A 121896-nucleotide genomic window follows, 5' to 3' on the forward strand; every position below is an offset into this window, starting at 1 on the left:
TTTTGATTCTCTAAATTTAGAGTTTTGAATTTGTTTTGTAAATCAAGTGCTTTCTTTAGGTTTATTTTTGTTTGTCATGTAAAAATAGTGTTTTCAATTCAGATTTATAATAAATTATTTGGTATTTAAAGCAAGGCTAAAAAATTTAGGTATACATAAAATCATGAAAAATGTATTTAGGTTTGTTTATTGTTATACCTTATTTCAGCATTAAATGAACAGTTCATTTCTGCTTATTCTGTTCCTGTAATTATCCAGAACTCCCTCCCTCTCAAAAAGAGATTTTTCTCCCCACTTAAACTACAGGACAGAATTTGAATAACTGCAAATAGCTCCAATTTTGGAAGGGATTGGTAGCAACTGTTATCTTAGTCCACTTCTGACTGTCAGTGTACCTGTTCTGTTTCTGACTGAGTTCTGGAATCATTTTTCAGGATATTAGAACATACGTCGTGTTCATCCATCCATGATATGGGGTGATGAATGGAATAACAATCTATATGAAAAAATCTGAACAAAAAATTCAATTTATTTCAATCAAGGGAGTTTTTTTTTTCATAAAAATTTACTTCACGAATAGTATAAGAGAAAATAAATTACAAGCATCAGTATATTTTGCCCTGTCTAATCAAAACTCCCTGATTGAGTAAATGGGAATAAAGCCTATAACAAAATTTATTCTATGTTTATAAGTGACTGAAAATTTTGATTAAACTTGTCCATAATTAGATGTTACGTTGCATTTCAGAAAACAGAAAGATTAATCTTTGCCTATTTTGTTACTTAAGCAGTTATTGATAATAATAGTTTGTCCCAAAATCTATAAAAACTACAAATCCTGTTTCGGTACCCTGAATTTGAGTTTGATTGCCTAGTTGAGAAAAATTTCTTTGTTTTCTTTTTTTTTCCTCGTGTAAAAATGTTGGAAATTCTGTGTTTGAAATAAAGTTTACAGATGTAACAACACCAAAAAATAAATTGAACATTAGAGACTTTGGTTGTAATTTTTATGTGGTAATGACCTGAAGACTTAGTATGGAATAAATGAGTTTTCTTCATGCTAAGTTGTATTTAAAATATCTGTCAAAATTAAATGTAAACATTGCTTTTCCATGAAAATTGAAAATAAGTACAAGTCCTCTACTGGTGCTGTGAATGATTTTTTCTTTGTAATATTGTTTTGATGTGAAAATATTGTTCAAAATTTAAGTAATAGATGTATGATGCAGAGAAATAAATAAATAACAATAGATACATTTGTTTCTTATTCATATGAGTTGAAAATAAGTAATGTTTAAAATTACACCCCCTCAACTCCTCAATTTATTTCTGAATATTTCTATCTACATCAAATTAAAGTAATAATTTTAAATTTTATTCAAATTAATATTTTAACCATGATTACCTACTGAACAACTAAAATATTTAGAGGTTCTTGGTATTTTTTCTTTCTTTTTTTTTGGGGGGGGGGAGGGGTTACCTCGTTTTAACCATCTACCTATTTCTAGTATTATGCTTTCAAATTTTCCTTTGCATATTTACCTTTCAAGTTTTAATTTAATGTTTAACTTAATCACAATCAAATCAGAAAATTGTACAGGGTAAACTTAAACATGCAATTTTTTTAATAGCAAACCATTTTTATTAGTAATATTGCTTTTTAGATGGTTACAGGAAATATTTTTAGATTTAAAACTCTTTATAACGCTTGCCTTTCCGAAACAAAAACAAGCAATTTCTAATGTGCATTATCTGTCGTTCATTTATTTATTTTCATTTTCTTACCCTTTTTTTTATTACTTCATTTATTTTGAATTAATTAAATTCTAATACATGGAGGTGAGAATTCACATACTGCGAACCAAAAAAGTAAAAAAATAAATAAAAATTGTTACAAAAAAAAAAAAAAAACTGTTGGCAGATTTAAATGGATATATTTTTGCTGAAATTAAAAAATAATAAATTATTCCTTAGATTTAACTGTAAAAAGCATGTGACAGCAAAGTTGCACTTTTTGAAAATTAGCATATTAGTGACTGAAGTTTTTAATTAAACTAATGTTTTCTTTTTCGGATGAAAATGCTGAAAATTTTGTGTTTTAAATAAAGTTTATAGATACAATAACACCAAAAAATAAATTGAACAACAGAGATCTATGTTGTTTACAACAACAAGATCACAGCAATAATATCATGCTATTGACCTGAAAACTTAGCACGAAATAAATGAGTTTTCCTCATGCTAAATAGTTTTTAATTATTAGTTTTTGCTTTCTCATAAAAATTCAAAGTACGTACAAGTCCTTTTTTGGTGCTCTGAAATGTTTTAATTTTGTTTCATTAAAAAAAATGTCTACTACCTAACTCCTTTCATTCTAGTATTGTTTTGGTATAAAAATGTTGAAAATTTTAAATAATAGATAGTGTACTTTCAGGAAATAAATGTAAAACAATGGAGACATCTGTTTCTTATGCATATACGAATGTTGAAAAAATATAATGTGTCAAAATACACGCCCCCCCCCCCTTAACTTCCCAATTTATTTCTGGATATTTCTATCTGCATCTAGTTTCAAATAAAAATGACCTCTGATTAATATAATTTCAGTTTTCAACTTTATACAAATTAATCTATTAACTAGGTGTACCCACTAAACCATTGAAATATTCAGAGGTTCTTAATCTCTTTTTTTGGAAGGGGGGAGCGAGATAGGATCCCCGCAGTGTGGGGGTGCCCCACGTCTTAAGGGGTCCAACGGCCTATGAAATTGAAGAAAAAAAAAAAAACCTAGCACTAAGACTTATTTAACGTTACAAATATACACTGATGGTCTCTGGGGAGGGGCTATACAGATTTTGTTGCATTGAGGCCCAATAGATCTGGGCCTGGATAGGATACCTTGTTTTAAGCTTCTACATATTTCTAGTATTACTCTTTCAAACTTTCCTTTACATATACATATGTGCCACACTCCTAACAGCTCCCCCCCCCTGTAGGTGGGAATCCCAGGCATATATTTCCTTTCGGAATTTTTAAACTAATGCTAGACTTTGTTCCATTTAAATCAGAAAATTGTATTTTTTTCCTTTTATAAAAAATAAAAATAAAGAAGTAAGGCTTTTGATATCAATACAAGAAATATTTCTATGTTCAAAAATCTTTATAAAGCTTAATTCAATGTAGCAAAAACATATTCGGAACTCCAGCGCTCGAATACGCTACCTTGCGGTGATTTATAAAACTGCGAATGCAACTAAAACATTGCCACGTTGCGCTCCACGTGTATCTGTTGACGTAAACGCGGTCAGTTTGTTCTGAGTAACGCATTCAACATGTCTAAGAACGTCTTCAACAACAGAAATTAATTCGTCCCTTAGTAGTATTCTCGAGCTTCTCAAAATAATGTTAGTTTTCCTTATTTCTTTCAAAAAAGTATTAAATGGTGGAAGCGTAAACAAGAAAACTCTGGATTAACAAAATTGGATAACGTTATACCAGGTAAAATTTTTTATTGTTTTGTATGAATTTGTAAGAATATGAGTTTTTTTTAATCTTAAATTAATTTAACTAATCATATTTTACAGCAGCATTTAGTTGGAATGGACAGTAAGCAAAATATTTTCTTGAATTTATTATCGTAGAACAAAATGAAAAATGTTTAACCGAGAAAGAATTTGCTTTATTCCTTTTATTCTCAGCTGAAAGGTTTCGCCAAATTTGTTTAGGGTTATAGTTTTGGAATTGTGCGAGCAAAGTAGCCTTGGCGAGATTTCGCGTTTTTTGTTGAACCATTTTTAATTTTTATCATGAGTGGAATAAAATGATAGTAAGATTACAGAATTCGATAAGTAAAAAGAAATAATGGTCAATCAACTGAAAAGAAAACTACCACCATATATAAACTGTGAGTACACATTTTATTTATTTTGTTCTGAGTGAATTTGAATAAATATCAGTTTTTCAATTCGATGAAGAAAAAAAAACGAACTTAACAACATTGACTGGACACTTTTCCTTAACCTAATTCCACATAAATGATTTAAATAACCTTTGTTACTACAGTATCCTACTGAAATAGAAAGTATGCAAATAAATTTTCTTGAAAATATTTATCGCAGAACAGATTGAAAAATCCAGAAAGAACGTTAAGAATTTGAACAATAAAAAATAAAAGTTCGCCAAAAATCTGTTTATAGGGTTATGGTTTTTAAAATTGTGTGAAAGAATAATGTATCTTGACAAGATTTCGCATATCAGGTAAATCATTTCCATGACGAATGAATTAAATGTATGATTTCTTTGGATATCCAATCATATAGTCATAGAAATAAATTATCTAGTGTTAAACGTTACTCTTGACAGTCTGCCACGTATGTGCACTATGTGACAAAAATGTCAACAAATGCCGGAAATGTCACGAAATTGAACTTAATATGTACTAATGTATAGAAAAAACGGTACAAAATGAAGCGATTTTGGTTCGAAGCGAACCAAAAATTTATGAATTCCGAATTAAACATCATGAAAATGGCTGCTTCAGAACAACTTACTGTGTGTTCTGCATTAATTGTTTACTTTCGTAATACTTTTTGGTTTCTAATCTCTTTCTATATGGGTCAGAATAACCAAAAGACTTTGAAAAATCTTTTCAAATGAATAAAGCGAAAAAATCATACATACGAACAAAAATCACAACACTTTTAGCATTTTCTTCGTTACCATGTGCGTTTGTTTTGGTTTTAAGTCCGCCATTAGACAGTGACTTCAGTGCCCCCTATAGTTCGTTGGAGTTGCGAATTTGTTGTTTATTCAATTTTTTTTCATATTCTTAATCAGTTTTTATTTCTTTATTCATTTTGAATCAATTAAAACTATAATATAATTTTCGTTGTCTCGGAATCTTTTGATTAGTTTAAAATTAATCGTATTAAAGAGAATAAGTTTTAAGAAAAAAATCTGCTTTTAATTCTGCTGACACAGGTCCATTTTGTCTTTTTTTAATGTTTAAATCAAAATCGAGCGTTTCAGTTATTGACAGCATGCATTTTCGAATCCGCGGGGCGCGTGCTTACATCCTTCAGAACCCGTTTCAGCCGCTCTTCCCGCTCCCGCTTGTCACTATTTTTTTAAATGAAACTCGAAAGCGAACAAGGAGCCAATCTTGAAGCTCGGCGGCAACCCTATAGTCCCCTGTAACCGGTTGCGCTTTCCGAGCGTAGCTGTTGTCGCAACTCTGAAAACTGCGTTTTCATATAGGGACTCTAGACCGCCAGAAAACAACCGCAGTATTTCCGAACGCGGTTAAGTGACTTCACCGGTTCCACCGCAAGCGTTTCCGAACGCTTGCGGTTCCGAACGCTTGCGGTTCCGAACGAAGCGTTTCCGAACGCTCGGTTGCACCGAGGCGACCGATCCGCGTTTCCGAATGCACTCCTAAAAAAAAGAAAGCTGTTACAACTGGATAAAATTTGAAGACCCAGCAAAAATTACCTATTTTTCACTTGCACAGGAACTTAGTGTAATGTTCTCGCGTTCGCAGTGCCATCTATGAGGATTTCACATTCACCTAGAAGTAGAGTCCCCCTAGAAGCAACGCTCCAGTCTGTAGCACACTATCATTTTCTGAGCACAAGAAGTAAAGCTAGAAACTGTAACCACAGTTTTATTTCTGCAACTGTTTTTATTGTATTTTTTTATATACACTTTTGACGCATGCGCAAAACTATTATTTATTGCCCGTAGCGCTTAAATGGAAGCGTTATTAGTTTACAGCTGTACTGTTACTAAAGCTGTTACATGTTATTTTGCTTCCTATTTGTTGTTATTCTGGAAACAACATATGTTTGAATATTCGTGAATTATAATCGACATCATTGTGCATTTAACAGCTTGGAGATTAGAAGATCAGGTTACTGCTTTGGAGTTTGTTTTCTGAACGTTACAGTTTCAGCATTTCCATTTAGTTAATTTTTCAACTGCTCTGAGTAAGTAGATTTCCTCGGTAGAAATTTTGGTAAAATAAGTTAGTGTGTAAACTATTTTGTGAAAGTATTTTTTTTAGTATTATGTTTTTAAGGCATCTATTGCATCATACATCTTGGATTACAAATTATAATATGTAACGGACTGTTCTTGAGCAAAATCGTTAGTGGAGATAGTTGGGAAATTAGAGCGGTCGTCAAATTTTTTCAGGAGTAATTTTATTTTGGTGACTCTGTTGTGCAGTTGTGGAGTTGTGTTGAAATTGAATCGAAAAAATAATCATGAGTTTTGAAGCCAACCTGTGGATGAACTTGTATTTTATGTAGAGACGTACCGAGTCGCACTTTGTACGAGTACTCGGTCTTTCACTACTCTGCCGAGTTACCGAGTTTCAATTATGTTTTAAGAAGAACCACCGACTCATACATAACGAATTTTGAACTCATTGGAATAGTAGTATAGACCTCCATGTCCAAATAATAGTTTTTAAAACAAAATTCCAGCTGAAATTTAATTATGTATTATTTAAAAGATTTTGTTTTACAAATAAGTTATTTTTTAAATTAAAATAAACGAATAAGTAAAAGGTAGGATTAATCATGTTGGGATTAAAACAAATTATATCAATCTATATTTAACTTCTAGTCTGCCAAAGGTAAATAATTTTTAAAAGCAAATGACATAACGTTAAAAGCACAAATGTGCAGGAGCACTGCTGATACATGTTTCTACATTACAAGGAATATCTTTTTCGGTGCATAAAATGTGAGCTAATGAATGTAAAAAAATCCGACCTTTGCCGTATGTCTTTAAATCCATAAGCTCCCATTTTGTGCATTGTAAAAAGCATTCCTTGTAATGTTAAAGCACGTGTCTGCAGTGATTCTGCAAATTTGTGCTTTTTACATTGTTTTATTTTATAAGAAAAGGTATTTTTATGCATCTTATAAATAATTTTGTTTTTGGCAAAAATCCATTGAATAATCTGAAAATTTCATATTTTCTGTACTTACCTTTTTTGTCCCATTTTTATTAAATACGTTTCATTAACTTTGGGGCATTAAAATAAAAGATTTACTCCATTGAAGCATAACAAACTTCATTATTCTCAAAATTTAATTTTGACTTGTAAATTTGAACTGTAAATGATTGCAGTGTATTATATGTTTGCGCTTTTTTATTAATTGTAAAATCTGCTTTTAACAATATTCAATTTTTTTTTCAACAACTCGGTATTGGCCGCATGCCTGATCAAAATTTGGCCAAGTACCAAATAGTTACGGAGTACTCGGGATGTCTCTAATTTTATGTTATTTATTTGCTCCAAAAATTAGTTTTTATAAAAATCTAATGTTCATATTTTGCTCGGCCCTGTTAGCTGATGTTTACACTTTGAGTGCCATTTACAGCCTTTAAGAAAAGTATACTTTTCAAAAGACTACTTGTTTTATTTCCACAATATTACTGATTTGTTATGAGAACATTTCTTCATTTGCATCGTAAATTGATGACCTGCACCAAGGCAGACGACCTCCACTCCCTGACAAATTTGGAGTTTTTTGTTCAATTAACAGAAAACTTTACAAAGTCCGCATCTGTACTTTTCCATTTGTTCATCAAAAAATTAATTGAGCAGTTTGATTTCCCATCCATCAGGTTCTTTAAACACTTCTCATCATCCCAGATTTTTTTGCAAATGTTCAGTTCATTAATTGTTTTTAAGTAAATTTTTTACAAGTCTGAAGTAGACCAATGTGTCGGAGCAGGGCAGGGCAGAACCTGACTAATTAAAAGTGAGGCCATAGGCCCACTTTTTTGAACTTTATTTTGCACACATGAATAAATGTTGAAAAACTTGGTTACTGTTATAAAAAGAAAAAAAAAACATGCGCACAAATTGAAATTTTTAATGAAAGATTCGACTTCTATGTAACTAGATTAGAATCAGCCGTTTTAATAAGTTACACTTCTTTTTTTACTTGAATGTTCACATTCAGTAAATATTATCAGAATTTTGTGAAAGGTCCATTTTGTTTGATCGGATTTTTGGGAAGCGTCCGTTAATAGACCCAAATATCTTCTGGTCAGACCCCTGTTAAAAGATTATATTATCGACTTTAATCGTGGTTTTTACCATATTGTGTCAAACCTTGTCAACCCTGCCACATGGTTTTTTAAACTTAAAGCAATACCCTTGTGTTTGATATTATTTTGAAGGATATTTATTGCAGTTTCAAGATTGAACGGCTGTTTTTGACAGACATGCATAGTAGGGTGAAGTGAAAAAAAACGAAATTGAGAAATTTGTAAAGCCTGTATGTGGAAAAGTTGCCTCTTACCAAGCTTATTTATCATACAAAATTTCAGCTAAATCAAATAATATCTTTAGCTGACCATTTGACTTTGAATATTAAGTAATTAGCCTGTTTTTTCACCAAACTGGCGAAAATGGAATGATAAAATATAACTACGTCTCGTTTTAAATGAAACTCTTGATAAATAAATGCTTAATATATATAGTTAGTTGAATTATCTAGGCAATTGCATAATTGCTTTCAAATGTGTATTAAGCGCACTAAGCTGCTTTACCAGCGCATTTTCTTATTGCGTTCATTGGTATCAACTGTGTTCTTTGCTTTAGTTGGTTGCCTCTCTCTTTTAAAGTAGTTCATTTAGTTTGAATTATTTCAAACCATTATAATTATTACTTCAAATATAAATGAAGACACTGTTTTTGCATATATACAACTTGAAAATAGAAAAACAATCATAGAGACTAATAGTCTGTTGACTAGTTTGCAGTATGGTTTCAGGAAAGGTAAATCCTGTACTACTAATTTATTGCATTTCTACGACATGGTTACCTCAGCTTTAGATAACAAAAAATGTGTGGATGTTGTTTATATTGATTTTCAAAAAGCTTTTGACAAGGTACCGCATGTTGCTCTTCTCAGCAAGTTAGCTGACATTGGAATAGGAGGAAAAACTTTAGTTTGGGTTAGAAATTGGCTTACTGGTAGGAAGCAAAGAGTAGTTGTGAGAGGAAATCATTCTAATTGGAGTGATGTTTTAAGTGGGGTTCCTCAGGGATCAGTTTTAGGGCCTCTTTTGTTTATTATATTTATGAATGACATCAATGAATATATTTCTGGAAGCATGAATTGTTTCGCTGACGATGTAAAAGTTATGGGGATTGTCGAAAATGAAGAACAAGTAAAACAGCTGCAAGAGGATTTAGATCATATTACTAAGTGGGCAGATAAATGGGGTATGGCAGTTAATGTAGGGAAATGTCAAGTGCTACACTTAGGTCATGGAAATAAGCGTATGAGATATCGTTTACAGGGTTCAGTCATAAATCAGGCAGAAAATGTAATGGATCTGGGTGTTTGTATAAATCAGGACTTCAAGTTTAGTCAACAGTGCAGTATTGCTAGTAACAAAGCCAACAAAATGCTTGGGTTCATCAATAGATCTATTTCAAACAAATCTAAGAAAGTTCTTCTGCCTCTATATAGGAGTTTAGTAAGACCTCATTTGGAGTATGCTGTTCAGTTTTGGTCGCCTTATCTGAAGAAAGATATATTTGTATTGGAAAGAGTTCAAAGAAGGGTAACTAAATTAGTAAGGGGACTCTCAGATTTAGATTATGATACCAGACTTAATAGGCTTAACATGTATAGCCTGGAGCAAAGGAGAGTCAGAGGGGACATGATTCAGTTATTTAAATTTATCAAAATGAAAGATGTAAATGGATTAAATTTTTGCGGGGAAAGCAGGACAAGGGGTCATTGTTTTAAGCTATTTAAATCTCAGGCTAACTTGGAAATCAGGAAAAACTACTACTTTAGCAGGGTCGTGGGCACTTGGAATAGCTTACCGGAAGAAGCGGTATTGAGCAAGGGAGTGGATAGCTTTAAGAGGGCCATTGATCTTCATTGGGGACTAATTAATTGACTAGGACCAGCCTAGCTGGGCCCAGAGCCTGTTGCTGGTCGTCACATTTGTATTTGTATTTGTGTAAGTCAAGTCTTTTCTTCAGCATGGTAAATTAGAATTAAACTTCCAAATGTAGCATGGATGATGACTATGTCATCGATAGATCAGCATCAATTCTTATCAATGCTGCATTAAGAGTGAATGTATGAGTTTGGTAAGATCCCTCATCTTTATTAACTAGTATGCTGTTCACTTTCAGTCTCCTTAACGAAAAAATATTTTTTCATTGTAAAGGGTTCAAAGAAGGTCTTCTAGCCTAGTAAGAGGACTTTTGTTATTAGATAATGGTGCCAGATTTAAAAGCCTTAATATGCATAGCCTAGAGCAAAGGAGAGACAGATGGGACATGATTCAGTTGTTTAAATTTATCAATATGAAAGATGTTAATGGGTTTTATATTTTTGCATGGAAAGCTGGACAAGGAGTCATTGATTTAAGCTATTCAAATCTAAGGCTAATCTGGTAATTAGGAAAAAAAATACTACTTTAGTAGGGATTTGGGCATTTGGAGCTGTTTACCAAAAGTGGCTGTAATCCCCAAAGCAGAATACTTACGATGTTCTGCAATGTAAAATCATTTCACAAAAATTGTTTTCTGCAAGTACTTCAAGCATTGTATGCGAAAAAACTTGACATTTTCCACAAATTGGGTGCCAAAAATGAAAATCGTTTCAAATAGGGTTTTTTTTTTTTTAACTGAACTGTGTTGTTGTTTATTTCTGGGGAAATGAGATATTTCCGGAAATATCACAGCTTTCAACCAAATGACTAATTAGAGCACTGAATTTGGAAAATTAGTTGATCATGAAAACTATAAAATAAAAAAAACTTGAACATGGTGTCAGACCTAAACCGGTTGAGATTCTCCAAAAATAGTTTATATGCTTTCTAAAATGCGTAGAAAGAGCAAAGATACAAAATTTTATAAAAATCGGGATGTAGGTGTCAAACCACATTTTTTGGTTAATTTTATATGGCATGAAGGAGCAATTAAAATAATATTACAAAACAAAGAAATTACTGAAATAATAAATAAAATGAGTCGAGTTTGGGTTGCAAATGAAAAAAACACTTCAAAACTTTCTAAATAATTGAAATATTTTCTGGATGCAAAGGGATTCAAATCTCAAACAAGACAGGCAATTTCCGGTAATGGACGTGTTTCAATGTTGGCATGTTTCTAAAACATACTTGTATGGTGGAAATTGTAGTGGATGAAGATCGATTGGGAAAGTCCTACAATGGACTTATCAAATTCAACATCGCGAGATTTCCTCCAAATTATCGTAATTTGTGAGAATTTTATATTTTTTTCTAATTTCACAAAATTTGCAGAATTCTATCTGGAGTTGGAAGATATTTGTAGAAAATCTGCAGTTTCTACAGATTTTTGGCACCACAGTTTCTGCAGATTTTTTGCACCACAGTTTCTGTGGATTTTTTGCACTGCAGTTTCTGCAGATTTTCTACAAATTTCAGTGAAATTTGCAGAATTTCTGCAGAAAATTTGTCAGTTTTCCTCTCACATTTGAACAGAATTGTTCTGTAGCTCAGGCATCTGTTTTGCGACATACGTCGCAAATTTAGTAGTATTTTGCTTTGGGGGCTGTAATGAGTAAGGGGGTAGATAGCTTTAAGAGGGCCATTGATCTTTATTAGGGACTAACTGACCTAGGACTAGCCAAGCTGGGTCCAGAGCCTGTGACTGGTAGTCACATTTGTATATGAATAATTGCCAAAGAAGATTCCTCCAAAGAAGTCGATCTCGTTCGTCACAAAATCAGAGGGAAAAGAAAAAAAAATATCCATTGACTTGAAAAGAAAAATCCGGAATAGCACTTTTCATAAGAATATGCTTTACTTTGATTGCCGAAGGGGCAATATTTTGATTCAAATTAAGGAATGAAAAAATAAAGCTAGAAAGACAACAGAAGACCAAGTTGTTTTGCTCTCATAACTTAAATCAAAGTATGATATCCTTATAACTCCTATGTTTGGCAGCTCTCATAACATTAAATTACCCATATTAACTTTTTGAAAGAAAATTATTGATATCTGAGTAACATGCTAGTGCAAACAGTTGTCAATACAGGTTTTAAAAGTGAAGTCATAAGGAAAATTGAGATTTCTATTGGACGTTCTTTGCAATAGTTTATGAATGTCATACACATGAATTGCAATTACGCCATTTACTCCGACATTTGAATGGAAATAACTGCAGGGCCGAAAGGATATGGTTTAGAAATTGGGGAAAAACTAGAGTCCTTTGAAGATATGGCTGTAGTAAACTTTTAAAAAGTAGATGTATCTTTGTTAGAGGTTTCCCCTAATGAACTTAGAACAGACCAATGGTATATCTACAAAATGTGAAATGGAATTTCAAACAAAAATATTTCGTTCTGCTTTTTAAAAAAGAATACAATAATTGTAGAAGGTTAACATCAACAAATAGAACTTTTTGGTTTCGAGAAAGTACCCATCAGAGAATGAAAGTTTCCACAGAATATGTTGTTAGAGTATACTTTAAAATATTAAATCTAAATTATCACATCGAATTGGAAGTGAATACTTTTACAATTTGCAATATAATAAAATAACGTAGTCATACCAAGAAAACATTCTATTGTCAATGTGACCAACCATATAAAACGTGCGAGAGATGAGCCTTCAACAGCTTTAAAAGGGAAAAATAGCTAAACTCGATAACTATGTTTAAGAACTCAAGATTCTTACAATAACTTTCAATGCAGATAACTATTCGACTTTAATTGACTGGAATTCAGTTGTGCTTATAAAAAGCGACTCGGATCTCATTTACCTTGCTAAAGAAAAACCTTGACTTATAATCGTGTTTTTTTTTTTTTCCTTTCAAGTTGCTTATATAGAAAAACAGCGTCTTTATTTATATTTGAAGTAATAATTTTAATGGTTTGAAATAATTTAAACTAAATGAACTACTTTGAAAGAGAGAGACAACCAACTACAACAAAGAACGCAGTTGATTCCAGTAAACATAATAAGAAACCGTGCTGGTAGAGCATGTGCGATTAGCGCATTTAATACAAGTTTGAAAGTAATTTTTGCAATCGCCTAGGTAATTCAGTTAATTATATATTAAGTATTTATCAAGAGTTTCATTTCAAATACACAAAGTTTCAAATGAAAGATAACTATATTTTATCATTCCCTTTTCTCCAGTTTGGTGAAAAATCAGGCTAATTACTTACAGCTCAAAACCAAATGGACAGCTAAAGATATTATTTGAAGCTGAAATTTTGTATGATAAATAGGCTTGGTAAGAGGCAAATTTTCCACACATAGACTTTACATATTTCTCAATTTTGTTTTTTTCACTCCACCCTAATGCATAGTTAGAGATGTGCTAAGAGTTTTAGCGGACCTGTGCGAAATTTGTTTTAATAGTCGATAAATAATCATTTTTGTTATTTATTTTTTCTCTCCCAAAACATAACCCGCTGTAGTGTGTCACCCAGCTGTATAAGTTAGTTCAAGATTTTTATAAGTAATTAGAAAATTATGATACAAAATATGGTTGCAGGGAAAATTTTTGGAATCTGAAAGAGATGTAATTGATAAAATAAAGACTGTATCCAAATTGCCTTGTTTTCATCCCCAAGGGAGGGGGGGGGGCTGTATGAAATCCGAAATTGAAATCTAGCTTCAGAACAACGTTCGGAAAAACAATGAAAATTTTTGACCTTTTTCTGCCTTTTCGCTTATTTTTACTACTAACAAATATAGAAGAGTCATTCCATATCAAGTGACCTAGGAATCCCCATTTGACCATCTCCGATTTGGATGACATTATATAGAGGTGTAGAGATGGCTTTGAAACTAACCTATGCAAATTTTCAGCTTCCTAGATCCAAATCCTGAGAATCTAGGATCTCCGAAAAATGATCCAAAATGGCGGATCAGCTTTTTGTGCCAAAACTGCCAAGTTTAGACTAAGTTTACAGAAAACTTTCTCACACTGGAAGCCTGAAATTTTAGTGGCTTAAAGTACAATCAGCTGTTAATACATTAAAATATTTTTGGAAATTTGAGCTCATTAGATATTTTATAGCATGCGTGTAAACTCGTGAAAAAGCGAGGTGGAGAAATTTTTTCTTGGACTTTAGGTTGTCATAAAATCTGAACAAAAATAATTCAATGGCTCATACTTCGTGATTCCATTGTAAAAATACTTGTTTTTAATGTGTTACAGTTTCAGAGCTTAAATATCTATTTTCTAAAAGTTATTGACCTCCAAAGTGGCTATCAAAACCTTTTTCAAATGAAAAATAGCTTATTTTCAAAGCGCTGTAGCTCAAGTTTGTCACCTCGCATCTTTTCGTTATTACAGTAAAACCCCTCTAAGTGGGACACTAACAGGACAAATTTTTTTATCCGCAATAGAGGGGTGTCTGCAGGACGGGTTTAATAATGCTATTTGTCTTGGAATCGGGGAATTAAAAATTGTCCGCATTTGAGAGGTATTTGTTAGGAGTGGTTTTTCTGTACCATTAGAAAGAACAAATTTTTTTTCCTTTCAAAATAAGTTTTTTCTTCGATGGTGCTCTTTCAAATAAGGATAGAAAAATGAGTTTGAAATTCTGTCTGTCGTAACGAATTGCCATGTTTAAGTTCAGATTACGGGAAATTTTATCACACTGGAAGCCTGAAATTTTCGGAGCTCAAAGTACTCTTTGTTGTCAATACGTTCTAGTATTTTTATGAATTTGAGTTCATTAATTTTTGTGTAGCACGCATTCAAAGTTGCAAGAAAAACACAGTAGAGGAACTTTTTCCTAGATTTTAAAATGTCATAAGTTCTAAACAAAAATGATTCAAAAGCTCTTACTTTGTAATTTTATTGTCAATATATATGCTTTTAATGGGTTATAGTTGCAGATCGTAAATATTGATTTTCTAAAAGACATTGGCATCCAAAGTGGCTGTCAAAATCGTTCACATGAAAAATAGCCTATTTTTAATGCGCTGTAGCTCGAGTTTGTCCCATTGCATCTTCTTTTTGTTGGTACCAATGGAAAGAAGATATTTTTTCACACAGAAATATTTTATTCTCTTGTAATATTTTAGCTGCCCCTTAACTTCAAAATAATTTAGCGGCCCTGTGCGGCCGCACAGTTTGCCACCCCCTAAGTACGGCCCTGTGCATAGTTATTTTTGAGATAATGCGAGTTTGCTAAAGTTTTTCTTTTTGTTTTTTCCTTTTTTCAAATCAATGCAGCTTTTCCTATTAGGTACCTAAATATACACGGCAGACTGACTAAGTTTCTAAAATTACATGAAGAAAAAATCCAAGTAGTTCATTTTTATTTATTCAGTAATTATTTTTGCACTGTATAGTAGTTCAAAAAGCATATTTCAACTAAAACTTCATTTACTACCTGATTCGCTTGTTTACTTAAGATTTATTGAGATAGATTATGTATCATTGAAGCTATAGGGCAATTTCATGGTGTCGGACGTAAAAAATGAAGAGAAATTTCTCAGTTTTAATTCCATTTACCAAATATAAACTGTTCCAAAATGATCAAATTTATTTACAAGATACTTACTACATCCCACTGAATAAAAAATCGTTTTTCAAAATAGATCCCTAAAGTATAAATTAAAGAAATTTAAAGAGTTGGTGTCGGACGTAAACACACAAATAGTAAAATTGATGGTTCACTTAAACATTATTAAAAGTCTGTGAATTGGCTTACATTTTAATTTTAAAAGCAGCATAATTCTAAAGTATACTTATGATTGAAGCATATTTCACAGTTTTCAAATGATATTATAAGGAATAAAATTATTTAAAAAATATTTTTAGCTTGGTGTCGGACGTAAATTTTCGGTGTCAGACGTAAATTGTTCATATTGGATGAAAATTATTGCTCTTAAATGTAAATACATAACAATGATTACAGTTATAAATATGTAAATTATAGGTTACATGTACTGAAACACAATTTACCAAGTAAATTCAAAAGTAGGGTTGATTGGGGGAAGTGGGACATTGGGGTAAGTGGGTTATCCCAAAAACTGAAATATCCATAATCCATATGGTTTTCATACTTTTTTTTTACATTATCATGTCATGGTTCATCACAGTGATTAGTTTTGCATGTATTGGGGTTACGTGGAACTTTTTTTCTAGGTCAGAGAAATTTAGTCAAAAAAAAAAAATCTGAAAAATATTTTTTGGCAAGTTTAAGCAGCATTTTTCAAAGAAGTGTTTCCTGGTCAGCATTCATGTACAGTTTAACTTAAAGTGCATACTGCAATCAGAATTTTTGCATAAAACATTATTAAAGACTTAGAGGAGGGGCCCCACTTATGCAGTAAAATTTTGCTATAAGAGGTTCCCACACTATAGGGTAAGTGGTTCTCCCCATAAGTGAGGATTTGAAAATCAAAAGCAACTCTGATGAAATATTTGTATTAGTGAACTACCCAGTAGCAAAAACTTTCTAGCCAGTCTGCGACACTATTTTGGGTAGTTGAAAATAATCTGCAGCATTATTATTAGCTTTATTTTAAGTTTTCATAAAATACACAAGTCCTTTGTGAAAGTCAAGACTTGGACAATTTTCCAACTGGCCAGTGGCCACTAGACCCGAAAAACTTAGTGGCCACCACTGTCGCTGAGTTTTAAAGTATTAAGGAGGGGGGGGGGAGGCAGCAGCTTTCACTACTTTCATAAAAATAAATAGAACTCTACACACTATGAAAAACAATTATTCAAGACATATGAATTTTAATATGGAAAATTTGCATTGAAAAAGGTTTTTAAATTTTTTTAAATTAGTAAATGAGAATTTGGCAGGAAACTGCATTTTAGATGAAATATTTAGCTTATAGCAAAGCCTTCAAATCAATGAGGATCAAATACAACTGTGCAGTTAATAATTCGCATTTTTCAAAAAAATATTTTATAAAAAGAAAAAAAAAACATGGTTTATTGAACATTTTATGTTATCTTCAATAGTTTGTGTTGAGGAAAGCATCCAATTCTGTTTTTGGAAACTTACGTAAGTAATAGTATCGTTTATTTCCATCTTGCGAATGACCAAACATGGCGTCTATGCGAAAAATTCATGGTTATAAATAGATATTTGAATTTGTTACATAAAAGTAGTAATAAATTCAAAATCCTTAAAAAACTACAATTTAGGTGAAAGAGTCAGTTTTAAGCACATTAGCCTCTAAAGAAATGAAGATAAGATAATATTCTGAAGATAAAATTTTGCATTTTTAAAGACAATAATAAAGAATTATCCGAAAAATGGCACATTTTGCATAATTTTCAACAGTTTGCATTGCAATAAACATCCAATTCCGTTTTTGAAAATGTAGGCACTGCATGAGTCTTACGTACCAACATCCTGGGAGTGACCAAACATGGCGACTACGCTAAAAACTAAAATATAAATTTCTGAATCTGTTGCAAAAAATATTTTAAAAATAAAACTCCTCAAGAGACTACACATTGGTTGAAAAGTTAAGCGCTTTTGCGTCCAAAGCAATGAGGATAAGGTGAAATTTTCACATAAAATTTTTCATTTCTCAAGCAAATTATTTTAAAAAAGAAAAATAAAAAAACAATTTGCTGCACATTTTAAGTTATTTTCATTTGTTGGCAGAAAAATAAAACATCCAATTCATCTTTGTTTTTGAAAACTTTCTACTTCGATTTGTGAATGACCAAATATGGCGACTATGTTTCTAGCTGTAATGCTGAAGCATCCATCGCCTTCCCGGTCAAAAAGCGATCTCCAAACAATCTTTGCCAAGTTGTATTTCCTTTTTTTTCCTTTTTTCTTTCTTTCTTTTTGTTCTTTGGTAAAATTATCTGCAGGCCGCCGAAAAATCTGCGACTCGCGTCTCGCAGTTTCTGCTATCGGGGTGAACTACAAGACAACTATGATGACATAGTAGGAAATGATAGTTCAGCTACAAAAGCTGGTGATTATGTATTTGTGAAACTTACCAGAAAGAAAACCATAAAGATTTTTTATGGGTTAAATATTGATAATGGTTCTTCCTTAGCCAATTTTACATCGACGCAGTCAGATTTTAGTGTTTCCAATATCTTTTTCCACTTATAGTTTTGGCAAATTTGTCAAAATTGATCTTAATCAACTGTATTACGTTCATTCAACACACCTTTTCTCAAAAGGGGTTCTACTTACCCCTATCAACCCTAAATGTATGTACAATAAAATCACTAAATTGTTTTTTATGCATGTTTCACTTAAACTTTGAAATTAAAGGCAAAAAAAAAGAGAAACACAGTTGAAAACATATGTTGTTTAAAGGAATGTAACAGTATCGGACGTAAATGGTGTTGTCGGACGTAAAAATTTTTTTACGTCCGACACCTAGATTTTAATAAAAAATATTCACTTGTTACAAAATTAAAATAGGTTAGATCAATGAGATTGAAAATCTTGCTTTGTACCCAAAAATACATGTATGTAGCTTTAAAATTATTGGCTCAGCATAATTAATTGCACATTTCGGTGTCGGACGTAAAACACTTAATGTACCCCAGAGGAATTCTTTTACAAATCAAAATGAATTATATTTTGACACATTTTTACATCGCCACCAGCAACACATTGTATCTTTAAAAGGTTATTCATCTCAATTCATAATATTAGTATGTATTTTTTTCGATAAAACAGAATTTCTTCGAGAGTCACCAAATATGGTTTGAAAATACTCAAGATGTTGACCTTAGTTTAACCTCCTGTAACTTATTTATAACTGAAGTGATCAAATTTTAGACAGGCATGTCAAAATATACAACTCTTTGCCTTTAAAATGACAAATCATTTGTTTAGAAATTTTAATTTTGAAAATTTGATCATCTGGTTGACCTTATCATGGAATTGCCCTATGCGTAGTTTAACTTAATGCTAGAATATTTAAATGACAAGAGAACACAATAACTAAAGAAATCCAAGAGCACTTAGAGTCGGCATAAAATTGTTCTAATACCTGCACACATTTGCATTTTTGATAGACGATGCAGTCAGAGCAAAGGGAAAAAGTACAAAATAATGAAAACAGAAAATATCCGTGTGACTGTGCTTTTATAATAAAATTTAATGTCAAATTTTCACCTTTTGAAAAACTTTTTTGATCCCAATATAATAAAAGAAGTTCCCTGTATGAATGGGGGAAGATCCAATAAACATTAATTTTTATGATAGTCTTCATTATTAAAATGTGTTAAGAATATTTTCTCTTAAGTTTGTACTGAGGCTTTTAATTTTTTTTTTAACAAAAAGAAACTTTATTCCTAAATGCACTAAATCAGCAAAAATGTCTACAATGGAAAACATAATGATTTTCTTAAAATCCATTTGTCTTATTTTTAAGTGTTCTCTCTGATACATGGGGTAAAATATTACATAATCTGTAGCTTTTTTTATATCTTAAAACAAAATGTGTGTATCTTTTGATTTTTAAAGTTGTGTAATGTACAAGGTTTATTTTTTTTTTCGAGCTCCGTTTGGCTATAAAAAGAAAATGGGTGAATATACAAAAAAGATTTTACTATTAAAAGATACAATGCATCTTATTTTTCCATACAATCACCTCGATTTAGACATTTGTAGTACCTGTGCACAAGCTTTTCTATGCCCTCTTCATAGAACGTTGCTGCCAATGATTGAAAGTGATTTTTGACAGTGTCTTTGAGTTACACATCAGTTTGGAAGCACTGCCCCCCGAGCCAAGAATGTAGGGACGGTCTTGAAACTTCTGGAAATTGCATCGATAATTCATTTATCGTGATTCTTCGATTTTCCTTAACCGCTTTGTCGACTCGTTGAACAAGGTTGTCTGTAGCCACAGATTTGCAACCCTGACCCCCTTCATCATGCACATTAGTTCTGCCCTCTTTTAATTTTTGGTACTACTTACGAACAACACCAGCACTCGTTAAGTTGTATCACTATACACGACTTATTCTTTGCCGAATTTCCGCTGCCTCGTTACCCTCTGCTTGCAAGAAATGAATAACACTTCTCAATTCACATTTGGCGGGAGACTCGATAGAGACAGCCATGTTTTCGTGTCTGTAGCCCAACAGGAAATGACAGATTGGACTCGAACTGAGTGTTTGGACAAGGGTATGTGCAGTATCCTAGTACGCAAACCAGCCACCTGCCATCCACCTGGCTTTCCTACTGTGAAAACAGAGCTTGAAAAAAAAAAAAACCTACATATATCAGACATGCTCAAGAGCACATGATTTTAATTTTACTTTTATTTATCTCCGGAACCACTGCATCTATTTGGAAAATTTCTTCACTATGTGAAATATGCATTCCTATTGAGTGACATAGGCCATAAATTATGCATATATGTCTTTATACCATTTTTTATATATAAAACTAATAAGTTCTCTTCACTACCAGTTTTTGTTTTGTACTGTTTTGTTCTTATATACGTATAAACGAACCCCGATTGCTATGCATTCGCAATGACAGAATGGTTAAAGGTTCTCCTTTAAACTGAAGGCTGATTGATGGGCACATGTGAAAGATAAAAATATCACCATGCCAGCAGGAGAACCGCCAGAACTGTTTCCGATATTTGAGGCTGCAGAAGATTGGGTTTGTCGCATTCTATTAGCCTAGGACAGTAAAAACTGTTTAGAGTCGCATAATGTTAAAGCTTCAAAATTTAATTAAATGAAATATGGCTGCGATTCGCTTCGGAAAATTAGTTTTGAATTCAAGTGGTGTAGATAGATGATAATAATCTGAGTATCTGAAAGTTGTAATAAGTTTAGAACATTATTAACTGAAAAAGTAATTTCACACAATTACTGTACTTTCTAAGTTAAGAGTTAAAACAACAATGAACGAAAAACAGTGAATAGGAAAGAATTTGACAAAGAGGAAAAAATAAATAAAAATTATTTGCAGAACTAGTCTTTATGATGACCGTATTTAAGCATTTACAAATGATTAATAAACTAATATAGCTCACAAATATCCTGTCAGAAGGAAATTGGAAAAAAAAAATGTGGGCATATGAAAAAAGCATGTTCTCTGATGGAAACCAGTACAACATTAAAAAAGGCATCCCAAGCTTGAGAAAGACGCCTCTTAGTAGAATGTACAATATTCATTCTAATAGCTAATCTGAATTGAGTTACATAAGAATTCAATCGAAATATTTTCGTGGTCCTACATATTTACAAAGTCGATTAACAGTTAAAGATCCTGCCAACCCATCAAGCAGCATATAAAGAACTCGGTGTTATAGTCGGCGACATATCTTTGAAAATAACTTCATACATGTAACTTTCTAACTCCGATTCTAAACTCAAATAATTGTTTACAACTATTTTAACTTTTATGTCAACTTTTTAAAACCCTATTGCTTTATGGCAAACATTTAAAAAAGATCTCTTTGACGACATATTGCAATCAGAGTGTCAGCAGAATACTTTGATTGTCGCACAATGTCAAGCGATATAAAAATTAAAGGCAAAATTTGTAAATGAAGTGGACACTCAACAGGGGACTTGAGTTTGCCACCGCCACAGAGAATCAACGAAAAAATTCTATTGAAACATGATTGGTACTTGAAAACCAGGAACATATATTAATGTTGATCAGCATGCCCGGTGGAACTGTAAAAAATTAATAAATTCAACACTATCAAAAATCAACTAACAGGCTTCTGCGATATTTTTTTATGGAACTGCAAGGAATTTAATTAGAGGTATAAAAACTGATCATTTCACATTTAAACTACTTTGAATATCTTCTACAGAAAGGCTCTGTATTTTTAATAAGAAAAAAAGTGCAATTGGGAGAATTTCTTTAATAGGGTACTCCTCTAGACTTCTCTTCATGCTTCTGAAATTAAAGGCGATACCCTAATAATTTTATTGCGCAACTTTAATTTGTCTAATCTCTTCAATGGAATTCAACCCTAATGTAATTCACTATGGAATAATCTGATTTTGAGTATTGTTCTTACTGCACCAGCAGCAGATCAGTTGGCTCATATTCTTTGCATCTCCATGATTCCCGTATATTTTCTTTTCCAATTTATGCGATTACAATATCCAGTGATAATTTTTTATGCAATTACCATCATCAAACGTACAACTATATGATACGCAGTGCAACGTTACGTATGGGAAGATTGAATTGTTCAGTAGGAATTATATGTTGGTCTCTCTTGATCTGGAAATTAATTTGTTTCAAACTTCATAAAAGTAAAAGAAAAAAATGTTGCTTACGATAAATTTTCAAATTAAATAGTACCTTTATAATATTTATTTAAGATAGATAGTTTTTTTTTTCAACCCGATCTCAAACTTTACCTCAAACATATAAACACACAAAAATCCGCTCTCTCTCTTTATAATATTAGTATACATTTATCATAGGTAGCTATAATTATGAGGAAGTTAATTTACACGAATTTATTCTTGGTTATTTGTAATTCATAATGTCTGAACTGTCACAGTTAATCATTTCTTTGATTATTTATACCAAGGCCCATTTAGGTACTGTAATTTTTAATAGATAAAGATTTTCAAACAATATTCCCCTATAGAAAGCTCTATGTATGTGGAAATAACATTACAAGATTTTGCTCTTAATTATTTAATTATGAAAAAATTAGGTATAAATATTAAACATTCTTCAAAAAATATTTCATGAAATCTTCATGACTTTCCTAAAATAAAATTGTTTTTCCCACAAATAGTGTTTAAACCAAAAAAATCCCGGTTTAAACCAAAAAAAAAAACCGGTTAATTTGGGTTTGTTTTTTTTTTTTCAAAAAAAAAAAAAACACTTTTTTTTTTAAAACCAACCCTGCTTTGCTTTATCATTTTGCATAAAAGAGGAATTCATTCACGACGAAATACTATTGTAGAACTTAACAACCCTCTCAGATTCTTTGAGATGAGTGTTGGCGCCGTATACTTCTCCATGAGACGTTTATGAGGAATCAGTACAGTATTGCCAGATTCAGTGAAAAATAGCCGAATGGGCTACATTTTGCTACGTCTAGGGATCTCAAACTTACCTGAGTAGCAGCTGGCTATTTTTGTCTGACTTAAAATGTTGTCAAAATTTGAATAAGTAGGGTCAGGTGGGGTGGAATAGGTATAAAAACAGGTATTTTTGAAATGATTATTAAACTATTCAAATTTAATATCCAACAATTAAAAAACCTTGACTGAGTTTTTACATTTCAACAATACACTTCACATATCCATAGTTATTATTTCTGAAATAATTTTATTATTTAGTAAAAAAGCAATTATTTCAAAGTCTGTTTTTATACCCATTTCACCCCATGGGGTGGGGTGAAATGGGTAGTAATGTTTTAAGTTAAATTTCAGAGTGAAAACATGAATTTATTTCTTAATTTTTTCACAAAAATATATTAATATAAGGATTAAAATCTATTAGTCTGTAATTTCACTGCAATTAAAGGTATAACAGGGTGGTGACAGATCAGGGAAATATCAGGGAATTTCGAAAAAATAGTAAAAAATCAGGGGAAATTGATCAACGAAGAATTTTTTCTTATATTGCTTTGCAAAATTAAATACCCTTTTTACTTCTTTTTACAAAAAAGGAAGTATTGTATTCCCGAAAACATTTTCACTCAAAACTCGGCCTTGATTTCCATTTTGCTCGCTGCCAAATGAATATTGAGTTTTTTTTTCAACCCGACCACATGTGGATATATGCCTAAGAACGTCTAGACACCCAAAGTATCCAATTTGACGAAATAATTACTACGAGTTTTCTCATGACGTATGTGTGTATGTACATATGTATCTCGCATAAGGCATAGGTCAAAAACAGTATGTTCTAGAAAGTTGAAATTTGGTACATAGACTCCTAGTGGGCTCTAGTTGTGCACCTCCGTTTTTGGTTGCATTCGGATCTTCCAAAGGGGTCTTTTACACCTTTTTGGGGTAAAATCGTTGTTAGTTTCAATGCAAACTCAAGTGGTGTTATAATTTGGCAAACACTTGGCAATATGTTGGCAACTTTTGGTCGCCAAGTTTTGTTACCAACTTGTCAACAAGTTTGGCGTTTTTTTTTCTTTAATCTGGATTTAATTTAGCCATATTTAGAGAGTTTTCATTGAATCACATTAAAACTGCCAATCTTGGGAAAATTTATCTGTATAAAATGTTTTCGTTGCTTTGGATCAGAGACGTACCGAGTAGCACTTTCGCCGAGTACCGAGTACTCGGCCTTTTACTACTCGGCCGAGTACCGAGTTGCCGAGTACTCGGCCTTTCACTACTCGGCCGAGTTACCAAGTACCAGTTATGTTTTATGAAGAACCACCGACACACATGTGATGAATTTTGAACTTATTGGAATAGTAGTATAGACCTCCTTGTCCATATAATAGTTTTTAACACTAAATTCCTGCTGAAATTCAATTTATGCATTATATAAACAATTTTGTTTGTGTCAAAAATTTTACAAAAAAATTATTTTTAAAATTAAAAATAAATAAATAAAAGGTATGATTAATCAAGTTGGAATTAAAACAAATTTATACTAATCAATTATAGTTTTAGTCCGCAAAACATAAATAATTTTAATACAACAAATGTGCAGGAACACTGCAGACATGTGTTTCTGCCCCCCCCCCCCCCCCCCTGTTACAAGGAACGTCTTTTTCAGTGCATAACATGTGAGCTAAAGAATGTTAAGACATTCGACAAAAAAATCTGACTTTTGTCGGATGCCTTTAAATCCACGAGCTCCCATGTTGTGCATTGAAAAAGGAATTCCTTGCAATGCCAAAAGACATGTCTGCAGTGTTACTGCACTGTGCTTTTAACATTGTTTTATTTCCTTTTATTTTTTAAGCAAAGGTATTTTCATAATTTTTTATAATTAATTTTTGTTTGTAACAAAAATCTATTTTCAACATAAAAATTCCATATTTTCTATACTTTTTTTTGCATAATTTTACATAAATAATTTTTATCAACTTTGGGGACATTAAAATAAAGATTTATTCCATTGAAGCATTACAAACTTCATTATTCTCAAAATTTAAAATTTGACTTATAAATTTTAATTGTAAATGTTTGCAGAATATAATGCTTGCTCTTTTTTCTATAAATTTTAGTATCTGCCTTGGACAATATTCAATTTTTTGCAACTACTCGGTATTGGCCGAGTATCTGATCAGAATTTGGCCGAGTACCGAGTAGTTACCGAGTACTCGGTACGTCTCTACTTTGGATCACACCAAACTTGGGGTAAAATATTTAAAGTGTTTATTTGCTTACACCAAGGCACTATTATCATTAAATTAGAGTAAAAGGAAGTCATGTGATGCACACACATCAGCTCGTTTCCTGTGCATTTTCCGCCAATTATTTGTCTAAAAAAAGTAAAATTAGTGATGTGCGATTATACACTGATACATATTTGTGCACTTTTTTCCTCAAGGTCAAAATATTGAATCTCAAGTTATTAACCGTAGGATGAACTTCCTAAGTTTCTGTGTCTGTAAAGTTGTTTATTTTATGTTGCTTGAATTTTTCTGGCACGTGCTCCATGCTACGTAAAATAAACAACCCTATAGGCAAAAAGGAAGCCATCATTAATGACTTGGCAACTTTGCTTTTACTCATTGTCTTGAAGTTAATAGCTTACTGTAATCACGATTTCAAGAAAAAAACTTTTCTTTTCTAAATTGATATTGCTAAAAGCTTAAAAGCTGTTACAGTAAAACCTTTAAAGTTGACCACCTGTCTAAGTTAACCGCTATTTTCAGGCACAGAATTAGATCTTCTCATATGGTTCAACCTCTATAAGTTGACCACCTGGCTAAAGTTGACCACTAAAGTAGTGCACCGCAAGTGGTCAACTTACACATGTTTGACTGTACTAGGCGTTTTCGATTTAATTGCTAAAACTAAATGTTAAATGAAAATCAAATTTTTCTTTTGCCATCGTAGTATTGCCTCAGATTATACAAAAGGTGGTTTTTTTTTTTCAGACTTTAAAATTCTTTTATTTTAAAACCAAGTTATTATGTACTATATATTTTGAAATTAATAATTGTTTTTTGCATTTTAATGTTTATTACAAAAGATTTTTTTTCAACTAAGATAGAATGAAATCATTTGAAATTGAGTTCTGTACATAAGTAAATATTTTTACTATTTTTTTATTAGTTAAAATGCTTTATTCCTTCATTAAAACCTAAGTTCTTGATTAGAGACTAGCTCAATATGACTGGTTGTTAAAGGGTTTCAATTTGTTTTCTATAAATATTTCTATTCTATACTTTCATTATTACTTGTTATTCTCACAGCAACAATTATACTGCTTGAAAATTCAGTTAATAATTATTTCCAAATAAACTTCTTAGTTTTATCATGATTAGATATGACTTTAAGAGTGGTTTTAATAATTTCTTAGAAATCCTTATGTTAACTGGTTACTGGAAGTAAAGTATTTGTTTTAGATTTCCTGTAATATTTCTCTGTAGAGAATTTAATATACTATTTTTGCTTAAAAAAAGGAGCTTCTTTTCAAAATATATTTTTGATTAACAGCTTAAAACGTTTTAAACACTGCATTTTATTTAATATGCAATGGTTTTCAGGTAATGTAAAGGAAGGAAACCATTATCATTTGTAATGTAAATCAGGGAAATTCAGTGAACTTAATCAGGGAAAAGTCAGGGAACTTTTTTTCGCAGTTACTGTCGCCACCCTGTATAATGTCCATGATTATTGAGGATTGGCTGACTTAGGTTTTGATGATCTGTTCTTCAATCTCCATTTTCACTTTATTGGGAAAGGTGAAAAAGTTTCCCATCAAAGACTTATTAGGAATTTTTAAAACATAAGCTCAAGTATATAAAGGTTCTAGAACTTGAGCAATAAAATTCTTTTTAAACTTCTTAACACTGTATTCAACTAGCACCCAATCTCCTGTAGATAGTATACTTCAACATAAGCTTAGTGGTAGTTTGAACAGACTAGTTTTCAATTTATTTAGTCAGCTCTGGCGTTGTCTAGTGATTGCATGGTATGACTGATATTTGGCGGTAGGCAAATGATAATTTCATTATCGATAGCATGCTTTACAGTTCCATAGGTCAGCTGGCTCACATGTCTTTTCAGATGCCTTGCGAAAAGTTCAGGGCTGGCAAGTTTCTGCCAAGGCGGTTAAAACCACTGGTAGAAACCGGTTACAACCGGCATGGCAAAAACCACTTTCTGCCACATTTTTGGCAAAAACTCTCAAAATGACAAAAAAAAAAAAAAAAAAAACTATTGACAGTAGAAAATGCATGGAAAAAATAATTAATTGTTAACCAAAGCACAGTTTAATTCACAATATTATCACAATTCAGAATCAAATGGTACATTGTTTGGACCCTTCAGTTGCTTCATGGAAAAGGTGGTTCCAAAAATCTAAATAGTTTCTCAATTTAATATGCATGAATGTGGGAACTAGCTGACAAGCCCCAACCCAACTACATGACAAGAGATCGTGCAGTGGCGCTGCCAGCGTCGATGTGGCAGCGAGAGTATTACCATATCGCGTGGGAAAGGATATAGCGTGATTGACTGCAGTCAAGAGAGGGGACCTGTATGGTTCGCGCCCTGTGAAAGACTTGGCTGAGGTTGAGTACCACTTCAAGTACCAGTGCTGGAAGGTACCGTGGTACCATGTGCCAGATTGGGACCGGATGCCGTGGTATCCAGTAGTTATAGGACATTCATTTTCACGTGTAAATAGATCATCATCGTCGTTAAAGTACCATTGTAGATAAGCATCTAATAAATAATTAATCAGTTAACGTGGAAGTCTATGTGTCCCCCCACATGAATGAGAAACTTTAGAATATTCTTGCAACAAAAGAGCTAGCAGGCAATGCATCAAGGAACAAGCAATATTCATAAAACATTCAAACTGTATATTTTTTTAAAAACTGGTCCATCATGTAGTAACTAGGGTAGTGGTAAAAATTCGACTGGAAAATGAGTTTCAAGAAGTGGGGTCAATTTGTTTTGCAAAGCTGTGATATTAGGTACAAAATCTAGGCTATCTAAATTAATATTGGCAAGTAAAATTTGACTTTTTCTTCTGGAAGCACATGATAATTTCAATTCCCAAGCAATTTAGATGAAGCTTATTTGTGAGCAAATTACAAACAGTCGAGCAAATTACAAACAGTAATGCCAGTTAAATTTTGTATGTCACTCCTCTATCCTAAGAACCCTAGGATTTTCGTTCTTTGTTAGATTAATCCAAATATTACGAGCATCAGCAATTGAAAAGTTCCCTTTCTGAACTAAATCAAGGGCACTAGCATAACATTTTATTTTTTATTTTTGAAATGAAGTTAATTTTTTTCGTTTACCTAAACAAATATCATTTAGTAATTACTTTAGTTTTTTAAGACGATTTTAAGTTTTTGCCAGTTCCTGCCGGTTTTAACCGGTTATAACCAGTTTCTGCCACTGGCACGGCAAAAACTAGTTTCTGGCGGCAGAAAGCCAACCCTGGAAAAGTTTGAATCATTCTTTAAAGAATGGTGTCTTCCATCCAACCCGATTTAGTGCAACTAAAAGCAACTCCATAACATAAGGATTTCAGAATATAAAACTTTTGGTAAAATGAACAACTTACTTCAGAGAATAACTTTGAATGAGAAAAATGTTAATTTGACAGCCTATGTCATTAAGCCTAATATTTTACCCATTCCACCCCACTTAAAAAAGCCAAGGACTGTAGTTTGGAATTGACTGAGCTGGCGGTGTATTTCATGTAAAGGGTGTTCCAAAATTAACGCAAGATTTGAATTTGCCACCATTTTTTCCATAAATTGTTGGCAGCCATGAAAAAAGAACAATTTGACAGTTGAGAGTTTAGGGTTAGTAAAAATGGGGTGTTATCGTACCATACAGCTAGAGAGAGTGAAACATTTCAATTACTGCATGAGGCATTTCCTGGTCGCATACTCTCTCATTTCGGTGATCAGAATTGGCACCCTAGATCGTGTGATTTAACATTTTTAAATTTCTTCTTATGGGGTTATTTGAATTCAAAGGTCTATGTCAACAAGCCCACAACCACCCGTGCATTACCGTGTTGCGATACCGAGCGCCAATAACAGTAACTGCTTGACCAGCCTCAACTTTCATTATTTTTGAAACAATTGTTCAATAATGAAAGCGCGTTATTGTATCGTATAACGCTCCATTTTTGATTACCCTAAACTCTCAGTTGTCAAATTGTTCTTTTTTCAGGGTTGCCAACCATTTATTGCAAAAATGGCGGCAAATTCAAATCTTGCGTTAATTTTGGGACACCCTTTATTTCTGCTTTAGCCCTGGCTATAGGGCGGTAACCAACTGAATATGCCTTGCCTTCAATCTTCGAGTTGAACCGAACCATTGCTTCGGTCACTCGTCTAGTCAGTGCTAATTCTACATTAGCTACCAGTTTTTTTGGCACTCTTGGCTTCCTTAAGAAGATTTCCACCTCCAGCTCAGTCATATCCTATGCCGGGCTGATGAGTACTAATAAGCACGAAACTGCAGTCCTCAACTGGAATTGACTGAGCTGGGGGTGTATTTTATGGATATCAGTTAGTTTGGATTTTTACAATACAACTTACAAGAAGGCTGCCACTAAACTGTTTCCATTCAGTTTATTCTTGAACCAAAATAAAGTCAAACTATTGTAAATACATGAAATACACTGCCAGCTCAGTCATTCCAGCCGAGGACTGCAGTTTCGTGCTTAGTAGCACTCATCAGCCCGGCATTGGAAGTGACTGAGCTGGAGGTGGAAAGCCTCTTAACGAAGCCAGGAGTGCCCTGAAGAAAAAAAAAGACATTATTTTTGAAAAGGCTGGGAGGGGAACTTTGGATAATTCTATCTTTCGATAACTCGAAGCTTTTAGCCGGTCCCTTGCGCTTTCAAGAGCTAACTGTACATCTAAACATCCCCTTACTAGCCCTCCTTTGAACTCTTTTTAGTAAAAAAATATCTTTTTTTGAGTAAAGAAGATCAAAACTGAACAGCATACTCCATATGAGATCTTAACTTTGAAAGATGAATATATGAACCCTGCCAACTTACTATCAAAGTGATTTTTATTTGCTTTGTGTTTTGTTGTTGCTTGAAATGATTTCAGTGCTTTATCTTTTTATGCTTCTTGGTGGTTTTCAAATCAAAATGCTGATAAACTTAAAGATAATCACCCTTTTCTATTCTAGTGAAATTCTGTTTTAGAATTCTAGAAATATTTTAATTGTAGTATCAGCTATAGTTGTGTGTGTGTAGTGCTAATTTAAATTTTGCATTACAGGATTATGCCTGGAAAACAGCAAGCCAAACCTCGACTCACAAGACGAGAAAAGAAAGCTCAAATTTCAGGACTGATAAAAACTGCTAATGAGAGTAAAGATCTCTTGTCTCACATACAACCTTGGACAATCTTCAAAGATCATGGCTTAGATTTAAAAATTGAATGTGCAAGGTCTAAAGAAATAGAAAGTTCAACTTTTAATGAAATATTCAATTTGCTGAAAAATAATATGCAAGTTTTGTACGAAAAAAGTGATTGGGGTTGGGATGAAACTCAAAAAATGGAAGAATTACAAGATGAAAATGCTCGATTTCTGCTGGCAAAGGATTGTGATGGGAAGCTGGTTGGTTTTTCTCACTTTAGATTTGACATTGAAGAACATCAACCAATTTTGTACTGCTATGAGTTACAAATTTATCCAGAAATACAACGAAAAGGTGTTGGAAAGCACATGATGGACATGCTGTTTTTAATAGCATACCATTTCAAATTGGTAAAAATTGTCCTAACAGTATTTAAGCACAATTCTGCTGGTATAGATTTTTATATGAAGGCTCTGACATTCAGATATGATGAAACATGCCCTAAGGAAGAGGAAGAAAAGTGCTATGTGATATTTTGCAAATTTGTGGACAAAAGCGAGTTGCAGAAAATTAAAAAAAGGTGATTAGCCGTAACTCGAGTTCACCACTTCATCAGGCCCATCATTTGGTTGGGTCAATTGCCTTCCTGAATAAAGAAAATGTTTTTACGTATAAGTGGGTCGAAATGATGGGTCTGCAATTCATGCACCAACAAATCATCTGCTGAACTGTGTCTTAAGCATGTGCCTTGCATTTTATTTCACGCCATATTAATATACAAACAAATTCATTAAAGAAACTATGAACAAACTTTCTGTTTTACTTTACGAATCATAGTAACAAAAAAGGAAAATTAAAGGCATTTATAATGAAAAGCAAATTCTGTGTTACTTTTCTATGTTCATATATCTTTTTAGTGTTTATATTCCAAATTAATAGTTTTGTATTGAAAATTGTTAGTTGAGCAAATTATACTTTGAAAATCAAATAACCAAATTTTTTCATGAAGTTTTTATTCAAAATTAAACACAAGAAATAGATTTATCTTACTTGACCATCAATTGAAGCTTATTGTGAAGCAGCAATATATTACATGACTTTGCTTGCATGATTAGCTCAAAGTTAATCCAACTGTTTGCATCCTTACTTCAGAGCTCAGTATTTTACTTCAGATTCTTATTTCCAGTAGTATTTGGATTGCATTTAACATTTTTTACTAAAAGACTGGTTCTACAAAATTGAATTTAAAAGGTTTTGCACTTTTGCAAAAGGATATAGCATCTTACATGAAACTTAATTTGAATAATGATTTGCAAGAAGAAAAAAAAGGTTAATATGAAAGAAATGAAATCATGAATGATGAAGTGTTCAAAAGCTTTTATTTCCACAATTTGTTCAATTGATGAAAAGAATGTGATTAGTGTGTACTTGAACATTTCTGTCTCTAAAATTTGTTTGAAAGCAAATTAAATGTTAAATTTTATTAAAATTAAAGTATGAAATAGTTGATAAGTGAAAATTTGGTACGATGAATATTTGGATAAAATCAAAGCACTTTAGAAATTACTCATTTCACTTTATAATTTTTATTATGTTTCATACTAATAAATAATCAATGTGTTTCAAAGTGTGTAGCACTTTCATTTATCTTGTATATTTGAAGTTGATTTTCAAATAAAATTAGCATTTTCTAAAATTTAAATAAAAATTTTTGTACAAAAACTGCTAACTCCAGGTTGTTTTATGCTATTATTTGTTCTGACATATTGCAAGGATCTTTTTGCCTATCACAAATTCAAAACTTTTTCTAAAGCACGGAACATTTTGTCAGCAGAATTGTACAGCCCATAAAATTTTATGAAAGTCAGAAGAGTGTCAAGATCTCACTTTTATTATTTTCAAGCTTTACAACAACTCAACTGAAAAAATAGGAGGTAATACTTTTTAAAGTTTTTTTCTATTTATCTATTATTGAAATCTACATATGTTTTTTTTTTTCATATCCAAGCACCTGTAACTGCAGATAATTACTGAAAACTTAAAAACCTCAGTTAACTTGCCCAATTTCAAATTTCTGTTGGCGTTCTATTTTAAATTATTCTGTAGTGTTAAAATTTAAATTTCTTCTGAAAAAATGTGAACTTCATGCTGGTGATGCATAATGCACTGGATATATATTTAATATATGTGCAATGTGTATTAATATTAATATTATCTTTCAATTCTTTTATTATACGGTAAAACACATTTAGCACGAAAACACTTAACATGAAGAATCTGTTAATGTGAGGAAATATAGCGGTCCAGACAGTATACTATGCAATTTAGTACAAATCTTTTGGCACAAAATTCTTTTAACATGAAAAATTATTTCAGTCCCTTAAGTTTCGTGTTAAATGTTTTCCACTGCATCTAGTTAGATAAGCTAATATTTGTTCGATGGTCCAAATGCAATACTTGCGAAAAAGTAATATTTAAACCTAAATAAATAAAAATAGAAAAATAGTAATTAATTATAATAGCATAAGAGAATTTAAATGGGAGAAATAGCTGAAGCACTGTCAGCAACCTTTGTGGTCCCTTTTTGCTGAGTTGTGAATAACACCAGTACTGTCTAACTTTCGTGGTATTTAAAAGTAAAGCCTGGTTCTCTTAGATGAGTGGTGCTCAAACGAATTATTCATAATCTTAATGGAGTTTTCAGTCTTTTATTTGGCTTGATGGGTTATTTTAATCAAACTTTTCCCTTCATTTAATACTCCTTTTTTTATATGGTAGATTATTTTACATTTTAACGGCTTATTTTAATTATTTGGTGAATTTATTTTCATTTTGATAGAACTCTTAGTCTTGTTTTTAAAGTTCATTGAAGAGACAAAATAATGTATTGTATTGCCAAACTAGAAATGGAGGCAATGAACAAAAAATTAATCGCAAAGCCTTAAAACACCCCACATCACATACCTGCACCAAAAACGAACCAAATTATATATAGCCTTATCCATACATCTTATTTGTAGTATAAAAATATCAACTTGCAAATCTTGTGAACTTGGAGATAGTCTCTAGCTTCTTGTTTATGTTTGGATAGCAAGTTTTGATATGTCTCGTCTGGAAAACAAACTAAAGTGTTTCTTGTTGAATGTAAATTTGGTTGAGTGGATAGTCACTAATTATGGCAACCAGAGAAAGAGTGGAGCAATGATATATTGGAAATAGTGTGACAATAGCTTCCACAAATCAGCCAGGTTAGGTTTGCCCCAAATATAGTTAAATGGTACACAAAATTGCCTTTTGGCACCCGGGACGACTACCTGCTCATCCACCCTTCCAATGGCACTGTCCAAATTAGTGTGAAATTTTTTTGAAATAAGGAGGCTTGCATAAAGGGACAAAATGCATTAAATTTATCATACTATTTAAAATAAAAAAAATTATCAATCTTAACTAAAGTGAAAAAAGAAGACACTTTGAAAATTTTTAACTAGGGCATATTTTGAAAATTTAATAAAATATTTTTCTCTGCCTTTATTATGCTGTATTGTATGTCATTGCAAAGGTATTAAAAAAAATTCTATACTTATTTCAGAACTCTAGCTCCAACAGCAAATATTCTAGGTTGTTTTGAAAGTTAGCTCTTTATTGAAATTCTGAAACTCACACCATCTTTTCTAAACAAGTTAGGATTAATCAAAAACAAGCACAAAATGCTTTTTTTTTGTCCATATGAACATTTATGGCTTAGGCCCTAACGTCTGATCTGATATTAGGTATATACAGGGTGTTCCGTTTTAACCTGCAAGACCTTTATTTTCACAACCGTTAGTCCTAGATGCATACTTCCAATTGCAAAAATGTTCAAAATCAGATGCAAAGTTAAGATATCAAACGTTTGAAGCAAAAATAAAAATGAATCAAAAAATACAAAACATAATTTTTTATACAGGCCCTAAGTTCCCTTACTTACATTTAGGGACATTTTCTCCATTGAAAAACCATTCTTACACAAAAAGTTTGACATTCGTACGACCGATATTTACCGAGTTATGGAACGCAGCGTTTTGTGACTTACACCACTTTACACTTGCCATCAGTAACACCTTTTGGAAGGAAATATAGCGGTTAACAAAGGTTTAAAATTATATGTGTGCATATAGTGTGATTTTTCAAATTGTTCGAGGTTTTATGGTGTGTTTTTGCGTATCATGGCATAGCATTAGCATTTATTTTGGAATAGCAAGGGAAAATGTAAATACTTATTTTTTTTACTTCAACAACCTGACATTCCTTTGGAAGGGCGATAATTTCCTGTCTCATCTTTTGTATGGTCCCTTAAAATTTTAAACTCTAATATCTCCCTGAGTTTTGGTCGTACAAGTGTCAAGTTTTTTGTGTAAGTAATATTTTTCAATGGTGATTATTTCCCTAAATATAAGTTAAGGGACCTAGGGCAAGGCCCGCATAAAAGGTTAAATTTTGAATTTTTTGACTCGTTTTTGTTTTTGCTTCAAAATTTCAATATCTTTCAAAATCAATGCATCTAGGACTAACGGTTGCAAAATTAGAGGTCTTTGCAGGTTAAAACAGAACACCCTGTACAATAAGTTAGCATCTTTTAAACAATAGTCAACTTGCCTAGCATGGTTAGATACAAATTTGCAATGGAACATAAAATTAACGTGTTTCAGGATTATGGTATATGCCCAAAATGTCGCAGCCAAAATTTTCGCAACCGTTAATCCTAGATGTATACTTCCAATTGTAAAAATGTTCAAAATCAGATGCAGAGTTAAGATATTGAAAGTTTGAAGCAAAAATAAAAATGAGTCAAAAATACAAGATTTAACTTTTTATACGGGCCCTAGGTCTCCTAACTAATATTTAGAGAAATATTCTCTATTGAAAACTATTATACAATAAATTTGGCATTTGTGCAACCAAAACTCAAGGGGATATTCCATTTCAAAGTTTTAAGGGACCATACAGAAGATGAGATTGGAACTTATCACACTTTCAGAAGAATGACAGGTTGTCAAAGTAAAACACACAAAGTATTTATATTTTTCATTGCTATTCAACAATAAATGCAAATGTCATGCTGTGATGTACAAAACCACACTACCAAACCTCGAATAATTTGAAAAATCACACTCTATGCACACATGTAATTTTAAACCCTTGTTAACCGCTATATTTTCTTCCAAACAGTGTTATTGACAGCGAGTGTAAAGTAGTGTAAGTCACAAAATGCTGCGTTTCATGTCTCTCTGAATATTAGTAGTACTAGTTTCAAACTTTTTGTGTTGGAATTGTTTTTTAATGGAGATTATTTCCCTAAATATAAGTAAGGGGACTTGGGCTCCTTATAAAAAGTTAGATTTTGTATTTTTTGACTCATTTTAATTTTTATTTCAAACTTTCAATATCTTAACCCTGCATCTGATTTTGAACATTTTTGCAGTTGGAAATATGTATCTAGGACTAACGGTTGCGAAAATAAAGGTCTTGCAGGTTAAAACGGAACACCCTGTATAATCAAATTTATTTTGAGCAAACCATTATCAAATTTCATCAAAATCTGAAAAGGCGAGACCAAATCAATTTGTTGATTTGAAATGAAATGATAGAATGCTAAATAAAGGAATTTTTTAACGTCAAAAAATTGTGTGCTCAAGAGAGTTGTGCTTTGTATAACCGGGAAAAAATAAAGCACAGAATTTGCTCTATTTTTTTGTGTCATCTATTGTACAAGCTTGCTTCTTCAGCTTCTGCTGAAAATAAAGCAAGAAAAAAATGTAAAATTCAAACATTTCCCTGTTAGTATAGAATCCCAAAACATGCATCTTCAGATATCTCAAAAACTCTTTTCTGCAGATACTGCACTTTACCTTCCCATGGCAGTATAGGTCAAAGTTTAAGATTTTTGATGTACACATATTTTTAAAAAGTTTAGGATATCATTTCTTTCAGTAGCATCTTAAATTTAAAAAAAAATTATCAAATAGTACAGAAACTATTTTAAAAGTAAATTAGGAGTTAGTTTTGGAACAAAACATATTAAAACTTTCAAATTCTTCTGGATTACACAATTTCTACAAGGTGGTCTGAAAGCGGACATACCCCTTATTTCTTAATTATTATTTATTATACTATTATCATTTTTGTTTGACGGGAATGAAAACTATTGAAAACACAGTTGTCTCACACCAGGCTGGAGCACCAGCACACTTTTGTACCTGAATAAGACCTATTTCTGGCTGGTGGATTATTGGAAGAGGTTCTGCATCTTCTGGAGTATTTCTGGAAATTAACTGCAAGAACATGGCCAAAAATTCGGCTGTGTAATGACATGAATGGTGTTCATACGGATGTTTATGACTCATTAAACTTCAAAGTAACTGTGTAATGTTCAACTACAAACATTTTTGAAAATAAGGGGGGGAGGGGTATACAATTAATTCTGGACCACTCTGTACATTACCTATTTCGTAATAATACCACTTATTGTATGTCATCGCCTCAGAGCAATAGTAAGACATCTGCTCATGCCACAATATTGCCCTGAGGTTAGGATATGAGAAGACAATTATGATAGCTTCAATATAATTTTTAATGGGGATGTTTGGTTGATAAAAAAAATATATATAGTTCATTGTAGCAATAATTGAAGTAGGTTTCGAAGCATGAATGTTCCAGAAATAAAATATTAATAATAGTTTTTTTGTTTCTACAACAATTGTAGATGGTCTTTGGTTGCTTGTGCTTTTCAAAATTTGCATGTTTTAAAATACTAATTTAAGTTTTCACATAATAAAGCTCTAGTAAATAGTTTTTAAGTGGAATGCATTTATTTATCTTTCCTATTTCGTCGTTTCATAGAAGATGAGCACTGCGGACAAAACCACTTGCCTTTTGGTGGTTGAGTAATTCCTACACATGGATAATGGAACCATTCAAATGGACAGTCTTTATGATCACATGCAACCATATCACCATATGATACTTGGTTGCATATACAATACCTAGGTTCATTTGGATCATAATTCCATTCAGAGTTAATACTTTCATCTATGGCAGATGAATCTTCAGAATCATCTAACATAGCTGGTGGTTCTGATGGAACAACTATTTGGTTTGTCCGAGCTTTCTTGTTTACTTTTGTTTTAGGTTCACTAGGCAGTGCAATTGTACTAGCAATATTTGTAGGAATTGTAGCTACAGAATTTATTTCACGACTTCCTAAAGTTAGTTCTTTACCAAGATTTTGGCCGGAGTTGATAGCTTCATAACTAGCTTTCAGACTAGCAGTACGCCGACCTTGCTGAATGAGATTCGACTGGTTCTGAGAATTACCTCTCTTTAGAGATTGCTGTGTGGCGGCAATAGCCTGTGAAGCTGCTGCTGCAAGAGCATTTGTTCCTCCAAAAGTACCCTTTGTCTGTGGCGTTAAAACTAGTGTCCTTTCCTGAGCTGAACTGGTTGAACTGCTACTGCTGCTTGATGAGGAAGAAGGTGAATGGCCTGGCAAGGTTACCCTATTTGCACTTATTGTTTCCCTAATAGCTTCGGTTGCTATAGTAGAAAACACTTTTTCTGCTCCAATCTGTTTATCTGGAGTGTATGTTATAGAAATTTGGCCATGTTTCCTTTTTTCACTTCGAGAAAAAATTGTTGGAAGAGAATTGGAAGTGGGAGGTGGGTTATCTAGTTCAAGAGACCTTTTTTCTAGAATTTCTGTTATACCAGCATTGTCAGCTTCAAGCTCCATTTTGAATTTCTGAAGTTCTTGGTCAAGTCTACGTAAATATCGTTCTACTAAATCATATACCTGGTTTGCTATGTGAACTTTCTCATCAGCATCCTCTAAGGCCTTGTAATAATCTTGCCGAATTTTCTCATATTCAACGTCTCTTTCAGCAGGCTTTAGTTTCTTAGCGTTTGGGAAAAACTGTTTTACTCTGTCATCTAAATTATCCATTGCATTGTGTACTTGCAAGTCCATTTCACGCATTTCTGTAAATCTATCCCTCAATTCCTGAGGGAGATGTTCGATCATTTCTAGGTAATCTTCTAGATACAACATTGTAAAGTTTTTCTTCTTTTTTTAATATATTTTAGCTCCAAAAGTTCTAAACTGCAGTTCCTAAAAGAAAAGAACACAATCTAAAACAATAATCTACATGTACCACATTAAAAAAAATAGATACTAAAATTCATGTTTGGCATTGTTGCTTTAGTAAAAAATACATAAAGTGAGGAAAACAAAAAACATTTTGCATGTTGAATTATATGATTAAAATTTTTAATTTTTTTTTGGAAACTGCACTTATAATCAAAATGATGCAAGAGCAGTTGAAAATTTTTCAAAACTTGCAGGCCAGTACCCAAATACCTCATCACATGAAATGAAGTTCAGAATCACAGGACAATTTTGGTATCAACTAATTAACTAATGTAGAAATCATATTTTAATTTAGAGTTGTTATGGCATTCTTAGAATTTAAATCAAATCCTCAGATCTCAGCTGCCAGAGTTTAGATTAATCAACATGGGAAGTAGAACAATTTGCTTTCTTAGAATTAGAACTAACATTCATTAATCTATGGGATAAAATATTACTTATCAAAATTGCTTCCTTTTTGGTTTATTTCACAAGCTATCAATTGCATGATAGTGAAATTTTCTTATTTAATTATCAGAGTTCGAAAATATCATATTTTTGAAAATATCCGATATTTTGATATACAGTAAAACCCCTCCTAATGGACACCCCTCTTATACGGATATTTTTTAATTCCCCAATTCAGAGGCAAATAACATTATTAACCCCCCTGTCCTGCGGACACTCCTCTATTGTGGACAAAAAAAAATTGTCCCGTTAGTGTCCGCATTAGAGAAGTTTTTACTGTATATCAGATATTTTCAATCAGCACAAACTCAAGTCTTCAGAATATTAAATGCATCCTCAAATTACTCTTTATTTTCTTATATCATTATTACAATATGTAGACTTCATTACTTATACATATGTAGACTTCTTTCATTACTTATATCTAATATTTCATTTTACATTTCTATCAATTTTTAGTGGAGTTAATTTAGCATTTTTAGCTGTTTTACTCATTTTTCTTCTTTACATAGTTGTATGATTCAGAAATAAAAAATATGCATTAATCGGTGTGCTGTCGTAAGACATTTTCCTCTTTTTTCTGACCAATGTTTAATATTTAATTAGGCGCTTTTAATATGAATTACAATTGTCACATTGCTGATATATTTATGAACATAAAATAAAAAAGGAATATTATATTACTTCGTTATATTAATCATGTATTAATACATCATAAAAATATAGTACATAACTTTTTGATTATATTTTTAATAAAAAATAAAATTACTATGATTAATCATTTTTGTATTGAAAATGCTGTAGTTGAAAAAATAAATATCAAAATATCATGATATTTTTAAAACAAATATGGTATTTCTCATGATATATATCGGCAAACTTTGTTAATTATCATCAGTTTTTATTCGTGAAAATATTCCAATCATTAGATTTGTTTGAAACATTTCTAGGATGGAGGTTTCTTTCTTGCACAAGTTGGTGACTATATCAAAAGGCTGAATTAAAGAAAATAAATGAATAAAAAATACTATTATAGCGCAGCATTTTATTACAGGGTTCATACGCAACTTTGAAAATTAGAAGTAAGGAGTTTTGTAGGAGTTCATTTTACTTTTTAAGGATAAGTTTCTTGTTTAAAGATGCATTTTTTAAAACGTATGAGAAAAATATGTAAAATACTAATTTTATAGCATAGCAAAAATATGCAATTACTGCTTCTTAGACTTGATCTGTCATGGAATCAAATTCAAATATAAGGGGGAGGGGGTTAATATTTTGAAAATTAATTAAAAAAACTGATACTGATTGAAAATTAGTATTTTCTCAAAAACAAAACACCTACAATCGGACCTCCATATATCGAAGTATCAAATTGCCGGAAAAAAATTCCGATACATAGAAATTTCGATACATAGAAACAATCTTATTTTATACTAAAAATCTCCTAAAACATTAAAATTAAAGCTAATTTTCGTGTATGAAACTTAAGTTTCTAATTTATAGGAGCATTAAACGAAAGTTAATAATTAAAAAAAATAACAGAAATTACATTTTTGCGACTTCATACATTTTCATTCTTCTGCAATTCAACTTGATTTGCAACATTACGGGATTTTTGTTTTGAGAATGTAATCGAGAGAAAAGTAAAAAAATCAATCTACTTAACTTGATTGATTTTCACTGAAGCTAAAAAGACTAGGAATGATGATCAACAGGCAATAGGGATAACTTGAAACTGATTTTACTGTATTATTGGTTGCAACCAATTATATAGTATACAAGTACCAAGATATTTGAAATAAGCTTGAGGGAATTTAAGAACTCCAGAACGAAACAAAGACCTATCTACACACCCCTCAACCCCAGGTTCCTTATGAGTTTCAGAGCAACCTTTAGTGAACATAATTTTCTCCCCTAACCTTTTATTTTTCATGAGATAAACAGTCTAAAGTCGAAAAAAAAACCTACTAATGTCTCGAAAAAAATCGATATATAGAGAGTTTTTCAATATATAGAAACAATTTTTCTATGTTCGATACATAGAAAATTTCAATATGTGGAAGTTCAACTGTACTAACAATTTCCTAACCAGAAAAAAAAAGACTTTAAAAAATAAAATAATTGCTAAAATAACTTCCAACTATCAAAATAATTGAAAGACTTACAGGATACAAAAGAACAAACTTCAAACACAACGAACAATTTTCTGTAAATCTTGTGTTTGATTTTGGCATAGAAACATAAGGTTACTCATACGAGGTTGAAATACAGAAAACTCCATTTAAACATTAGGGATCCTTTTGAAAAATTGTACAAATTATTTTAATTTTCAAAAATTGATCAAAGTTTTGTAAACCATTTCAAAACTTCTGTGTGACTGTACACTGATAAACATGGAAAACTGACTAATTTTAAGAATTTTTCTTCTAAAAAGTATGCAAATATTAATTCTAGGAAATAGTTGTTCCACTGTTTAGCTATTGAGTTGCTCTTTCATATGTTATGATGTTTATTCATGTTTTGTAATTAACGTCTACAAATTTTAAAATCAGGAAAAAAAAAATGATATAGATTAAAAAAAAAGTCGGATTTTCTTTTTTTAAATTCAAAACATTACAAATTTTGCCTACTACAGATGTTACGTCTGGAATAAAACACTTAAAGATGTTCAAAAAAAAATAATTTTCAGCCAGCGATTCCGTACTTTCTGACATTCGACACTCTTAATGAGCATGGAATTCGTTAAAAACTTTTCAATCTAATGATGTTAATGAAAATACAAATGAACTTAATTTCTTTGCCTCTTCACAAGGCAAAGTAAGCATCATAAATGCAAAAAATCTTATACCCATTGCGGATGCAAAGAGACTGCGATTTTCAAAGTGAACGTGTTATAAGTATAAAAAACGGCACATAGAAGAATTTATTTAAATAAATTATTTTAAAATTGAAGTTTAGAGCTTTGCAATAAAAGTATTACTAATAACAATCGGAGTAATTGAAGCAAAAATCAAATTAAACCAGAGATTTAGATTTTAACTTTTTGACTCTCATAAAGGACGCAGGATTTGGTTTGAAAATTTTAACTTTGTGATTTTTATAGGAATGAAAGAAATTTCATTTATTTGCCCTCTAAAAAAGCATCAAAAATCAGAAAAATTCCATTCTCATATCGGATGCAAAGAGATTGCTTTAATGAAAATGAAAGCATCAAGAGTCTAAAAACGGCAAGTAAAATAATTTATTAAAGCGAAAAAACTTCAGAATGGTACTATAACAAAACTACACAATGTTATATTTTTATTGATTATCGAAATAATCATCAGAAATTTGGAAAAAAATTCGGATGTGAGGAAGAAAATAGTCTAACGAAAAAATCGGATATCCGGTATTAACAGACCAAAAAATAGCGGAATTCCGGTAAAATGTAAGCACTCGAATCGGATTGGCGATAGAAGAAAATCTTTAACGTCATGTAGAATAAAGAATAAGGAGTTCGTAAGGAGATAATAGCAAAATTCAGCAGTTTTAAGGCCCTTATTTTCTTTTCTTAAAAAGCAGTTTATAAGGAGAATACGAACCCTGCGCTATTACTGTGCACGCCGTACTGTTTTATTTTATATATCTTCCTCCTATTGATCATGTGCATCGTAAAAAAATATAGTAAAAATTCAGTTTTATATGCAAAAAATGGTTATGTATAGTTCAGGAATGGTTTAAAACAGTTTGAGGGGTGTTTACAAGGGTCTAAAGTAATTGAGAATCTTCGTATGCATAAACTTTTCCACAACACAAAATTTCGACTTGTAATTTATTTAATGCAGACAATTTTACACCACTTTTTAAATATTGCTACAAAGAAATACATATTAAGAGAACATAATTTTAGTTCTTATTATCATTTTCTTACATTGTAGCTTTTGAGTTTGTTGTTTTTTAATAGTGTTGCAGAGTCGGATTTTGAGGTAAAGTAGTCGGAGTCGGGCAAGGACGGATTCAGAAATATTTCAAGGGAGGGGCGATTGATTTTTATTACTTTTTACTATGTATATACTGATTTAAAAACATTAATCACAAAGATTTGGGACATTAATTCCGAAACAGTTCCAGGATAGGTCTAAAATCCAAACCTCCCTTCTCTCAACAGCAATGAAAGTCGTCTAAATTTGTGAACTTCATATTCAAAAAAACTACCGGTGAAGAGTCCCTCAAGGGAGGGGCGATTGCCCCTCCCTTGAGGGAGGTATTGTATCCGTCCTTGGAGTCGGGAGCTGAAGGTTTAAAATTCCACTAGTCAGAGTCCGCAAATCTGCCCTGCTTGCAGAAGTCTGAATGATTTTGAGGTAAAGGAATCTGTCATTTACTCTCCGACTCTACAGCCCCGGTTTTTAATCAACCAACTACTATATCACCCTGCACTAGCCAGCATGCCAGAAATAGGTTGACTAACATGCTGGAAAATTCAAATTTTCTGGCTTGCCGAATAATGCGGGGTTTGTTTAAAAAATAGAAAAAAAGGAGTGAATTTTTTTTTTGTCAAGGAAACAAAAAAACAAAGAGCTTGATAATTAGTATATAATTGTTTTTAATATAGATCATTTCATTTTGCTACCATGGAGAGGTAAAAGATAGCAACTGTAAAATTTTTATTTACAATTTTTTTTGCATTTTTGTCATCCATTATTAGCTTTATTGTATGAACTTTTTTATTTGGTTTCCACTGAAGAAAAAGTGCGAAAAAAAGTCTAATTCCAACGTTTCCCTAAAGTTAGTATTGGATCCAAAACGCATTTCTTCAAAAATCTCGAAATCTCATTTCTGCAGATACTGCAACCGTTGACCTGCCCACAGCAGTATGGATTTAGTCATGTGCCAATAGAATGATTGACTCTTTAGCAATCGTAGTATTTTTTTCTTTTACCGTATTTTCCTGTATATTATCCGTGGCGGCGTATAATCAGCAGGTTCTAAAATCGACCTGAAAAAAAAAAAAACCTCGTATAATCCACGGATAATACGATGCAAAAAAATGAAGTTTTGGTGTAACATACAATTGTAGCAATAGCAACTAAACTAAAAACTTGAAGAAGTAATAACTTTGGAGGTATATTCAATATTAAAAAACAAAATAATATAAAAAATAAAGATCTCTTCTCAAAATTGTCATTGTAGTACGCTAATTACTTGAAGACAAAGAGTCAAGAAAGGAGCAAACAGCCTAATCTTGTGCATAGACTACGTTTTTTACTGTATGTTTTTTATTTTACGTAGCCTGAATCGCAAAAGAACAACAATCAAGCTATGTAAAATAACCAACATACAGGCAGGGTTAACGATCGCTAAGAATAACATTCAAGCTATGCAAAACAACCAACATACAGGCAAAGGTTTACGAGCGCTAAGAAGAAAACATTCAAGCTATGTAAAATAACCAACATACAGGCAGGGTTCACGATCTCTAATGGGGAATCCTGCTGGAAATATTGATGTTCAATGCATTGGTGATGAGAAAAAAAAATGTAGAGATAATCCGCGGCAGTGTATAATCCGCACCTCATTAATTTTACACTTTTTTAACAGATAATCCATGGATTATATACAGGAAAATACGGTATATATATACATATATATATTTACAAATTATTTCAATTTCTTTAGCAACGTATTTTATAATTGGAATAGCTGTATTTTACTATTAATGTAACTGTAAAATCTTTAATTTTAAACTACTTTAATTAAAAAATTATGTTTCACAACCAATTGGATTTTTCTTACTAATATGATAAAAATTATTAACACTAGAAAAACGGAAGGGGGCTATTGGGCCCCTCGAATGGTTTGCTGTTGAATAACTTGAATAATATACAGTGGCTCCCAAAAGTGTTCGTACACTTTGAAATTTTTTAGAAAAACCAATATAACTCGAAACTGAATTCGAATATGAAGTTCAATATTTTTTCACATCATTCCTTTGTCATTCTAAATACAACCCATTGGTTTTTTCAAAATATTGACGAATCTTCTTTATGAAATGGGTCAGAAAACGAAGAGACAGAGAAATAACACGCCACAAAAGTCATCATACACTCAAATATTTTCGAATAAATTCATGATTAGAATTATCATATGCCATTTTATTAATATTTTTGCATTGTGTTGACCCTTAAGAGTCATTTGGGTTTAATTTTTTGTTTATTCCTTAATATTGTGCTTATTACTGTAAAATGGCTGGTATTCGTAAAAACCCACAAACACCATTCAAAATTTGAATTTATTTCCCACAGTAGTGGTAAATTGGTTTGAAAGGACTCTAAATTAGTTAATTTATTTGTTTGTATAGTAAAGTGCTTGATAAAATGCTTTAAAGAAAGGAATCTGACCGAAAGCAAGGTTAAAAAAGGTCAACCGGCAAAGTTGACAAAATGTGATCGGAGATTTAAAGTTAAAAAAATTATGAAAAATACGCATTTGAGTGCTGTAAAAGTTTCTGCAGAGTTAAATGAAACATTTTACATTTAATTTTCATTTAAAATTGTTTGTCAAGTTCTCTGATTAGCTAGATTAAACGGGACCTCTTTCCGAAAAAATTTTCTTGGTCGTGCGAAAAACAGAAAGCTTACGCTTTTCGCCGCAAAATCAATGATAATTAAGCTAAAAACGTTTTAGAATCACATCTTACTTACAGATAAAAATAAATTTAACATTTTTGGTTAAATTGTTGTATAACTGTAAGTAGAAGAAAAAATTAGGAACTTAATCTTAAGAACTTAGTTGGAGCAGTTAATTAGGACAGTGAAGGTGTTTTTGTGTGAGGGTGCATTTTAGCACCAGGACTTGGTAGTTTGGAATTTTTTGATGAAATAATGAATCATGCTGTTCATTTAAATATTTTAAAAATGAATTTTAAACTCTTAGCCGAAAATTTGGTTATCGGAAACAACTTTTTTTTAAATGAAGATAACGATAAGAAGCATACGGTTTTCAACGTTTGCGTCTAGTGCCTCGAAAATTGTCCTAAAGTTTAGAAAATACCCCCTCAATCTCCAGATTTTAACTTAATGTAACGTATTTAGAGGTATCTGGAGGCTAGATTACGAAAATGGGGTTTTAAAGCGAAAATAGAGCTAGAAACAGTGGGACTCGAAGTGCGGTTGAACTTTTGAAAACGTTTCAGAAGAAGCTATTGACTCCTTAATATCGCCAAAAATAGTTTAAAAGTGGCTTCAATGTTGAACAAATTTCGGAAAAGCGCCCCAAGTCCCTCTCCTACAACATTACCAAATATTACCATAAATTACGATTTTGGACATCAATTTCAAAAATTTTGCCCTTGATACTAGCCTCTCTCCCAGTATCTGTGGCAGCAGTTGAAAGGCCAATTCCAGCATTTAACGAGTGAGGACCAATTTCATTAGGAGTACTGGTCACGAGGATCTAAATGGTTTAGTTGTCTAAGGCCCCTACCCCTATAAATACAGCAACTCTAGTTCTGTCTGATGGAACACACAATGACATCAAAAACTCTGATTTGTAAATAAATAAAGAATTTTTTAAAAATAGGAGATATGTTTAAAATTTTAATTTTAATTATTAAAAACTTTTTCTGCGTAAATTTAAGTGAATTATTAACACTTTTGTAAGTAAAACACATCAGTATTTCTTTTCTTAATTAAGAAGATATTTTAATCATATAACTCATGCATAAATTCTTTGGTTATTTATGCTCTTTAAAAATTCTGAGTATTTCTCAGAATCACAAAAGGAATGTACTGGTGCTATTTTACAAAAAGAAATAATAATTCGCAATTACCAATAATGAAAATGGTTTATAATTATGTACATTTAATGAGTGGTTTATTGACAAATAGTTAATGTGGTAGTTTCTTTGAGGTAAGAACCTGGCCACTCTCCGAACAAAACACTGGCGACGCCAATGCAAACTACTGAAACACCAGGGGTTCCATGAAAAAAGTGAGCTTTACATCATTGAAGCAGATACAATTTCTGAGAATATAACTGTTTAGAATCAAACAAAAGGCACCTCTCATTTGTCTAGTTACCACCAACTTTAATAGAATTCTGCCCCTGCGTGTGGTGACGTAACCAGAAAAAAATTTAAGGGGGCCTGATTTTAAAAAAAAATTATATCAAAGTGGAGTGCGGGCAAAATTTTGAAACTTTTAGTTTTAAAAATGAAATTTTAGACTTTCTTTGCAGACGCTACGTGGAAAAAAGGTATAGGTGTCTCAGCGGAAATTTTTAAAAATTGAAGCCTCAAAAACGGGACTATAGGCCACGTTAGGGGAAGGGATGGAGCTCGGGGCTTTCCCCTGATCAATTTTTAAAAATAAATTGAAATCAATTTCTCCTCCGCCCTGAAAGTTTTCAAAATTAAAGTTTCAAAAATAAAGTTTTAGACAAACATTGATGACTTAAGGGAAGGATGAACTGAAGCCCTTAAACTGGAAATTTTTCAAAATAATGGTCCAAAAAAAAGCAGTTTATATTCAGGAGCTGTTCCAATTAAATTTTTTTGTAAGTTTAAAAAACTTATTACTTGTAATATAAAAGAAAGGCGGTATGGGGACCCTTGCCTGAATATTTTCTGAAATTTAAGCTCCAAAAATGCAATTCTACACGATTTTCGATGTTGTTAATTATTTGGGGGACTTTCCCCGGAAGCTTACAATAATTTGATGCAAAAAAAAAATGACATCTTTGTTCATAAACAAAAGCTGGTATTAAAATGTTGCAGGTCAAACCAAAAAACTCTTGAAAAGAATCATTGGATGAGTTCAGATCAAAATTTAAATTTAATAAATTTCGATAAATACATTTTCTATTTATAATCAAGAAATTATTTATTCGTGTTCTTAGTTAGATCAATATGAGTAACTAATTCAGTTTTAATTGTTTTATCTTGTGGGGCAACATTTTACAAGATAAATGTTTGGATTTTTAACATTTCCATTCTTCGAAAAGAATTTGGGATATTATATTAGAAACAGATTCACATTGCTTGTGTTTTAATTTATATTATCCATAGCCCCCCCCCCCCCCCCCGATTATTTTGTGCATTAATATTTAAAAAATGCAAGTATAAGGCGCGTTCATGCGTATGATACAGTGATGTTTTCACTAACTTGATTTTTCTGTGTGTATGGAGGGGGAGGCATCAGGAAACTTTCGTCCCGGGCACCGTCAGCTCTTCAGACAGCCCTGCTGATGGATATAATCATGATTTGTAAATTTTTCGAAGCTTTAATGTACAGAATACTCATAGGCGGATTTAAGACTGAATTCCTGGGGGGGGGGGGGGGGCAGGAATTTTTTTTTTGAGCAATATTAGTTGTAATTCAAGGCTGATTTAATTTTCGTGGCCCTAAGCTTTTTCAGGTTCTGGGTCTCTTTTGTAGCCGGTACAACTTTTACTTACCAACAACCTACCCAATTTTAGAGAGTCTGGGGGTTTCTCCCCCGGAGGAATTTTTGTAAAATAGATATAAAAATCTGCATTTTGAAGCCTTATAAGGAGTAATTAGAACTACCAAAATCTCAGAAACAATAGCAAAATACTGTTTTGTGAATTACGATAATAAACAGTAAAAATTGTCTTCGGGTTGACAAATCAGTGACAGCAGTCCTCTGAGAGAAAAAGCGAGGAAGCTGCCCATTTGGACAATTCATAATTTATATACTTGATAAGAAATAAAATTGAAGCACCCTTTGCTTAGGAATTTCAAAGACTCATTTAATCTGTTTCAAGGGCTCGAGAACAATTAAAATAATTTAAGGCTCTTCATTTGCCCTTTCCAGTTTGTGAAATTTTGTACTAGATTGTACGGTTTTACAGTATTGTTCAAACTTTGTAAGAAACAACTTCTTTTAAGTTTTAAAGACAAAAAATATAGATTTCTCATTGCAACAACTTTTTTTTCAATTACATGCTGTGCAGAAAACAAAAAGGAATAGAGGTGGTGGTTTTTTTTTTTTCCGGGCTGAACAGATTAACAATATGCAGTAGACAGTGGCGCACACAGGAATTTTCCAAGGGGAGGGTCCAAGGTCGAAAGCCTCATTCTCATATCATACCCCAATATGCCGTCAACTTCAAACATATTGACTTGATTCTATCGATTCATAAGAACGAAAAACAGCAAAAAATGAACTATTAAATTTAAAAAAATGGCATTATTTAATGAAATATACTTAAATAAAAAACAAGAAAGCAAAATAATTTACGGTTTTACTTTTCTCATAATTAAAAAAAGGATTCAAGTTCAGAAAATGTCATTTCAATCTGTAATTACAAAACTAAAAACATGATTATTACAGTGTATTCAATTATAATCCTGCTTCTTAAAGGAAAAATGTACAACTCTTGTAAAAATCTTTCAACATAGGATTTTATTTTTTCACTTATTAGAACTGAAATCATTGTTACCTTTGTTTGAAATTAATCTACATACTAAATACATAGAATCGCAATCAATAGGGAAAAAAAAGCAAGACCTATGGGAGGGGTCTGGACCCCCTGGACCCCTCCCTTGTGTGCGCCACTGGCAGTAGAAGTAAGGTAGAAGCAAGCCATACAAAAGAATTTCAAAAATACTGCCCTGCGTTTGGGATTAAATAAACAGCAAGATATGAAAAATGTGAGTCATAAAAATTTATCTCAAGTAATCTTAATATATAAAAATCAATGTCCTGAGATAACATATATATATACATATATATATATATATATCAACGCACAGCCGAAACCGCTGAAGCTTCAGACTTGAAATTTGGCAGGCATGTCCGCATGATTAGGAAAGTAACCACTAAGAAAGGATTTTCTGAAATCTCAATTAGTTCAGGAGAAATTAATTAAAACCTCTTAATTTCTGCGAAATTAAAACCTATCATTGAAATTCAAATTCCTTATTTTCGAAGGCTTTCCTCCATTCAAATCATTATTCAGTACTTCATCTCAACTTTTGGTCGATAGCGAACTATAAATTTGATATTGTTTTTGTTTCTCACGTGATTCTTCGAGGCTTTTCTCAAGTCAAATCATAATATTTCTGTCTTTTGCTTTTATTTTTTCAAAACTAGAAACATAGTTTTTAAGAACATCATCACAGGCGGACTATCCTTTTGAAGTTAGAAGAGTGCAGCTTCCTGTTAAAGTTTGCTTTGCAATAACCATTAATAAGTCACAAGGACATACATTAAAAGTAGCAGGGATCGATTTAAGAGAAGACTTTTTTCACTCGGCCAATGTTATAGCACCAGGGAAAAAAACTAAAAATGTTATATACAAAGAAGTTCTTGCTTAAACATAGGTATAACAATAAAATGTGGATGGTCTGTGTTTGCAAAGATAATCAATACTTTAAAAGGATCGTTAATAACAGTTAAAGATCGGTTACGGACAAGGGCATATATATAAGGAGTCCAGGGACCCCGGGATCCTCCCAAAATTAGGAAAAATTATAGGTAACTAGAGGACCCGACAGACGTTGTTCTGTTCAAACTTTGTAAATTGAAAAGTAAAAAAATGTCAATAAACTATCAAGTGTTTGAAGTAGTTTTGTTGAAAAAAATAAGTAAAAAGAAAAGGTTTTAAGCTGCTTGGTGTCAGAATGCGTATATTTATTACAACTTGATTTATCTAATGCCCACTGAGCAGTTGTTTTATTAACTATTTTTTCTCCCGTACTTGATGGTTTGTTCTTTCAGCCATACTCAAAGGATAAAAAGCGTCCTCAGATATTAAGTGTAAAAAACTAACTACCCATCTAAAACAAACGGGAAATCCTGTTGCAACATCCCCCATATGAAAAAGAAGAAAACAATGAAAAAGATATCGTATAAAAAATGATAAAGGTAAAAACAGTTCTCTGAATAAGCGAAAATCACTCATCCCTCCCCCACCCCTAACGATGTAAAATAAACGCTTTCTTCAACTAAAATGACTAAAAACTCTTTAAAAACGAAAAGCAACTCTTTGCAATTGGAAATAATTCGCCAAATAAACAAAATATACAATAAATTACATTAACAGTAGCTTTAAATTGTAAACAAATGATCACACAACTCTATTGTTTACAGCCAAAGTCGCCAAGCCACCACGTTACTGTAATCCAGCCGATAAGTGAGCGAAGCCAACTCCGATCGATTAGCGCTCCAATCTTTTGAACGAAAACTTTTTAAACTTCATATATTGCCTAATTTGTTCTTTCCACCAAAGATAAAGATCGTCCACTGCACTGATCTTTTGTGTACAGAACTAACCTGTTGTAATTTATCTGGACGAAAATAAAATTTGTTTCGGCTTTAAATTCCATCATTTTATCCTTTAATAATGTACTGATTAATTAGATAATCCTTAAAGTATTTTTGACATTGGTGCCAAAACTCAGATGGATTTGAGCCGAGAAACAAATGTTGCTAGGTGCGGTACTTTCTGATCATTTGGTTAAGAAAACCTAAAGCACCGATCCGGTCACATGGTTCAACTACGACGACAGAACACACATTTTGCGTGAACCATCCACTACTTTACTTTAAAATATATCACGGGACCTAAAATCGTTGTTTTTAAGAAATGGAAAGCTTCATTCTCTCTCTACGTTTTATCTATTCTCAATTGACATATCACAGTAGGAAATTTCATTCCAAAAAGCAGAACTGGCTTTCTTATTGTCCTTTGGCAACAGGTTAAATATTTATTTCAGTTCTCGCTCAACAATAGGTTAAAATAAATATTAATCATTTGGGAGGTATAACCATCCAATGTTCAAATTAATTAATTAATTAACAAAAACGTTTCCGATTCGATCCATCGCGCTTCGAAACCATGCTTGCACACAAAAAATTTGATCAAAATTGATCCAGCCGTTTAAAAGCCTTATGGTGACAAACATCCGCACAGAAGATTTTTATATATTAAAATAAGTAATTATTATTACAGGGGATTTTCGAAACTAGGTGCACCAAGCACTGTTAACACCCCAGCTAATTCCACTACCCGAGCAATGCCGGGTACGGGAATGCTAGTATTACATAAACGCGAGAACCACGATTTTTACATTTTTGATGCAGGATGAGGCAAGGAACTAAATTTAACATATTTCGGCATTTATCCCTCTACCCCCTTCCATTTGTTATAAATGCTTAAATTTATAGTTTGTATCCATACTTTTCCAAATTTTTAAAGATTTTCAAGCACTTTAAAAAGAAATTTATTTTTTCAAGTTCTTTCCTTTTTCTTTCTTTTGTTGTGGAATAAATCATGAAATTTTCAGGAGTTAGGGGCATTCAACAAAGCGGGTGCCCTAAGCTATAGTTTGTTTAGTTTATAGGTAAATCAGTTTTTTTTTTTAAATCTTCTATTCAGTTTCTAATTTGTTGAAATAATCATTGATTATTTTAAGTATTGATGCTGAATACATAGCTTGTTCAGTGGATATTTTCATTTATATACTTGTCCTAATAGCTTTCAGTTCAAAGTAGTCGTTTTCAACACATTTCTGCATCCCAGTTACTACTTGTAATACAATGTATGGTGCCCCCCCCCCCCTCCCTAGAAAAAGACGGTCGCTATTCTCTTCATTTTCTCTTCTGAACTATTCAAAAAAGAAAAAAAATTATGATTTTTTTCTTTTAAGGTTTTTAGAGACGTACCGAGTGCTCGGTAACTACTCGGTTGCCGAGTACTCGGTACTCGGCGAAATTCTGATCAGATACTCGACCAATACCGAGTAGTTTTAAAAAATTGAATATTGTCCAAGACAGATACTAAAATTTATTAAAAAAAAAGAGCAAGCATTATATTCTGCAGTCATTTACAATTAAAACTTATAAGTCAAATTTAAATTTTGAGAATAATGAACTTTGTAATGCTTCAATGGAATAAATCTTTATTTTAATGTCCCCAAAGTAAATAAAACTTATTTATTAAAAATTATGCAAAAAAAGTATACAAAAAAAAATTGTCCTGTTAGTGTCTGCATTAGAAAGGTTTTACTGTAATTTGTTATAATTCCAACTTGATTATCATACCTTTTATTTATTTATTTAAAAAAAAATTTTTTTGTAAAATTTTTGACACAAACAAAATTGTTTATGTAATGCGTACTTAAATTTCAGCTGGAATTCGGTTTTAAAAACTATTATATGGACAAGGAGGTCTATACTACTATTCCAATAAGTTCAAAATTCATCACATGTGTGTCAGTGGTTCTACTTAAAACATAATTGGTACTCGGTAACTAGGCAGAGTAGTAAAAGGCCGAGTACTCGGTACTCGGCCAAAGTGCTACTCGGTACGTCTCTAGTTTTGGAAGATGTTTGCTACTACGTATAAAGTTCTCCCAAGACCGGGGGGGGGGGGGCATTGCCCCCCTCGCCCCCCCATAAATCCGCCTATGAGAATACTAAGATTTCAGAATGACTGACAGTAAATTTGTTTTTATACAAAATATAAGACTTTGATATTGTTCTACTGAAAAATCGGCAAAATTTGTTTACTTACTTCATTAGAGTACTAAGTCATTGACAAATACATGCATATAAATATAATACACACACAGCTGAAGCTTTTCAATAACCCAGAAAAAAAATCATGTTCATTATTAACCCTTTGCACTTAGGTACCTTTAAGTCATTTGATTGGTTGTTTAGTGTTGCTGCTTTGTCTTAGCAAAAGAGGCCTCAAGTAAAAAGGGTTAAAACACTACATAGCAAAACATTACTCACACAGAATAAAAATAATACGCTCTGAATTTGAAATTAAATATTTTGTTACTTTTAATACTCATGGTATTGCAGGGTTTCACTCCAAAATTAGGGGTGATTGTGAGTTCATCAAAAAATACCTGAAAGTTTCAAAGCGAGAACGGGGGGGGGGGGGGGGGGGTAATCTTTCGCCCCTCTCACTTAAGTGCACCTTCGCCATAGTATTAAATAGTTCTGAGTCAAAATATTGTGTGTGCGTTTGATTAAATTTTTAATGGGTTACAAAGTTACTTTTGAGCTGATGTTATACAAATTATCTTGACATTTGTCCATCTTAAGGCTTTTACAGGTATATTTGATGAGTATTATATAATTTTAAAATATGCGGAGGTAGGAAGATAAAAGCATAACAAAAAAAAAGAAAAAACATAATTCAGGTATATTCAGACATAAAAATACCGGAAATACGTCTGAAAATACCGGAAATTCGGTAAAATACCAGAACACAATCACCCCTGCAAAATGGAAATCAAAATAAGGAACCTTATTACACATCTAAATGTACATGTTATTGATACTTCAACTTCGTGTTTGAAAGTCCTTGGAACCAGGGTTGGGTTTTGGACTGTCCAAAACTGGTCTTGGACAGTAAGGGTGGTTTTTTTTTTTTTTTTTAAGTCCAAAACTACCTGAAAGTGTCAAACTATCCAAAAATTTAAATCCTAAGGCTAAAGGGGTGTAACCGAATCACTTTGTGTTTACTGCAATATTCATAATGCATAAATATTAATAAGTTTTAATGAATGAGTATTTGAGAATGTTTTTCTCCAAAATGTTCAATCAAAAATTATTTTACTCTTTAAAAATGCAACTAAATCTAACGCATAAAAAATTCCTTATGTAAGAGTTGGTAGAGTTATGAAAGGAAATTCACAACACTACCAAAACTAATTTCAGTTCAATTTTTTCTCAAAGAAATGTTATTGAATGTGTAATATTTAGGTGCAAAAAAAAAGTTTAATTTTTTAATGGTTTTTGCTTTAAATGATGTTTTAACGAAATTCTTTTTTTAAATCATAGCTTAAAGAACAATAAATTGATGACTAAATATATGCACTTATATTTTAAAATGTGTGCAATTTCTTTTCTAAATTCATATTTTTAATATAATGGATTCTGTAACTACAAAAATTTTTGTTTATTGCACTATATTTTGAACTTTCTTTTGCAGAAATGAATAAATGTTGAAAAAGTTGATTGCTATTATAGAAGAAAAAATTTAAAAAAAAAAAAGACTCATGCGCACAAATTCAAATTTTTAATGAAGGATTCAACTTCTATGTAACTAGCCTAGAATCAGCTGTATAAATAAGTTACATATATATTTATGTTTGAATGTCTGCATTGCATAAATATATTCAACATAAACATAACTTTGACGCATTTTGTTCTGTTTTTGATATTTTATCACTAAATAGTTTCTCTAAAAATGTAGTTTGGGACAGTTTTGAACGCAGGGGTTAGGACAGTAAAAACCATAGTATTTACTGTAGTGTCCAAAACCTTGCCAGCCCTGCTTAACAACTGGCAAATACATAAAATTACAAACTGCATAAAAGTAGGACTGGGGCAAAAAGGCATATTAATGTTTAAAATGTTCATTTATTCAATCTCTTTTAATGCATACAAAAGTTCTACTATCAGTTCAAAATGTGAAATTTCGTAAACGAATCTTGATAGTGCTAAATAAATAAAAGAAAAGAAAGAGAAAAAGACTGCTGTTTACCAAATTTCATATTTTGTTATGATGAAGTGGCTTTCTGTAATTTAAAACTATTGACAAGCATCAACTATATATTTCTGACACTTGTTACATACTTCACTGTTATACTTTAACAATCATTTATTATATACTAAGGTACTTTTTTCTATAAGTTACTATATTTTAGAAAAGTCAGTGTACTTTAGAAGACTTATTATCGATTACACTGTGGTTAATTATGAAGTGTTTGGAAACACTGAACAACTTCTAAAATGAAAAAGGTAACTTAGAGCAAAAGACCTTTTTTTAAAAAAAAGAAAATTTCAATTTTGAATGTAAAATACACTCTATGTAAATTATTCAAATTTTTCATGCACATACATGAAAATTTGATAGTTTTGTTTACTTACCTGATAAGATATATGTCTTTATAACTGAAACAATGTCTACTGTAAACGATCAGTCGCAAATAAAATGGCAAATTATTTTTTCAGTTGATTTTTCTGGACTCTGTGCAGAAAACCTCCTTGAGTGAACTGCCAACACAAATAGCCATTAAGTATGAGAAGAATAAGTCGCTAAATTAATAAATTGCAAGCATAAATATTTTTACCAATTAGTTTTTTGGCAATTCCATCAACATTTTAAAATGTCAATAAAATTTAACATTATGCTTGCGAAGGTTGTTTTTATCATCTACGTTTCAAAGAGAAAGTATGACTCTTTGATTAACTTTGAATATGTTTAGAAGCCTAAACAGTAGTTGTCCCTCCTACAATGTATGTTTATTCTATGAATAGTGTTCACTTGTAGCATTTATCACATGAAACATATTTACTCAGACAAAAAAATATTATTGACTACAGCTGATTACTAGAATTCTTGTGATTGTATGATCCAAAAATATTTTCTGCTGCGGATCCTTTTTTAATGTGTTAAAACTGTTTCAAAAAACTTGCGGAAATTTGATGGTCTGAGGATTGGATATTTAATACATTTCTCTTTTTAACAGTATAGTTCCTGCCGTTTAATAAAATCACATTCGTTCTGATGACATTTAATTTTATATAACGGCCGATTTTAAACTGGCATACCTACACTCATTTAAAAATGAAAGGTTTTTAAGTTTAAATACTCTAAAAACAAAATTAATTTTTTCATTTGCTTACATGCCAACCTTCGAAGGAAAAAAAACAGGAGATTTTACTAGGAGTATATAGGTGTTTCACCATTGACATATCCTTGCTACAGAATTATTAAATTATGCTTTTAAATAACATGAATACTAAATTTAAAGTGAAATGGGGATTTTTTGCAAATGTAAGCAAATTGGTAGTATCAAGAAAAATATACTGCAAAGGAAAAACTAAATAATAAGGAGTGACTTTGCTTAAAGTTTTGTACATTCTCCAGTCTCTACCAGAAAAGTAGCTACAAAAATTTAATTACTAAAATCCGAAAAACAAAAAAGGAAATCACTAGATAATGAAAATACAATATAAAATAAGTAGGTATTGGGTAGCGCATGTTAAAATAATTTCAAACATTAAAAATAATTGAAATAATTTCAAAATGCAAAAGGATTGAAATCTGCTGCAATTTTTTGCAAAGCATGTGCTTTGTTGAACATGCAATGTGGAAAGCTTCTAAAAAAATAATTTTTACTAAATGAGTTATTAATTGAAAAAATTCTTATTCTCTGACATTGGAAGACTAGAAAAGAGCGTCATCTATTGAGAAGAGAGTGAAACTTTTGATGATCGACTGAAAAAACTGCAAAAACGGGAGAAAATCGTAAAAAAACAGGAAATCAGGAGATGGAAGCAAAAAAACAGGAGCCTCCTGTTAACAACAGTCGAGTTGACAAGTATGCATTTGTCTTTAGTTGAAGTGTTGCAAAATAGAATTGACATTTTAAATAAACATGAGGTACCTACATTTCTTTTATTTGCATCAAGGGTCTTAATCAAACAACAATGCAGGATTAAAGAATAAAGCTTCAATATTGTCTGGAAGTTAATAAAATGTTTTGTAATTTTCAATTATTTTATTTGCACAAGGGTCTTAATCAAACAATAATGCGCCAATATTTCAACAAAATTGAAGAATAAAGATTCAATATCGTCTGAACGTTAACAAAATGTTTTTTTAATTTTCAACTTTATATTTTCCTCTTTGCTCTATAGTGCATAGTATAACATCAAACGATTTTCTGACATGTATTGAAGTTTGGCAATGAGATTTCCACACATTCTGAGACTGATTCCTTCACTTCTTGGTGCTTCTTTATCAATATTTTACTTATGATGGTCAAAAGTTTGATTTTATAAAACAGCGATAATGATTTTATTAAAGGATGATTTTAACATGTTTCGATACTGTAATGATTCTGTTCTTCTAGATTAGATTTTAAAAAGCAGCTGATTTTATAATCCTGTGATTTTATTAGAGGCGGGTACTGTACTAGGTAGGAAAATCATACTTTGAGTATTAACTGGAAATTTTTTCTGCTTAATTCACTTTTTCTAACTGAAAAACTTTTAAAAAATGTTTTACAATCAGGATTGATTTGTTCATTTTTTGTAGAAAAAAATCCCTTATAATTTTTCCTCCCTATATATCAAATGCATATCAACTGATTAAATTATCCAAGTATACTAAACGCCCGTCAATCATGTTGAGCAAAACTAATTTTTAGTATCCATTGCAAAGCATTTAAATGAGTGGTTGCAATAGCCCACTCAATTACAGGTTGCTATTTAAACAGGGACATAGGTGCAACTGTACTCAATCTGCAGCCAGAAAAGCTTCAGACTTATCAAGCAATCACATATTGGTTAGGTCCAGAAAACCAGTTTGTTATGAATTCAACACCATTATCAAACATTAATAATAAATAAATTAAAGTAAGAAATTATGAGTTCATATAATGATTTCTTATGCTGCGGCTTTATGTGAAATAGTTGTCATGATATGAGGGACCTGAAGGGGGGGGGGGGGGGGGGAATGGTCAAGTACTGCAGACTTATAATATATTAAGAGTTTACTCAAGCATGGGTTCTAAAATATTAATTACAGTACAGCTTAGATATCTTAAATCTCTCAGGATAAGAAAAATATTCGAGCTATCAAGGTTTTGAAAAAATTACCCTAATAACTCTTACTAATACACATACGCTATACACATATATATATTATATGTACTATCGGACACTTTGCATTGCGATTAACAAGTTATTCTTCAAAATTTTATTGGATTTGAAATGTATTTACATCCCATTTCGATGTACGTATCTAGTATTCAACTTTTTGACTGGTTCATATTGTTTAGCTGGATTGTAAGCTGCTTATGGATTTAAGCAGAGTTCTTAATTTTTATTTCTTGCCAATTTCTTTCATCATAGTTTTTCTCACTAACCTGGTGTTTTTTTTTTTTTTTTTTTTGTGACAATTTTGACTTTCCTCTTTTTCATTTACAAACTTAAAAATTCTAATTTTATCTTCAACCAATTGCCAAATTCAAAACCTTTTCGATAGTTATTTTGTAGGAATTAAAAATGCAGAATGATGATGAATGCATTTTCCACTTTAGGTTGAAAACTAATGAAAAGTTGACCTCTGTCCTCAAAGTAGGCAATGTCTTCTGAAGAAATACACTAACAACCTAAACTCTGGGGTAACACCGAGATAAAAAGGACTACAGCAAGCCCCTCATAATTTCACTCCCCTATTATCTTGTCCTAATCCCGTGCTCAAAATTTCTAGGGAAAGGGAAGAAAAACTGCAAGCAATTGTTTCTTAACTGGTTTGCTAAAAAAATTACCAAGGAAAATCGGCAGTTGAAACTTGCTTCTGTGCAAAAATTTCAACATAACAATTGTTTCATAAAATAAATTTCGAGATAACTATGGAAAATATATAGGAGTTTTGTGGAATTTGTTTGTTCCCCAAGACATCAAGAATTTCAAGATTAGGAAGTTTGATATATCAAGGCTTGATTGTATATTATAACTTGCCTACACAAATTTTCATTTGTAAATGGTACTCTTGGCGACCCTGGAATTACATTTTAATTGCATACTAAATGATGAAAAGTATTAGTCTATCTGTGCATTTTAAACTCTTTTTAGTCCACATAAGAGTAAAGAATTATGTCTAGTACACTGGAAAAAAAAATTAACGATTGTTTCTGGTACAAATGTCCTTACACTTAGGTGTGATTTAAAAAATATATGCGGGAGCTTCCAAGCAGTTAAATAAATGTTTTAACCCTTAAATGCGGTTGATGACATCTTACTAATACCTAAGATGGTGATAATAATTTTTTCATGAAAAATTATCAGTGAAATGAATTTTATTTCACATATTTTGAACTACAAAACTATAAAAGGAAGGAATAAAAAGGATTGCAAACAGTAAATGTGGCTCTATTTCAAAAATATCAATTTTAGACTTTAAAAAAAAAAACATTGCACTACTAAAAAATATGAATCCACTTCAACAGAGAATAAGGTTGACATATTAGCATTTACAACTTTACAGTAATTTACGAAAATGATTTAAAAGTTCTTATAGGTTCAATGTTTAGAACATACAGAAGATATTCACAGAGTGCAGGTTGCACTGTTTAACGTACAGATCTAACGTATTAGTATACTTTTTTCAGTCGTGATAAAAAATATCATCAATGTAATATATACATTAAATTGCACTGTGTTCTATTTTGCACTAAAATACAACAAGAAGAAAAATTATTTAAAAAAAAAGATTACTATAGATAGGTTAGAAACAACCATTTATTTTAATATGATTTATGAAAGTTAACTTGAAATATTATGTAACTTTTGCAAAGAATAAAATTGCATTAGTTGATGACAAACAACTCTTAATCATAAAAATTTCATCTATAAACCACTGCAAGCATAAGTTTAAACTCATTTTATGAAAAGCTCACATCAAAAATCAACTTCTATTTTTAACAATAATTTCATTAGATATTTCTTGTTATCCATTTTGAATTGTTTAATGTTAATATGAAGTACTGCTCATGGAATAAGTACAGTACTACTTGAGAGAAAAAAATATATACACATAAGAATCTTTAAAATTCATTGAAAATATACAAACTTTTATGAAACATGAGAATGAGATCATTAATATGTTATATGCACATATCGCCTCAGAGCAATAGTAAGTAAGATATCTTCGTGTTATTTCAGGGGGATTATATATCTTACTGTTGCTCTAAGGCAATGATATACAAAACCTTATTGATAAAATATAAGTTTAGTTCATAGAACTAATACGAAAAAAGTACTTAGCTAATTATAAATTCTAGGTTAGGAGCAAAAATAACTCAAATGCAAAGTACACTACTGAAATCTAGATGAAAATTCTAAACTAATGAAGACAAGGGCACCGAACCCCTTCCTAATTTGAAATTTAAAACCGCACATTTATAGTAAGGTTTTAATATTTCTCATATTGTTTGACAAAGGCCCCTCCAGAAATAAATTCTTATGCATGTTTCTGAAAATTTTTTTGCTTTACTATACTGAAAAATAGTTATAGTTTTAAAAAAAATTATATTTCTTTTAAATTTGAATTTTATGGAAATACACAAAAATACTTATGGCTCAAATGTGTGGAATATCATGAATGTGGCAAGTTTAGTAAAATTTGAAATTTAAAGTTCCACATGCAAATTCATAACTGCTGTTAAAATTCAGCTTATTAAGCAGCACAAAAAGGTTTTTTTTTAATTTTTAAATTCATCCTTAGCAGTACTTTTTAGTCTATTCAAGAGAACACTGATTTCTGTTTTTTTTTAACTTGTATTTATTATTTGAAAACATTATGGTGCTCTTTAGAAAAAAATTCAATTACAGGTTAAATTTGGATGCATTAGACTGAAAATCCAGGGTAAATCTTATCACTGCCTTATTTTTATAAGGGTTATATATATCTAGCAACTAACTATTCCCATTTTAGAAGTTATTTTTCCACCGTCATTAGCGACTAAAATTGCAATTAAAGTGTTCGTATAATCTTAAGACTCGAAAACCTTTAACCCACACGAATCAATTGCTTAGGTGCCGACTTCCGTCAGCGTCTATACTTTGCATTGAAAAAAGTACTATTTTTTGCAACTTTGATTGATTAATTAAATTCACGAATATCGGCAGTTGTTAATAAGATTCGACAATTTTACATAAAATTGAATTTCCATCTGCGTACTTACTTTTTCTATCAACAAGCTGTAAAAAAGTACGTATTCGGTTACAAAGAAATATAATTACTTTAGAGCGGGGCTACGAAAAAGTGTTTAAGTATCCTTTTTAGGCGTATCAATGTTTTTCATGAAAATATATGCCATTGCTTAACCAATATATTCAGTCAATAAATACTTTACAAAGAAAAGAAAACAAACCCACGCAAATTCTAAATTATTTTATTCATAGGAAACTTCTTTATTAGGGTGAAATAGACGATCGAAGTGGAGCGTTATTATTTTTCTTTACACACAGTATATATAACTACAAAGAATATGTTCTTTGTTTCACCTCGTGTGTAGCACACTTCTAATACAGAATAATAAATAAATAGCAATCAGACCTTAAAAATAAATGAATGCATAATGAACCAAAAACAAACGTAAAAGTTATTTTATTAATTTGCAGCAAAGAACTTATTTATTTTTATTATCAAAAATAGCTCAGTAAGCTCGACTGCGTTGTTACGCACCTTAATATCGTTTATATCGTAATGAGAAAGTCTTTATATTTTTCAGTACTTTATTAGTTGCTGAACAACAAATATTGTTGAAACATTAACATTTCGGCAGTTAAAAATAAAATTCGTTTAAAATTTTGAAATCGTAGAACTGACGTGGCATACATTAAACGCCATGACAAAACCGTTGCCACTAGTTATCTAATGAATAACTGAAAGAACAAATTTAAACTTCGTAAATTTCGAAGCATTTTTAACTACCATCTCAAAAATTAAAACGTTTTAAAAGCGCTGAAAACTCAATAATGGAAAAATTTATTGAGATCATGTTTTTTCCTTTTTTTTTAAAATTACACAACCATTGTTTTTGTCCAGAACAGTTTTTGGCAACATCACTTGAATTGTTCCCCCCATATCTTGAAAAATCTTTCGGTATCAAACTTTAAACTAAATACCAAATGTCGAAGTAAGAAATTGAGAATTATCTATTTCTTGCTCGATATCTTATCACAATCTCAGTCACAAGATGGATAGTGTCATTGCATTTTCTTCTTACATGTAACATATATATATTGCCAAAATTGTAACAGTTAGTTTTTTTTTGTCGTCTGCTAGCTGCCAAAATGTTGCTGTTATTATGTGCTGTTATCTTCACGATTGGATGTATGTAGATTTCCTTCATTTCATGTTTTTAGTTTTTGTTTATCAGCGTCAGTTAGGGAATTAATGTTTATCATTTTGTTATTCTCTCTTCATTGCTGTCATTTTCCAGTATGTGGAGCAGTCTTTTCTTTTAAAACTACATTTAATGTACATGTCAATCACTGAATTAGTGACTATTAATTGAATTAATGGATGACAGTTTTAAAAGTATTGTGTTCTTGGTGATTCTACTAAATTTCTGGAAATTTTAATGCACCATTATTTCAACTGAATCAAGAAAAACTCAGGTATTTTAATGTGTACATTATAAACAAACGAAAATTTCGTTTTATCTTTCAACTTGGATTGCATGCAAGCTGTTGCTTTGTACCACAATTTTCTGTTCAACCAAAATTTGATTTTAAACAGTTTCGTTCCTTACAAAATGATTCAAAAAAATATTGGATTTTGAATGACATTTGACATTAATTGAAATTTTGCTTTGTGGCTGGCCATAAATGATGTTGAAGTTTTTTTTTTCTCAAAATATTTGAGCCCTCTTCCTTTTTTGTCACAAAGTTTCATACTTTTTTACTAACTCAAGAGAATCGATGCGTGTACCCACTTAACTCTCATTAGAAGTAAATACATCTGAAATGCGTTTTTTTTTAAAGTCATTAATTATGTTAAAAATTGAGTGTAGTACTTTCAAATCAAAAGTATTGGAATGTTTTTGCTGGTGTCTAAGGTACGAAGTCTGCACTTATTGCTACCCATCCCCATCTTGACACTGTTTACTTGTTATTACAAGAGCAAACAAAGAGACTCAGTCTTGGTTCACAAGGTGGAGATTTGATAACACAAATGAAATCAAGCTAATTTATTTCATTAAAGGCAAAGTCGAATTCTACCAATTATTCAATGATGAAGTTATTTACTCAAATTTTGTTAAATATCTTGGTGTGCACCTAGACCAAAATTTTAACAAACTTCAAGCTAACACCAAACAATCCGAATGCAAAGGGAAAATTCTTACTAATTACCCCCTACTCGTAAGCTCAAGACTGAGCATCTCTAATAAAATCAATTCCCCTTGCAATCGAATGCAAGGGGAAATTTTTCACTAATTACCCCCTACTCGTAAGCTCAAGACTGAGCATCTTACTAATATTATATATGAGAAAGTTTGTCTGTATGGATGTATGGATGTTTGTTACTCTTTCACGCAAAAACTACTGAACGGATTTTGATGAAACTTTACAATAATATAGCTTATGCATCAGAATAACACATAGGGTAGTTTTCGTCCCGTTATGGGGGGCAAAACCCCCTTAGGGGGGCAATAAAACACAATTTTTGTATAAATTCTCTAATATTGGGATGAAAAAATACTTGCACATATTTACATTATATGTCCATCGAAAGCTCTGATTTTTCTGCTGAAGATGGCACCTGTTCGAAATTTCTAAGTAGAATAAAAAACGAGTTATGAGCTTTTTAGATCCATGTTCGAAGGCTTTCCTCAACTCAATACAGTATTTAGTGTATCATCTCAACTCCCTGTCGATAGCGACAATTGTTGTATTGTTGACTTTCTTTGCTTTTCGTGATTGTTCAAGGCTTTTCTCAAGTCAAATCTTGAAGTAAGATTTTTGCACAAGATTGGCAAATAATACATGATTTGGCTGATGATTTTCCATTTAAACGGAACTTTAATGTAATTAATGGTTTTTATTATTATTTATGCTAATTGAACACTTACTCATTATCCAAACAACCTGCAGATCGCCAAAATTTTTGCAGAAAAATTTCCGTAGCTGATGAATTTGGCAGTTTTTTCAACGTTGCTGTTTTTGAAGCCGAAGACTACGTCATAATGTTTCTCAGCTTTCACCATGTAAACAAAATATCACCAATCAAAGAATTTTCAAAAGCCTTTTTTTTATTATGTTAAATAATCCAGCAACTAAATTAGGCAAATCCATAAACAGCACAAAAACTTCCATTAATTTTCCTTTTTGCACAATTTCAAACAATCACCAAATTTTATTACTTATTTTGGTAACATTTCGGATGAAACTGTTTAGCGCCATTTTATGGTGACCAAAAATATCTCAGCATCTGGCGACGAAATCTCTGTAACGAAAATTAATATCATATCGTTTTACAAAGTAAGGAAAGAATGGGGGAGCACCATCGAAGGTACCCCGAAACGACTTTCGCAAATTCGGTAAAATCGCACCAAGAGCCACAATGATTGAAATTTCCCGAAATAACTAAAGCATGCATAAGGGGATTACGAGCGCAGCTACTTTTTTTTAATCACTTCGTACTTCATTAGCCATACAGAGAAGGTTTTAGACTCCATGTTTAAAAAAAAGTATCAACAGATTAATCTTTTTAAACACGAGAAGATTAATTTCATGTTTTTTAAATTTGTATATGCTTAAATATAGTGCTTTCGTTTCTAAATCAATACTACTTTGTTCTTTATACTTATTGCTATTTTAGTTTTATGGGTAAGGAAGAAACTCGATTTTTAATCATGTAAAAAGATGTGTTTTAAATTCTTTCACTTAAAACAGAAAACAAAAGCAAGTAACGATTTTTTCTAATAATTATTACTGACCCAGGCAACGCCGGGTATTTTTGCTAGTCTCTAATAAAACACTTATATCTACCTTTCTATCATCAGACCAAAGCTTCTATATGCCATCCAAATCTGGGACAATAAAATGTCACATCAAAGCTATGCAGACTTTTCAAATTAAAATATTAAGAACAAAAGTTCCCACATCTGTAAGAAACTGTACATTACATAGGGATCTTGCTATCAAATCAATTACAAAATTTATCAGATTTCGCGCTACAAACGTCTTTACTAAACTCCACTCCTACCAAAGCTCCAATATTGCGTAGCAAATTTCATTACATTTTAAAAAACATTGATTTAAAAAATCCTGATCATCAAGTATGATACAATTAAAAATTTTCAAATTAAGACTATAAGGTGAGCTGGAGCGCCCCACCCGCCAAACCGTCTTAACCAATCCAAGCACTCTCTTCCATCTAAGATTAACTGCCGTCCAAAGGGACGCAGTCTTTTATCTTGAATTTGAAAATGTTTAGATTAGTCTAAATCAGCATCATTGTTGCTTGATGTTTATATTTATGTCTATTTTCAAAGACTAGTTTCTCAACTAATGAGTAAAATGCATAAATTATTCAGTTTTTGTTGAAGGGGGGGGGATCTCCTCATGAATTAATTTATTAATATCCTCTTTCTCTCTCTTACATGACACAAGATAAAGGGATTTGAACTCCCACAATCTGATTCCCATTCGAAGAAAGAGAGATATGAAATCACAGTAATAATAACAACAAAAACTAACCACTTTCTAATAACCAGATTTAAGAATCAGCAAAAAACAGAAAACTGAAAATCTAATATAAAAACAAATATGTATTGTCCATTTTCCAAGTGAATTCACTTTGCTCCGTCTTCTGAAATGCAAAGTTCAATTTAACACGGGGGTGATCGGTAAACATACCCCCGTGCTTATTAAATGAGACAACCAGGCAACCTTAACTTTTGCGTGCATTTTAATGTGCAAAAAAAGTCAGTGTCCTTTACATCACTTGCTTCACTTTCTGTTGCTATTTTCGTTATTCTTACATTTTAAAAACTGCTGCTTTCACCACATAATGCTGCAATCCAAATAGGCCTTCTGCCGAAAACATTGAAAGGGACTCTAAGATTTTGGAAATAAAAGGTGGAGAAACTAAGCTGAAAGTTGTACTGCCTGGAGAAGCAGACAGAAAATTTTAGCCTGCACCAGGCTGTAGTGCTGCTGAAGAAGATTAGAAACCCATTTTCAAATCTCTCAATATCCAGCAAAATCTGATGCGATTCTATCTCTTTTTCATACTCAGACCATGTGTGGAGAAAAGGCTAAACTCCCCTTAAAAGCTTGTTAGCCTACACAAAGAAAGAGAATCGAGGTTTTCAAGTCTTTTCTTAAGTCAAAATTAAGTGTGAATTAATTTTGAGTTATTTTTGTTTTTCAAAAAAAAAAAAAACTAATTACAATCTTTTTTTTTTTTTTTAAATCAACAATTGCCTTTTCCTCTTTTCTTTTCTCTATGCTTTGAGAGAGTACCCCTAATAATTTTCCTCTGTTTCATGAATGAATTTTATTTTAATCTGAGCAAAAGTTTTTTTGATTCAGATTTTTCCTTATGTCTAAATGTACCAATTTAAAAAATATTTTTGTAAAGGTACCATTCTTATTAAATCTAAATATCATCCTTTTCTGTTTGTTCCGAATTTTTTTTTTTAAAGTCCCTAAAATTCTTATTTGCCAGGTTTCCAATCTGAAGCTGCTGCTGTGAAAAGTGCTCCACAATTTGCTGACAATTTTTTTGTCAAAGGTCTTCTCATTTTGCCTTATGCTGAAATCAATGAGCCTTTCAAAGCCTTTTATGACAAAAGGAATGGTAGAAGCCGCATTGATTACTATGGAGGTATGAATCTTTTTTGTCTAATTGTAACAAAAGCTGTTCTAAATAAATACAATCTGTATTTCAAAACAAAAACATGATTTTTTTCCAAGTTGAACCATATAGGGAACGAAGGATCACTCGCTTGTAGAGAACCTTTTAAATGGTCCCGATTGAAACTGCATTTTCAGTATGCTTGTAAAGATCTCATAATGCTGGAGAATCTGCTATAATGATTGAAAAAAGATGAAATTTTCCTGTTTTTACAGAATTTGTCCCAGTAACATTCCTTACCAGTTGTATCCTAGAGACAAATACCATCTTCAGCTATAGGTACCCCTTTTCTGCCAAAATATCCCTTTTTTTAACACTTTGAGATCTATGCCCGAGCGTAACTCAGGTTGCCGTTTTGGTGAAGTTAACTAAGCCCGAGATCCTCCCGGGGTCAAATTTCAGCTCTCTTAGCTGTAAAAGTAAGAGTTATATTTGTTTCTAGCCTTTTTTAAAACTATCTACGCACCTTTTACTTTCAAAAAATATACATATATGTATTCTGCCGTGTGCAGGTAAACGGCAGTATCTGCAGAAATGAGATTTCGAGATATTTGAAGAAACGCGTTTTCGATATAATGCTAACAATAGAAAAAAGTTGGAATTAGACGTCTTTTTTGCGCCTTTGTTTCAGCGGAAACGAAATAAGCAATTTTGTACAATAAAGATAACGTATAATAGATGACAAAAATGCAAAAAAATTTAAAATTGAAAATTTTTAGTTACTGCCCTTTACCTGCACATGGCAGTATTGATGGCAGCACCAACCTGCATCCTTCATTATGAAAGCAAGCATCTTGAAGTATGTAATAAAATAAAAAATACTAAAAGACGCATCTTCCAAGTATTTTTTTTTTTAATTATGCAAAGCGCTAAAAAACCCCAGTCCGTAGAGAAACATGCATTTGAAATAGCCCAGACCTGAAAGTTAATTTTCAGTAAATAATCTTCAAGAATAGTTATTTTACAGCACTTGTCAATGTTTTGAATTTTTTAGATAATCTGTGGAGATTAACAAATTATAGATTTGTTTACAATAGATATCGGAAAACTCTATGAAATGTAAATAAAATCCGAATATTCACAGCTAAAAATTTTTTTATTTCTACAGACAAATAAAACAGCTTTATATTTTTCTAATTTGTTTATTCCCAAGTACATAAGTTAATACTAAAATTCTACTTTAGTTTACCCTAAGTATGTATGAATAGAATTTTCTTGCAATGAAAGCCGATTAGGACTTTTTTGTGAATTCAAGTGTAGCAAACACTCTGTTATAGTGAACTCCTACGACGGTAAGATGAGGGTTTATTATGGCGAGATCAGACTGCATTTATTTTTGTTGATTGGCTACTCTTGCCCTTGTTAATGAACCTGTTTTTTCCACAGAGATTGTTCAGACATATCAGTTAGCTGTAGATGGTGAATTTGGTTCCAGCTACAAAGTTGCTTACATGCCAGATGAGACTGGACTACCTACCCAAACATGTTTTCAAGTGAACGGAACAAAAGATAATCCAGTTTCCATTCAGAGTATTCTTCCAGATTTGACAAATTTCAATGTAAGTGGTTAATATATATATATTTAAAAAACCATTGAATCTTAAATATGTAAAAGAACATCTTATTATAACTTAAATTCATTGTCTTGAAATAAGAAAAAAAGTTTCATGTAGAAGAATGTTTAAATCATTAGAGCACTCTGCAATTCGCTAATAAAATATTAAAATTTTTCCATCTGTTAGCATTCGCACTTGCAAAATTTGAGAATGATTTTTTGGGGCATTTGGACTAGCCCCAGCCACTTCTCCTCTTCTAACCAATCACAACGATTGAACCAGACGAACTAAAACCGCAAGACCCGTCACCCCAATTAAACTTCCATGGGCGAGAATTCTCTAGTCCTTGGAAAAATATCTTCACCCAATAACAGCAGAAGGTGGGGGAAGGATTTTAAGCACGTCACTTGTATGAAACAACAGTTCGGAGGGCAGGAAAAAGCCCACGCAAATTAGAAAATGTTTCTATTCCTCTGTCCCTCTTTTGTCTTCAATCTTAAGCGGCTGATAATATCTGGAAAAGGGATTTACAATTTTATGAGTTGATCATATCTCGTGCATATTTTTAATTATTTATTTTTCTGCTTGTAACTAATATGAACCGAAATCTCGAAATTTCTGAATGGAGATTTTATTTTCGAGTAGCACACAGCACAGATCAGTTGGTTTTGAGTGTGGTGCTAGTAAAAGTTCTGAATTTGTCCGAAACTTTTACAAAACAGCTTCAATTGGACAGTGGTGTTCCCGTAGGGTATACTCCTTATATGCCGTATACTCTCAAACATTTTTTAGACATATAGCGTATATCCTCAAGCTTCATAAATTTTTATATTATGACATACTATGTATATGATCACATACACAAATTGTTCGTAATGGGTTACTGGGAGTATACCCTCAGAAAAATTGAAGGGAACCATACTGCAATTGGGTGAGATCTATTCAATTTTCTTCTTTGTTTTGATAGTTGGCTAAAGTAATAAGTATTGATTGTATAATAGGCTTTATTAATGCATTTTCTATGCTAAAGTATTCTATCGCGGAACAAACTTGAATTATTTCAGTTTGACCCAGTACTCTAAAGTGTACAATGTGGCAAAGTGGTCACATTATCTTAAAAACGACCAATTATTGACTTAAAAACTTCAGATTATTTCAAACATTATGGAAAGAGTTTTAACACTCTAGCTTAGTTATTGAAAAAATTATTGGCTTTAGGTCACTCTTGCTAGGTGAGCGTTTTTTTGGTGAACCTTTTTTTCAGTAATTAAGAATTGCTTATTGTTTTCACCTGACCCATTGAAAGATATCCGTCCTTTGATTTTATTTTTCTATGTGCTTATGCATAGCAATCCATGTGCCTCGGAATCGAATTATTTATAAACAACTTTTCTCGACTTTACACAATCCTTTTTACATGAAAACAATATCCAGCACACAACATCTAACATCCAGCCCCTGACATTCATTTGAAATTTGACGTCTTGAATTCAAATTATGGTTGCGATAAAAGTCATTAACAGAAACAAGAAACCCAGCGAGCAGGGTCCTATCGCAATTCGCGAATACGAAAAACATAATTTGAATTCAAGATTTCAAAATTCAAACTATTTTGTTGTTGTTGTGTGTGTATTTCCATGTTATTGGAATAGCTAAGGGTTTTCTTATATTGGCGATGTAGTTTCAAAGTAATACGTTTTGTAGTCAGTACAATATATTCAACAAAATTGCGCATTGGATAAGCACTTTAAAAATTACTAAAACGAGAGTTTGTTATATCCATATAAACAAAATTTACTATGGAAGTTTTATGATTTTTTGCATAATGGCAGAATATTTTTAATTAATAGAATAAGCAAACCAATGCACAGCTTTTTAGATAAGATTATTATGATCATTTAGAAAAAAAGATTTCTGAAATATGTGCATAAACAAAAAAGCAACTTTTTATAAAACTGAAATATTCTTAAGTGTGTTGAATTTTTTTAATGGCATAAAAAACTTATTGGTTAATCAGTAAGTGTGTACAAAGATTTCAAAGAAATACATATTTTATTTAAATGCAAGAAAAAAAAATGAATTGAATTATGAATGTGATGTGACCTCTAGGTATTGTGATGTGGTTTTGCACAATAAGAATCAAAGGCAATTCTAATTTTGATAAAGAAGAATATATTAGCAATTGAAGAAACTGTTTTTGTTTCTAGAAAAAATATTGTTACCAATTTCGTAATTTGATATAAGGAAGCACAACTCAATCGAAATTAATGCTGCTGTGTGATCAACTGGTGGTCTTGGTATCAAGAGAGTAATTGTAGTTTGATTAATGCTGTGTGTTGTTTATTACTAGTTGCATGGGTTGTGTGTCTTTAAATTTAGATTGTTTACCTGGAAATTTAAAAAACTAATCAAGTGGATTATTTTCTAAAACCACCAATTTCAACTTTGTCACTTGAAGAGGAGCTCCAAATAAGGAAACTTCAAAAGGACTATATTTTGTTGTTCAGCATTTTGGTTTTCATCATTGTTTGATGGATGAGCCAACAACTTCAGTTAACTGTTGTTTACATTCATTAAAGGAATCCTGGCTTTGTCAGATAGCTGTATTCCTTTATTTGTTGTTTTGTGGGCCTTCTTATGGTATTCATTTAAAAGAACTTGCTTTTTAGCTGCCTTGGGAAGGAATCTACGATAAAAATTTATCAACCCCAAAAATGCCCTCAGTTCTTTTACAGTTTTTGGTTCCTTATAATCCAAAACTACTTGCACTTTCTATGGTAAAGGTTTTATTCCTTTGCATGAAATTAAATGACCCAAAAATGACAACTCAGGTACCCTTAGGGCACATTTTGAAGTATTTAACTGTATTCCATACTCATTAAGTCTTTGAAAAATTTGATCCAGGTCCTATGTGCTCATCTTGTGTTTTCAAAAATACCAGAATGTCATCAAGGTAAGCGAAACAAAAATCCAAATCTCTCAAAACCTCGTAAATAAAACGCTGGAAAGATTGAGCGGCCTTACAAAGCCTGAAGTTTAAGAAAAGGAATTCAAAAAGACCAAAAACGGAATATTTATTGCAGTTTTTTTCAATGTCCTCCTCATGAACTGGAATTGCATGATAAGCACAAAAAATATCAAGTTTAGAAAAAGTTTTCTTTTCATACAATGAAGGAAGAAAAATCCTGCAAATGTGGAATAGGATACCTGTCCGGGACAGTTTTTACATTTAGCCTTCGATAGTCCCCAACAGGGCTTATTCCGCCTGATGTTTTGTTGACAACATGCAATGGAGACGACCAAGGACTTTTCGAAGGTCGACAAATACCTCTTTCAATCATGAACTCGTAATTTTTTTTTAACAGTGTCTAACAGTTTAAGGTGCATTCGCCTAGGGCGACTATGCACGGGCGGACCAACTGTTTCTATGTGATGTTCTGTGGAATGTGTAACACATTTAAATCTTGAAGTAGGCATAGTTATATCTGGATATTTACCTAAAATAGCATGATAAATAGAATTTTCTACTATTACTTTGACTGCAGTCTATTGGCTAAAGTCGAAAGTTCCGCGGGAATCTAATTTGGTTATACCCTCAATTAATCATTTATGTTTTAGGTCGACCAATAAATTAAAATGTGTCAAAAAGTCTGCTCCGATGACGGGCATAAAAATATCTGCTACAATGAAATGCCATTTAAATGAACGTCTGAGACCTAAACTTAATTGCAGTAGTTTTCTACCATATGTTTTTATCTTTGAATAATTTGCAGCAAACAATTCAAAAGAATTTGGACAATTTTGCTAATTACCCTTAGCAAGAATGCACGAAACATCACTACCCATATCTATAAGGAACTTGGTATCCGAATTTTGATCATAGACACGGAGTCGATTTGTGGTTTTTACCAAACACATCTCACTATCACCCCCATCGGGAGTGGTAGCATTCAATTACATTTTTTGGGGCAAATGCAAAAGGTTGTCTGCATTTGTTTGCTTTTTGACCAAAACGATTGTGGTAGATACAAAAATTTGAATTGCCCTGAGTATGTTGCCCGTTTCTGCTATCATTTCTATAGCGGGAGTTAGACCGCTTTCTGTAAGGCGAACCATCCCTCTCATGTGGTAATTTCCCAACCTGCAATGTCAACTGTGTAATTTGCTGTTGCAAGCTGTTAAGAGCTGCTTGTTCGTTTTCAGACATATTACAGAATGAAAATGCAAGACAAGAAATTGTATGTGTGGGGGGGGGGGGCGGATCTCTCGGTCAAAGAACAAGAGAACTCATCTCAATTCCAGCTGCGAACTAGAAATCCGACATTTATATGTCAGTTTTAAAAGTATCCATTTGTAACAGAAAACGGAAAACAGTCGCTAAGGTAACTCAAAATAACAGCAGGCGTCACTAAAACGAGTCACATAGTGGCACCAACACTAACTCCATTGATATGGTTGCATATTCACAATTTCGGGTCACCACTAAAGACGAGTGATGTTTATCCTTCAAATAACACACTTATTGGTGCTAAAACTACATAAACATGAAAACGAGCTAGAGGCTACTAAAAGATTAAAGATTTAAAAGGTTAAAAAGTAACATTTAGAAAGCTCGCTGTCAAGCGAGCACACGCTGCACGTAAGTTCCAAGAGAATTCCGCTTCCGACTGAGCGCACGTGGGTTTTTCTCCACTTGTTTCTCCGCAGAGCCGAGTTGAGTAGCGCTCATGTATTCTCTGCCGATTACTGATGATTATCTAGAGTTGTACAAGGCTGAAGTGGAGTCCTAGAGTTCCCACACTACCTTTGGTGACGTAGAATGAAGGAATAAGGTTTGAAGGACCACTTCTTGGCAATCATCTCTTATTTATTCTAATTATGGTTAAAACTGTTGTGGAAAACCGACCTTCAGTTTTTCTTCTTCAAAACCATTGGACTGCTTTGGTTGTTTTTTTTACAGCCTAGGTATGTACAGTTGATTTTTTGCAAACAAATAATGAAAAGAGAAGTACAACTTAAGTTGGTCACCTTATGACATGCGTTACTATAGTGGATTTACGAAAAATATAAACTTTGGTTTCCAAAGGACTTTTAATACGTGTAACGAAATCAAGAGGGCGCCATCGACTTGGCTGAGTAGTGAAGGGATGATGAAACCCTGGACCCCTGTTGGGGCGAAATAAAAAGGGGAGAGTCGAAAAAACTTCCTGAGAGAGTGAGAGTGGAGAGGACAAGCGAAAGGAGGCTGGAAGGTACAGCTGAAAAGGTTGCTTCGACGGGAAGAAATGAGCCTTCTGTGATCGTTGAGTGCCATGTTTCTCGGAACCCCTAAAGCCTGCGATAGATTCCCCTCCTCTACCTGATAATGCAATGTGGAAAGTAATTATGCCCTCGAGAGAATTCACGATATTCCTCCTATTGACTTGGCAAAACTTTCACGAGATTTGTTGATCCACGGGGCCCCGCCATTACGAAGGATGCAGCGAACGAACAGTAAGTGTTTGTCATATATTATTGGTGACCAATTTGTTCCTATCATGTTAAGGCTATGATATAATTGAATTTTGTCAATGTGTAAGGTTTCATGTAACTTCAATAGATTTATGTTAATTAAACTTTTCCTTGTAATCTACGAAAGTGTAATGTTTCACTATGCCACGTGGTTTTTATTCTTTAGGAAAAATAGTGATATATTTGACTAGCATGTGTTACGATAATTAAGAATAAATTTGGATTTTAGCTCAATTTGGATTTTTACTGTACGATGCAATTAGATTGCGGATGGCAACCACGTGACGCCATTTGGCTCTGTCTGGTAAATTGGCTTGTTTATGATTAAGGAAATACTTATGAACTGGGTTATCGGACTGGAGAACACGAAAGCTATACGATCATAAAATTTAATTAAGGAGTTAAGTGTTATTTTGCTTTTTTTTTGGTTGATAATAGAAGCAAACAGTCCGTACAGGTATGTTCATCTATTTAGAATACAAAGCTGTCTTCAGTTCCAATGAAAAGATCTTTCTTAACATTTTGGACTGATAGGGTGTATTTTGCAGTAATATCCTAAGTATTTTTTCACTTTTTTTAAAATTCTTAATATCATACCTCCTGAATCTTTTGATTAAGTTTTTATCTTTACATTAAAATACTTAGAACAGCTGGTGTGCAAATTCATTGCAATATTTCAAAACTCTCCCACTGTATTTTAACGTCACCATCCCCCATTCAAAGCAGATTTCAGTGGCTTCTGTGTTTTTTTCCATTTCGCTGTGATTATCGAGATGATATTTTATGTAAACAATTAAACATGTGTGTACATACAGGGTGTTCTGTTTTAACCTGCAAGACCTTTATTTTCACAATCGTTAATCCTAGATGTATACTTCCAATTGCAAAAATGTTCAAAATCAGATGCGTAGTTAAGATATTGAAAGTTTGAAGCAAAAAAAAAAAAAAAAAAAATAGTCAAAAATACAAAATTTAACTTTTTATATGGGCCTTAGGTCCCCTAACAAATATTTAGAGAGATAATCTCCATTGAAAACTACTACTAACACAAAAAAATTGACATTTGTGCAACCAAAACTCTAGGAGATATTCCAGTTTAAAGTTTTAAGGGACCATACAGAAGATGAGATTGGAACTTATCGCTCTTTCAGAAACATGACAGGTCCTCAAAGTAAGAAAAACAAGGTATTTATATTTTTCATTGCTATTAAAAAATTCATGCAAATGTCATGCCGTGATGCACAAAAATACATTACAAAACCTTGAATAATTTGAAAAATGAAAAATCACACTCTATGCACACATGTAATTATAAACACTCGTTAACCACTATATTTTTCCCCCAAAAAGTGTTATTGATGGTGGGTGAAAAGTGGTGTAAGTCACAAAATGCTGTGTTTCATATCTCTGTGAATATTGGTCGTACTAATTTAAAACTTTTTGTGTTATAATTATTTTTCAATAAAGATTATTTCTCTAAATATAAGTTAGAATACTTATATTGTTTTATGCACGTAGCACAGCTAGAGAAACTTGCCAGTGTTATGAAATGGTATCTATAGCAGCAAGCTGGAGTGTTGTTGACGTTAAATGAGTCAAGCCCAGGGTTCAAAAATATATTTTCGAATATATCCAAAATATCTGATATTTTGATATATATCGGATATTTTGATATATATATCCGATATTTTCAATTAACGCAAACTAAAGTCTTCAAAAAAAGTAAAAGCATCCTCAAATCACTCTTTATTTTGTGATATTACAATTACAATATGTGGACTTAAAATTAAGTTTTCTTTCCTTATTTATATTTAATATTTCATTTTACATTTTTATCGATTTTAATGGAGTTAATTTAGCATTAGCTATCCTACTCATTTTCTTTCTGTTAGATATTTTTACATAATTATATGATTCAGAAATGGAAAAAAAATATGCATTAGTTGGTGCACAGTCATTAGACATTTTCTTTTTTTCTAATCAACATTTAATATTTAACTAGGCACTTTTAATATGACTTAAAATTGTTACATTATAATAATTTTATGAATATAAAATAATTATGTTACTTAGTTGTATCAGTGATGTATTAATACATCATAAAAATATAGTGCATGACAATTTGGTTGTTTTTACTAATAAATGAACAATATTACTATGATTAACACAATTTTTACATTGAAAATACTGTAATTGAAAAAATATATATCAACTGATATATATCGGCAAACCGTGGTAAAGCCGTACATTTTCTCGCCCATTCCTGCACCAGAGTCCCACATACTACTTAAGTTTCTCTTATGTAGTTTTGTATTTCATTCTCTTGATTTCAAAATGCAATTTTTACTACGTACTGTAATTTATGTATGTGGTAAATCCATAGGCTATTTTTTTATTTTGTACTTTCATTAACTCAGATGACTTGGATCCCGTTTTTATCCGGATTAATGATGTTCTACTGTTAAGTGTTTATTTGCATATAAGTATGTCACTCTGAATTATTTGCCAAAAAAATGTTTTGTGTATTAAAATTGATAAAAAATAAATTGCAATTTACCAGTTGGTTCAAACTAGTATAAAAATATTATATTTTTTACCTTTTTTCAGTATGAAAGAGATGCTCCTTGCTTTCAAGAAAATCCAATTGTTTGGGATGACCCAAGACAAGGTCAGATGTGTGAACTGTGGGTTCAGAAAAACACAGTTGAAGACAAAACCAACAAGTACAGTATGTACTTGGACAAGAAAACTGGTGCTCCTGTGCATTATATCATGAAAGGATACAATACATTACTTGGTTCCCACTATGACAAGTATGAACTGTACTATGTGAATTATACTGTTAATAATGTAACAGATGGTGACTTTGATATCAATTCCAGTAAGTGCACATTACTTATTATTGATTACACAATCCTGCAAAATTTAAGTTTTGGAAAAATACAAAAAAAATTTTGACTGATCTTTACGTTATTTGGTCTCCTAGTTTTGAAATTGACCTCCATTTTTTCCCATCACATCAGAATTTTTTTTTCTAAAAGTGAATTCTATTTTTGCTAAAATTCCGCTTCTAGAATAATCCTCTCGACAAACTTTGCACGTAGTACCTGGCAACATTTTTTCTATTTGAATATATGTAAAATAATCTGCTGTTGATTTATGTTGATTTTTCAGCAATAAATTATTTCTAAATAGTTTAAATGGATGAAAATCAGCGTTGCATGTGCACCTCTGTTCGAGGGAAAAACTAGACGTTCCCTTGAGTTAAAACTTTACACATCAAATCATGGTCCAGTTTCTAGAAGAAAATCATCAAGAAATTACTTTAATCTGTTTTTGTTTAGGTGTAACATGTATAAAATGGTTGGTTAGGTGTAACATGTATAAAATGACGACGGGTCTTGCCCCGTCGTCAAGAGGAGCAGATTTTGTACCTGAAAGCTAGAATCAAATTTTAAACTGAGAAAAAAACAGCAACCCCTCCCCCCCCCAAAAAAAAAAACAAAGTTTATTTTTAAGTGTGCTCTTGTTTTCCTTTCATCTCCTTTCCTTTTCCTTTATTTCTTTTGATGTTCTTCTTTTCTATTTAATCCCAGGTTCACCTCTCGTTAAAATCCAGCAGTAGTCAGCAAGCATATTTCTGTCTCATCTTCCTTGATATTTGTGCTCCATATCTTTATTGCCCTATTGGGATCTTTCACACTGTTCTTCACTCACAGATCATAACTTTACAAGGAAAGAATCCACATGTGACAGGGTGGCGACAGATCAGGGAAATCAAGGAGATCAGGCAAAAGTCAGAAAATTTTTATTAATCGGGAAAAAATCAGGGAATTTTGAAAAAAGTTAACAAAAATTCTTGGAAAATTGATTAAATGAATTTTTTTTTAAACTTTGCCGAATTAAGTGCCCTAATTACATATGCATTTTCAACCAATTATTTGTTTTAAAAAAAGAAATAATAATGAGGTGTGATTATACTCGACTGCATATTTCTGCATCTTTCTTCCAAAACGTCAGAGTATTGAGTCTTAAGTTGTTAACCGCAGGATGAACTTCCTCAGATTGCTTTTCTGTGTCTGTAAAGTTGTTTATTCTACGAAGCTTGAATTTTCCTTTCACGCGTTCCATGCTTAAAATAAACAACTCTACAGGCAAAGAGGAAGCCCTCATTATTGCCTTAGCTCCCTTGCCTTTTCTTGAAGTAATTAGCGTACTATAACCACAATTTCAAGAAAAATCTTTGTTTTTTCAATTAATAATGACAAAAGCTTAAAAATTATTACTTCTTTGCATTTTTAATTTAATTGCTAAAACTGAACGTTAAAAGGAAATCAACTATGTTTTTTGCTATCGTTTTGTTCGTTGTTGCCTCAGAATATACGAAGGGTTTTTTTTTTCAGACTTTAAAATTCTTTTATTTTAAAACCAAATTATATACATATATATTTTGAAATTAGTTCATTGTTTTTTGCATTTCAATGTTTTAATTTCATGGGCATTTCTAAAGTAATCATAAGTTTTTTTTTTGAGAAATAATGAAATCATTTAAAATTGAGTTGTATACAGGGCCGATCCTAGGGTGTCGGCCGCCCATGTGCAAAGACCTAATGTGCCGCCCCTCAAGAGTAATTTGCATATTTTGACTAATCTTTAACGTCTATATAAATCTTTCTTTAAATTTCTATGTCAAGTTCGAATTTTAAAAAAAGGGAGGGGGGGGGACAGAAGAATGATCTTATAAAAAGGAAGAAATTTTTTATAGTAAGAAACTCCTTAGGTACAATTTATATCTAGAAGTATCTTTGAAGAAAGTAATAGATACCAAAACTTACTAGTCGTAAAAACGCATTTTATAGTAAGATAAATAAATACCTTTGTGCTGTTGTAAAGAAACGAAAAGTAACAATGTATAAAAAGCACAAATTCGCAGATTACCATCTGCGAATTTGTGCTTTTTACACGTTGGTACTTTTCGCATTTTATAGTCTTTCTTCGGTGACATCTGAGAAGGGACGGAGGAAGGGGAAGCGTGGGGGGAGGAGTCAGGTGTTCAGGGGAGGAGGATTGCTCCAAGAAAATTATAGAAATTGGCGTATGAAAAATATTTTTAGTTAATCTTTAGTTGTGTTTGGTTGCAAGGACAAAAGAGTCAAGTATATTCAAGGTGCGTGGAGAAATTTTCGAAATTGACGTCAAATATCGCAATTTTAAGAACTTTTTCGAGACTTTAGGTGAAAGTAATGTTGCAGTTCTTTCCTAAAATTCTTTCAAAATTGAAATCAATTTGAAGCTATTTTTTTAAGACCGTAGCTTAGGAAGGATCGGCGTTCTTCCCGAAAAATCTCCGAAACTGAAATTTTAAACCCGCAATTTCGGTTTGACGTTGCAAGAGGAAGGGAGATTCAATCGTCTCCCATCGAAAGATTTTGAAATGTAAGTTTAAAACGCAAATTTAGGCCGTCTTTGGTGACGGTAGGGGATCTGGCGGCTATCCTCCGGTAATTTCTCGGCACTATTTTTTCAAAAACCCGTTTTTGGCTAGATTTGAAAACAATAGGGGAAACGTGAAAATATTTCGAACCTAAATATTTTTCGGAACTTAAATCCATTATAGGCTATTTTTGGGAAGGAGGGATTTTGGGGCTCTTAATTGGATACTATTTCTAAAATCGCAATTTTATATTATCTTTGATGACGTTAACAAAACTGGGAAGCTTCTACGGATCTTTTGAATATTTTTCAACATTAATATCTGAAAAATATAACTATCGACTTTTGTCCACCTCACCTCGACGACTGATGGATATGCCCTAGCGCCGTAAAAAGTTACATAAGCCTGGCAGTTCTCCTCCGGAATTCATTAGAAAAATAAGTCCCAAAATCGTATTTTAAGCATTGTTTGATAACGATGGAACTAAGAGCGAGCGGGGGTGCAGTGTGTCCTCACGAACTGTGTTTTTGAAACTGAAGTCAATTTCAGGTTAGTTTAGGCAGGAATCTGTGGCTCCACGGAACCGTCTAAAAACGCAATTTTTAGGTATAGTGATTGCGTTGGAGAAAAGGGGATCCAGGGTCTTTCCCCAAAAGTTCTTGAAACTGATGTTTGAAAAACGCAATTTTAGTTTGTTTTTCAATACGTTAAGTGAGAGGGGGTGGAATTAGAGGCTTCTCTAAAGACGCTAATTGAGACTGTCTTTGAGAGTAATGTTTGCGAATGGATTTCGGGGTCCTCCACTGAAAAAATTTCGAAAAATACCAAAACAATTTTATATGACGTTTGATGATAGGAAGAGCTGTCGTCTGAAAACAAGTTTTGGATATTGGAGTCAACATTTTTAGGCTATGTTTGATTAAGTTAAGGTGGAAGAGGTGAATCAGAAACTTAATTGGATCCTTAAGATCGATGGCTCAACCAGCGAAATTTTCCGAAAGTAAAGTCCTAGAAACGCAATTTCTAGAAGCCTTCTTTAGTTTCATCAAGGAGGTCATGGCATTCTTTTGGATCTTCGTTTTGGAGCTACATTTAAATTTGCTTCCCGGGGCAAGGGCCCTGTCCTCGTACCTGATCTGAAACCGGGCAGTTCATTCAAGATTTTAATCAGAAAAATTGTCGTGAAGGGGGAAAAGTACAACATTTTAGTTCGTCATTCATATATGCTACTCTCAAGGGAGTCGCAACTTTCCATTTTCTCTCCACGCATCCATGATTGCTAAACACAGAGTTTGTTACATAGTTTGCTGTTTGAAATGCTTGCCAGAGTATCTAATCAGTATAGCTTTTTTTTAAATAAATAAAATATGTCTTCATTGTTTAGGTCTATAAAGCTTGGGGGTGAACATTAGTGGCCGCCCTCGGTGCTCCTTTTAGACGGCACCATTTCATGCTTCAGAAGAGGGCCTTTCCCCTCCCCTGTATCCATGCCTGATTACCAGTTCTGTCACAAACTTTGCAATTAAATGAAGCATGTGTGTTAAGAGTAGATATTAACGGACAATGAACCAACACAATGTTCCCTAACATTCTATTTTTCTTAAACTATGCTATGCTGTCGGGAAATCGACACATACTTTGACAATTGAACATTTAAAAATCAGCACATTTATTCTACTTATTATAAGTTATCTTGTGAGAAATGCTTGAGGAATTTTGCCTGATTATAAGAACTATATGATAAGGCCTGCGGCCGCCCCATGCTTTGGCCGCCCTTGTGCGGCGCACACTCTGCACACCTGCTAGGATCGGCCCTGGTTGTATAAATAAGTAAATATTTTTATTATTTTTTAATAGTTAAAACTCTGTATTCATTCATTAAAACCTAAGCTCTTGATTAGAGAATAGCTCAATATGACTCTGGTTGTTGAAAGATTTCAATTTGTTTTACATAAATATGTCTATTTTTTAACTTTAGTAAAACTACATTACTTCTATACTTTCACTATTATTTGTTATTCTTGCAGCAATAATTATACTGCTTGAAAATGTAATTCAAAATTATTTCCATATAAACTTTAGTTTTATCATGATGAGATATGTCTTCAAGAGTGGTTTCAATAATTTCTTAGAATTCTTATGATAACTGGTTGCTGGAAGTAAAGTATTTCTTTTAGATTTCCTAAAATATTTCCCTGTAGATAATTTAATATACTATTTTACTTAAAAAAAGGGGAATATCTTTTCAAAATATATTTTTAATTAACTGCTTAAAACGTTTAAAAAACTGAATATTATATAATATGCAAGGAAAGGAAACCATTATCATTGGTAACGAGCAATTTGGTGAGCTTAATCAGGGAAATCAGGAAAAAGAATTTCACAGTTCCTGTCGCCACCCTGTATGAGTGAATAAAATGTAATTTATTAGTCATGGAGCATTTCGTTTGTATTAAATGGAGTTTAAAAAATATTCTGTGTCTCCATTGAAATACTAATTTAGTTTGTAGTATCACATCTGTGTGTAGGTGATAGAAAGGAGGGTTTTTATGAAGTGTACGAAACAAAAATTAAACTCTTTGTTGATACAATAATTCAACAAAAAAAAGTTTCCTTGCTTCTACTCTGTTATGTCAAATCAAAAAATACAATTAATATTACTAATTGATTCTTCAATGGATTAAAAATGCATTCCTTTTTGAATAGCAAAACATTAAACATTGTCTGATTTTGTTACAATTTTCTTAGAAGGAGAACATAAACAGCCTGTTTGCACTAGAATTTTGCTTGTGTAAGGTCTAGTTACATAATCCTATGCAACAATTTTTTTTTCTTTGAAAAATACATTTTCATTGCTAGATTAAAAAGATAGGGAAAATTTTTTTGTACAAAAATCTCTCTTCTCTTAAATATAACTATTTGGCTGGTACTCTAAAAAAGAAGTTAGATTAGTATTTTAAATATTTTTAAAGCATAAACTCATTTCTTGAAGTTAGTTCTTTTGAAGAAAAAATTGTTCCCCTTTGAAACCAAACTGTGCAATACTTTAAAACTTGAGAAAAACTCTGAAAAAGCTAAAAATTAAAGATTACATGATAAATACAAATAATTTAGGTTAATTACTTCTAAAAGCACTTTGACTGCATTTCAGGGATGCAATGCACAAATTTTCCTGGGCCGGGAGTTGAAGAACTAGTTCTCAATAACCCAATGAGAGAATTTATAAATAATGAAGATGGACACATTCACAGATCCTTTGATGATTTCAAAACAAAGCATGAGAAAACATACAAGGATAACAATGAACAAGAAAGCAGAAAGAATATCTATCGTCAAAATTACAGGTTTGTCCACATTTCTTCATTTGGTTCTCATATTCGTTGCAGAATTAAAATACAGGACACAATGTATGACATTCAAAAAATATTTTCAGTGTGAAGAATATATATTAATTTTTTATTAATTTCAAAAAGGGGTTGTTAAGCAGTCAAAACTTGTTTTGAAGTTTCATGTCATGAAAATTTGGGAAGCGTTATTAAAAAAAGCAAATCTTTGTGACATTAATTTACTGATTAACCCATTATCAATGAAAACTGAAATATGTGATTTTTGCATCCTAATTTGAGCTGAGCGCAAGAACATGATGTTGTAACACTGCAATTCTTAACTGGTGGTCCGGCGGATCGGTCCCCAGATATTTTTGCTTCTCCACAGTAAAAAATGTTCCTCACTCAAAAAAATTAAAACACCATAATTATAAAAAGAAAATCCTATACAACATCTTACATGAGTTTTATGATTTTATTACTTCTGTATAATTATTGCAATAAATACTATTCTTATTCTTAACATTTAAATATTTTTGTAAGTTTTTTAACAAAAGTAAAGTTTTATTTATATGTTGAAATTCACTTATTATTATTATCATTTTTTATATAAAAGGGAAAAAAAACTCAGTCATTTGCAAAAGTTTTTTCGCGAGTATTAAAAGGTCTTCAAGTCGAAAATTTATTTGAAAAAAAAGGGAAAAAACTTCACTTGTCCATACACAAAATTCATATTTTCAACGATCTGCAGATGCCAAGAGGTTTTTTGTAGAATACAAAATAGGTCAAAATAGGTTGAGAAGCACTGTTGTGAGTAACATTTAAATTATTAGCACGTAATATAGGTTTTTCTCCTTATTCACAAAACATGCATTACTTAACTGCTTTATTCATTCATTTTATTTATGTATTGATCAATAATAACCGCTATTTTTTATCACACCATTTGAAATACTGTGGTAGCTACAGACGCAGACAAATTTAAAAAAAAAAAAAAATGACAAAGAAGAATTAGACTAAGACATTGCAAAATATTTGGTACATTGCAAATGAATTTAACATGATTAAACACAAAGTGACAAAGATTACACATAGATTTTTGATAAGATACTAAATACTTTTGTGGAAACATGTTTGAAATTTTTGATTTTCGCATGAATAGTTTCAAACACTTAGTGTGTTTTGTCTTGCAAAAGTATGAGAAAAAGAAAGACAAATTTGACTTGAAAATTGCTTACGTACGTTTTTCGTGTAGGTATATACAAAGTATGAACCGTAAAGGATTAACCTACAGTCTTGAAGTAAATCACTTAGCTGATTACACAGACATGGAACTTCATCGAATCCGAGGTCGTTTACCTTCTCAAGGTTACAATGGTGGCCAACCTTTTCCAAAAGAAAAATTCCCCACTGATCTCCCTGAAAACTTGGATTGGCGTTTGTATGGTAAGAAAAATTTCTTTCGATTTAGAAAGAGTATTTTATTAGTTAAATTCTAAAGATCTCAAGACTAAGAGGTTATTGTTTTCTTACTACTACAAAAGTTACTATGTGCAGTTTTTGTATCAGCAATTTAATTAAGAAAAAAATGTTTTTCTTTTAACCAACTCTTTGTGGTCGCTCAATGTCATTATGTTAATATTTCATTTATTTAAAAAAAAAAAACAATTTTATCCCCAAGTCACTCATGTGCAAGTTATGAATAAATTAATTAGATGCATAAAACTTCTTTTACACCCATCATACTGTCATTTTAGTGAAAACAATTTTGTATTTTCTTTTTCTTATGCATTTTGCTTGCAAAATGTTTAATTATTAAGAAATCAGGTGACCAAGTTTGTATATCAGGGGTGCTCTACCTTTCAATATTTGACCCCCCCCCCCCCTCGAACACTGATCTGAGCTCATTTCAGACCACCATGTGTGATCAATACAAGAGTACAGTCAACATTTGAAATTGAAGCCAGTTGGAATAGCTGAAATTAGTTATTAAATTGAAATGCAGATAATTTTGTGAGCAAAATTTAATATTACTATACAACACATAACTTTATTTTGAACATAATCTTATTAGAAAACACAAAATCAAAGAACTAAATACAAATAGATTTAAAGTAATCCAGGATCTAGGTGAGGTTGGTAAGTTATAACAGTTACTTTTCCCAACACAAAACAATGACCACAGTTTGCTTTAGACAAGTTTTTGAATGTTAGGTTGTAACGTGCAAAAAAAGTCACTTTTAATGTCCACTCTTGCTCCGTATTTTGACTTTATGCCTGCTAATCTTGAAAATACCGATTCACAATGTGAATGAAAACTGCAGCAAAAACTTGAAAAATTTGTTGATGAAGTTGAAAATATTTACATGTGACCTCAAAATTGAATGCAAAATAGTCAGGCCCGGATCAATAAGTTTTGGGCCCCCTTGCAGCAAGATCTGTAGGGCCCCTCCCTATAGACCAGTAGTGTATATTTGCAACGTTAATAAGTCTTAGTGCTAGTTTATTTTTTTAATTTCTTGGGCTGTTGGGCCCCTTAAGGACGAGGGCTCCCCTGCACTGCTGGGTCTGTGGGTATGCAGATCCGGGCCTGATAATTGTTAATTTTACTTTTGTGCTTAATTGTTAAATTACACTCATGCCTCCTTGAAATTCTTCAATAGCACCCTACTGATATGCCCTCGGGTGGAGAAACCTTTGCTCTATATGATTCGGTTCATGTTACTTTTCATTACATGTACCTAACACAACTTCATAACCAATTTCGTCCCCTGATCCCTCCTATGTAACTTTCCAATAAAATTATGAAATCTGTAAAACATTTGGAATGTATCTGTAAAACATTCTGAATGGTGATACAACACCATTGTAGTATCAAAGCGGAGAAAACAATCAAGTTCTCCGTCCTCTCTATGCTATTCGATACTGTGTGCACAAAATTGATGAGATGATCAGGAAGTTTAATGTTAAGTTTTTGTTAATATCTTATAAATATTTTTTGTCAACATTTTATTAAACTTTTCTCAATCATATGATTATAAATATTGATTTTTTATTAAAAAATTTTTGAAATTTTGAAAACATGTAAGAACTGTTTTTTTCATTGCTTTTTTTCCCTCTAACCATCAAACAGTAAAAAATGTAAAATTAAGGTTTTGATGTAAAAATAAAATTATAAATCATAGCCAAATATGCTGAACTATGTTTTTACTTAAATTGTCTTGAAATTACAGGAGTTGTAACTCCAGTGAAAGATCAAGCTGTATGTGGATCATGTTGGAGCTTTGGAACTACTGGAACTATTGAAGGAACTTATGCCATTAAGGTAGTTTTTATTCATCATTATTTTTCAAAAAGAAGAAAATCCTGTTTGAAAATATTAATTCTGAAGTGCCTTAACCTACCTGCAGACAAACAAGCTGGTTCGGTTATCTCAACAACAGCTAATCGATTGCAGTTGGCGGTTCCAAAACAACGGTTGTGATGGTGGTGAAGATTTTAGAGCATATGCCTACATCATGGCCGCTGGTGGGTTGGCTGCCGAAGAGGATTACGGCCAGTACCTGGGATCAGTGAGTGGTTTTTTCTGTAGTTTTAAAATTGCCACTGGAGCAGTAGTAATTTTGAAAAAACAGTAGTAATTTTGTTTGTTTATTGAATAGGATGGTTTATGCCATGACCACGAAGTTGATAAAGTAGCTCAGATTTCCGGATTTGTGAATGTGACCAGTGGTGACCTGCAGGCACTAAAGCAAGCAATTGCCAAACAAGGGCCTATATCTGTCAGTATTGATGCCGCTCATAAGAGCTTTTCGTTTTATTCCCATGGAGTTTTCTACGAACCAGATTGCAGTAAGTGTTTTCCCTTCTTTTATTGAATGATCTAAAAAATATTGAACAGAAGAAATGAGAAAACAGAGCCAACTCCAAGCTTTTTATGTAGTTTTGTTGCCTGTTCCTTAAAACCCTTGGGAGTTGATGGCAAAAACGGAAAGAGAAAATGAAGGAAGGGGGGGGGGGGGGAGGAACTGCTACTCAAATGCTGATAGTTTTAACATAGTGAATAACAATTGCACAGCCAAATTTTAGGTTTGTCTAAAACAAAATATCTAGGGCATGTTCAGCAGAATCAGAAAGTACCTGAAATGTGACCAACACTCAGAAAGAACCTGCTTTTTCAGAGTTGCCACTCAATTCTGGGGAAAAAAATTCCCTTTGTTTTCCCTGCATGGAATATGTAGCATTACAAATGAGTGGACACTGATATTAGAAAAAAAAACATTAATATCCTGATGGTTTCATCACAGGTGGGAGAAATTAATTAAAATAACTGGAAATAAAAAGGAATTCATTATAATTGAAATAGTAGTACAGTGATTGAATTTATTTAATTAAAATATATATGTAAAAAAGACATCTCCTTATCACTTATTACTTGGGCCTTAAAAGATAAAAAAATTCAAAAGTTAAGCAGAACAATAAATATTTATCATAAATTTTATGCTCTTGGAATAAAATTTGCATGCAACTCAAGATTTATCAAACAAAACAATAAATAATTTTTGCTTTTATGATCGACATTTTAATGTTTACTAAAAAAAGAGAGAGAGAGAAATTATGATTTTTCATTTTATTTTATTTCTGTTTCTTTAAAAAATATATATATTATTTTTATTTAGTAGTTTATACATTTGAGAACTGATTTTTGCAACTTCAGTTTTAAAAAATACAAATTAACCTTTTAAGCGCCAATGTTCCCAAATGGGAGCATCAACTTAAAAAAATCTTAAAAAATAAAATTTCGCTTATGAGGACTTCATTTTTTTTTCTATTTATTGCAAAAAATAGACCTGAATTTTTGAAAGAAAAACTAGTCATAATTTGCAATTACTTTTTTCTACAAAAATTAGCAAAAATGTTCTTTTTACCAATTTTTACACAGGCAGATAAAAAAATATAATTTTATAAAAATAATGCTTAACTGTTTTGATATTCTAGAGTAACAATAAATAAGGATTCTTTTGGTGACCAAACATGACCGATAATAATTTCCAACAAAAATGTGGATCCTATAAGTGAGCAAACTTCGTTGTTCCCGATTGGGAACATTAGTGTTTTCCGCTATACAAAAGTAAGCAATTTACGCCACTGCAAAAGTTCTGTTATGTGATTTGTGAAAGCCTCAGAAATGAAAACAACCTCTATTGATGCATCTAAAAGCAGGTGGGCGACATTTTGACCTTACACTGTTCCTCTTCCGCCCCCTTTCCCCTTTGTCTCTAGTTTTAGGGTGGGAGTGATATTCAAAAATTATTTTGTATGTAGAAGTGAAGATGTTTACAGCTCTTTTCTAGTATCCCGCTTTGGCTTCAATCTGTTAGCAATACATTCCTCTCCTTGGTCACATGAGACTTTTAAGAGATTAGGCCCCCAATCATCAATTTTGCTTTTTGACTTACTTTCCCAGTAAGTCAGTCCTAGTAAAATTTAAACTCTTAAAAGTAAACTTTTCCTCCGTTTTATTTCAGTATCATCTCTAAACACCGCTCCCTCGAGATACATTAAACAACAAGCAGTAATTAATGTTAAGTTTTATTCTCTAGAAATCTGTTTTCTTTTTTGAAATTTGTATTGTTTGTTTTATCTTGATATTAATCTCTCTTCTTTTTTGTAATCACTTCCTCTTTTTAGCCTACTTTCCTAGTAAAAGTCAGAGAAAGAAGAAAAAAACATGAAGAAAAGTTTAATGCATCTTTAAAATATCGCTAAAAACAAAAAAAAAAGTCAAAAATAATTAAATTTTGAAAATTGAAACTGGGAATTAGGGTATTGAGATAGGGAAAATGTGTCTGTCGGTCTATCTGGGTCTGCCCCCTCAAATAACTTGTGAGTGCATTGTGCAATTCAAACGATTTGTTTTTTGTTCAAACGGTCTCGGCAAGAGCACCTAATTTTCCTATATTTCATTTTTTATTTGAACAATTTTTCATTCAATTTTGAACATTTCAAAACAAAAACTTAACATTAGTGCTTGTGGTGAAATTCAAGGCAAATATAAATTTTGCCCGAACAGGCGAATTTGCTTCAAACAAATTTTGTAGGTAAAAACTTTTGGAGAAGAACATTTATAGAAAATATCTTTTTGATTTGAACAATTTTCCGTTCAATTTTGAATAGTTCAAATCCCTTAACGTTAACTCCTACGAGAAAAACTAAAAGTCAATCAAAGATCCCTAACTAAAAGGCAAATTTACTTCAAACAAATTTTGTTGGAAGTAATTCTTGTTTACCAACTCCAGACTCCAAGTCCTAGAATTTTTAAACGGTCGACTCCCCGACTCCAGTACTCGAAACTTAGTCAGACTCAGACTCCGTAGCTTTGGATAAAATTTAGATACAGAAAAAAAATAACCGACTCCGACTCTTGGATTTCATGTAATTAGTATCAAATTTTAAATGAATTTGTTTATAAATATGCATTTTTTTCTTCTATTTTTTTCTATTTTGAAATATTTATCATTTGAAATTGAAATAATCATTTGAAATTGAATAAATACGAAACTGAAGCTATAGCGAGTGTAGAGCATACTCGATTAAAGCCTTGGTCAAAACTTAACGTAACACGCTAATGTTCCCAAATGGAAACATACTCAAAATATTGGGAAAAAAATTTTTGAAAATTTCTTTTTGCATTGTGTAAAGGGATGCCTAATCCTATTTTTATGGGTCCTATTTTTATGAAACAATTTAATATTTTATGCTTGGAACATAGAGTGGCATTTAAAGGGTTGAATTCCCTGCACTTTCCAGGTTTTGGAGGAAATTTTCAAAATTCCCTGGGTTTTTTCTGTTTTTTGTTGATTTTTGAATTTCCTGTATTTTTCGTGTTTTATCAGGTTTCTCTGTGGCGTGGCAACCTTGTTTCAGATACAAGCAATCCATTTTAGGGCACCATTTGCATTTTAGATAAGAAAGAAATAAAATAAAACATCTAAATATCTAAATAACATAAGACCTGTTTCATTGAAGCAATGCTACTAGCTTGTGCCTAGTTTAGCTCTCTATGATCCAAGCCCTAAGCATTCTGAACAAGGGGTTTTATTATTACAGTTTCTAGCAAGTTTATAATAATCCTTTTCAATTCTATGATCATAAGGCAAGATAGTACAGTTGAACGTCAAAAATCAAAATTAATTGAGACCAAAGGTAGTTCAAGTTTTCAATTTGTTTGAATTTAAAAAATAACCAAGAAAATGCTGTTTGGGGAAAGAGTAGGCCATTTAATCAAATAACGGGGTTACGCGATATGTATGTACATAACATACAATACAGTACATAATGGTACAATATGTAATGGATTTTTTTGGCCTATGGCAGATCGGTGTGTACCACTTTTGACAGTGTACATTTTGGGCTTGGCCCTCACAATGACAAATGCTTCGGTTCATTCATTTGTGAGCTGTACCTTAATTGTCAACCTGACGCACCTCTAGAATCATTCCATTCTGCCTTCTTTCACTTTACCATTAACTCAAATCATTCAATCACTTCTGCTTTACACAGAAGAGAGAGAAAATATGAGCCATAGAAAAAGAGACCCTTGTTTTGCGGCGCCGTCACCTCTAGAATCATTCCATTGCCAGTCTGCTACACCACTCAAGCATCCACCCAAACTATTCAAAGATTGAAACACTTCTGCTTTTAGTAAAAAAAAGAAATTATAAGCCACTGGAAAAAAGGGTCACAATTTTGCCGAGACGAAAAGTGGTCTTCGAAAGGAAGATCTCAGTAGGAGAAACAGGCATAGAAAAATTATGAATCTAACAATACGTACCTGGTTTGATCATCAGTTCTCATGTAGTCCACCTATGTTACATGTATACTTAGTTTTAATTCTTCCATCATTTTATGTAAACTCAAACTTGTTTTTGTGTTTATGTGTGTGAGGGTTTTTTTTTTTTTTTTTTTTTTTTTTGCAATTTATTTTTGTACAGTGTAAAAATCTCAAGATATTGTTTGAAAACTGACACTTTCTCAATGAACTGGAGAGGGAGAAATCTGTAATGTTTGCTTGTTTTGCTATACAATTTCCTTCATAACATGTTCTATACTGGCATTTTTGTTTCGCACATTTGCTTCTACTTTACGTATGTTTGATAACGAAAATTGCTTTAGAGCTATGCCAGAGAGACCAGAGTGGTTTCAAGCCGGCTAAGGACCAAATTTATCTTGAAAAAGACTTTAAAAAAAGTTTTTATGAGTCTCATAGAGAAAATATGAGATTGATCTGTTTTAAGAAAAACATATTTATCGGATTTTACGAAAAAAGTTCATGTAAAATCTGAAATATTTAACCATTATCGGTACTGCAACTTGCACGAATCAGCATAAACTGACATCAGAAGTGTGATATTGTATGAAACGGACAATATAAAATAATTGTTCCACTATATTACCATAATGTATTGAGGTGGAAGAAACAATGAAAAGTCTTTATTAAATGTGTGCCATTATGGTCCTTGAGCCACTAGATTAACTGAATAATTATTCTTTTTCAAAAACATCAGGCATGAAATACTAATAAATAATTATGAAAAAGAATTTATAAACTAATGTTTTAAAGAAAAAATTTAAATGCACACATTCTAAAAAATTCTTATACCACTATTCCAATTTCCAAAATTACTTTTCAGAAAATGGAGAAGATCAACTGGACCATTCGGTTTTAGCAGTTGGTTATGGAGTAATGAATGGCCATCCTTATTGGTTAGTGAAAAATTCTTGGTCTACTTACTGGGGCAATGATGGTTATGTGTTGATGAGTCAGAAGGATAACAACTGTGGTGTAGCAACATCTCCTACTTATGTTCTCATGTAAAAAAATGACTTTGTAAGACATTTTTAGCACAATAAAAGAACTCATTTTGTACTTTTGCTATAACTTTTCCAGATGTTTTTGTTCACATGTGGTTTTCTATTGTTTTTTATTCAGTTCTTTCACTTTATGAGGCAGAGTCTTGCTGGTGTATGAAGACAATCTCAACTTTAATGGCAGGTTTACAACCTCAAGCTATGTAATGGCTACTCCAGACTAATGATCCTCAGTACCTGCTGTTTTTGGAAAAAATAGAAACCATAGATTTTTACACCCAAAAAAAGGGGAGAAAAACGGGTTTTCGATTGAAAATATTTTTGATAAAGTTTTATAATTTTTTGCCGCACACCCAGCAAAAAGGGGTGTCAGGGGTCAATTATCCCTGGCTTTGCAAAATCAATGAATTTACGTATTGGTAAGCTTCGTTTATGCAGTTTTTTGGTATAACACATTGAGTACATACCCTTTGCCTCCTCCCTTCCTCAGAAAATTTCAATTCATTGACCTGAATTTGGGCAATTGCTCAGAAAAGGCAGGGGCAAAAAATTTTAAATTAATATTTCCCTTACAAATTTGGTGTGTGAGAATCAGAAAACAAGTAACTAAAAATTAAATAAATAAAAAACATAATAAATTAAACATTAGGTATTTCTGTAATGCTTGATCTAACACTGAATTGCCTGAAAGTTTATAGATTGTGGTAGGGAATGCAGATTTTATCTGTAAATCATGATTTTATATACAGTGTGCCCATTAAAGTCCCTTGCCATGCTCTTAATTTTAGAACGGCTGCTATATTTATAAACGTGATATCTCGAGTATGGATTGAGATAGGGTAAAAAAGTGATTTACAAAGTTGTAGAGCGTCATAGATTTGGTGAGAAAAGACACCCTTGTGAACATCAATGCAAATAAAATGCTAAAACGAGCACTTATTTTTCGGTGATTTCTTACACTGACGTGTGATAATGATCTGAGAAGAAAAAAAATAAGATGCAACATTATACTGTTATTTGACGTTTCTGTTTTATGTTTTACCCGGAAGATTACTATTTCTCCTTCCATCCAAATTTTGTGATGTCACATGAACGTAAATCTGGGACATTTACGTGAAATCTGGAAAAATCAAATGCATGTTTTAACCTTTCTATTTTTCGCATTCATTGAACAATGAGGTATCTTTCCGTACTGAATAGACAACCTTCTACAACTTTTTAATTTACTTTTTTTCCCTATCTCATTTTGTTTCCGAGATATGAAAACTAACTCCGAAGTTTTCCCCCAGGTGGCACTGTGAGTGGTCTCATTCGGTAGCGCATATCTGATTTACTATACCTAGACACTACGTTTATAAAGATAGCTTGAGTCATTCCAAAAATAAGAGGATGACAGTGGACTTTAGTGGGCACACTGTATATTTAAAATAATCATTTGAAAAAAGAAATTAATAAATTAATCTTACTTTAATGATGTCAAATGCAAGATTTTTATTGCTGAAACTAAGCTCTGATTTTTCTAGTTGTAACTCACAAATTCTTTGTAACCTGTCTAAAAGAGATTGCCAGTACTCAGCGTATAGTATATGTAGAACTTTTTTTTAAAAGTAAATCTACAAATTGATTTTGACCGTACACCAACAAGATGCTAGGGTGGAAAATCAAAAATTCATTTTTGTATTAGTAAAATTGCTGATTTTGTATCGGAACGATCACTTTTGTAGCAGTAAAAATGCCAATTTGTGTCAGAATGATCAGTTTTGTATCAGGAGAACTCACTGTTTTGGAGCGTAATCTTTAACTTTGTATAAGATCACTTCACAATTTGAGGCAAATACAAAACATTTGTAGCAAAAAAAGACATACAAATACTTTTAAAACCCAAACTGTATTGTCAAAGCCTGTTGTGTGGGAGAAAAGACTTTTGGCGAGTGTACAATTAATCATAATCTATACTTATTATATCTCTTAATCTAATGCATCAAAAAAGGCATTATTTTTGATGAAAATCTAGATATTATTGGAATAATTGAGATCTGTACTACTGACAGTGATGCAGATCTTTTACATATTGCTGGGTATAATCGGTTTAGGCAAGACAGATTGGGTAAGAGAAATAGAAGGGTTTTTTTTTATATATCAAAGACTTTTACTAGTAATAAAATGGTTTTGAGTGATAAACCTAATGATATTGAAATGGTCTTGATAGAGTTGTCAAGGTAGGAAGTTATGTTTGGGAAATATTTACATGCCACTTAATACCAAGCAGGAACAAGAGAAGATGTATCACGTGATTAGCGAAATGGCTAAAAATGGTTTGGCCATGGTGATGAGGGATTTCAATTTCGGAGATATTGATTGGGATACTTTTTTTTGCCTTAGCAATGGCAAAGAAGAGACTTTTTTTGAAAATGATTGGCGATTGCTTTTTCGATCAAGTTGTTACCGAAAGTACTTGGAATGATGCAGTTTTAGATATAATTTTTTGAAATGATGAGAGTTTTATTCAGGAGTTGAGGATAGGGGATCATGATGGAGAGTGATTACAATTCTATTAGATCCTGGACTAACTTTAAAGTTACAAAAGCAAAAATTTCAGATTGGCATCCTATTCCAGAATTGCTGGTTTTGTAGCACATTATGCAAAGCTAGAAAAAAACAGTTAGTGACTATGATACTTTAAAGAGAAGGAAGTTTCTGGGAATATGTGGCTCCTTAGGAAGGTAAAGAATGGCTGCTTTTTGTCAGTTTAAACCGGCTAATAGTCATGCTGATAGAATCTTGTATTGTAAGGCTAGGAGTGATTTTAAGTATATAGTAAGGATTAAAAAAAGAAATAGAATAATGGTTTGCAGATAACATTGATTGGCATTCTAAGCAGTTTTTTGCCAATGCTAATTCTGGGAAAGCTAGTGTCAAAGTAATCTCACTGGTAGACGAGAATTTTACCATAATCCAAAAGGATGGAGATATTGCTGACATTCTTAATAAATATTTCCAAGTGTTTTTAATGGAAACTGTATTTCATCAATTGATATGAGTCGGACACTTGTTAATTTACAGCTTGAGGATTTGTGTCTTCTAGGAAGAAAGTATTACATTATTTGAAACAGATTAAAGCATCTAAGGCTCCAGGACATAACCTTTATCCAAAAATCTTAGTTGAGAGTGCAGAATTAGTAGATGTTATCTAAAACAATTTCAATGCTTCATATAGCACCGAAAGACTGGAAGCTGGCAAACATTAATTAATAAGTCCCACTTTCACTGACAAATAAAATCTTGAATTAAAAAAAAGAATCTTGAAAATTTTTAGACTTTTTCAGTAACCACCCTAAGAAGATTTTTAAAAACCTTAAAAGGGGGCTAAAATTGTTCAAAAAACTCTTAATTTACAATTATTCTCTTTATATAAAAAGAAAGCTTATGGAACTTCTTGTGGCAATCGATAAACACTACTTTTAGCTTCATTAATCAGCTCATTTTCTGGAGTAACCTTTCATTATCTCTTTATAGTAAATAAAAGTATAAGGTTTCTAAGGAAGTCTGTAGCGAACCTATGTCCAGACCTCATAGCACCTAGTCTTGAAATTTTGTACAAAATCACTTTGAGCCCCAGGGGATGTGCATCTGGGATTTTATTTTTTTAAATTCAAATTAGTCTTTTTTAATTTTTTAAGCTCAAAAATCGCGTAAATCGCCTATTATTGGGGTGAAAAATTACTTGCATATATTAATATTATATATCGTTGGAAAGGGTAGAATTTACCGTGTTCTACTCAATTTGTTTCAATGCTCTAGCTTAAATACGGCGGGAGTTATTTGCGTTTTTAGCTCGACCTTTTTTAGGCTTAACTAAAATTTAGGCACTACTTTCTTCATTAAATCTATCAGTAAAAAGGGAAGGAATTGTCCTACAGTTTTCTTTTTGACACCACTGAAAAGAGCAGCTTTTTGTACTCCAGATCTAACTCGACCTATGAAAAACTAAGATTCTATGTATCTCCAAAGGAAAAAAGTTACAAGCCGTTAAAAATAAAGTTTGAATAATATCATCACCATTAAAATTATTGATGTTTTATTTGGTCTTTCGTCTTTTCGATTTGCATGTTTCTTTTTTCTTATACACAAACTTTAAGGGTTTCCATTTTAACGGAAAATCTTAGGCTCAACTCGATTCAAGCTTCGAGCTAAAGAGCAAAATATATTACTAGAGACCACTAATATAAAAGCGACTTTTCAAACGTACAAAATTGCAGTTTTGCAATGCTCAGGAGCCCCTTAGCACTTACGGCTCTGCAAGTTGGTACAAGTTATTTTGAAACCCGGGGAAGGGGTGCTCTTTGTTCCAAAGGGAGTTCATAATGCGTTTTCAATCTGTTTCTTTTTAATTGACGATTTAAATCTTTGCAAATCAAATAAGATTGGGAAGCAATCTTCGGGGGTTGGTGAGCATTAGCGAGCAGGGGCAGAGCCCCCTAGTCTTAATGAAAAAAAAAATATATGAATCCCATATGACTGTTTTGTACAGTTATATACACAACTACCTAACCACATATTTGTGCATTTTATTTAACTTTATAAAACTATGCAATGTAGATGTGCCACTTTTGATTAGTTTGAATTTCACCTGGTACCAGATGAAACTTTTTTACAAACATTAATGGTCGCCGGTAGATAATGTGTTAAACAAACTACATATATTTTTATTTAAAAACAAATGTATGCATGTATGCCTGGTAGAAGTTATATTTCTTAAATGCATTATTTTTCAAAATTTATTTTAAGATTTTTATAAAGTCTTAAAACACTTTTTCTACAACTAATTATTTAACTATTAGTACTACTTAATTTTATTAAAAAAAATGAAATAATTATTAAAATAATAAATTAAATAAGCCATTTTAAAGCAGCATTGGTTAAAATAACTTCCATTTTTCAAAATAATTGAAAAAAATACAGGATGCAAAAGGATTGAAACTCAAAGCATGGCACACAATGCGAAATTTTGCACAGCGCATATGCGAAAGATAATTATTTCTCCCCTCTTTCACTTATTTGACTGTTTTTGGATTTCAGTGACAAAAAGAAATGAATGCACCTGGTATTTATTTTCTTGTAGTTAACTTTTTTGGTAATAAAAACCTTGAGCACAGTAAAAGAAATGTTGGACTCTCCTATAATATTCTACATTGCATATGAAAAAACTGAAAAGTAAGATATATCATACAAGAAAAACAATTTATTTTATCTCACTAATATATAATTTACAGCATAAGGAATACAAAGATAATTAGAATAATTATAAAGTGTCTCTTCTGTAATTGAGATATCTTAATAACGGGACAGGTAATGGTAATGCTGCAATTTTTTGAATCATGAAATTGGAGTAGTTTTCCTCATCATTTTTCTTCTCCTGCTCTCTAGCCCTTTTCTCCTTTTCCTCTTCTGAATCTGAATCCCGAGGGATAATCCTCTTCCAAACGACAGTAGCAGCTCTGCGCTTCACTTTTGGTTTTTTAGATGTAGCGCCCGAACTGGTGCTTGGTGTTTGTTCTGAATCTAGATGCTTACGCTTTCGTGTCTTAGAGCTCTTTGACTTGCTAGTTTGTGCAGGAGAGACATCGCTGGATGATGTATCTGTGGAAGTGGATGCAATTTTATTTGAAAAAGTAAAATGCGCTGCACTAATAAATACATTATTGTCACCAGGTTTTTTACCAGAGTCAGTTTCATTCTCACTGTCGTCGTCGTCTTCCTTCTCAGAAGTTTGATGATCCGATTCTTGGGCTTTTTCTTTCAACTCATTTTCTTCATTCTTCCTCAAAGATTGCTCAACAGTGTCCATTGATGAAACTTCTGCATGGCGTCGGAGGAAATCCTCTAAAAGCACGGACATTCTTGAGGGTATTCTAGAGCTAATTGTGTACTCTGGTCCATCAGAGTCATATTCAACTTCGGAATTACTTTGACTGTTACTCAGATCACTCTCGTCAAAAATTGGAATGACAATACGCCGAACTTGCCTCCTCTGTTTTCGCTCCAGTTTTCTGTGTTTCAAAATTAAATTAGGATGCTCTGTATCAATAGTTTTTCTCAAAATGGATCTGATGCTGGAACGACATAGATGTTGTAACTGCGGTGGTGAGAAATCACCTAAAACAGTAAAATTAGCTTAATTAATGTAAATAAAATATTAATATATTACTAACTAATCACAAGTCATAAATAATGCAGGAGCACAAAAACTGATGGACAGATCTTTTCATTCTGTTTTCAAATCAATCAAGCCTCAAAAGAGGAACACGTACTGTCTAATTTATACAAAATGTCTTACAGTTGCAAATATAAGGTTATGAGCCTGCAAGCACTTGATAGCACTTTCCTAATCTGCTCCAAATCCCTGAATTTAAGTCCAACTGAGCACCTATTATATAACTGCAGGAATTATACTGTTAAATCTGTTCTTAACCCAGTCTCTGGTAAATACTTGTTATTTGTGCTTAAACGGAAAAAGGTCATTTAGATTAACTCTTAGCTTTAATTTGTTTGCTTCAGTCCTCATAATGTTTTTAAATGTTAAAATGTTTGTAAGAAATTTTATTTCAGTTGAAGATTCAAGTTTTATTATCAGATTTAAACAATTTCTTGGATTTAAAACCAACAAAATGAAGGTACTGTTGTGGACCATCAGAACATAACTGCCGATCAGTCGCACCCTTAGATGGCGTTTATCTTCCCAACTTGAACTGGAATCTTCCAAAAAGGCAATACTCACATCACAAGGCTCACATTGTGTTGAAGTGGTTCAAGAAACATGATGGGGGGGAAATTCCAATTAATATCCTGGCCACTCAACTCATTGGGTCTTAATCCGATAGAGCAAATTTGGGCTTTTATAGAAAGGCAGTTCAAAGAGTAAACTCCACACGTCAGAGTTATGTACCAAGAACTTGTGCCATCCATGGCAAGGCGAATTGAAGCTATTTTGAAGGTCAAAGGTGGGGTAATATGTTATTTAGTACGTGGTCATAATATTTTGGCTCTTACTGTATACTATAAGTATAGAATTGGATTAATAATTGAAAAAATGGAATAAAATTGGATGTATATGAAATAACTGTTGCTATATGGCAAATACACAACACTATCTTTTTTATAGAAATTTTCTGACAGCAGTATTAAAATTAGTTATACTAAAAATTGTCAGCTCTATGCTAAACTAACGGATGTGAAATATTGCAAATTGCGTTTTTCAAATTTGATGGTGTGCTGCAGAACTCAAAAGGGGCTACCTCCAGGTTATAACTTCTTCAAATGATAGTTCTACACTTAAAGTTATCTATAAAAATTAAAGCATTAAAAATAACTTAATGCCTCATGTGCAAGATTCGTATTTTTTTTTTATTGTTTTTAAAAAAAATCAAAAAAGTCGATTTTTTAAAATTTAAATCAGATTTTTTTGATTTTTTTAAAAATGTTCAAAAATTTGTAGATATTAAATAATTTACATTTACAAATATAATATATTTCATACAGTAGCTGAATCCATTCAACTTACTTTAAAAATTAAGATAAGTTCTCTAACTATTCAATAATATTTTAAGGTTTATAAATACGTTATAATGCTTGGATAAGATGTGATTTTGTTTTATGCTTTGCTTAAAAATAAGGGTTCCATTATCACGTACGTTTTTAGTGTAAAATAATATGTTGAACAATCACTTTTCTGAACTATATTAGTCATGGTGTATAAAAAAAAAACTCCAAATTTTTATTTAGTTCCAAACTGAAATTTTGGAGTAAAAGCATTAGAGTGAAAATCTGTTACACACACAGAAAGGAGGGATCTATGTAGTTTTGTCTGTTGAAGTTAAGATAGTATAATGCAGTGTAGTTAAATTTAAAGCAATGCATTCTAAAAATGCAATAATTTATAAAAGTAAAATCAACTGATTTTAATTAATGATTTTGTTGATCAATGAACCCTGCTCAGGTAGGGAAAAAATATTGTTTTGACTTTTCTGAAAAGTGCCAATTTTCACATTTATTAGTTTAGCATGTTGCCGATGATATACAACAGCGGTTCCCAACCTGTTTCCCCCTGCAAACCCCTTCCAAACTCTGGAAGAAGTTGACGAACCTCGTGGGTACTAGGTAATAAGTAACAAGCACATACATAGACAATAAAATTTGGGAGATTTATTTTTGTTTGATGCTGTTCCATTGTTTATAACAAGAACCCAAGCACAGTTTCAAAATATAGAATTACGAATTTTGCTACGAATTAAAATAATCCGCTCAAAAATTAATACAAAACAAATTCACCAATGATTATTGTGTGTTGAGCTTCAATCAGCTTTGAAAAATTTTTGAAAATGGGATATTTGTGGAACAAAGAGGCTCAAACAAAAAGTAATTTTTAACAAAAAGTATTTTTAAGCTCACTTACTACAAGAGAAATTTTCTACACAAATTTCATAAATTCCTTATTTACATATAGTGCAAATTAAGTTGCATGGTTCAATTCCATTGATTTTTTTTACTGCATAAACCCAGTGGCGGATCCAGCCGATTGTTTTGGGAGGGGCCATCCGAAATTTTTGAACAAACTGCCCAGGGCCGAATTTGACTCCTTGCCGCCTCTAGGCAAATTTGAAATATGCCGCCCCTCCCCCCTAAAAGAAGCAAAATATCCTTGACTCAAAAAAACCTAAAAAAAGTGTTTCCCAGATTCAAACTGTCAAACTTATAAAGAAATGATGGCGTTTCACATTCTCAGGCGCCCCGATGAAATGATCACAGTGATCTCCCACAAATTTTTATTCGGCAAATTTTGCCGACGATTCGGCAAATACCATGATTGAAAAACATTTGACTTTCATAAGATGTGCAGGGGTAGGAGTAGTCCTATATATCCTATATTTCCTATATTTTCAAAAAAAAGTATCAAAAGTGTCCTGTATTTCTTATATTTTTGCGAATTGTCTTATATTTCCTATATTCCCCTAGTTTGTTATAAAGATTTATAGAAAATGACTATTGAAAAGCCTTTAGGTTACTTGATTTGCACTTGATCTCACAAGTTGACAAAAGATAATTCAAGACTGCTTAAAAACGAGATACATAAGTATATATTTTTTTTATCTATTTATTTTTTAAATGTCTGCTGGCACTCGTCTGTTTAAATTTTGTTGTAAGTGTAGAGTATTTTTAACAAAATTTAAAAATTGTTTTAAGAGCTTCAGGATATGCTCTTCAGCTTCAGTTATCCATATTTTATGACAAGCTCTCCAGACTTATGATAAAGCACTTTGTTAATGAATCTTCACTAACAACAAAATGCAGTGAAGATTCAGCCATTATTAATACAAAAAAGAAGAAAAAATATCTATTTAAAATATTTAAATGTAGGTAATTATGCAAAAAAAAAAAAAAAGGATTAATAGAAAAATTTTTGAGGAATGGGGATTTGATGTACTTGCCAAAAGATGAAATGCAGAAAAAATTAAGGCTAAAGATTTTCTAAAATATAAATAATCAATGATTATAAATAGTTGTATTAAATGTAAATAGATTTCAGATTGTTTAAATTTGTTTTAAAATATTTTTTGTAAATAAGTAAACTTATTTTCTTATTACATTATTCTTTCAGGAACAGGAAACTCATTCTAAGTATTATTTTTATTTGGGTTTTTTTGAAATCATTGATAATAATTGGTGCGAAAATAATTAGTAAAAATAAACTATGTACTGTTTATTTTTCAGATCAAAATCATTCATAAACACGTCCTATATTTTTCGTGGAAAATGCCCTATATATTACAAGTCGACCACTTCTGCCCCTGGATGTGTGAAAGTAATCATTAAATTACAAGAAAAAATTGTCTCTGTAGAAAATGAAAGAATGCTAATATTTTACTTTCAAGAATAACAATTTAATTCAAAAAATGTGTATTCTGATAACAAATTTGCCGCCCCTGAAAAGTTTGCCGCCCTAGGCAGCTGCCTACTCTGCCTATTGGGAAATTGGGTAACTCCCCAGAAATTTCATTAAAATGGAGTTTCAAAAACTCAATATTCGGGGAATCGAGACATTAGATGAGGGGGTGGATTTAGGAATCTCCCTCGAAAATGTTTCAAAATTTGAATTTCCGAGCAATTTTTTAAAATTAGAATCTAAAAACGCATTTTGTCTATTTTTGATGATGTACGGAGAAAAGTTAGGTTTCGGGCGCTGGCCCCAAAATACTTTTTGAAAATACAGCTTAGAAGCCAAAATATTCTGTCATTATACATTGAGAAGTTAGAAGAGGAGGGATGCTCTTCTAGCTCTTCAGCTGTCCAGCCTAAAAATGCACCTTTAGGTAATGTTTGCTTACATTAAAGGAAGTGTGAAGGTGCTTAGAATCCTTCCTTCGTGGAAATATTTTGCCTTTGAGGCTCCAAAAATTCGGTTTTTAACTATATTTATACATATTTTAGAAAGGGATGGAAGATTCGTGTGCTCCTCCAAAAAACCTCCTTTTAAAGCTATCATCATTATATAAACTAGGAAGGGAATGGGTCCTATCAAAACTCGTTTGTAATTTAAGTCCCCCCCCCCAAAAAAAAAAAATCATTTTAAAGTTGCTTTTAAGCAAGTTAAGTGATAAGGGCTGGATAAGCTAGTTTCCGTTGACATTTTTTCCAAATAAAAGACTTAAAATGCAATTTTTTGCTACATATCGAGGCATTTGTGAAAGGGCATGGGAAAAGGGGTTCTCCTCCTAATTTCGAAATTAAAGCCATAAAAACGAAAATTTAGGCTCTCTTTGGTCTTGTGAACAATAGGTATACTCTGAGAACCGCAGAATTTAGAGATCGTCCAAGTGTCTGTAGTTGGAATCAAGAAATGATGTAAAAGATGGAGAATTTTGGAAATAAAAGTTTTGTTTTGAGGATAAGAATATAATTTATCTCCCAATTAAGGCCTATACTTCTTTTTCAATAAAATACATGTGTTAAATTTTGTTATCTTCTCATAATAGTTTTTTCTTTTTTCCTTAAAAAAATTCCTACAATCACAAGGCTTTGGGGGGGGCCATGGCCCCCATGGCCCCCCTCTAGATCCGCCCCTGCATAAACCTCACACTGCCAAACTTTCACCAACGAAAATTTTCTAAAGTAATTAATTTTTTATTCTTTCTGCAGTATTTTTGTGCTGTTAGCCATTCTCTCTCTTTTTGGACAATATAGCTTGAAGTAAATTGTAGTCCATATAGTGTGAAAATTATGGCAACACATAGCATGATTTCACTTCTACGCATTTTTGACTCAAAATAAGAGAAGAGCGACAGCTCTTTGTTTGACTCTAATGGTAAAGAAACTAAACAGAAGTTGAAATTGGAACTTATTGCCCTTTCAAAAGAATTGGCTGGTTGTCAAAAGTAAGAAAAACAAGTTTCTTATATTTTTCATTGCTATTAAAAAATAATTGCAAATGTTATGCCATGATATGCAAAAACACACTACAAAACAACAAACAATTTGAAAAACTACTCTATGCGCACATATAATTTTAAACACTTGTTAACCCCTATATTTTCCCCCAAAAGGCTACGTTTCATATCTCAGTGAGTATTGGTCGTACTAATTTCAAACTTTTTGAGTTGGAATTATTTTTCAATGGAGATTATTTCCCTAAATATAAGTTAGAAGACCTGAGGCCGGTACAAAAAGTTAAATTTTATTTTTCTTGACTTATTTTTATTTTCATTTTAAAGTTTCAATACCTTAACTCTGCATCTGATTTTGAACATTTTCACAATTGGAAGTATACATCTAGGAAAAACGGTTGCGAAAATAAAGGTTTTGCAGGTTAAAATGGAACACCCTGTATAAACGAAGAGCTGTTATTTTTGAGTAATTTTTTCACTACTATAAACTTACCAAGCTTAATATGTGTAACAGGGTCTTTTGAAGAAAGTGGAATAATTAAAGGAGAGAATGAGACAGAGAGAACTTTCACAGACTGCCATGTTGTTTCACTAGTTCTTGTTATCTTTAATAGCTGAAACAAACATATAGAAATTATTAGTATTTCCTTTTTTTTTACAAATAATAGATTTTTTAGTTAAAAAAAATTAACATCAGCAAAGTTACTCATCTAACAAACAAGTTATACACCTGCTTTCCCAGATTTAATCTTGGAATACAAAAAGGACATGGAAGGATGCTTATAGAGCAATTTCATTCATTTTGTACGATACTGGGAAAGACCACTAGCAGAACAGCTTTGTATTTCAAATACAAAGCTGTTCTGCTAGTCAATACAAATACGAAGCATTTTTAAATACAACAAATTATTTGTTGAAATGCACTCTGTTTATAAATATTTTAGTATAAACATAGAACTACTTGGAAAACAAATCAAACATGAAAACTTCATGTTTGAAATCAAGATTTGATTATTTGAATGAAATTTCTTCATGTAAGAAATTCAGTAAGTCAGGTACCTACAAAAAAAAAACATACACCAGATAAGATATATTTTTATGCTAATGCTTGCACTTAAAATGGACCAAACAGGAAAATTTTCTATGAATAAAAATTAAAAGAAGAGAAAAAAGTGCTGGGAGCAAAGACATGCCGAGCAGTCTAAGCTCGTGCAGAGCACCCAAGTAAAAACTAAGTAAAACCTGCTTTATTGGAAAATTTTTTAATGTTCCATCCAACAGTAAGGACGTTTTAAGCTGCATCACACTTCAATTGATCTCTCGTATGTAATATGTATAAAGTTAAAAAATTTACTTCAAAAACATACAAAAGTTCAGGAGCTCTGCGATTCTATTGAGTGCTTATACCCAAAGCAGGGATAGCACTATAGCAAGTCAAACATTTTGGAATTTAGAAAGTAAAATGCAAAATAAAGTTCACATCTCTTGTGGGACACAGAAAACTGACCCTCCAAGAATCCAATGTGGCTACAAACTACCATTTTATGCAGGGGCAGATTTACAGTCTGTTCAAGGGGTGACGGTTGAAAACCGTAAAAGCTATTCCTCCCCCCAAACGCGTTATGTCAGGGAGTCAATTGCCCCCCTTTATCCTGTCTTTTAAATACTAATCGCCCCTCACGAACTTATCACCCTCTTGAAGTGTCAAATCTCCCCTTTAGGGGTTATCATCCCCAGGGTTGGAAACCACTGTTCTAAGTCATAGCAATGTACTATTATTCCAGTACAGTAGTCCATGGAAGAAAAAGGTTGGAAAACACATATAGAAATATAAAAATTATTTAAAGTTCAAAAAAGGGGGAAGGGCCAAACTTAGGTTCAAATTAAAAAGTAGGTAACGTTGTCCATCTTCGACTACACTAACTGTCTAAACTTAATTTAAAGTAAATTTGTGGAATGTGCTTGATTGAAATTAGTAGCGATTGCTAGTAATTCCTTCAATTCTATATTATTGGTTTTAGAAAATGACGGTCACGGAGGGGGCGGTCGCCCCCCACAGACCCCCTAGTAAATCTGACACTGATTTTAGGGGGGGGGGATCTTCAGACAAATAGAGGTGTTAATTATCTTTTTTTATGACAATGCACAATGAGTATTTGTAAGTAAAAAAACTGGAATTTGAGGTGCTGCTCTGTTTCCGTTCTTGGCTGGATGGACATTTAGTTGCTCACTGGTGCAACAGTTTAATTATATTTCACGATGTTAAGCTCAAAAATTTTTCATCTGTTGTGCTACCTGGGAGCTTTCAGACAGCTAATTCTGAGAGTAAGTGATAAATGGAATACCTTCTCATATTCCTTGTTTAAGTATCAATTTTTTAACGGCTATTTTTTGTTACGGCTATTTATATAGTTGGACCATTTGAAATGTTTTATTCTTTAATCTTTTGCATAAGTTTCAAATTAGCTATTTTATAAAATACTTTGAATTTAATTGTTAAAAACGTGTTATAATAAATGTTCATGACTGTTTTTCTAAAAATGCTTCATTAATTATTCAAATGAGACACAGTTTTTTTGCGAGGTTCAGTTTTTTTTACTACTAAATGCAAGATATGCTCCAAAAAGACAGCAAAATGTTGGCAAATCTGTACGTTTCAAGAATAAAAGTGTTGCACTTCTTCTTTTTTAACAAAAAACTGTTTTGGTCAAGGTCTATTAACCTGTTTGGGACGAACGACGCACATTTGCGTCAGCGGCAACTGTTCGTTCTATCCGAATCACGCTTATTTGCTTTCCGGCATATGCTACTCAAGAATCCGAGCGACGTTAGTGTGCGGCTCAATTTCGGAACCAAATGTTTACTATAAGATGGCGTTACTTATCCATGTTCCGTCCAGATGATTGGTCTAGAACATTAGTATTTCTCTCTCTGACATCAGAATGGGGTCCGTCAAGTGTCAGTGATTTATTGGATTTCGTGAAAAAAATAAACATGTGCTAGCAAATGAAAAGGGAAACGCATGCTCATTTTGAAATGAAAGTTTCTAGTTTCGATTCCATTTATAATGGGATTTCATGAGAGATATTCTGGAAAGGGGTTTTACTTTTAGATTCATTTGTGTAGCCATGGTGAACACGTCATCTTTACCAGGAGGAAATATCTAAATTTATGACTGATCCATCTATGGATCTTTCGGACAACATTGAAACAACTATAAATTATTATTTTTTTAGTTCTTCATACAGTAGATACTTTCTAAAATTATACGCTGAAAAAGAAGGCAAAGAATTTAGACGGAAATGTGTCGTTTGCTCGAAGCAGAATAAAAGACTTAACACTACCTATGAGTGTAAAATGCACAATGCACATTGCTCAGTGCTTTGAAATTTTTCATGAGGCTGTAAAATATGAATTGTTACAATATTTTTCAAGTATTTCACAAAAACTAAGCGCAAATATTTTTCCTGTTTTGTTCAAAATATATTGTCTAATTTTAATAATCTTAGTTACAGTAAAAAACAATATATTTTGTATTTTTTTTATAGTTCATTAAATGTTTTTGTTATGATTGAAATTATGACATACGTATTTTATCATATATTAAAAAATGGTTTCATTTCTACGCGAAGTGTACATTTTATGCATTGTTATGTAATGCTTACTCTCTGAAACTGCGAATTAGGTTTAGAGGGAGAAATTGCCCCGGCCTGTACGCATAGTCCGCATGTAACAGCTGCCGTCCTGAGGGAGCGCTGGCTTCGGTGGGCTACTGTCCAGAACGGGCTAAATAAAAGTTTAGGATTAATCAAACTGTTCCCTTGAAAAATGCATTGAAAGGCAGATAGACCAAGATACCTGCCACCTCATACCTCTACTTTCAATTTTTCAATTATCAAATATTAAGGGCTTGTTTGTCTTTTTTGAGAGAAATTTCCATGAAATATAAAGCCCTCTTCCATATTTTTTATTCATTTTTTACTTACAAGGAAAGTGCTTCAAACATAAATTTCTCACACAACTCAAACACACATTTATCTGAAAACATAAATCAACTTTAAAATATCATGCAATACAAACCTTGTCGTTATAAGGCAGAATTAGTACTCCTCCAATTTTTATCAGGTTTTTAACATAAGGTTCATATTCTTCAGGACATGAGGCACCACAATACACTCTATCATACAATTGACAGTTACTGTCTAACAACAAACAATTGCCAGCATGAAACACAGGTTCACAAAAGTCAAATTCATCAATGGCGCTGGAAGATCTGAGGAAGCTGCGCAACTTATCATTTGCATAATCTACAATCTCACTATATAACTCTACTCCATGATTTGTGCCATAGGGACCTAAGAGAAAATTCATCAAATTACAATTTCAACAGAAATGTTTTTTCAAAAAAAGTTTTGAACATTACAACTTAAAATACTTCATATTTATTAAGAATTTTGCAAAACACTAAAAGGTATAACCAATGATAAAATTACTGTAGTTTAGAACCTTTGTATCTAATAAATTTATGGTGGGAACATACAGTGTAATGAGGCTTAAAATATGAACTTAAACTTTTTATTTTAATTTTTGAAATGAAAAACTTAAATGTTTTGTAAGAATTTTTCAGGGGGGAAAAAAGAGGGACCACTTTTATTAGGGGTCTAAGGACCTTTAACCTTCAAAATTTTTGACTTTCTAGAAAAAAATATATGTTATGCATATTTTAATTCTGAACAATTCGATACCTCATTTATTACCATACACAAAAAACTTTTCAAGTTATCGTAAAAATGCGTAACCTCTTCTCATTGAGACTTATGTTGACAGCAGCTGTTTAAGCGTCTTTTTCTCAGGTGCCGGTTTCTTCGGTTTTCTCATTTTCTGCGCATGATATAACTCAGAAAGTTTTTGATATATTTCCGTAAAACTTTTAATGTATGTTTATCTGGTTTATATTTATGACCTGAACCTAAATTTATTTTTTTCAAACTTATTTATTTGTTTTTTAATTTCATAAGTTAATATTGAAAATTTCCAAAATTTTGTGCAAAAAAGTTTTTTTTTCAAATATTAACTTTCATTTTAGTTAAAATTTAGGTTCAGATCATAAAAATATACCGGACAAACATGCATGAAAAGTTTTATGGAAATACATTAGAAACTTTCTGAAATATCATGCGCGGAAAGCGAGAAAACCGAAGAAACCGGCACCTGAGAAAAAGACGCTTAAACAGCTGCTGTTAACATAAATCTCTATAGGAAGAGGTTACGCATTTTTACGATAACTTGAAAAGTTCTTGTTGTATGGTAATAAGTAAGGTATCAAATTGCTCAGAATTAAATTCTGCACAACATATATTTTTCCAGAAAATCGAAAATTTTGAAGGTTCAAGGCCCTTAGACCCCTTAGTCAAAAATGCGAGTTTCTCATAGTTTTCAATAATTTTCTCTTTATATTTGATTCGGAAATAGTTCGAAATTCAAACAGCTCAAAATAAATAATAGTTAGATGGACACTAGGATAGAGTTTATTTTTGAAGCATGAAAATATGATCTTCTCATCCTCTAATTTGGTTCCTCTTTATGAAAAAAAAATCAAGCAAAATTTTAGCAGGATCTAACAATATTTAGAGGTAGCTCAACAATGGGAAAGTTTTTAACACACATACGTGGATTTAATTTAATGATAACATTTCAAAAATGCATTTATTTTTTATTACAACTTCAGTTTCTCATTTTAAGTTGTATAAGGTACAACAACTATGCAAAATTATAAGTACAGGAAAAAAAAAAAACAGATAAGCAATTTTAAATTGCAAATGAAAGCTAGTTTTGAATTCTTAAGACTAGACTTAATTATTATTTGTTACAGATAGTGTAATGTAACTGTATTAACTAGTATTAAACTGTAGTAGCTAAGCTCACTTGACTGATCTAAAAATATAGCAAATTTCGTAAATTTTTATTGCGATGAAAATTTAAACCATTATCTTACAGAAAAAGAGAAATTTGATCATTTACCAAGTTGTAGAGAAAGGATTTTTTTCCATTCTAGACTGGGTACGTGGATACAGCAGTATTAGTGCTATGTGCTTTGATAACACCACAACCAAACATATAGGTCTCAATAAGCTAAATAAAGAAACTTCTACATCTGCTAGCAAACATCAAATGATGTTAGTTATCTTTAAAGTATGCATGGGAATTACATCCTCTCCTGAAATTGGCAATGATTAAACGTTTTCAAGAATATTGGGATTGTATTAGTATAATGAAGTGTGAACCAAGAACTTCATTGAAGGTTATTGCAAAGCTAGTAGAAGGTATAAGGGATATTGACAATAGATTATAAAAACAAGTATTGATAACAAAAAAAGCCAAAGATGAGATTGTAATGAATTTCTGGTTTTGAAAACAAAAGTTGCTATTACTGATTTTAATAGTTTAAATCAAAGCTGGTGACAGCTTTTAATGTTATTAACTCTCTACTTTGCGTTCAGCATACACAATATTAATTATAAAAGCCTTTTACAAAAACAGTACAAACTTAACATATAGATTACTGTTTCAATGAAACGATTTTCATTGATTCAAACAAGACACATTTTTTGCAATACAGTCGGACCCCAATTTAACGAATTCATCGGGACCAAAATCTTTATGCATTAAATCGGAATTAATCGTAATATTGGGGTGCGATAAAAATATATTTAAAAAGTTCACTTACCTTATCTTATAGTTTTAATAAGCAAATGCACAAACATATCCATAATTAGAAAATGTACACTTTTTATTCAGCATTCCGCAACTTATTACACACTAGTTAATTTGAAATTTTAAAGTGCTGGGTAGTACATGTTTGACAATTACCTGCCTCGAAATCATTCTCTTTCGACTTTGTGGAGGGAAAAAAACTGTGCTATTTACAGCCTGCTGCACGGAAGAGATGTTTTTACAGTTTCCAGTCCATGTAAAGTATTAGAAAAAGTAAGTTTTAACAGGAGTTTAATTATTGATTTCTGCATCAGAACTGCTATTCATTGGTTGCCTTCTCGCCCGTCAAAAATTGTTAATTCCTAGAAAAGTTTTTCTCTGCTATGGACAAGATTGATACATCATTTGGAAAACAATCTAATATTTCCTAACTCAAATTAACAAAAAAAAAAGAACTTTTTTTGGCTGTTAAAATAATTTGTTAATTCAGGGTTTATTATTCAGTAATTAGGGGTTTTTGCCTCCATTTTTCGCGGGGAAAAAGAAAAATTCACTAAATCGCGAAATTCGTTAAATAGATGTTTGTTAAATTGGGGTTCGACTGTATAACTCTTTTAGATACCAGACTCAAGTTGCTCTTCTCGATACTTAAATGCAAAACCGGGAGAAATGGGCAGAAAAGGGAGAGTTGGCAGGTCTGTTATAATATGTACCCAAAAAATGGTAATTTTACTTACAGATTATCAGGTCGTCAACCGAAGTCCATGAGATATAATTTTTAGAATTGTGATGTCAGTATATTATTAAAAAAAACTGAAGTAATAAGAATGGAAACTGCTGTTCTTGTTTGATATTCAATTTATCTTTTTTTTTTTTTTAATTTTATTATTCCAGAATAAACTAACTTAAGAGGACTAAGTCAAGGTATTACATCTTTCACAAATTACTATAAAGCAGGGATATTAAAAATGAGAAAATCTTTATTTTATTTTATATTCAACATTTACTGATATTCTAATCAAGAGAAACAAGTCAGTTACCTAAAATCAGTCCAGCCATTGTACTAAGATAACCACTACCGCTTCCTAAATTTAGGAATGAATGACCGGCTTTCAGCTTCAAGGCTTCCATGACTTCTGAGTAGACACATGGGGCAGACAAATGCAGGTTTCCAGACCTCCAGGCAATATCTCTGTATGCAGTTTCTTTCTGATCTGGGAGATAGTAATCACCTCTGTCCACAGATCGAAAGATGCGTTGTACTGTTGGGGTTTTAATGAATTCTGCTTCAACTAAATGATCTATCAGTTCATCATTATTCTTTCCTGCACTCACTGCACCACCCATTTCTGGCTTTAAATATTATGTCCCTGCAAAATTAAAGAATACATGTGTAAAGTTTTGAGGATAAATAATGTAATGATGAATTATATATATATATAATATATATATATATATATATATATATATATATATATATATATATATATATATATATATATATATAATATATATATATATATAATATATATATATATATATATATATATATTGATTTTTTTTTCATTATATCCTTCAAATAGTTAAAATGTGGATGATTAACTATTTGCTCTTTCGAGCATACAAAGGCTTGCTGTTCAGTATGAAAATGAAGCATCTTCAGGAGGGGAGAGTGTCTTGAAAAATGAAGAATTGCGAGCATCCTGGAGTATAGAGCAGATTCAGAGGCACCTATCATTTATGTCAACTTCCTCGCCATACAAAATGCAGCTAGGAAAGTCCACCAACCACTAGTCTAAATCAATGCAGATGAACTTCAGGTCATCTGCATCTGAAGGAGGTCATGTCTTGTTACTAGGCAGAAGGAAGAGAATCAACAAGATGACAAAAGGCTCTCTGAAGATTTGGCAAGAATATTTTCCCTGCTGAAACTTGCGTGGTGTTCACGAATTTTTTACTCAAGCAAAAGTTTGATGATTTGCGGATTAGCAGGGGACATAGGAGAGGTCAAAAAGGATGAGAATAAAATTCTCATATTAAGAGATTGTTTTTTAAATTGTGCACTTTTCCTGTAACGAATTGCACAAACCAGAGATCTTTCTTCACTTCGAGGAGGCTAAAAACATACCTAAGAAGTACCATGTATAATGAATGTTTAAATGGTCTTGCACTGCTGAATTCAAGCAACGTTATCATCACTCTGAGGAAGTTATAAATGAAATCGAAAGAAAAACTAGAAACCTGGATTTTATTCTATAATGTTTTGTAAGCCTGTGATATAAAAGCAGACTGCTGGCTATAAATTAATGCACTATAATAATCATGTTTTTACTTTTATAACTGCAGATTAAAATGAGATTTTCCTTAATTATTATGTTAATTACGAATCCAGTAGTTCATTTTTTACTGTTTTGTGATCTCGCAAATCGATAAATCAATTGAATATGTTTGACGGTGTGTTGGGCTGTAATATGAGAATGGGATTTTTGATCCTGGACCCTTCCCTTATAAAATTCCTGAGTGTGCCACTAGATTTACTAATATCTAAACAATGAATACATAGCTAAAAGTTGCTGCTTCTGCTCCAATAAATTTCGTAAACATATATACAAAGTAAAACAAATAATTATGTTCTGAAATTTTTGACATTTGTGCTTTTCTTAATAATTTCTAATTTTGGTTCTTAAATTGGAAAATAAAACAAACTAACCATAAAAAATGGGGAGGGGTAGGGGAGGGGGATGGGGATCGCCGCCACTGCATCGGAGCAACAAAGTGTGAATTCTGATGCTTATACTTATGATTTGAATAAAAAGTACCTAAACTAATTAGTCCAATCTCGTTTCTTGGAGTGAAACGATTTCAGACTCACCGGGATTGGTGAATTTTCTCGAAATAGTATTCTTTATTTATAAATTGAATATTTTCATAGTAGAGAGTAGAAAATTAGTTTCCCACATCCTTTAGTCCCCATTATATTCCCATTACACAAAATATGAGAAAAATAATACAAATTAGACATTAAAAGTGTCATATTGTACAGTAAACAACACACACACATACAGACAGACAGTTCTTTCACACTACCAATTACCTATGAAAATAGTGCAGGGTTATGCCAGCTAAAACCCACTTTTGGAGCAATCTCACGTGCAGGAAAATAGTGACTTTGGAGCAGCTTGGCTCAGGAAAATAGTGGACTAGGTGCAGTTTGGTCACCAAAAAGTTTGTTTTGTAGAAACTTGGAGCATGAAAATAGTGTAATTGGAGCGGCAAAAAGTATGTTTTGAAGTAAGGAACTACTACACACACATTATATATATCAGGGATGTGCCAACCAAAACTCCCTTTTGGAACAATCTTGGGAGCAGGAAAATGGCGAGTTTGGAGCAGTAAAACGGTGAATTTGGAGCAGCAAAAATTTAAATTTTGCATCAACTACTTATATTTCATACACAGAAACACGTGTAACATGATAAAATAATAAGGTACAGATGTGACATACCCCCCCATTTGGCGACATTCGATTTTTTTGCACAAAATTAAAATATTTTTCTCGCCAATGAGGCGATAAATTTTTAAGCATGGCATCCCTGGTGAAACTAACCTGTGGTTGGCAACGCGAAGGCAAACTTGTTCGAACTTGTTTACTTGGGTTCTTTACTTGGTTTTACGCAGGAGAGATACGTGTTGTTTTGTGCAATATACCTTACAGGAATGCTTATTTTGTGTTAGTTTAGATTCAGTAGTTGTGTTTTGAAGTAAAAACATTAGAAAATGCCAGTTTCTTCAAGCTTGAAGGTTAATTAAAAGTTAACTCCAACGTGGTGTGTATCTGTAATGTGCCATTGTCATATGATGTATTGTTTTAGACTGAGTGTGAATATTTATACCATATAAAAAGGTAAGTTCTTTATTTTAGAATTCAAAAAAAACCTCTCACTTCAAAAATTCTTTGTTTTTACAAATCCTTGAGGGGTTCTTGTAGTTTTTAACTTTATTTTTACTGTATGTAAATTAATTTTACAGAAATAGTACGGTTATTTTGTTCTAAAAGTTAATTCTTATCGATGCCACGAATTATTTAGACATTCTATTAACGTGCCTCCTTTAGGTACTGAATTTTATGTTAACAATTGAAAGTTCTTTCGGTTGTACTCTTAAAAATGCTGAATTTTATTAATAAATCTGCACAATAATGGTGCATATTTCACACTTAAAACTGTGTCATTATTGTACACTGAACGGAAGGAGCCACCCTTGGGTGTCTCCATGAAAATATACATAACTGTGACCATACTCCGACTGTAATGTATATTAACAGTCGGAGGGATAACGCACCGAGCGGAGCGAGGTCCTGGCGAGCCAGAGGTTTCATAGTACTTTCGTAATGAGACCGAGGCAGGGCCGGCGAGCCGAGGTCTCATTACGAAAGTACTATGAGACCAAGGGCTCGTATCCCGGAGAAATGATGGGAAAAAAATTAATGCATTAATTTCAACTTGTGATTAATACAATAATTTATTTCATTGTATTTTAATATGTTTACAAAAAACCCCGGCCTTGTACATTTTTGAAGCATATATTCGTGATGTTTTTTGTTGTGCTTTTATGTTGTTTTGTGTTCTGAAGTGGTTTGATCATGTTTTTTTATCTGATTTTTTCCTGTTGGCGCTAAAAAAGCATCGCTAAGAACGATGTATGACATATGTCGTCATACATCGTTTTCTTGGCGACGCTTTCTTGGCGCCAACAGGAAAAAGTCCCCAAGGGTGGGGTATATCACATCAGTTCCAATAATAAAAAAGGAGATTAAGGATGCAAAAACACCATAACTACAACTACAAATTGAAGCTTTTTAATTATTTTTTTCTGTCTAATACTTTTAACAAAAGACAAGTCCTGTCCTGCTCTACTTTTTCCTAACACTTCTTTTGATTTAAATTTATTAAATTTAGTTCACACATTTACTTTGCTTAATACATCACTGCTTTAGTGCACATTTAAGTTAGAGTGCTTTGATATATATTTTCAAAACTTGTTTTCTTTTATGTAACACATTCAAAAAGGCTTTTAAAAAAAGCACAAAAGAATAGTTGAATTAAAATGGTTGAATGTATGTTTAAGTTATTCACTTATATTTGACATTATTATTATTTATTTTTTTGGCACATATGTGAACTACTTTATTAACAAATCTGAAGATCAAACAAAGGCAACATTAAAACCTTTTATTTTTAACTGTTTGATATTTAATCACAAAATTAATAATGAAATTACAATGAAAAAAAAAGATTTTCAGAACATGAAAAAAAAAAAATGCAAAAAATTTCAAAAAAGAAAAAAATTAATAAATAAAAATTTTAAGACAGACTAAGAATATGGAAAAAATGCCTGAATCTGAGAAACTTGAAATGTCTGCATATTCATTAGCAGAGCATTAGAATTCCCAGATTTTTGCCATCTTAAGTGTCTCCAACCAAAACTAGAAATCAATTTTCAATCTTAAATCTTAAGAAACGCAAGATTAAAAACTGGTGAACAATATTAACTTTCTAGTCAAAGGAACAGAATCACATAAAAAATTAAAACGATTGAATTTTTCAAAAGCGAATGCAATCGGATTTTGAAATGTGCAAAAAATCGAGACTAAGCCAAAAAATCGTAAAAACAAGCTCTAAACGCATAAACTTGATGATACACTGCCAAATGTACTATAGGAACTACAACATTAAATGCAAAATTGTAGTTTTTGGCGCAGAAAAGTCCATTTGGCGGTCTTTTGGAGCAGTTAGGTGCAGGATCGACGATTGGCGCAGCTAGCACATCCCTGATAGTGCAACTTGTTCAATGATGAGAAAGTAAAAGACAAGGACAGCATCTTTCCCACTCACCTCTGCATTCTTTGAAGATAATGTTTACTGTTTGAAAAAAAAAATAGTTGAACACCGTTTTCACATGCAACTATCCCCTAGAAATAAATACAGTGACATAGACTCCCCAGTAAGTGCTAAGCAGTTAAAAGTAGACAAGAATTTTAGTATGAATCCCCAGGCCCGGACTGGCCAGGTCGGCAATCACCGAGGACCCTCAAACTAAACGTTTTTTTTAAAGCGAAAAATGATAAAACAGTGTTTTGATTTCCTTGTATCTCTTTCGATCTGCTTTCTTATGCCTTGTGCGAGGATCAGGGTCTGATTGTTGAATGAGCCAACTATGCTGTGGCATAGGGCCCCTGCTTTTTTGGGGCCCCTAAATAGCTAAAATTGTTTTAGCCAAAGACTAAATGTGCAAGGTTTGACTGCATGGAAGCATCAAAAAATGTCTTGGCCAAGGGCCAACCTTAGAGCAACAAAATAGGCAAGTTAGGTGGCTGTCTACAGGATCCAGGCCCAAATCTATAAATTTTGGGTCCCCCTGCAACAAAATCTGTAGGGCCTCTCCCCAGAGACCAAAAGCCAGCAGTGTATATTTGAAACATAAGGGCAGTTCTCAAAAGGTGGGAACAAAAAAGTTAACTTTGAGCAATTTCAAAAATTTTCAAATTTGACATCAATTTTGCTTTTATTCTATAGTATGCATATCTAGAACACAATATATGAACATGAAAAGACAGCAGGTATTTGTAAAAATTGTTAATTAGCAAATTAAATCAGTAATCTGTAGGTAACAGATTTTGGACATTGTTGTCCTGTAGGTAACGGATTTTGGACAATCATCATAATGTAAGTTTCACCATTTTTGACAATTGTTCATCTGATTTTTAACTTTTCCAATGAAAATTTTATTTACTACTTTTTGAATTTTTCAATTTAATAATAAAGAGGATACTAATGAAGCACTTGAATGGCTATATACATGCTGCTCTTTACATATAATAAGGTTTTAGAATGATTTTGAAGAAGTTGATGAAAGATAAAAAAAAAAGCTTCAAATTAAAAATAATACAAATGTAAAAAGTGACATCAGTTTTAATAATGAATATTTTTTCTAATGTCATAAGAATTAAAACGATGTTCAAAAAAATTATTGAAAAAAGAAATTCGTATTTCTATTTGGAGATCGTTAAATTATCTTTCCAAAAGAAAGAAGAGAAAAAGAATTCTAAAATAATAAAAGCGGAGAAAAAAATGCTAGCGCAGTTGATAAAGTTGCCAAAACTGGTACAGATGACGATAAACTACATTTGTCAAACTGGTATTCCCTTCTGGTAACCTTAAGCTTATCGTATAGTGTGTTGTCGCCAACGGAGGTTTGCTTGGCGATTTTAGTGCAAAATGGCTTTTGTTCGATCAAACCAGTCATGTTTCTACTATAATTGATGTATTGTTCAATGTGTAACGTATTAATTATGCAAAATACCAATGTATTAAAGAAGATAACATTATAATAACCTTTTTTATTGAGGTTAGAAGACAGTGGATCATCAAAAATTATGAATAAACGGAAAGAATTATCGGCGTCAGGATCGTAACGCCATTTGGACATGTCACATGTACGTTTAAAAAAAAATATTTTTCTTCTAAGATACTGCATAAAAGCTTATGAAAACACTTTTAAACAATTAACAGTTGATTCTGAGGCTCTATAAATACCTTTAAAACGAAAACATCATATACTTAGTTCTCAAACAATAGCATTGTAAAGATCGTAACTTTTGGACATGCATCGAATTTCAAACTTACTTTTTTCTAAAATCGTTTACAAAGTAAATAATCTGTCTTTACTTTTGTTATTTATGTAAAATATAAACAAAAACTTATTCAGTGTAAGATTCATACCTTTAATTTTTTTTGAAACGTATGGAAATAATTTAAAAAAAAATTTTTTAAATGGTACATTTGCTCAGTTAACGTTTTGGTATGTCCAAAATTGTGCCTTTTAGCAAAGAAAATATTTTTTAAGGGCGTTTGAAGAGCATTTTTTCCCTAATTTATGTCAATTCTTGTCTCTATACAGTATTATAGTTCAACTCAAAAATTTTTGAGTTAATTAAAATGAAAGTTATTTGGTGTTGAAGCTTCAAAGTTGAGGTCTGTGTTTGCTCCCACCTTTTGAGAACTGCCCATAAATAAGTTTCAGTGTTTTTTTTTTCCATTTCTTGGGTCGTCGAGCCTTTAAGGATGTGGCCCTGCTGGGATCTGCAGGTATGCAGATCCGGACCTGAAGGCAGGGCCTGATTAAGATATTGGAAGACCCTATTGGCCAAACAGTTTTTCAGGGCCCCGCTGTAGTCAAACTTTACAATTTTAGTCTTATTAGAGCAGTGGCTAAAGCAATTTTAGCAATTAGGGGCCCCTAAAAAGCGGGGACCCTAGGTCACTGCCTAGTTGGCCTATTCAGTAATCAGGCCCAGCCTGAAGGGTCGAGTAAACCTAAAGTTGCAAAAAATGCTCTTTTCCAAATTCCAACTAACTTTCATTTAATCTGATTTTCAAATAAATTAGAAATGGAATTTCATTCACATAAATTAGATTTTATTTTAATGTTTTAAGAGCAATTAAGGATAAGCTAAGATTGCTTCTATACATCGTATTTTTTTTTCGACAATTTGCTGCTTCGATATATGGAGGTTCAACTCGAGTATAATTTTATACCCAACTTTTTTCTTTCCTTCCCTCTTTTATTGCTACTGCTGCCAAGGAGGATAGAAAGAAGTTGTTCATTAATATTTCTAAATATTTTTAATGAAATACATGAGGCGTCCCGTGGGGGACAAAATGACTTTTCCGTAGAATGGCCCTATTGCGCTCAGTTAAATGCATCCTTGTTTCAAAATTTGAAGAGTCATACTTTTGCTCAAGGTCTATTAGAAAACTATGTGATATATTTAATTCAGGCAATTATAAAAGAATGTTCAAATGTTAGGTTCAGGTATTGGGGGGAAAACATGAAAAAAAAAACAGCAATTCACTGAGACAATTGTATTCAAAATTACTGTACTTTAAAGGCTAATAGTGGGAAACACACAAGGCTGAATGTTTTGCAGGCAAAAAAAACGTATTTTTGCCAGGACAGTGGTAAAAATGGAAAAAACAGAATTACAAAGAAAGTAGAAATGAATTCTGTTAGTTAAGGTGCTGGAATGATATAAATAGAATGTAAATAAATAATTTCAGATATCAATTTTATTATTAAATACATTTAAATTTATAAATTGCAAAATTTGTATTTAGTAACAAAAGCAATTATTTTAAACCACCACTACAACATGTTGCAATTTGGTTTTCTTGGCCGGCCGCCAAGAAAACCAAATGCTTTCCGCCAAGAAAACCAAATGTCAGAGACCAACAAAGCTAAATATCCACCGCCAAGAAAGACGAAAGAAAATAAACACACGACTAAGGACAGTTTACACGACAGAACAAGTTGGGGTTTTCACCCCTCTGAGTTGATTTTTGGTATACTCCATCTCTTGTGGTCCCTAACAAAGTATAGCAAAATATAATCCTCAGGAACATCAGGGAGAAGAGGAATTTAAGTTAGAAAATCGCTATCAAAAAACCTTATTGTGTTATTGGACAGGGACAACTGTTTTCCTCTCTCATCACAACTATTTTTGCTAGAACCTGGCCCCATCACGAACTTCTTACCAGTGACATAGATCCTTTAAATTGTTTTCAATCCTGCTTAACAAGTAGCTTTTTGAGGGAAAAAATTAAGAAGAGCTGATTAGAAGATTGAACTTCTAATTTCAATTCAAATGAAATTTTCACTTCAATTGAAGTCAGGTTTAATACAAAGAAGTTTCCATAAGGAAATATTATTTAAATTGCTATCATTAGTCAGCATTGGTGTATTCATGGTAGTAGATGAACATACTATCATGCACAACAAATCAACATGAAGGTTTAAAAATTAATGATATGCCTCACTTTGGGTTTAAAATCAAGGCATTTTAAAAGCACACTTCATAAAAGGTAACATTTAAATTACAGATGCAGTAAAAGATCTTGATTTTTAAACACTATAAAGACCATTTAAAAGTTTAAAATGTATGACAATAATCCATATTAATTATTACAGACGGAAAATAAAACAATATGTGTAACGGGAGTGGTGAATTTAAGACTTCAGATACATAATGCTCCAATTCTGATTTCAGTTCCTGATCGATACAATTCATACAGAAAGCCAGGGAATTTGGACTTCGTTACTTGTCATAAAATTAATGATAAATAAAACGCAAAATAACAAATAATTTAAATGTAATGAATACTTACTCGAGGGACTCTCCACAGTTTTCATAAACGTAGAAACTTTGCACCAGTATTATGCAAAAAAAACAGAAAACACTAAAATTTGCTGCAACAAATGTGTTGCCAAAATAAAACTAAAACTATTTTGACTGAAACATAAGTGGAGGCCATCGCTGAAATGCAAAGTTTGGAAGCATTTTGAGAAAGTTCTAACAAAATAGAGAATATTATGTGATCCCCGTTCTCGCCTCTCGAACTTCATCAAACATAGCCTAAACGTTCATTTTCAGACCTTCAATTCTGGGGAAAAAAAATGATGAAAAATTTCCAATGCGAGTCCCTGATTCGTTATTTTTTTGACATTCCCTTCAAGCCTTACATCACCAAACATAGCTTAAAATTTTGTTTTCTACAGTTTCGGTGGGAGAGGGGCTCTCCCAAAACTATTTCTTCCCTCCTCAAATTTCTTCTAACATTTCCAAAAATTACCTAAAACTGTGATTTTTGTCGTCAATTTTTAAAATCTCTCCGTTTTAGAGCCCCATAAAATACTCCCCCCCCCCCCAATAAATTTCTCGCAGCACCCTAAAAGATACAATCTAAAATTGTTTCTAAATCTTCAATTTCAAAAAATTTTCCTGAATAATGCTGTTTCCATTCCTTCTCCCCATCCTCTAATGGTACACACAATGACTTCATCACCTCTAAATTTAATCATTATATTTTCTTTGTCAGACGACTCAAAAGTCTAACTCCGCTCCTGATTAAAACTGCTAAATGTCCCGTTTTGTGAGAAAAAATAAATGATTACCCTTAAAAAGAAAAGTCGATCGTGAACGCCGCATTGGCAGAAAGGCAGCTATTCCGAAAATTAAACTTATAAACACGTAAACGCCGCGTGGCGTTTCTTCCAGAAATTATTGTACAGGCCAGGGGTGCCCACCCCTCCTAAGGGCAAGGGCGCACCCCCCCCCCCCCCTCCAAAAAGAGAAAAATACCACTTAAAATACCCCCTAAAAATTTCAATGCCACAGTTTGCGCCATGACCCCCCCCCCCCCCCCCCTCCGTTAGTCGCTCCGTGCTAAAGTAAAAAAAATTGTGCCTCATTGGTAATTGATGTAAATATTGATGTTTCCTTTTGGAAAACGGTTAGCAGAAATGATTAGGTGATTTCTTGTACAAATATTTCGTTCAGAAATGTTTTACTTAAATCAAAAATAAACAGTTTTGAAATTACTTAGTTCATAAGATAGTGAACACAGACATAGAGAGAGCAGATTAGCATCTGGTTTAAGATGGAGTTCTTATTAGCATTTGAGAAAACAAATCAGGAAAGTTGTTATATATGCGG

At 32.1% G+C, this 121896-nt stretch overlaps 4 protein-coding genes across 6 annotated transcripts; 2 read left to right on the forward strand and 2 right to left on the reverse strand.

The window, feature by feature from the left end:
• Positions 1-5747: 5747 nt before the first annotated feature.
• LOC129220422 (N-alpha-acetyltransferase 40-like) lies at positions 5748-32288 on the forward strand. Its single transcript, XM_054854844.1, has 2 exons — positions 5748-5984; positions 30370-32288. Exon 2 carries the CDS (start codon positions 30374-30376, stop codon positions 31034-31036), a length of 663 nt encoding a protein of 220 aa, XP_054710819.1. The 5' UTR covers positions 5748-5984; positions 30370-30373; the 3' UTR covers positions 31037-32288.
• A 4765-nt stretch (positions 32289-37053) lies between these two features.
• LOC129220029 (inhibitor of growth protein 3-like) lies at positions 37054-62480 on the reverse strand. 3 transcript variants are annotated; one of them, XM_054854359.1, is made up of 3 exons: positions 62312-62480; positions 55978-56103; positions 37054-38595 (listed from the first exon to the last, which is right to left on the reverse strand). In XM_054854359.1, the coding sequence occupies exon 3, from the start codon at positions 38533-38535 to the stop codon at positions 37300-37302; it is 1236 nt and encodes a 411-aa protein (XP_054710334.1). In that variant the 5' UTR covers positions 38536-38595; positions 55978-56103; positions 62312-62480; the 3' UTR covers positions 37054-37299. The 3 variants fall into 3 exon arrangements, with proteins under 3 accessions (XP_054710334.1, XP_054710335.1, XP_054710336.1); XM_054854360.1 differs by lacking the exon at positions 55978-56103; XM_054854361.1 differs by lacking the exons at positions 55978-56103; positions 62312-62480 and adding an exon at positions 48225-48262.
• Positions 62481-62714: 234 nt separating this feature from the next.
• Positions 62715-92252, forward strand: LOC129219673 (digestive cysteine proteinase 2-like). Its single transcript, XM_054853949.1, has 10 exons — positions 62715-62962; positions 67307-67465; positions 68882-69054; positions 77170-77443; positions 83148-83340; positions 84578-84768; positions 86556-86647; positions 86733-86894; positions 86985-87174; positions 92016-92252. The coding sequence occupies exons 1-10, from the start codon at positions 62923-62925 to the stop codon at positions 92198-92200; spliced, it is 1659 nt and encodes a 552-aa protein (XP_054709924.1). The 5' UTR covers positions 62715-62922; the 3' UTR covers positions 92201-92252.
• A 5169-nt stretch (positions 92253-97421) lies between these two features.
• Positions 97422-120651, reverse strand: LOC129220414 (protein-L-isoaspartate O-methyltransferase domain-containing protein 2-like). Its single transcript, XM_054854834.1, has 5 exons — positions 120569-120651; positions 111386-111715; positions 107712-107986; positions 104125-104245; positions 97422-98349 (listed from the first exon to the last, which is right to left on the reverse strand). Exons 2-5 carry the CDS (start codon positions 111690-111692, stop codon positions 97496-97498), a joined length of 1557 nt encoding a protein of 518 aa, XP_054710809.1. The 5' UTR covers positions 111693-111715; positions 120569-120651; the 3' UTR covers positions 97422-97495.
• Between the last annotated feature and the right edge of the window lie 1245 nt (positions 120652-121896).

Source organism: Uloborus diversus, chromosome 4 (genome assembly GCF_026930045.1).
Source record: "Uloborus diversus isolate 005 chromosome 4, Udiv.v.3.1, whole genome shotgun sequence".
Taxonomy (NCBI): domain Eukaryota; kingdom Metazoa; phylum Arthropoda; class Arachnida; order Araneae; family Uloboridae; genus Uloborus; species Uloborus diversus.

Excerpts from the sequence above, each read along its gene's own strand:
- LOC129220422 (XM_054854844.1), top strand. The coding sequence starts at position 30,374 with ATGCCTGGAAAACAGCAAGCCAAACCTCGACTCACAAGACGAGAAAAG.
- LOC129220029 (XM_054854360.1), bottom strand. The coding sequence starts at position 38,535 with ATGTTGTATCTAGAAGATTACCTAGAAATGATCGAACATCTCCCTCAG.
- LOC129219673 (XM_054853949.1), top strand. The coding sequence starts at position 62,923 with ATGTTGCTGTTATTATGTGCTGTTATCTTCACGATTGGAT. Across the intron at positions 84,769-86,555 it reads CTTGGATTGGCGTTTGTATG|GAGTTGTAACTCCAGTGAAA; the intron begins GTAAGAAAAATT and ends TTGAAATTACAG. Across the intron at positions 86,648-86,732 it reads AAGGAACTTATGCCATTAAG|ACAAACAAGCTGGTTCGGTT; the intron begins GTAGTTTTTATT and ends ACCTACCTGCAG.
- LOC129220414 (XM_054854834.1), bottom strand. The coding sequence starts at position 111,692 with ATGGGTGGTGCAGTGAGTGCAGGAAAGAATAATGATGAACTGATAGAT. Across the intron at positions 104,246-107,711 it reads TTCTGCCTTATAACGACAAG|CTATTAAAGATAACAAGAAC; the intron begins GTTTGTATTGCA and ends TGTTTGTTTCAG. Across the intron at positions 98,350-104,124 it reads TGTTACACATATTAAGCTTG|GTGATTTCTCACCACCGCAG; the intron begins GTAAGTTTATAG and ends TTACTGTTTTAG.